This window comes from Cololabis saira, chromosome 24, assembly GCF_033807715.1.
Source record: "Cololabis saira isolate AMF1-May2022 chromosome 24, fColSai1.1, whole genome shotgun sequence".
In the NCBI taxonomy this organism is placed as follows: Eukaryota; Metazoa; Chordata; class Actinopteri; order Beloniformes; family Belonidae; genus Cololabis; species Cololabis saira.
In genome coordinates this window covers 22,584,204-22,728,382 of record NC_084610.1, presented here as the reverse complement: position 1 = coordinate 22,728,382, position 144,179 = coordinate 22,584,204, and the positions used below count along the sequence as shown (strand labels likewise).

At 39.6% G+C, this 144,179-nt stretch overlaps 4 protein-coding genes and 3 long non-coding RNA genes across 8 annotated transcripts in view; 3 read left to right on the top strand and 4 right to left on the bottom strand.

The window, feature by feature from the left end:
* Positions 1-26,201, top strand: part of LOC133425231 (NLR family CARD domain-containing protein 3-like) — a 32,837-nt gene extending 6,636 nt beyond the window's left edge. Inside the window, exons 3-14 of one of the 2 annotated variants that reach the window (XM_061715967.1) lie at positions 506-661; positions 2,173-2,298; positions 2,371-2,544; positions 5,439-5,525; positions 8,937-9,015; positions 10,099-10,297; positions 15,671-17,447; positions 18,190-18,363; positions 18,508-18,681; positions 19,893-20,066; positions 21,813-21,859; positions 24,056-26,201. In XM_061715967.1, the coding sequence (XP_061571951.1) occupies positions 506-661; positions 2,173-2,298; positions 2,371-2,544; positions 5,439-5,525; positions 8,937-9,015; positions 10,099-10,297; positions 15,671-17,447; positions 18,190-18,363; positions 18,508-18,681; positions 19,893-20,066; positions 21,813-21,859; positions 24,056-24,585 (3,697 nt within the window). In that variant the 3' untranslated portion in view covers positions 24,586-26,201. Of the gene's footprint in view, positions 1-505; positions 662-2,172; positions 2,299-2,370; positions 2,545-5,438; positions 5,526-8,936; positions 9,016-10,098; positions 10,298-15,670; positions 17,448-18,189; positions 18,682-19,892; positions 20,067-21,812; positions 21,860-24,055 lie in introns of both variants that reach the window. The other variant, XM_061715966.1, reaches the window with a different exon arrangement.
* An 8,738-nt stretch (positions 26,202-34,939) lies between these two features.
* On the bottom strand, positions 34,940-36,496 carry LOC133425286 (uncharacterized). Its single transcript, XR_009770944.1, has 4 exons — positions 36,425-36,496; positions 36,163-36,248; positions 35,781-35,897; positions 34,940-35,159 (listed from the first exon to the last, which is right to left on the bottom strand). It is a non-coding gene; the product is annotated as an uncharacterized LOC133425286 (long non-coding RNA).
* Positions 36,497-43,780: 7,284 nt separating this feature from the next.
* Positions 43,781-45,309, bottom strand: LOC133425285 (uncharacterized). The gene is made up of 4 exons (XR_009770943.1): positions 45,238-45,309; positions 44,976-45,061; positions 44,594-44,710; positions 43,781-43,972 (listed from the first exon to the last, which is right to left on the bottom strand). It is a non-coding gene; the product is annotated as an uncharacterized LOC133425285 (long non-coding RNA).
* Positions 45,310-52,567: 7,258 nt separating this feature from the next.
* On the bottom strand, positions 52,568-54,781 carry LOC133425287 (uncharacterized). The gene is made up of 4 exons (XR_009770945.1): positions 54,683-54,781; positions 53,837-53,922; positions 53,509-53,604; positions 52,568-52,784 (listed from the first exon to the last, which is right to left on the bottom strand). It is a non-coding gene; the product is annotated as an uncharacterized LOC133425287 (long non-coding RNA).
* Positions 54,782-81,299: 26,518 nt separating this feature from the next.
* Positions 81,300-98,586, top strand: LOC133425268 (DDRGK domain-containing protein 1-like). Its single transcript, XM_061716024.1, has 8 exons — positions 81,300-81,499; positions 83,851-83,979; positions 85,888-86,006; positions 87,560-87,661; positions 87,761-87,883; positions 94,794-94,832; positions 94,916-95,021; positions 98,254-98,586. Exons 1-8 carry the CDS (start codon positions 81,412-81,414, stop codon positions 98,409-98,411), a joined length of 864 nt encoding a protein of 287 aa, XP_061572008.1. The 5' UTR covers positions 81,300-81,411; the 3' UTR covers positions 98,412-98,586.
* A 1,438-nt stretch (positions 98,587-100,024) lies between these two features.
* Positions 100,025-121,507, bottom strand: cars2 (cysteinyl-tRNA synthetase 2, mitochondrial). The gene is made up of 15 exons (XM_061715988.1): positions 121,218-121,507; positions 119,902-119,952; positions 118,040-118,157; positions 117,361-117,432; positions 117,182-117,287; positions 115,484-115,564; positions 112,966-113,095; positions 111,296-111,429; positions 111,152-111,219; positions 106,213-106,279; positions 105,968-106,106; positions 103,670-103,793; positions 102,400-102,498; positions 102,113-102,322; positions 100,025-100,528 (listed from the first exon to the last, which is right to left on the bottom strand). The coding sequence occupies exons 1-15, from the start codon at positions 121,409-121,411 to the stop codon at positions 100,394-100,396; spliced, it is 1,728 nt and encodes a 575-aa protein (XP_061571972.1). The 5' UTR covers positions 121,412-121,507; the 3' UTR covers positions 100,025-100,393.
* Positions 121,508-123,041: 1,534 nt separating this feature from the next.
* On the top strand, positions 123,042-142,333 carry atg3 (autophagy related 3). Its single transcript, XM_061716016.1, has 12 exons — positions 123,042-123,235; positions 125,405-125,446; positions 125,869-125,918; positions 129,611-129,681; positions 129,795-129,902; positions 132,119-132,171; positions 136,859-136,940; positions 137,025-137,059; positions 138,419-138,571; positions 139,352-139,479; positions 140,285-140,353; positions 140,466-142,333. The coding sequence occupies exons 1-12, from the start codon at positions 123,164-123,166 to the stop codon at positions 140,545-140,547; spliced, it is 945 nt and encodes a 314-aa protein (XP_061572000.1). The 5' UTR covers positions 123,042-123,163; the 3' UTR covers positions 140,548-142,333.
* Positions 142,334-144,179: the final 1,846 nt, after the last annotated feature.

Below are 144,179 nucleotides of genomic sequence, written 5' to 3'. Positions count from 1 at the left end.
TTTATTTCATTATGCACTTCGAGAAAAAAGTTGAAATGACGAGAAAAAAGTTGAAATGACGAGAAAAAAGTTGAAATGTCAAGAAAAAAGTTGAAATTTCAAGATTAATGTTGAAGTACAATTTTGAGAAAAAAAGTCAAAATGTTGAGGAAAAAAGTTGAAATTTCGAGAAAAAAGTTGAAATGTCGAGAAAAAGTTGAAATGTCGAGAAAAAAGGCGTAATGTGTTAATCTTGAAGTCCAATCCCAAGAAAAAACTTGAAATGTCTAGAAAAAAGTTGAAATGTCGAGATTAAAAAGGAAAAGAAAAAGGTAGAAAAAAAGAGGAAAAAGAAGGAAAAAAGAAAAAAAATAGAAAAAAAGGAAAAAAAAAACTTTTTTGAAAAAGCCACTAGGGCGGCGCTAAAGAGCTGCGGGTTGCCGACCCCCGTTCTATATGTATTAATCATTGACATCATGACGCTGCTCCATGTCAGAGCTACTCCTCAGACTATTGTTGTTCACAGGATAAGACCCGGACCTGGACCTGGACCCGGAACCGGACCTGGACCTGGACCTGGACCCGGACCCGAACCCAGACCTGGACCCGGACCTGGATCCAGCGAGTCTGTGTGTAGTAATCGCTCCATGGAGCCCCCGCTGCGGTTCCAGTCAGAATCACGGTGAGTTCACGCCATCGTTGGGACACAGCCCAGTGTGGAACATGGGAGGACTTGATTTCAATTCTGAGCCCAGCCTGGATTTCTTAACATTGAAACAAAGGAACCTCCACAATGGCCACGGTTACATGATCTTTTTTAATTCAGAATTAATTATTCCGAATTAAACTATTTTCCTTGGAGTTTACATGGAAATAGTAATTCCGAATTGAGGTTTACATGGAAAACACGTTTGATCGGCTTTCTCCAATTCCCCTTAGGGTCTGGGGGTTGGGAAGGTTCTGATTGGATAGGGGGGGGACCGGAAGTTAAACTACCGGAAGAAAAACTAACTTAGCTGCTACAACTTTGAAAAGCTCACAATTTTTATGTTTCCTGTTTCCATCTGTTCTTTTAATTATTTCCAGGTCCTCCAAGCTATTTATTAAATAAATGGTCTCTGCTCTTGACCCCCGTTTACTGCGTGCTGCCATCCTGAACGCCGGGGGGTTTCCAGTTTCTTAGATCAGCCAAAAGGGTTGTGAATGCAGCCGACCGTCGTACCTTCACCCTTCCTGGGGGAGTGAACTTTATTAGCCCCTTTTTTTGTGATTGAAACGAGTTTTTTAACTATTTGACTCAAACCTGAATTGAATTAGATGCATATTTTTGAAAGACATGAACACAACAAATTATTATCCAGCAATTCACTTTAATACAAAATAAAAAAAATTAACTGAATAAAATAAGCATCTTTCTGAAACAGAAACCTGTCCTGCTTAACTTAAAACTGTATAAATGAATATAAAACAATAGAAAGAAAGCAGAATATCCATCCTGTAATAGTGCACATTTTTAGTGCAATAACAAAAGCAAACAGAAAGTCTGTAGAAAACTTATTATATATCTTATTTGTGCATCAAAGGCCATGACTGTGTGTGTGTGTGTGTGTGTGTGTGTGTGTGTATGTATGTATGTATGTATATATATATATATATATATATATATATATTTTATATTGATTTATATATATATATATATTTTTATATATATATGTAAAAAAATTATATATATATATATTATATACACGTACATATATATATATATATCACGTATATATATATATATATATATATATATATATATATATATATATATACAGTATATAATGTATGTGTTATATATGTAGATATGTACGGTACATAGATATCTTTAGTTTTTTGTATAGAAATTAGATTAATTTAGATTATAATGAAATAGAGTTTAGGGAGTAGGATTTAATAAGTTTTTACTTCTTCCTCCTACTGTTTCATGTTCAATATAAAATTCCAATTCAATTGTATGTTGTATTTCTGTATGTTTTATTCTGTAAAGCACTTTGGCTCCACCTAGAGGTGGCTGTAAAGGGCTATAGAAATAAAGTTTACATTCTTCTGAGCTCTTGCTGCAGTGAGGAGTTGTTTGTCTTTGAGTAAAAAACGGTTCATAATTGAGGCTGACAATGAGCTCACCTCTCTACCTCATCACTGTTACAGGATTGGACCTGGACCAGAATCTGGACCTGAACCTGAACCTGGACCCAGCTGTGTCTCCTTGAAGAGCGACCAGTCAAAGGAATATATTCTTAATTTTGGGAAGGCTGAACTTTCTCCTGCACAGAGGTGAACTGGACCTTAAATGAAGTTCTTTCCAACACAAGTCCATCAGGAGTCTAAAGAGTTTGTTTCTGTCAGTTTCAGTCAGAGAGACTCCCCAGGACCTGGACCTGGACCTGGACCTGGACCTGGACCTGGACCTGGACCTGGACCTGGACCTGGACCTGGACCCAGCTGTGCGTCCGTGAAAAGCGACCACTCGAAGGAGATTATTATTCAGTTTAAAGGAGACCGACCTCCTGCAGCGAAGAGGTGAGGCCACTTGTGTTTTATGGTTCTTTCAAAGGAGAGTTCTGCAGTTAAATCAGCTCTCCGTCTTTTATTACACACGACGGTCTAAACCGGGGGTCGGCAACCCGCGGCTCTCCTTTTTTATTTTTTTTTCCTCTTTTTTTCTCTTTTTATTCCTTTTTTCTCGTTTTATTGCTTTTTTTCTCTTTTTTCTTCCTTTTTCCTTTTTTAATCTCGACATTTCGACTTTTTTCTAAAAATTTTGACTTTTCTCGAAATTTCGACTTTTTTCTCAACATTTCGACTTTTTTCTCAACATTTCGACTTTTTTCTCAACATTTCGACTTTTTTCTCAACATTTCGACTTTTTTCTCGACATTTCGACATTTTTTTTCAACATTTCGACTTTCAACATTTAGACTTTTTTCTCGAAATTTTGACTTTTTTATCGACATTTCGACTTTTTTCTTAACATTTAGACTTTTTTCTCGACATTTAGACTTTTTTCTCAAAATTTTGACTTTTTTATCGACATTTAGACTTTTTTCTCGACATTTTGACTTTTTTCTCGACATTTCGACTTTTTTCTCAACATTTCGACTTTTTTCTCAACATTTCGACTTTTTTCTCAACATTTCGACTTTTTTTTTCAACATTTCGACTTTTTTATCGACATTTCGACTTTTTTCTTAACATTTAGACTTTTTTCTCGACATTTAGACTGTTTTCTCGACATTTCGACTTTTTTCTCGAAATTTTGACTTTTTTATCGACATTTCGACTTTTTTCTCGACATTTCGACTTTTTTCTCGAAGTGCATAATGAAAATAAAATGTCTTCCCCCAGTTCTAACTAATATAGATACATGCAGCATGTGTTTCTTCATTCTAAGGCTGATACAAGACTTTTCATTTTTTGCGGCTCCAGACATATTAGTTTTTTGTGTTTTTGGTCCAATATGGCTCTTTCAACATTTTGGATTGCCGACCCCTGTTCTAAACTGTAACTTCTGATCAGATCCGTCCCAAATGGTCTTGTTTTTATCAGCCTGTTCCAGTTTTAGTTTCAGTCTAGTCTTGGGGTCCAGCTATCATTCTAATTTTATTAGTTTTAGTCACGTTCATTCTCCTTTTAGTCGTGTCAAGTTTCAGTCGACTAAAAGTCTGAGCATTTTAGTCTTATTTTAGTCAAATATTGTATTTAGCCAAACCCATTTTACAATTCAAACAAGATTATCTTATTATTATGTTATTGTTACCTGATAGAGCAGGGGTCCGCAACCTTTATTATCAAAAGAGCCATTTTGCCCCCACTTCTATAAAAGAAATATTGTCGGGAGCCGCAAGAAATGACAGAGATTTTAAAAGTTTTCATCTTTTATTTATTTTAGCTGTTACAATCCCTAAATATAACGACAGAAGTGCAGTGTGCATTTGTAGGCGTACTTTGAAATAAATTAAACCATGAACTGTAGGCCTATTTCAGTTTATATTTGTGTAAAAGTACAATAAAAACTACCCCACTTTAATATAAATAAAAAATGTAGCTGCAGCTTAGCAGTTTTAAAAATAAAAATAGAAATATAGAAATTGAAAATAGTTATTTTAAAATTAGATGGCATCAACTCAAACTCCAATATAACTGCCCAACAAAATAAACTAATAATATGACTAAAAATGAATTCAGAAATGTAATTTATTTATGTTCGGGTTTTTTTTTCAAGGCCAAAGGGAGCCGCTACGATGAGGTTGCAGACCCCTGTTATAGACTGAAGAATACATTCATTCCAGATACAGAATACTCTCGTTTGAGTTTACAACATATTTATTTTGATCTTTTTCTTTTTCGACGACACATTGGGTTTTCTTGCATGATTTAATTTCATCTTTGCGGTTGTTCCACAGATTAACTCCCTTCACTGACACACAATGGGTTTTGATGTTTGTTCCTACATGCTGTTTTTTGAAATTACATATCTATGGAGCCAAATCAAGGCCAAAAGTTTTGCTAATTTGAAAATAAAATTTGAACCTGAAAATTCTTTTTTACAGTTTCAATTTCAAGTCTTTTTTTTTTTTTCAGTGTCACATCTTTTTTTTTTCAGTTTCAAATCTTTTTTTCAGTTTCAGACTTTTGGTATTAGCTTTTGATATTAGTGACACATTTCTGTTTAAAAAGCTGTTTTAGACCGTACTTGGTAGTATGTGGAAGTTTGGAAATGTCAAACTTTAAAGTGTGGCTCTTGAACTGTACAGTCTGGCATAGTTAATTGCTTTTATACTGCGATTGGTGCCAAGTACGGTCTAAAACAGCTTTTTAAACAGAAATGTGTCACTAGTATCCGTTTTTTCCACTGCCAATCACGTGAATATGGTGTATATAGTGTTGAATCAAACTTCTACTGATAACTTCAACGTTTCCTGAAGGCAACATGACTGAGGAACGTCCCCTGCCTTCTCTCTTATGCTGTCACTCATGATGCCACGCCCCTCTCAGTTGATGCCACGCCCCCCACGCCAGATCGGGGCCAAAAGTCTGAAACTGAAAAAAAGATTTGAAATTGAAAAAAAAAAATTTGAAACTGAAAAAAAAAGATTTGAAACTGAAATAAAAAAATTGAAACTGTAAAAAAGAATTTTCAGGTTAAAATTTTATTTTCAAATTAACAAAACTTTTGGCCTTGATTTGGCTCCATACATATTCCCCTGAGATTGTGTTTATTTTCTTTTATTTGGACAACTTCTGGATGTCTTGTGGCAACTGATGCTGATTCGCTTTGTGCATGACTTGTATAGTTTTGAAGTCGACCAGATCCTTTAAATTTGAGTGTTCTCAGTTTTATGAAGAGTGGGTTTGTTGTCAGATCATGTCAGATCAAACGCTCCTTTTTTCCAAATGTGATTTTTTTTCCTCAGGAGGAAGGTGGAAAGTCCTGAATCGGCCTCTTCTCTGGTGAAGAGCAGCGTGCATCGTGAACATGGACCGCGGCAGGTTCCCAGAACGTAAGTGATTTAAAATCCTTCATTATGAGATCTGGACAGCAGCAGCAAACTATGAATCAGTGGCGGCTGGTCAGTAGGGGGCGCTAGCTGGTCAGTCATTTCTATTTTTCCAATTCTTGTATTCGTGTCAAAGGTTCCTTATAAAACAAACATTGCAAATATACATTCCACACAAGTACATTTGTAATCGAACCGAGGTTGATAAAGGGAACAGTAGATTGGACACTGTATGTAAACATTAGAATAAAGTGTGCAGAGATTGAATGTCCCATGACAATTATACAGTAATATAATATGAAAATAAGCTACAAACAATAATGAATAAATTAAATACACAACATTTAAGTAGAACAATACAACAAGGTCCATCATACAAGTGGTAAGTAATGATATCAGTCTTCTAAATCAGTGGGAAAATGTCAATCCTTTTTTTTTTATTTTTTACATTTTTTGTGCTTTTGTTTCAGTTATTAGTTTAAAAATGTTTAAATAAAATCCAAATTCATTTAAAAAACAACACATTTGGGGGATGACTTTAAATATCTATTTTTATGAATAAAGAATTTGGCTATACAGAGGATTACAGATAGAGCCCATCACTTTTGTTTTGTAAAAACATGCCAAATGTTATTTTATCTCTAGTAATAGAAGTTGGGAAGGATAAAATCCTTCGCTTTATCCATTTGTGAATGTCAAACCAGAACATAAGTTGAACAAATATTATCATCAAAACCAAAACGTGATCTGAGTAGTTCTTTGGAAGGAAATATGTTGTTCATAATTTTGAAGTGTTTCTTTCACTTTGGGGGGAATAGGTAATGTTAGATACATTGTCCTTAATTTAGTAGTGGAATTTTTATCAAATTTGTGTAAATGCCGTTTTTGTTTTGTCTTTCAGGGAACAGGTTTTCATTAAGACAGTTTCTAATACAGTTTTTCTCGATTGCTTTGACACATTTTGCACATCATGGGTCAACTTTATCTAATGCTCACACCTTCTTTGCACAGCAAGAGTCCTCTCTGGCGAATCGGTTAACTATTTCTCATTGCTTTCACACAATTTTCTTTGACTTTTAACACACTTTTCAAAACAGTTAACACACTTCTCACAAAGAGACACAAAACATAACTGATTTATCATGGCAACACATTGCAGACACTTTGTAGCAGCCAATTGGAACTGCTCTCTCAATTCTAAAAAATATCAGCACCTGTGTGAACTCTCTTTGCAAAACAAAGCAAGTAGTCCTCAACCTATCAAAGAGGTCAATAGCTTGAAGTTGACACCAAGCATGGATGGAGGAGGACGTGGACGAGGACATGTGGCCTGATCGTCAGGCCCGTGTCAACAATGCGTAATTTTCCTGTATTTTAATTTTTTTTTCGTATTTATAGGGTTTCATTTCATTGTGTTTCATTTACGGTACTTTCTTTGAGAATTGACCTTTGTTGTACTGCATATTGAACCCTGTCATTTTGATTGCTTACAGTACGTGCATATGACAAGTACTGCAATAAATATTTTTCTGTCAGAATCTTGACATTTTGTACACAGTAGAACAAATGTAAATCAATGGTGTTGACAGGAACTTCAGCAATACAAAAACACATCTACAATATTTTACTGTATACACATTTTCTGATTTTACTGTAAATACTCTGTGACAGTATATTTCTAAGTTATATAACTAAGTTAGAGTGCTCAATACAAACCCAAATTGTAGTATGTTGTCAGTTGTAAAATAGTCAATACTATGAGGGTGTTGAACAAAAGTTGATATTGATAGCTGTGGTTTCAATTTTGTTATCCATTGTTAAATAAATGAGAAAACACACATGTTCAATTGAGAAAAAATTGTAGGTTTTGATGGAAAAGTTTGGTTTTGATGGATGTGTGACAAGTTTTGAGAAAGTGGTGTCATTCTGCAAACATCATAAAGTGTTTTGGTTATTTCAGCTTCTGTTAAGGGCTTTGTGTGAGCTGTTTTGAAAAAGTAAACTGTGAATGGAAAAATGGGCCAAAACGATCGAGAAAAACTGTAAAATTATTTTTTGTCTGAGATTAGCTGGTCAGTAGAGGGAGCTAGGGCCCCATTAAAATCAAGAAATGAAAATTAAAAATAAGAATAAAGTAAAAACATGTAAGATGCAAATAATTATTAAAATAAGTCTGTGGGTGACTGTCAATAGTAAATAAATGTTTAAATATTTATTTGGTTCCAAAATGTTTTTTTATTTTATTTTATTTACTTCCGGTCCAACAGAATCCAGTGTAAACTCTTTTGATAATCACGTGACCTGAGGATCTTTTAATTGGTTTAATTAGATTGGTAAAGGGACGCAGAAACTCAGTTATCAGCAACGGACTACGCTAAATCCCCCCTTCATGGACGGCTGTTAAAAATTAAATCTCCTTATTTCAACAGTGTCTAAAACACATAAATACTCTGATTACAACTGTCAATTTATCCTGAACCCCTTGTACTTGTCAACAGGATTTTCCTTCTTTATTTATTATTTAAGTATTCAATTTTCATTCATTCTTTTTTTTTTCTCATTCTTTTTTTATTTATTTTTATATTCATTTATTTATTTTCTTCCTTTCCCTTCATGCAATCTCAATTTAATAGGTGTGATTGTTTTCTCGATTTGATGTACTTATGATTACATCTGAGTTTGTCATTGTTCTTGTTAAATAAAGTAATTAAAAAAAAAAGAAAAAAAAATGTTATCGGCAACCAATCAGCGATCAGTATCGTAACTCGTATGTTGTTTTTAATCTAATGTGATTGGACAATTCATTCCCCGTCTTTTTTAGAAAATCAAACTGATCTACACAAACCAGATTTTTATGTTTGTTTTAAATAGGTTAAATAACACTTGATTTTGATCAAATATCTGAAAGAAAGGAACGTTATCTTTTCAAATAATATAAATTCCAGACAGAACAATGGAATTGTTCATGTTTTTCTTCTCTTTAATGTGTAAAATAAACTCAAGAGAAAAACAATACAAAACAAAAGTGATCATAAAGTAGGGGTTTAACATTTCAACAAGTCCAGTTTTCTGTTTCCACTGCAGCAGAACTGAACTACTTCACTAAAACTAATGACCAATAAGCCATTATTGTTGGATGGTCACATTTTTCAAAATTAAATGACCAAATTATTATTTTCTACCTTTCTTTTATCCCCATTTTACCAAGCTTGTACCTAACCGGGACTTCTGTGTACCGTTACACCCCGTTGTATGCCAAAGTAAATTGCAACCCCCCCCAAAAAACTTTTTAGCACCAGCCGCCGCTGCTATGAATCAAACTATCATGGGATGGACGAGGTTTGCACTTTTGGGGACCTTCAGAACTCCAGCGGAGGTCTGAGTTACCAGGTTGTCTCCACGATTCGTCCTCAGACCGGAGCAGCAGATGTCGGAGCCTCCCAGTGGTCCGTCTGTCCAGCAGCATCAGCCAGACCTGGAGCCCATATTCACGGTCTGTACCTGAACCTCTACCTGTACCTGAACCTCTACCTGTACCTGAACCTGTACCTGTACCTGTACCTGAACCTCTACCTGTACCTCAGGGCCGCCTCAAAATGTTTCCTAGTATAGGGGGGGCCAGAGGGGGCCACTTGAATTGTTGGGGTGGAACCAAAACTAAAAGCCATCATTACAGGACTTTATTATACTGTTGTAGTATACAGGCTCAGAAATATATAGAAAAAAAATATATATATATATATATAATTATTATTATTTATTTTTTTTTACTTATTTTTTACTTATTTCTTTACTATATTTTTTTACTTTATAACTTGTCTGCATTAGGGGTGAATGGTCAATATCATGTTGGTAAAAACCTAAGGCATATATATGTATGCATTTTTAATATATATCATATATATTTTAATATGTTATTTTATTTATACATATATCATTTTTGTATATATATATATATATATATATATATATATATATTTTTTTTATTAGGCCCAGAAATACTTTTTTTTTTTGGTCTGCATATTAATGGTTAATACCATGTTGGTAAAAACCTATGGCATATATATATATATATATATATATATATATATATATATATATATATATATATATATGCATTTTTAATATATAATATATATCATATATATTTTAATATATCATATATATTTATTTTATTAATATATGTATACATTTATTTTTTATTCATGTTTTTCTATATATTTTTTTATTTAATTTAATTTTTTTATTATTAGGCTCAAAAAGAAACGCCGACTGATATGCATTTGGCCCAAATAATTTGGGATGAAATGCATAACTCACGATAGAATCTATGTGACCGGCAAGTATTTTTTTTTTCGTTTTTTTTTTTTATTGAGGCCAGTGGGGGGGCAGCAAATTTGTAGGGGGGGCCGTGGCCAACCCAACCCCCCCCCGCCCACCGACCACCACCACCCTCCCCCCCGGTGGCGCCACTGGTGTACCTGCACATGCTGGTCTCTGGAGACCAGTAAATGGATGTCATGTCTGTCTCTAAGATATCAGGCTGATGGTTTCTTCATGTTGTCACCTGTTGCAGACGCTGGAGGAGAACATCATCACGTTTGTGAAGAAGGAGCTCAAGAAGACCAAGAAGCTTCTGAGTGGAGATTACCCAGAGCATCTGGAGGACGAGGGAGAACAACAGACGACGAGTAACAGAGAGTCATTTCTGAAGATCACTCTGGACTTCCTGAGGAGAATGAATCAGGAGCAGCTGGCGGAGCGTCTGCAGAGCAGTAAGAGTTTACTAAACTTTACTAAAGGTTTTACTAAACATTCACTTCAGGATAAATGACACAAAACAAGCCTCATTCATGAAACTTGACAACAGATTTGTGAAGAAACTATTCAGAGCAAAGTTTACCTGCGTTTTGGCGTGTATAAAAATGTAAGAAGTTCTGAACTTTTTGTTGGAACAAGATCTGTCGACCACTGGGAAGTTTTCTGTAAATGAGGAAAAATCCTCGTCCGGTTCCTGGTGACGCGTGAAACTTGGTGTTGGGATCTCGTTAGTGGTTACTGAGGCTTTGGGTGCTTAAAGTGCTGTTGTTCTTGGGGCTTGTTTAGTTAATAAAGGGTTGATCAATAATTGTCTGATAACAGTTATTAATAATGTAAATAAATTATAAAATGAAGAATTTAAAGCTGAATATCAGAAATGAATAACTAAACGGCACAATCAGTATCAAAATAATACACAGATTTGACACAAAGCTGGTATATTAAAAGCTTCACACGGGGCACCATTTATATCGTTCAACAAAGGGAGTGCTGGTTCAGTTATTAGAGAGTTATTAATAACTGTCTTATGATAGGTATCAATAATTAATAATAAAGATGACTTATCAAAATATATTATCAAAATGAATCAATCAAAATGAATCAATCAAAACGGGGCACCACCTGACTCACCAGGAAATAACTAAACAGCAAAATCAGTCTCAAAGTAGCTATATTTGCACATGTTAAATAAATAAAAAATCATAATGATGCACCTAATGGAATACATTAATCCTTCGTTTTTTGGCGTTCCAAAAACAACCCGTGATAGGTGAAATCCGCGAAGTAGCAACCTTTTTGTTTTTTTTATTTTACAATTTTTATACTAGACTTCAAATTGCAGAGATCAGCCCCGCCCCACCGAGACCCGATTAATTGGATCTGAACCGGAGAAAATGAAAAATGATTATGAAAAAAATACAATAAGTACAGTAGGACAAATTGTGACTGGCGCGTATTTCGCTGGTCTTCTGATGCTGCTGCATCCTGACTCGCTCTGTATCGTCTTTTTCTTCTAAATCCAACGGTGCAGGTGTGTTTTTTCGAGAGAAGAAAATAGTTATGGGTCGTTGCTGTGGCTCTTTTTTCTTCTTGGCAAAAAGATTCTTATAAACCGACATGCCACCATGGATTATATCTGAGAACTGTAATGAACGATTCATCAAAGGGTCCCGTTCTTGAGCTGCTCGCTGAAGCTCATTGGCTGTTCTCAGCTTGTTGCTAAGCGACCAACGTTATTGACACAGGAAGTGAAGAAGTGGGGAGTCTATTTAGCCAATCAGAATGCAGAACACAATGCATGAATCATTAATGAACAGAATGACACAAAGTCATTCATAAGACATTGTAAGGAATAATTTATGAATGTGTTTGAGTAATTTTTGTGTTTTTTGTACACTGGTGACAGACACAGGAAATGATTTCATTACTTATTAATCATTATTCAACATTTAATTATACTACTACTCCGACAGGTTGTTAAAGGAAAAATGTAAAAAAAAAATTTGCTCTCATATTAAGAGACATTTTTCAGAAATATGTTTATGTCCTTGCAATTATTTTTTGTGTGTATTTTATACATTGGTGACACAAAATGAAGGTGAGAAAAACAAAGTCATACGTATACAGGCTAAACCAAAGAGAAATGTATCAAAAAAACATAATTGATGTTCATTTCTTTTCAATTAAAGATTTGTAACAAATCACTTTACTCATTTGGTGTAGTACGTATACGGGTTGGGGGGACCTGGCTGGTCTTAGACACAAGTAGGGGGGGCTACAAGGAAAAAAGGTTGGGAATCACTGCTATAGAGTAACAGATAAGGAAAGAGTCCGAGCACAGGCCTTTAAACCAGTAAATGTTACAAATGTGTTTGGCCACAGTCCTATGTGAACATGGGAAGCCTTAATTTCAACTTTTAAGGCCCAGCTCTGAGGCCTCACTCTGAGACCAGCCTCGATTTCTTACAGCTGACCGTCGGCGTTAAAACAAATGTATTAAGTCCAAACCCCAGCGGGCTTTGCAGTTTATTGCCACACACACGTAGATGATCTGAAGTTTGTGTTTATGTGTAGTTGGTTGTTGTTTATGTGTAGTTTAGCATCCGAATTTATCCCAAGTGTTGTTTCACATCTTTTAACACTTGTGTAAATAAATTCTGATTCATTTGAATGAGACAAGATGTTTGTGTTTATGTTATACATATATGTCACAGCTGCTGGTTGCAAAGGTCTGAGCTCGGACTCCTTCCTTCACTGTTATGCTGTAACGCCCCCCCTGGCAATAGGCTGCACGTATGGAATAACAGCTATGGAATAACAGCTACTTTGAGACTGATTTTGCTGTTTAGTTATTATTTTCTTGATGAGTCAGGTGGTGCCCCGTTTGTTTTGATTCATTTTGATAAGTCATCTTTATATATATGACTTATTAATACCTATCACAACACAGTTATTAATATCTCTAATAACTGAACCAGCACTCCCTTTTGTGGCACACTATAAATGGTGCCCCGTGTGAGGCTTTTATTATACCAGCTTTGTGTCATGTAAAGTCTGTGTAAAATAATCCAATATTAATTTTGAAAAAAAAATAAAGGTGGTGGAAAGTCAACACTTGAAATAAAGTTCTGATATCTAAACTACACATAAACAACTAAACATGAAACAGAAATATCAGTCTATATACATGAATGTGTGCATGTGTGTGCGAGAGAGAGACAAGATGGCTGTTCATAGATGTGTGAATTGTAGAAATGGCGGACGAAGTCACGTGGTGACTGAGTCTCAAGTGATTAAAAATGGCGGACGTCATCACACCCAGCATAGGGGGTTAGTAGGAAAGATGAGAGAAAGAAGAGAAGAGAGTAAAACCCAAAACAGGAGAATAACTTCTCACTACCAGAAAACTAAGCCGCTCTGATGTTTCCCAGACAGAAACGCACCAACCCTGATGAGGAAAAGCTTTGTTTTCTGTTGTGGGAGAATGCGTCAACGAGATCCAGCAATGTGGATTCAACAATAAATTAAAGCTGCAAGCAGCGATGAACGGGCCCTCGCACCCTTGTGCACGTTCAGGCGTGCTGCAGTGGAAGCGCTTGCATGACTTGCATGTCGATTCTTCAGGCCTGGACATTTAGCCGATGACACCAGCCACGACTCGCGATATCAAACCATTCAAAAGTTAGGGCAGAAAGTAGGAACTATGAGATATCGACCAATCAGATGAAGGGGCGGGGCTAATTTGCAGCAATTATGTTCGAGGACTCAAAACCATGTCCAATGACACCACCCAGGAGTCTTTATGTCAAACCATTCAAAAGTTATTGCAGAAAATAGGATCTATCAAATATCGAACAATCAGAAGAAGGGGCGGAGCTAATTCATGCTAATGAAGGTCAAGTACTCAAAACTGAGTGAGATGACACCGCCCACGACTCTCTATGTCAAACCATTCAAAAGTTATGCCAGAAAATAGGGACTATCAAATATTGACCAATCAGAAGAAAGGACGGGGCTAATTCATGCCAATGAAGGTCAAGTACTCAATACCAAGTCCGATGACACCACCCACATGTATTTATCACAACTCGTTCAAAAGTTATGGCAGACAAAAGTTTTCTAGGGGGCGCTGTTGAGCCATCTTGCCACGCCCATTAATGCAAACCATGAAATATCAAATTTATCGCCAAGCCTTGCTTGCATGCAAAATTTGGTGACTTTTGGGGAACTATCAAATATGGACCTATCAGATGAAGGGCTTTTTGGCGTCTAGCGTCGCCACGGTAACGCTTTTGAAAGAGAAAAGTAATGCGCATCATCGCAGGATGGAGACGGAAATTTTGATGTATCACACCTGGGTGCACATTACGGTTCGGGCTCTGAAGCGGCTGAAGAAATGGCATAAATTGCGCCAATATTACATGATCAATTGAAAATGGTCGACTTCCTGTTCGGTTTCGGCCATGGCGCCAAGAGACTTTTCTTTAAGTTGCGACATGATACAGGTGTGTACCGATTTTCGTGCATGTATGTCAAACCGTATTGTGGGGCTTGAGGCACAAAGTTTTCTAGGGGGTGCTGTTGAGCCATTTTGTCACGCCCATTAATGCAAACCATTAAATATCAAATTTTTTTTTTTTTAGGGGTCACGGTGGCGCAGCAGGTAGTGTGGCCGTCTCACAGCAAGAAGGTCCTGGGTTCGATTCCCGCCGGGGACGCTGTGGGCGCTGAAGTGCGTGTTAGTTCCCCCCATGACTTCAGTGCCCACACCATGGGTGGGGTTGGCGAAAGGATCTTTCTGTGTGGAGTTTGTATGTTCTCCCCGTGTTCCCTTGGGTAGCAATGTGAGCTACCCTCACAAAAACATGCAACAGTCCTGGGCTATACATGCCCCCTCTGGCCAACCGGGGCGCCAGATGGGGTGGGGAGGATCCGGCCGGAATAACGTGATCCTTCCACGCGCTACGTTCGGCCGGAGAATCCTCATCCTGTCTGGTGAAAAGAAGCGGTCCATCACTCCTCAGGATAAGAAGGAGACCTGAGCTCAGTGTAGGGCCCTCCTTGGGTTGGCAGAGGGGAACAATGCCAAGGACTGTCTAGGTATGAGCACTGGGTGATGAAATGGGTAAAAAATCGGGGATAAAAAATATATTTAAAAAAAAAAAAAAAATCAAATTTTTTGCAAGGCCTGGCTTGCATGCAACATTTGGTGACTTTTGGGACACGTTTAGGGGTGCAAAAAGGCCTTCCTTTCGTCAGAAGAAAGAAGAATAATAAAGAAAAATTCCTACAGATACAATATAGCCTTCGCACTGTAAGTGCTCGGGCCCTTATAAACTGTAAAATAGGCAAACACACTTCAGCAGCTGAGGTGGGATCGGTGGTCCGGATCACAATGTGTGCGACACTGTAAAACAAAGCTAGTTTAATGCGTTAACTAAGTTTTTCTGTCCTCTTATGTGGGTCGCTGAATTAAAATGTCCAATAAATCTCGTCAGAGGCAACCTCTTTGATCTTGATGGATTAATGTAGGCGTTACTGTTTCTATTCTTGTGGTGAGAGCTTTGGAAATGTTGTGTTCATAAAACAAAGTATAGAGATAATGCAAGGGAGAAGGATCTTTGTTGGGTTTTAGGACCATCGTAGCTGCAGTATTCATCAGCGAAGGAAAATTGGAGGAGGCCTTTGGAGGCCAAAGGAGGGCACCAATATTAGGTCCTTATGTTGTAGCTGATCAGTGTATTCTCAATTACACATCTTTCATGTGAATTCAATGGTTTTGTGATCTTCATGAACCACTTATTGTTTTTTTTATTCTGTTTTTTGAGATACCTCTGCTGCAGTTTGTCAACAAAACCTCAGATCTAAGCTGAAGGAGAAGTTCCAGTTTGTGATTGAAGGGATTGTTACAGCAGGAAAGCCAATCCTTCTCAATGAGATCTACACGGAGCTTGACATCACAGAGGGAGGAACCGGAGAGGTCAATAAAGAACATGAAGTCAGACAGTTCCAAAAAAAATCCAGGAAACCAGAAACAACCATCAGACAAGAAGACATCTTTAAACTTCCGCCTGGAAGAAGTAAACCAATCAGAACAGTGATGACGAAGGGAGTGGCTGGCATCGGAAAAACGCTCTTAACACATAAGTTCACTTTGGACTGGGCTGAAGGCAGAACCAACCAGGACATCCAGTTACTGTTTCCATTCACCTTCAGAGAACTGAATGTGCTGAAAGGGAGCAACATCAGTTTGGTGGAACTTGTTCATCTGTTCTTCACTGAAACCAAAGGAATCTGCAAATTTGAAGAGTTCCAGGTCGCGTTCATCTTTGACGGTCTGGATGAGTGTCGACTTCCTCTGGACTTCCGCAACAATGCGGTTCTGACTGATGTTACAGAGTCCACCTCCATGGACGTGCTGCTTACAAACCTCATCAGAGGGAAACTGCTTCCTTCTGCTCGCCTCTGGATAACATCACGACCTGCAGCAGCCAATCAGATCCCTCCTGACTGTGTTGACATGGTGACTGAAGTCAGATGGTTCACTGACCCACAGAAGGAGGAGTACTTCAGGAAAAAATTGAAGGATAAGAAGCAGGCCAACAAGATCATCTCCCACATCAAGACATCACGAAGCCTCCACATCATGTGCCACATCCCAGTCTTCTGCTGGATCACTGCTACTGTCCTGGAGAAAGTCCTGGAGACCAGAGACGGAGCAGAGCTACCCACGACCCTGACTGAGATGTACATCCACTTCCTGGTGGTCCAGGCCAAACTGAAGAAGGTCAAGTATGATGGAGGAGATGAGACGGATCCACACTGGAGTCCAGAGAGCAGGAAGATGATCAAGTCTCTGGGAAAACTGGCTTTTGAGCAGTTGCAGAAAGGAAACCTGATCTTCTATGAATCAGACCTGAGAGAGTGTGGCATCGATGTCAGAGAGGCTTCAGTGTACTCAGGAGTCTTCACACAGATCTTTCGAGAAGAAAGCGGCCTGTACAAGGACAAATTCTTCTGCTTCATCCACCTGAGTGTTCAGGAGTTTCTGGCTGCTCTTCATGTCCATCTGACCTTCATCAACTCTGGAATCAATGCGCTAACAGAAGAACAAACAAAATCTGAAACTACAGGTGATGATTCTGCAGAGACACACTTCTACCAGACTGCTGTAGACAAGGCCTTACAGAGTCAAAACGGACACCTGGACTTGTTCCTCCGCTTCCTCCTGGGTCTTTCCCTGCAGGAAAATCAGATTCTCCTACATGGTCTGTTGAAACCGAAAAGAAGATCACAGAACAATCAAGAAACGATTGAGTACATTAAGAGGAGAACCAGTGAGGATCTGTCTGCAGAGAGTATAATCAACCTGTTCCACTGTCTGAATGAACTGAATGATCGTTCTCTAGAGGAGGAGATCCAACAATCCCTGAGATCAGGGCGTCTCTCCACAGATAAACTGTCTCCTGCTCAGTGGTCGGCTCTGGTCTTCATCTTACTGTCATCAGGAGAAGACCTGGAAGTGTTTGATCTGAAGGAATACTCATCTTCAGAGGAAGCTCTTCTGAGGCTGCTGCCAGTGGTCAAAGCGTCCAAGAAAGCTCTGTAAGTACAAGCATCATAATGGACAAAAAACAAGGTAAAAAAATGTAAATATCCATCTTTTCATTGATTTCCCCTTATTTGTGTTTGAATCGGGGCAGAAGCAGTCTAAGAAGTGAGGCCTAGATCTCTTGCTGTTTTGAACTATTATTTTGAGAACTCTGATCAAAACGATATGGGCATTATCGGCCGATGCCGATCGATCGATGCTTCTCTACTTAGAAGAAGCATTAGTTGAAATAAGTTTCCTTCATATGGTGGCTGACTCTCCCTTAGGGATACGGTTAGACGTTCCACCATTCAGGAGGAATGAGTCCCTGCGACTCCCCATTAAGAAGAGCCAGTTGAGGTGGTTCATCTGGTTAGGATGCATCCCGGACGCCTCCATAAGGAGGTATTTTGGACAAGTGGAAGCCTTATGTAAGACCCAGGACAGTCTGGAGGGATCATACCTCTTGGCTGACTTGGGAATGCCTCAGTACTCCCTGGGAGGAGCTAGAGGAGGTGCCCAAGGAGGGGGAGGTCAGGGCTGCTGCCCACGCAGACCAATCTCGGATAAATGGAAGTTGATGGATGGATAGATTTTGGTAGAGCAGCTTTGCAACAATAATTTCAGGTTACCGTTGGAAACCCAGCTGTTCCTGAGGCTGACCCCAGTTCACAGATGCTCTCTGTTTATTTTGTTCATCAACACTTTATAACTATCTTACTTAAAGTGTCTCTTTTTTTGTATTGTTCTCTTTAGTCTGGGTGGCTGTAATCTCTCGGAGAGAAGCTGCGAATCTCTGTCTTCAGTTTTCAGCTCTCAGTCTTCCAAGCTGAGAGATGTGGACCTGAGTAACAACGACCTGCAGGATTCAGGAGCGAAGCTTCTGTCTGCAGGACTAGAGAGTCCTCACTGTAAACTGGAAAATTTGAAGTCAGTAATCATAAAATCCCTCAAATTATTGTATTACATTTCTACTTCCTTTGTGATAAGAGTCTCATGTACTGTATGTGTTCTAAAGATGTTTGTCAGTTTTATAAATGTCCCTTGTGTTCTTGTTCAATATTATACTTTCAGGCTAAACATCTGTAACCTCTCAGGGACAAGCTGTGAAGTTCTGTCCTCACCTCTCAGCTCCCCGTCATCCAGTTTGAAAGAACTGGACCTGAGTAACAACGACCTGCAGGATTCAGGACTGAAGCTGTTGTCCTTTGGATTGGAGAGTCCACACTGTCGACTGGAAACTCTCAGGTCAGGATTCATCAGATGGTTCCAGTCTTCTATTAATCATCATCTATAGAGGGTATGCATTGACGTCACGTTCCCACTGGACAACGTCCCCTTACTCGCACTGAGTGGCAAAACATCAGCAAAAATTGCTGCAACAAGTAGGGGAAACTGTGGAAAACACAGGATAACAGCCGATTATCGGCTTAAATTAAAGGCAGTTGGACTTGACAGTGACCCGTACAGTTACCTCAAGAACCAGTGGTCCATGGACATTAATAATTGGCCACAAATCGAGTTTTCTGATATTTGATGTAATTTGATTCAAAATTTGATGTAATAAGATTAATGTACTTAATTTCTACGCCAGGGAAATACACGAAGCAAAGCTTGAAGGCATACAAAGGTCTTGATGCTTGGTCCGAATTCAAGGCAGGATTTGTTGGCGAAATTAAAGTGATGAGGACACCGAACTTTATGATTTGACCGTTTAATGTTAGCTACCCAAAAATCCTGATACTAAATGGGAAACGCAAATCCACGTTTCGGTGCCTGGAATCCAGTTGTTTCTGCGAATTGCAGCGAACCATTTGTTTTTCTTAAGCTTATTTTTTGGCAGTCTGTAAAACGATAACTCTGATTTCTTGCTAAATCTATGAGTACAGTCGATCGCACAACAGCTCTTTCCCATTTTAGATGTTTTCCAGTTGCTCAAACTGAAAGTTTACGCTGCCACTCAGTCTTTCTGCCACTCAGTCTTTCTGATATTCAGTGGGCGTAACCCGCTGTGAAGTCGCATCTGTGACATCATGCGCGTTCCCTCTAAAATGCAGGGATACACCGTGGACAGGTCACCAGTCCTTCAGGGCAAATAAACGCCCTCATATACTCAGACTCACTCTCATGATCAAGCTAGAATCCCCGGTTAGTCTAGAATGCAAGTTTTTGGACTCTGGGAGGACACTGAAGCACCTGGAACAAAAACCCTCGTAAACACTGCCCCAGGCAGGATTTGGACCAGGAAACTTTCAGCTGTCAGGAAACAGGGCTATAACCAAGTCACTGAGCTGCTCGTCCACAAATTTACTTCAGACATGTCTGCAGTTTGTGAACACCATTGTTTTGGTGAATATGTGTTTTTGATCCTTAGTGCCCTCATCTGGTCTACATGAGAACACAGTCGGCTTCAGAGCAGTTCTCTCTGAGTAGCTGACACCTGTGTTGTGTCTCTGCAGGCTGTCTGGTTGCTTGGTCACTGAGGAAGGATGTACTTCTCTGGTCTCGGCTCTGACGTCCAATCCCTCCCACCTGAGAGAGCTGGACCTGAGCTACAACCATCCAGGAGAGTCAGCAGTGAAGCATCTGTCAGCAGGACTGGAGGATCCAACCTGGAGACTGGAAACTCTCAAGTATGGCTGTCTGATCGAGGAACCGCTGGTTCTTTCACCAACTGCTAGGGTCTGGATCCTGACCTGTGGTTCTTTCCCCAATGGCTAAGGTCTGGATCCAGACCTGTGGTTATTTCACCAACTGCTGGGGTCTGGATCCAGACCTGTGGTTCTTTCACCAACTGCTAGGGTCTGGATCCAGATCTGTGGTTCTTTCACCAACCACTAGGGTCTGGATCCAGACCTGTGGTTCTTTCACCAACTGCTAGGGTCTGGATCCAGACATGTGGTTCTTTCACCAACTGCTAAGGTCTGGATCCAGACCTGTGGTTCTTTCACCAACTGCTAGGGTCTGGATCCAGATATGTGCTTCTTTCACCAACCACTAGGGTCTGGATCCAGACCTGTGGTTCTTTCACCAACCGCTAGGGTCTGGATCCAGACCTGTGGTTCTTTCACCAACTGCTAGGGTCTGGATCCAGATCTGTGGTTCTTTCACCAACCACTAGGGTCTGGATCCAGACCTGTGGTTCTTTCACCAACCGCTAGGGTCTGGATCCAGACCTGTGGTTCTTTCACCAACTGCTAGGGTCTGGATCCAGACCTGTTGTTCTTTCACCAACCACTAGGGTCTGGATCCAGACCTGTGGTTCTTTCACCAACCGCTAGGGTCTGGATCCAGAGCTGTGGTTCTTTCACCCACTGCTAGGGTCTGGATCCAGACCTGTGGTTCTTTCCCCAATGGCTAGGGTCTGGATCCAGACCTGTGGTTCTTTCACCAACCGCTAGGATCTGGATCCAGACCTGTGGTTCTTTCACCAACCTCTAGGGTCTGGATCCAGACCTGTGGTTCTTTCACCAACCACTAGGGTCTGGATCCAGACCTGTGGTTCTTTCACCAACTGCTAGGGTCTGGATCCAGACCTGTGGTTCTTTCACCAACCACTAGGGTCTGGATCCAGACCTGTGGTTCTTTCACCAACCGCTAGGGTCTGGATCCAGAGCTGTGGTTCTTTCACCCACTGCTAGGGTCTGGATCCAGACCTGTGGTTCTTTCCCCAATGGCTAGGGTCTGGATCCAGACCTGTGGTTCTTTCACCAACCGCTAGGATCTGGATCCAGACCTGTGGTTCTTTCACCAACCTCTAGGGTCTGGATCCAGACCTGTGGTTCTTTCACCAACCTCTAGGGTCTGGATCCAGACCTGTGGTTCTTTCACCAACCACTAGGGTCTGGATCCAGACCTGTGGTTCTTTCACCAACCGCTAGGGCAGGAGTCTCCAACTCCGGTCCTGGAGGGCACCTATCCAGCATGTTTTAGGTGTCTCCCCGAATGAACTCACCTGATTCTAATCAATGGTCATCATTAACTTGTCATCAAGGTCTGCACAGTTCTGTTGTTTACACAGCTCCTTGTATCATGGTGTGCTGAAGCAGGGAAAGATCTAAAACATGCTGGATAGGTGCTCTCCAGGACCAGAGTTGGAGACCCCTGGGCTAGGGTCTGGATCCAGACCTGTGGTTCTTTCACCAACTGCTAGGGTCTGGATCCTTTGACTTCCAGGTTAAAATGGTCAGCTTTACAGCAGAAATAAACACATTTACAGTCTGGTTCAGACTAGTTATGGTATCCATCGTTGGATCTCACATCCATGACATCTGTATGGTGGGTGTTCAGTTTTTTTTTATTGATGGTCCAAGTGTTAGACTGTTCTTCATCAGTGTCTGATGTGATGTTTATATCTTCTGACCTCCCTCCTTTTTCAGGGTGGATCCTGCTGGAGAACGATGGTTGAGTCCAGGTCTGAGGAAGTGTAAGTGTGTTTGATTCTTTAACATCACACATCCAAACATCTCCACACTCTCACATCTCTCATTCAGGAGTCCATAAACGAACAGGTGACCAATTAAGCCTTTTTGAGGTCTTTTCAGTGTGCATTTTGACACCAAAATCATACAGTGGGATGTCCTCAATGTAATTAACAAAACAAATCCAGTCCTGAGAGCTTACGAGCCCCCCCTGAGGAAGTGGCCCCAGGAGGTTCGTAGAAGCATGGGCCTAACGTTGTTTTAAAGGACACATTATATTGTACAATCAGTGTAAATATCAAAGCATTTGTACTATTTGAGGGTGAGATACTACCTGTCAAAATCATATACAAAGGTATTGCAATTGCACAAGTGTGCCAAACGGTATACATTTGTATTGCAAGTGGACACCTGTCCAATTGCAACACAAAGGTATTTGCCATGGACAGCAGTCATTGTCACATTTTGATAGCATCCAATCAAGGCAGGGCCGCCGCAAGGGGTGTGCGAACCGTGCGACCGCACGGGGCCTCCCGCCCCAAGGGGCCTCGCGCTATGGGCCGTTTTTTTTTTTTTTTTCAATTTTTTTTTTCTTTTTTACCTTATAAATATCAAAAGTCACGTTCCATTACAGACCTAAATGTGTACTAGTCTGTGCATATCAATAAATATATGTGCAATGATGCGCGTGTCTGTTGTTCAATACAATTGCGTCAGACCAAGCGCAGACACAAGCTGCTCTGATCCAGACGGGTGGAGTTGGAACAAACTGTCACACAATGTCGAGAGAACGAGACAGATTCAGGAAATTTCCATCAGGGGATGAAAAAAGAAAAAAAACGAAAGAAAATGGAAGAGTTTAATGCCTCTCTGAAAGGCTTGTTTGATAAATTTGTTACAAAAATCACCGATCCGACCGGGTCTCAAGCAGCCGTGGGGCCCCGCGTCGAGGCAAGCCCAGATGATGATGAGGCAGGGGAAGGTATCCAGTATTTTGCTAATTGGAGAGTTAAAATTGCGCATATAGACACCCGATCCGACCCGAAAAACCCAAAAGTTTCGCGTCCCCCCCCCCCCCCCAGCCATTTCGCACAGGGCCTCACAAATCTCCCAGACGGCTCTGATTCAAGGTATTGCCATTGTCAAAATTGGGTAACACTGGTTTTTTTTCGCAAACCTTCGTCGAGCTCCGAAAACCCCAAAACATGATTTTGAGCCTCCTAAGCCCAAAATTAGACCTCCACCGATGTTTTTTGAAACTTGGTACCATGAATAATCGCTACAGCTGTATGGAGGGAATGTGCATGACGTCCCAGATGCGACTTCACAGCGGGTTACACCCACTGAGTGGCAGAAAGACTGAGTGGCAGAAAGACTGAGTGGCAGAAAGACTGAGTGGCGGAAAGACAACTTACAAACTTTCAGTTTCAGCTGGAAAACATCTAAAACGGGAAAGAGCTGTTATGCGATCGACTGTAGTCATAGATTTAGCAAAAAATCGGAGATATCGTTTTACAGACTGCCCAAAAATAAGCTTAAGAGAGACAAATGGATCACTGCAATTCGCAGAAACAACTGGATTCCAGGCACCGAAACGTGGATTTGCGGTTCCCATTTTGTATCAGGTAATGTTGGATTTTTGGGTAGCTAACGTTAAACGGTCAAATCATAAAGTTCGGTGTCCACATCACTTTAATTTCACCAACAAATCCTACCTTGAAGTCGGACCAAGCGTCAAGACTTTTGTAAGCCTTCAAGCTTTGCTTCGTGTATTTCCCCGGTGTAGAAATTAATTACATATCAGGAAACTGGATTTGTGGCCAAATATTAATGTCCATGGACCACTGGTTCTTGGGGTAACTGTACCAAATATTAATGTCTATGGACCACTGGTTCTTGGTAACTGTACCAAATATTAATGTCCATGGACCACTGGTTCTTGGTAACTGTACCAAATATTAATGTCCATGGACCACTGGTTCTTGGGGTAACTGTACAGGTCACTGTCAAGTCCAACTGCCTTTAATTTAAGCCGATAACCGGCTGTTATCCCGTCTTCTCCACAGTTTCCCCTACTTGTTGCAGCCATTTTTGCCAGTTGGATTTTGCCAGTGGTTTTGCCCCTTAGTGCGACTAAGGGGGCGTGGACCTGTGGGGAAGTGATGTCAATGCATACCCTCCATTGTGTTTCTCTCCACCAGATTCCTCTGAACTCACCGTCGACACCAACACCGTCAACAAACACATAAAGCTGTCCCACAACAACGGGATGTTGACCTTTGTGGACGAGGACCAGTCCCATCCGGATCACCCAGACCGGTTTGATGAGCGGCCGCAGCTGCTGTGCAGAGACGCTCTGACCGGTCGCTGCTCCTGGGAGGTCCAGTGGAGAGGACGGGTTGAAGTAGCTCTGAGTTACAGAGGAATCAGAAGGAAGGGGGACTTGATCGACTGCCAGTTCGGTGGGAACAACCAGTCCTGGAGCCTTAGCTGTTCTGAAAGTAACTGCTATTCCGTCTGGCACAACGGCAGGAAACACTCTTCCTCCACCTTCCCTTCCTCCCACAGAGTAGTGGTGTACGTGGACTGTCCTGCTGGAGCTCTGTCCTTCTACGAGGTTTCCTCCGACGCTCTGATCCACCTCCACACCTTCAACACCACGTTCTCTGAAGCTGTTTGTCCTGGATTTAGAGTCTTGCGTGATTCCTCGGTGTCTCTGAGTTCAGAATAGTGTGAAGAGTCTCCTTCCGTCAGAGAAACCCTCACTGTTGAGATGGAAGCTACAAATATTCCAGGATCCAAACAGTGCTTTTCTGTCCAATACCAGTCAGAATATTTTATCTAAGGGTGCTTTCAAACCTGTGGCCCATTTTTTTTGTTCTGATTCAGGGGCTAAATCAATACGGTTGTTTTGTTTTTCGTTTGTGGCGTTTGTGTTCACAAAGCAACCGTCTGTAGCGGTTCAAAGCTGTTAACAAATGCCATGCGTGAACCAACTCTTCTCTCATTGGTCAGAAATGAACGCGGAAGGAGTTTCCTCTTCCGTACCCCGGGACAAAGAACAACTATGGAGCATCGTAAGCGAGTGTGGCTAGTTTGTTAATCGGTTGCTGTGTGGATTATGTTCTCACTGCAAACGAACCGCTCCAGGTCTGGAATGGAATCGAGCCGAGACCACGTCTCCTAGGCGATCTCGGCTCGTTTGTTTTGTCCCGCATCCGAGCGCAATTGCTGTGTTCACATATACCAAAACGAATCGATCTTTAGGGGGAAATGCTCCCTGTTTCGGAACAACTGCTCCAAACGGGACAGGTGTGAGAGCACCCTAAGACGACCTCTGAGGGGCTCTTGTGGAGGTGGATCATGTGCTGGGTCAAGAGGTTAGCAGGTTTTAGGTCTGATTGCACTTTTCCACCAGCACCTACTCGGCTCTACTCATCTCAACTTGGCCTGGTTTCTTTTCCACTAAAATTCAGGACCTGGAGCAGAAGTAGGAAGTTGGAGTGAAGCTGCTGTGATGTATTTGATTGTGTATCTAAAGGAAGAAGATAACAACACTAAAGATGTAGAACCCGGAGGAGATGATATATGTGCTGCTGGATCTGTGGCTTGTGTTCATATCAAGTTAAAAAATGAGAGAGAGAGAAGCTTTTTAATGTTTTTAGTTTGTCTCGGCGCTGCTGAAAAGTCCATTGGTAGCTGAGCAGCTATGAAGTGAAAGAGCTCCTGGTAGATCTGGTCGTTCCTTATCTCCGTCTAGATCCCTTTTTAATTCTCTCCTCAGCACCAGGTTTATGAACATCTGCACCTCAGAGTCGGATCACCAAACAGACTTCTGCTGCGGTTACTGGTGGAATAAAATGAACAATAAGCCGCCGTCAGAGTCGTTTTTTCTTTCTTCCTTATCCCTTCCTTCTTAATTTTTTCTTCCTTCTTTCTTCCATCCTGCTTCCTTCCTTCCTCTCTTCCTTTGATGACCACGGGGTGCCACCATATGACACACACCCAGGTTTGATCAGCCTGTGGTGGGCCAACCTTGGAAGAGGGTGTATTGTGATAAGAGGCTGAAACACCTGATGAAGTCAAGGCACACAACTGATGACGTGTAGATCTGGTGGTTCCCCGTGATCCTTTCCAAACTCCACCCCACCGACATGTGCGCTAGGAGTTATTGTGCTGATATTTTTAGGGATATTAACAGCTGGTCCTATTAAGAATCCAAATCTTCCTTCCTTCCTTCCTTCCTTCCTTCCTTCCTTCCTTCCTTCCTTCCTTCCTTCCTTCCTTCCTTCCTTCCTTCCTTCCTTCCTTCCTTCCCTTTTCCTTCCTTCCTTCTCACTTCCTTCCTTCTCCCTTCCTTCTCCCTTCCTTCTTTATTCTTCCTTCCTTCTCCCTTCTTTCTTCCCTTTCCCCTTCCTTCTCCCTTCCTTCCTTCCTTCCTTCCTTCCTTCCTTCCTTCTTTCTTGTTTCTTCCCTTCTTCTTTCCTTCTCCCTTCCTTCTTTATTCTTCCTTCCTTCTCCCTTCTTTCTTCCTTTCCCCTTCCTTCCTTCCTTCCTTCTTTCCTTGTTTTCTTCCTTCCTTCTCACTTTTCTCACTTCCTTCCTTCTTCTTTCCTCCTCCCTTCCTTCTTTATTCTTCTTTCCTTCTCCCTCCTTTCTTCCTTTTCCCCTTCCTTCTTCCTGCCTTCCTTCCTTCCTTTCTTCCTTCCTTCCTTCTTTCTTGCTTCTTCCCTTCTTCCTTCCTTCTCACATCTTTATTGCTTCCTTCTTCTTTCCTTCTCCCTTCCTTCCTGCCCTCCTTTCTTCATTCTTCCTTCTCCCTTCCTTCTTCTTTCCTTCTCCCTTCCTTCTTTATTCTTCCTTCCTTCTCCCTTCTTTCTTCCTTTCCCCTTCCTCCTCCCTTCCTTCCTTCCTTCCTTCCTTCCTTCCTTCCTTTTAATAAAAACCCAACAGAAAACATCGTCTGAAATGTGATCATTATGTTCTGTCGGGTCTTTGTTCACAACCCCGAACATAATACAGACCTAAGAAGCTCAAGTGATGATGTCACATCCTGACTCAGACGTCTGACTCCAATCCCCCGACCAATCGGTGGCCTGTAGAGTGATGACATCACAGCCCGACTCAGCCACTTAGAACCTCGGCAGAGTAGTTACAGAAAAGTATCTACTCGGCACGTTAGACCCCTAGTGGGAAAGAACCAACCCGAGTGGAGGAGAGCTGAGCTGAGTAGGTGCTGGTGGGAAAGAGCCATGAGTGGGTTTTTGGGAGAACCATGAGACCCACTGACTTAGATCTTCACATTGGTGAGATCCTCCATCCTGGCCAAGCACAAGGCAACAGTGGAGAGGAAAAGACCTGTGAACAGGGGTCAGAAAAAACCAGAACCCTGCAGCTTGGGAGCGGAACGGTGGGAAGTGTTTTCAGGAGGAAACTGGTTGGACATTTTTAAGTATTTCCTCTGACGCTTGAGAGCTTCCAGAAACGTCACTGTTGTTCGTGTTGTTTGAACTTATAGATGCGGCTGTCGTGTTGCTTCTCTTACTGTCCTGGGTTTGTCTAAAGCAGGGTACACCAATCCTGGTCCTCGAGGGCCGGTGTCCTGCATGTTTTACATGTTTCGCTGCTTCATTGCAACGTGATAAAAGTGATTGTGTCGTTAACCCTTGTACTGTCTTTGGGTCAAAATGACCTAATTCTCCTGTTCCTTCTTTCCTCCTGCTCTCCATCCTTCTTTCTTTCATTCTTCCTTCCTTCTTTCCTCCTGCTCTCTCATTCCTTCCTTCCTTCCTTCATTTATTCCTTCCTTTTTCTTTCCTTGCTTCCTTCCTTCCTTCCTTCCTTTTTCTTTCCTTCCATCCTTCTTTCTTTTCTTCCTTCCTTCCTTCCTTCCTTCCTTCCATCCTTATTTTCTCCCTTCCTTCCATCCTTCTTTCTTTCATTCTTCCTTCCTTCTTTCCTCCTGCTCTCTCATTCCTTCCTTCCTTCCTTTTTCTTTCCTTCCTTCCTTCCTTCCTTCCTTCCTTTTTCTTTCCTTCCTTCCTTCCTTCCTTCCTTCCTTTTTCTTTCCTTCCATCCTTCTTTCTTTCCTTCTTTTCATTCTTCCTCACTTCCTTCCTTCCTTCCATCCTTCTTTCTTTCCTTCTTTTCATTATTCCTCCCTTCCTTCTTTCCTCCCTTCTTCTCTTCCTCCTTCCTTGACCCGAAGACAGCACAAGGGTTAACAGAATTGTGCAGACCTCAATGACAAGCGGATGACGATGATTAATTAGAATCAGGTGTGTTAAAGCAGAGAAAACTCTAAATACAGTGTTTCCCAACCCTGGTCCTCAAGGCCCACTGTCCTGCATGTTTTAGATGTTTCCCTTCATCATCACACCTGATTCTAATTAATGGTCCTAATTAGCTTGTCATCCAGGGCTGCACAATTCTATTGATGACACAGCCACTTGTATCACGGTGTGCTGAAGCAGGGAAACATCTAAAACATGCAGGACACCGGCCCTTGAGGACCAGGATTGGTGACCCCTGGTCTAAAGTTTGGTCTAAACTTTACCCTACAGGTGGCATTTAAACACACACAGTACAGACCAGGGGCCTGTACTACGAAGCGGGATTTGGGGTTAGCGAGGTAACTTCAGGTTTAACCCTGGGTTTTCAGGACTACGACGGTGGTTCACTTCTTAGCGGGGTACATCGCCATGGTAACTTATGCTGAACCGCTAACCTGCTCCGGAGCAGGTTATGTTCGAGATACAGATCGCCGGGTGTAAAAGCACCGCCCACTGACCAATCAGCTCTCTTGGAAAATGGCATGCCCTTTCGAAGAGAATCCAGTGGAGCTTGGTGCGCGGATCGTGAGAGGATCCCTCCGAAGAGAACGCGTATTCAGGGACCGCCAAAACCCCTTTGCTTTCCCTGATGAGTACCTGTATGAACGATCCAAAAAAAAAGGAAAAAAAGAAAAAAGAGGTGGAGGAGAAAATAAAAAATCAATCAATCAATGAATAAATAAAACAAATCATCACCCAAAATCCGATGTACAGTCAATCCAAAACTAATACCAATTAAATAAATAAATCAAGAAGAAATCAAAAAGAAGATGCATTTGTAAGGGGATAGCAAAAAAGGGATTTTCAATTTCGTCCCTCGAACATTCTGAGAAGTCACTTTAAAATACTAAATACCCCCCTCCTGAAAAAATAAAAAATTAAATAAAATAAATAAAAACACCCAATTCGTTGGTACAGCATCAGCACAAGTTATCGGTCAACAACAATAGTTATAGAACCAATATATACAGGACTGTCTCAGAAAATTAGAATATTGTGATTTTCTGTAATGCAAACACAAAAACAAAAAAATGTCATACATTCTGGATTCATTTCAAATCAACTGAAATATTGCAAGCCTTTTATTATTTTAATATTGCTGATCATGGTTTACAGTTTAAGATTAAGATTCCCAGAATATTCAAATATATGTTTATATCCCTATGAATTTACGCATTTATACAGTCAGCGATCTTTTGCCAGCTGTCTTTCCTGCATTTTGCAGCTGCAACTGTGTTGCTTTTTGCCTGTATTATATGCCTATACTCATCATATCTCCGTAAAATTATTGTTTGCTCTTCGCTACTGAAATAAGCGGCTCTGACAGCAGACTTCTCCATGCTTGCGATTGGTCATGCGCTGAAAACACTGCCCCTTTTATGTGCACGCGCTCATATCCAGATTGGAGAAACCTGGGTTGATATACCGAGTTGATAACCGCCGTCGTGTGACCGCTTAGCGTGATTGCAATTGTCCGGGTTAGTGAATCTGGATAAGGAAAAGATATCCTGGGTATGTTGAACTTGGTTCGTAGTACAGGCCCCAGGTGGAGAGTTTTGTTTCCTGTAAGAATCTTTTGTTGAGTTTGACTTGTTTTGCAGTGATGAGTTTGAGTTCTTCATTCCAGTGATTTCCTATGAGCTTGTAAACTGGATTTGTTTTCTGAGTTACTGTCTAAAACCTGTTGAACATCGCGGTGCAGGATGAATAAAGGTCTGCAGAAGCTCAGTCAGTGATCAGGGTTTAGGTTCTTGGATCTTGGCTAGAAGACATTAAATTGAGCCACAAGAACATGTGAATTTCTTAAAAGTTAATGTCTTAAGTAGTGATGGAGAAACAGGGATTTATGAATTCATCTTAATTCAGTAAAACTTTTTTAATCTGAGTGGGAAACCATCCATCTAACCCTGGATCTGTCCATTCTTCTATCAATCCGTCAATCCATTTTTCACTGCATGGATGTATTGATGGATTGATGGATTGATGGATCCATCCATCCATCCATCCATCCATCCATCCATCTGTCAATCAATCCATCCATCCATCTCCCAGTGGTCATGTTCTGGAGAAATCTCAATCAAATAATTATCAGAATGTCACAGACAAACAACTAGCCGTTAGAAGGGAAATTATAAGGATTTATTTATTTTGTTTTCTGTTGTTGAATAAAGATAATTTAAAGAATGTTTTGTGCTGAAAGCTGAGCGGCGTTTGTAAGGGGATTGATCCCCCAAATGGGTACCGTCTACGTACCCGGGGTTTTATATCTGTATAATTCTGTGATTTGCTCTAAATGTAATTTTGTCATAAAAATCCATATTATTTAAGTTGAATCCACGTTTTAGTTGTTTTCATTCTGTGCTGTTACCATCATGTTTTTCCTTCCTAAAAATGTCTGAAGGCAAAAGTTCAACTGGAAGTTGCATCATTTAGATCTTGGCAAAGTCATGGAGACGCTAATGGTAAGTTCTCTTATTTTCTGTATATTTGGTGACTTCTAAATATGATTTAGCAACTTAAAGGAGCCGTCTGTAAGAAATGGCCAAAACTGGTACTGCAGTCACTTTTAAAATACTGTTGAGCGGCGTGCCGTATGGTCGCGAAAATACGGTATTTATATATGAAAGCCAAACATTTAGCTATGAATCTTACCTGTCCAGGAGAAAATCAGCAACGTTGGCGTCTGTCTTCAAATTCTTCTCCGCTTTCAGTCGTCTCCATCTATCAAAAGCATCTCCTATACAAATCCTTGTTTTATTTCGGACCTTGTCACAACGTAACTCGGATTCATAACGAGGTCTTTTGGTTTTGGAAAGCTAGACATTTTTCATCCGACCCGTTCATGCTGCGATAATTAGAGCCGAGCTGGCAACCCGGATGCCGAAACAATACTGACTTGGTGATTGGGAGATAGGTGGAGGGTGGAGCTTCAGAAACAATACTGACTTGGTGATTGGGAGATAGGTGGAGGGTGGAGCTTCAGAAACAATACTGACTTGGTGATTGGGAGATAGGTGGAGGGTGGAGCTTCAGAAACAATACTGACTTGGTGATTGGGAGATAGGTGGAAGGTGGAGCTTCAGAAACAATACTGACTTGGTGATTGGGAGATAGGTGGAGGGTGGAGCTTCAGAAACAATACTGACTTGGTGATTGGGAGATAGGGGGAGGGTGGAGCTTCAGGCCAAAACAAAAAATGACAACATAAACATCAGTTGCGGGCTGCAACTCCTCTTTTTAAACTGGAATATCCTGGCTTGAGTGCTGTTGTCAGTGACATAAGTATTTGAAATGAACATGATTTTTAAATGTCTGTTGATATATCGGGTCATTTTATGATTCGTTTTATTATTGCTCTTTTTTCTTTTTTTTTTTTTTTTTTTGTCTGCACACATATTAATGATTGATACCGGTAGAAACCAAAAGTATATATATGTGCATTATTACTATATTTAATATATATACATATATATACGCACACATATGCGTACACATACATAAATATACACATACAAACCCAGTGTTTTTTTTTTTTGGGGGGGGGGCGGGTGGGGGGGTGACGACATCCACTGCCAATCCAGGAAGCAGGAACACACGGAGACACACGTCAAGCACTGGAAATCTGCAACAAAAAACCACAAACAAAGCACGAAACCGGCACGGAGCCAACCAAAACAATAACAGCAATCGCAAATAATAACAGCAAATTTATTATTGCTCTTACATACGGCTCCTTTAACGTACCGACGAGTCTAGTTACTGTAATTATTTCATGTCTCAGTTTGTTTTTTCTTTAATTAAATAATTGTTTTTTATAAATCAGTTGAATATCAGGGTGTCTGTGGAGCGTTCAAAAGTTGAAGTTGACCTAAAGTCCCTGAAAAGTGTTAAATACTTTTAAATGTGTCATTACTTCCTGGGTGTTATTGCATCGCCCAGGAAGTGTCAGGGTTTGACGCTTCCCCCCCAGTTTGTGACTTTCAGTTTCTGTCTTGCCCCGCCTGTGTCCCATCTGCCCTGATTGTGTCTGCACCTGTGTCTCGTCATGTCTCGTTATCCCCTGTGTATATCTGGTCTTGTCATTCCTTTGTTCCCGGTCGGTCCGTACTGTTCCCTCCTCCTTGTGCTCCAAGTTTTTGATCCCTGTTACTTGTGTTTTTGATCCTGCTCTGCAGCATTTTAGTTTGGCTTTTTGTAAATAAACCTGTTTTTGTTGCAACTTCTGGCTCCTGCTCTCCTGCACTTGGGTCCTCAGCAAACCGAACCACAACAGCAAGGTGTTAAATGATGATTGAATCATCAGCCATTTTCTTGGGTATCCAAGAGGAACTAGCCTATCAGCACACAGTCAAAACAGACGAAAAGATGTTCATTTCCTTTTTTTGTTTTACATCAAAACACAGTATTTACCAATATGGGAAAATTTACATTAGTCATTGGAGTGAATGTCATTATCTGTGCATTTTTGGTTTATCCCCCAGGCCTACACCAAGTCAAAGAAAATGGTTTAAAATGTTGTAATTCCATGTCAAGAGACTTGCCATAACGCTCAAATGTGTGCAAATGTTTGGCCATTTACTCCAGAACGTTAGAATGTTATTTTATAATATGCTTATGATGTAAATGTAAATGTACTTTATTTCTATAGCCCTTTACAGCTACCTCTAGGTGAGCTAAAGTGCTTTACAGAATAAGACATACAGAAATACAACATACAATCATAAGACAGAGCAAAAAATAAATAGCATAAAAAAAGAATAAAAAGAATACTAGAATAAAAAGTGTCACCACACTACTGGGTATTAAAACCCATTCTAACTAAATAGGCTTTAAGGTCAGAGATACTGCCAATGGAGGAAGCTAATGGAGTGAATAGAGGACGGGAGTCATGTGCTCACGTCTTTTAGTGTTAGTTAAAAGACGGCCACCTGCATTCTGCACTAGCTGAAGGCTAATAGAGCAATTAGAGCATTACAATAGTCTAATCTGGAGCTGATTAGAGCGTGAACAGCTTTCTCCAGGTCGTGACGATTTAAAGAACATTTCACTTCGGCTAGGAGACGTAACTGATAAAAACTTGTTCTAACGACTTTATCAACTTGTCTGTCAAATTTAAAAAAAATACTATCAAAAATCACACCCAGATTTCTGACATAAGGACTAAAAGACAAGGACAAGGCGCCAAAGCTAGTCGTCACAGTTTCCCCAAACACAATGCTCTCTGTCTTGTCCTGGTTTAAGTGCAGGAAGTTCTGGGCCGACCACTTCTTGATGATGATGAGTTTCCTTTGATGTGGACATCAAAATCACTTTTTATAGTGATATTGACCCAGTAATGTGGGGACACTGCCAAGAATGTGAAGGCCCAATCAAAACTGCTTGCAGCTTTAATTAGGGCCCGAGCACTGACAGTGCGAAGGCCCTATTGTATCTGTAGGAATTGTTCTTGTTTTTCTTCAGACGAAATGAAGGCCTTTTTTCCCCCTAAACGTGCCCCAAAAGTCACCAAATTTTGCACCAAGCCAGGCCTGGCGAAAAATGTGATATTTAATGGTTTGCATTAATGGGCGTGGCCCAATGGCTCAACAGCGCCCCCTAGAAAACTTTGTGCTTCAAGCCCCAAAATACGGTTTGACGTACATGCACAAAAATCGCTACACCTGTATCATGTCGCAATTTAAAGAAAAGTCTCTTGGTGCCATGGCCGAAACCCAACAGGAAGTCGGCCATTTTGAACATTTTGAATTAATCGTGTAATTTTGGCGCAATTTATGCCAATTCTTCGGCCGCTTTCTTCGCCCGAACCGTAACGTGCACCCAGGTGTGTTTTATACATCAAAATGTGCATCCCGATCCTACGACAATGAGCATTACTTTTCTCAGTCAAAAGCGTTACTGTAGCGACGCTAGACACCAAAAAGCGCACCCCTCCTTCATCTGATTGGTCCATATTTTTTGAATGGTATGACATACAGAGTTAAGGGTGATGTCATCACACCCTTCTTCTGATTGGTCAATATTTGATAGATCCTAATTTCTGCCATAACTTTTGAATGGTTCGATAGAGAGTCGTGGGTGGTGTCATCGGACTCGGTTTTGAGTCCTTGACCATAATTGGTGCAAATTAGCCCCGCCCCTTCTTCTGATTGGTCGACATTTGATAGTCCCTATTCCCTGCCATAACTTTTGAACAAGTTGTGATTTTTTGTCCGTTTTATTGCTTCATCAAAGCCTCTGTCAAATCCTCAGACACAATGTTTCTGTGAAAGTTCCATTTTGTTGTAGTCAGTGTTGACCAATCACATGGTGCTAGCGAGGACAAAGGGCCGGCTCTTCAGGTAGATGCACAAGTATTATGTGTCTCTTGCATTCCTGGTTTAAGTATGTTTAAGGATGTCAGTTACTTTATATTGTTATGTTTGAAATAATGACTTTTGAATTTGAATTTCAAATCCATCCACCTCCATCTCTGTGTGCCTTTGACTGAAGAATGCATCACATTTGCATGTTTCCCCATCAGTGATCCATTATTAAACCTGTGATAAATGGCGTCAACAAACGAAAAAATAAATAAATAAAATTCTCCCACCTGCATGTCTGCGACACGTCACAGTTGCCGCTTTAAATTGTCGATAATGTTCTGATCCCATCTAGTGCCTTTTAACAGTACTAATATTTCATGGTTTTGAAGTACCGATGTTCAGACGTTTAAAGCTAACTGATTGAAACAGTGAACAAATCCATCTCTTTTATTTTATTTGATTTTATTCAAACAATTCCAACATATTTTCATCTGAATGCAACAGAGCTGATCCAACAGAGAAGCTTCCAGAGATCAGAGATGATGGTCCAGCCGGTGATGAAGAGGCTCAGTTGCAGCCGTCGGTGCTGCAGCATGTTGTTTCAAAATCTGGCGTCTGATAGCCGCGGCACCGAGACCGGCTCATGCATTTACGAAATGAGATGTCTGATTCTGATAAAAATAATGGTGTTCAATTATACTCTGAATGTGAACATACTAGATTAAAAGGAAACAACCAGAGTAGCATTATTCACTCATTCAATTAAGTCAGCAGTAGTTTATATCAGGATATTTATGTCAATCAAAACGTAAGGGATAAATGTCAACACTCTTGGTTTTTATGTCCTAATGTTCTCTCATGTTTGTACTAATCCTTCAGTCCTTATGAATAAAGTCTCTTTCTTAGGTTCTCCAACATTTATCTCAATATTCCAAAGTTCTGAAGTTTCATTCTCCAGAGTCTAAAATTAAACTGCAACATAGGAAATAGGTTGAATTAGACTGAGTTTTTTGTACCAAACTGGAACTACATTAATAAATAGAAATCTGTGTCATAATCTCTCCAGCTCAACATATAAAAATGATTTAAACGTACAAAAACAGAAAATGTTGCAGTAAAATGTCAAAAATGTTCCTTTCACTTCCACTAAACTCTCTTTCAGAAGAGACCTCCTCATACTGTAAATGGATTGTCCTGACACCTTTGTAAGGCTCTAGATAAATGATTATTCATACATTATTTACTCAGTGGAACCATTCAAGCTCTATAGAGGACTTTCTTATAGGACTTACTTTTGAATGAGACGGCACCACATATGTCAGAACCTTTTATACAGCGTAGTAAGCCGGTAGGCTGGCATAGTCCTCTCCCCCTTGAGGAGGAGCATACATAGCATCTCAGAGCTTCTCCTGGGACACAATACAGAAAAAAAAAGCATTTGCATTATTTTTTTTTCTACAGTGGCTGCTAAACCACAGTAATCAAAGGAACAGCTATAATCACTGCTGTAACAAGTTGGAGTGGTGAGACCTACTGTATCATCGGATGTTATGACAATTACATTTTGACAGTAATTACTGATGTGTAAGATCAGTGTGACCAGCTACCGTACTAAAAAAGCAGAGAATTATCTCTTATGAGACAAGTAGAAATGTTTGTCTGGATCACACACACCTTGACACAGAAGCATCAGGAGAAGGATGGCACATACTGCAGTTCTCATCTTGTAGTCTGGAGAAGACAGGCTCTGGTCCTGAGAGCTGGAAACAAGTACAGCTGGTTTAGACACACAATCCTGGACTGATGGAGATATTTGTACCCACTCCATCATCCTTAGAACTGGCCAGGTTTTCCCACTGTAAAATAGTCACTACAATAAACATACATTAAGAAAAAAGGAATAGAAAAACAGCATGTAGGTGAAAATGTGGTCTACCTGTACAGTGGAGGGTTGGGTTGCACCTTTGTCTTCTGAGGCTGAATGTAAAATGTTCGTCTCTGCCTTCAATAAAGAAGTGTCGTCTTTACAGTCTGCTCACTCTTTTAATACTCGTGCATCTACCTGAAGAGCCGGCCCTTTGTCCTTCTGACACAATGTGATTGGTCAACAATGACTACACAAATATGGAATTACTGTACCAACTGGCTTTAAAAAGAGGAACATTCCCAGAAACATTGTGTCTGATGATTTGATAGAGGCTTTGATGATGCAATAAAACGGACAAATATAAACATTGATAACGGCAACATTACTTTCTTCATGTTTCTGGTTACGATGTTGCTTTCTTTCTTCACTCTGACAGTTGTGACTCCTTTAAGGTCACATGATCATGATCCTCAGTCTTGTTGTGGAAGAAAAGATGTATTGTAACTTGCTCTGAGGAGGAGACAATAATCTAAAGACATTCAAAAGAGGAATAATGAGCCTGATTCCAAAGTTGGAGAATATTCTATCTGCTACACCACGGTCAGTTCATGAGCAAAGGAGAAACACATTGTAAAGCCCTTTGTAGAATCTATATAACGTTATATATCTTTGATTCAAGTGTGTACCACTTAGTTATATATTGTGAAACATTTATACAATGCTAAGTTTTTCAGGACTGGTGTGGTGAGGACCCAGATGCAGGAGAGCGAGAGGCAGGAGTTCAACAAAAAAGGGTTTATTTTACAAAAAGACAAGAACCAAAAACCAAAAGCGCTGCTTGGCAAGATCAAAAGTCACACGGAAACAGGGATCAAAACACTAGAACAAAAACTTGGCAAGACACAAGGAGGAAAGAAACAGTACGGAACCAGAAGGAGCAAGGGAAAGACAAGACCAGATTTACACAAGGGGGTAACGAGACACAGGTGCGAAAAATCAGGACAGATGGAAGACAGGCGGGGCAAAACAGAAACACAAACTGGGGGAAATGTCAACCACTGACATAACCCCCCCGCCCTCAAGGGACAGATCCCAGATGTCCCCTATGGACAGATCACCCAGGGCGGGTGGAGGGGGCCTGGAGGAGGGCCCAGGCCAACATACGGCCAAAGTTCCGGGGGCCGTCCTCAGGACCGGGCAGACCGGCGAGACAGTTCCGGGGGATCGCCCACGAGGCCGGGCAGACCGGCAAGACTTGGCGGGGGTCCTGGAAGACTTGGCGGGGGATTTGGACGACTTGGCGGGGGGCTTGGACGACTTGGCGGGGAACCTTGACTTGGCGGGGAACCTTGACTTGGCGGGGAACTCAGGATACGAGGAGCCGGCTGAGGGGGAACCCGGGTCCGTGGCGCTGGCTGCGGGGGAACCCTGGTCCGTGGCGCTGGCTGCGGGGGGTCCGGGACCATCACCGGAGCTGGGGCTGATGCATCCGGGACCACCACTGACGACGCGCCCAAGACCACCGCCGGAACAGCGGCTAGCTGGGGCTGGCATCGACGCCGTCGTCGTTGCTCCAGAGCCTGAATGCTCCTTGGGCCACCCCGAGCCAGGCGTGTTCCCCGGAAAGGGATTCCAGCTCATCCAGGTGCCAGGAATAGTGAGTTCTGCCTCCCGGTACACGATGTCCCAGAAGGCAGAACTCTCTCCCGCTGGGTCCATCCTGGTGGTTCCGTTCTGTTAGGACTGGTGTGGTGAGGACCCAGATGCAGGAGAGCGAGAGGCAGGAGTTCAACAAAAAAGGGTTTCAGCAACAATTAAAACACCAGGCATCAGAATCTTCCGCGGATCCGCGGAATTCCGCGGATTTTGGTCTCAGCAAAAAATTTCCGCGGTTTCCGCGGAACGGGGGAAAAAAAAAAAAATTCCCCAAACAACGGACTCGCATTTCCACGTACGGTGCGGGTCCCCGCGTACCTTACGCTGTAGGCTCTTCGTTGGTGTAACGCGGAACCATAAATCAGCCTTCAGTCACGCTGTGAGCCTGAACGTGCAGCCCGTCAGCTCATCAGGAGGAGAGGTTAGAGAGCCGGGCTGCCATTTGTTCATTGCTGGTTGGTTTTGTTAACTCTGAGCTTTGTTGGTTGGTTTGTTAGTTTGCTGGTGGTTTTGTTCTGAACACTTTTCTCTGTTTCTCATTTTGCTGGGACGTCGGGTCCCTCTGCCGAAACTTTTGCGGTATGCGTTCATTGTTATGTCTAAAAAGGATGCGCAGTGCCGACCCAATCAGAAACGGTACAGATATTTGGGGATTTTTGTATATATATAATATTAGAAAAAAATAAAGGATCCCCATAACCTTTGATCGGGTGGGCAGGACGCACGTTTGGGTGGGCACAGCCCACCCCTGCCCCAAAACCAGCCTCGAGTTCTAGTAACAGAGGTCCGACGGGAGGATTAGAGTGAGATGGGGCAGTCTCAAACGATTTAAAATATTGCACAGTGTATGCCCAGCTTTACAGGTATGGAACAGCATGTGAGCTGGCTCCATATTGTTATTGTTTTTGATGTTGCAATTACATGACTTCACACAATACACGCGCTGGGTGACGCCTCCGCTCCGACGTCGTTGCTACGGCAACCCGTCAGATCAGTCAATGATGTGGCCCAGTCTGAACAGAGCCAGATCCGATTTGGACACTTGCTAAAAACAGTGTGGACAGTCAGCCCTGAAAATCGGATATGAGAAGGAATCAGATATGAATCAGATTTACCTGCAGTCTGAACGTGGCCTCATTCCCTGACACTTGACATGACTGTCAGGGAATCTTGTCATGGATGAGGTGCCATTGTTGTTCAACCGTTTACATTTTTATTCGATTAAAAGCAAACTCAACCAGCTCGAGTATGGGAGACAGACTTGGTCATTCAAGATCTTTGCCTCAACTTTATTTGTGCTGTCATCCATTTTGCAATCGAAATGGAACACTGTATTATGCATTCTGCTGTTTTGTATCAATAGTCATATTACTCTGTTCAACGCACCTTCTAGATAGATAGATAGATAGATTTATTTATAGTACCCTTGGGTAAATTTGGTTCACAGTGAGTGCCTCCTCATACAATACAATCTAAAACCATACACTCAACAACACAGCATAATATAAAGTAACAACAGTGCTTTGGCTAAAAGAACAAAGAACAAGAATGGCGGCTCCAAGATAAGAATCAAGATAAGTTAAAACATCAGTAGATAAAAACACTAAAATATTCAAACCAAGCAAAAGGATAAAAAATTTGCCTTTTCATAAAAACAAGAGACCAGGGTCTGGTGGTCTCAAAGGAGCTTTGAGACCACCAGAATGCACCATTTTGAGTCTATTTTTCAAAATTTTCCGGGGGAGCATGCCCCCGGACCGCCCTAGAGGGTTCGGGCACGTTGCTCACTCGTCTGCGTCGAGAATTTTCCTCTTTTTTTAGGAAGAGTTGTTCTGATGCCTGAAACACACATACACTCATTTTAATTTATCAATGGAAAATGTAAAAGTTCCTGTTTATGTTTCTGTTGTTATGTATTAAAGATCAGAAATGGAATGCGAGCGTTGAAAGAACAGTTAACCACAAAGTCAGTGGAAATGTTGAGCAAAGAGCAAAAATCGCATTTTCATCAGAGCCAACAGTCGAGGGTTACATCATCTGTTTCAGGTGCAGCCATTTCAGAAAACCAATACCAATAATGGTTTTGTAACAGAGTTACACAATTTCATCCAAAACAAACATTTCAAAAGTCTTACTGGTCTACTTGGAATCGTAGCACTTTTACATAACCCAGTTTTGGCCGAGCTTCACCCTCAGATGGTTAAAACGGCAAGGTAAGTGGTAGCTGTAGCTGCATATAAAAACAAAAAGTGGTGCCGTGCACAATGGCTAAAATCATCATTATTATAATGATCAGTGAGCTAATTTTCCCCCTTTAATGCAAAAATCCACACAACAAATGACTTTACCCCAGGTTGGTTGCCAGGCAACGTAAAGCAGGCTGCAGCGTTTTGCCCAAAGACACTTTGACGGAGCCAAAGAGATCATGGAGGCTTGAGATTGAAGCACCGACCATCCGACTAGCAGAGAACTACTCACCCCCGTCATCCACAGCTGCAATAAAGACAAATGCAGCTTTTCTAACCATTTCATGGTTCACAGCAGCACAGTGGAGTGGTGATTAGCAGCATTTATTCCATCAAACTTCTGAGGAGGTTGAAAAAAGATTAACTTGGCTTAAGACCCTTTTGGGTGGAGTTTGTGTGTTCTCCACATGCATAGATAATTTTCTAGGTTTGCTAATTTTCAATTCAATTTTATTTATATAATGCAACCTGATCTCACAAAAATCCATGAAATGCCCACGACCTCTCACCACTATTTTCCGTGGTACCAACACGGAAAGTGGTATAATTCCGTGTGAGCACCACGGATATTGTACCATGCAAAGTCAATGGGATCCGTGGTCGTGACATATACACGGATTATGACATTATTATTATTTATATATTATTCTTTGTTATAGTGGCTAAATTATGAGTTTTTGTCACGCAAGGTACTGTTTGTTACTGTCAGTTTGTAAGATCATGTTTTTAACGCTGTTTTAGCAGTGTTTTATTGAGGTTTTAATGGGAGCACCACGGATATTGTACAATGCGAATCAATGGATACCGTTGTCGTGATATATACACGGATTATGACATGATTATTTATATATTCTTTATTATAATGGCTAAATTATGAGTTTTTGTCACGCAAGGTACTGTTTGTAACATGTCAGTTTGTAAAAGCTTGTTTTTAACGCTGTTTTAGCAGTGTTTTATTGAGGTTTTAATGGGAGCACCATGGATATATAATACTATGCGAAGTCAATGGGATCCTTGGTCGTGTTATATATGTTACGGTTAACAAAAACGGCTATTTTGCAAAATAGCTGTCTAATGTGCAAAATAATAGGCAGGGTGGTGAATATGTAAAATAGCCGGCCAAACGGCTATTTTGCAAAATAGCCGGCTAATATGCAAAATAACCGCCAGGGCGGCTAATGTAGAAAAACGGCAGTAGCCGGTTAATGCTGTGGATGTGTCAGACCCGACACTTTTTCGGGAGTGTAACGTTAGGCTCCTTCAACAGCCATAAATAGCCTTGTCAACAACAAGCATGAGCAGCATATGGGCTTCTTCCATTGGCTGCTACGCACCAACTGCACTGATTGGCGACTGTAAGTGACTGGTTTGAAGCGCGAATTTCATCCATTCAAATGAACTGTAGGCTATTCTGTAGTGTAGTAACTGGACTCTATCTACCAAATTAATTACGTTTGCTTAGTTTGTTTTGGTTTCATCAATTTGTTAAAATGGAGGAGGAGGAGAGACCTCATCTCATCATGCGCGCGCTTCGGGTTTGCGCGATTCAAATGTGTCATTACTTCCTGGGTGTTATTGCATCGCCCAGCAAGGTGTTAAAATGATGATTGAATCATCAGCCATTTTCTGGGTATCCAAGAGGAATTAAACTAGCCCACAGTCAAAACAGACAAAGAGATGTTCATTTCCTTTGTTTTTTTTACATCAAAACACAGTATTTACCAAAATTATTAGAGCTGATTAGAGCGTGAACAGCTTTCTCCAGGTCGTGACGATTTAAAGAACATTTCACTTCGGCTAGGAGACGTAACTGATAAAAACCTGTTCTAACGACATTATCAACTTGTCTGTCAAATTTTTAAAAAACCATCAAAAATCACACCCAGATTTCTGACATAAGGACTAAAAGACGAGGACAAGGCGCCAAAGCTAGTCGTCACAGTTTCCCCAAACACAATGCTCTCTGTCTTGTCCTGGTTTAAGTGCAGGAAGTTCTGGGCCGACCACTTCTTGATGATGATGAGTTTCCTTTGATGTGGACATCAAAATCACTTTTTATAGTGATATTGACCCAGTAATGTGGAGACACCGCCAAGAATGTGAAGGCCCGATCAAAACTGCTTGCAGCTTTAATTAGGGCCCGAGCACTGACAGTGCGAAGTCCCTATTGTATCTGTAGGAATTGTTCTTGTTTTTCTTCAGACGAAATGAAGGCCTTTTTTCCCCCTAAACGTGCCCCAAAAGTCACCAAATTTTGCACCAAGCCAGGCCTGGCGAAAAATGTGATATTTAATGGTTTGCATTAATGGGCGTGGCCCAATGGCTCAACAGCGCCCCCTAGAAAACTTTGTGCCTCAAGCCCCAAAATACGGTTTGACGTACATGCACAAAAATCGCTACACCTGTATCATGTCACAACTTAAAGAAAAGTCTCTTGGTGCCATGGCCGAAACCCAACAGGAATTCGGCCATTTTGAACATTTTGAATTAATCGTGTAATTTTGGCGCAATTTATGCCAATTCTTCGGCCGCTTTCTTCGCCCGAACCGTAACGTGCACCCAGGTGTGTTTTATACATCAAAATGTGCATCCCGATCCTACGACAATGAGCATTACTTTTCTCAGTCAAAAGCGTTACCGTAGCGACGCTAGACACCAAAAAGCGCATCCCTCCTTCATCTGATTGGTCCATATTTTTTGAATGGTATGACATACAGAGTTAAGGGTGATGTCATCACACCCTTCTTCTGATTGGTCAATATTTGATAGATCCTAATTTCTGCCATAACTTTTGAATGGTTCGATAGAGAGTCGTGGGTGGTGTCATCGGACTCGGTTTTGAGTCCTTGACCATAATTGGTGCAAATTAGCCCCGCCCCTTCTTCTGATTGGTCGACATTTGATAGTCCCTATTCTCTGCCATAACTTTTGAACAAGTTGTGATTTTTTGTCCGTTTTATTGCTTCATCAAAGCCTCTGTCAAATCCTCAGACACAATGTTTCTGTGAAAGTTCCATTTTGTTGTACTCAGTGTTGACCAATCACATGGTGCTAGCGAGGACAAAGGGCCGGCTCTTCAGGTAGATGCACAAGTATTATGTGTCTCTTGCATTCCTGGTTTAAGTATGTTTAAGGATGTCAGTTACTTTATATTGTTATGTTTGAAATAATGACTTTTGAATTTGAATTTCAAATCCATCCACCTCCATCTCTGTGTGCCTTTGACTGAAGAATGCATCACATTTGCATGTTTCCCCATCAGTGATCCATTATTAAACCTGTGATAAATGGCGTCAACAAACGAAAAAATAAATAAATAAAATTCTCCCACCTGCATGTCTGCGACACGTCACAGTTGCCGCTTTAAATTGTCGATAATGTTCTGATCCCATCTAGTGCCTTTTAACAGTACTAATATTTCATGGTTTTGAAGTACCGATGTTCAGACGTTTAAAGCTAACTGATTGAAACAGTGAACAAATCCATCTCTTTTATTTGATTTGATTTTATTCAAACAATTCCAACATATTTTCATCTGAATGCAACAGAGCTGATCCAACAGAGAAGCTTCCAGAGATCAGAGATGATGGTCCAGCCGGTGATGAAGAGGCTCAGTTGCAGCCGTCGGTGCTGCAGCATGTTGTTTCAAAATCTGGCGTCTGATAGCCGCGGCACCGAGACCGGCTCATGCATTTACGAAATGAGATGTCTGATTCTGATAAAAATAATGGTGTTCAATTATACTCTGAATGTGAACATACTAGATTAAAAGGAAACAACCAGAGTAGCATTATTCACTCATTCAATTAAGTCAGCAGTAGTTTATATCAGGATATTTATGTCAATCAAAACGTAAGGGATAAATGTCAACACTCTTGGTTTTTATGTCCTAATGTTCTCTCATGTTTGTACTAATCCTTCAGTCCTTATGAATAAAGTCTCTTTCTTAGGTTCTCCAACATTTATCTCAATATTCCAAAGTTCTGAAGTTTCATTCTCCAGAGTCTAAAATTAAACTGCAACATAGGAAATAGGTTGAATTAGACTGAGTTTTTTGTACCAAACTGGAACTACATTAATAAATAGAAACCTGTGTCATAATCTCTCCAGCTCAACATATAAAAATGATTTAAACGTACAAAAACAGAAAATGTTGCAGTAAAATGTCAAAAATGTTCCTTTCACTTCCACTAAACTCTCTTTCAGAAGAGACCTCCTCATACTGTAAATGGATTGTCCTGACACCTTTGTAAGGCTCTAGATAAATGATTATTCATACATTATTTACTCAGTGGAACCATTCAAGCTCTATAGAGGACTTTCTTATAGGACTTACTTTTGAATGAGACGGCACCACATATGTCAGAACCTTTTATACAGCGTAGTAAGCCGGTAGGCTGGCATAGTCCTCTCCCCCTTGAGGAGGAGCATACATAGCATCTCAGAGCTTCTCCTGGGACACAATACAGAAAAAAAAAGCATTTGCATTATTTTTTTTTCTACAGTGGCTGCTAAACCACAGTAATCAAAGGAACAGCTATAATCACTGCTGTAACAAGTTGGAGTGGTGAGACCTACTGTATCATCGGATGTTATGACAATTACATTTTGACAGTAATTACTGATGTGTAAGATCAGTGTGACCAGCTACCGTACTAAAAAAGCAGAGAATTATCTCTTATGAGACAAGTAGAAATGTTTGTCTGGATCACACACACCTTGACACAGAAGCATCAGGAGAAGGATGGCACATACTGCAGTTCTCATCTTGTAGTCTGGAGAAGACAGGCTCTGGTCCTGAGAGCTGGAAACAAGTACAGCTGGTTTAGACACACAATCCTGGACTGATGGAGATATTTGTACCCACTCCATCATCCTTAGAACTGGCCAGGTTTTCCCACTGTAAAATAGTCACTACAATAAACATACATTAAGAAAAAAGGAATAGAAAAACAGCATGTAGGTGAAAATGTGGTCTACCTGTACAGTGGAGGGTTGGGTTGCACCTTTGTCTTCTGAGGCTGAATGTAAAATGTTCGTCTCTGCCTTCAATAAAGAAGTGTCGTCTTTACAGTCTGCTCACTCTTTTAATACTCGTGCATCTACCTGAAGAGCCGGCCCTTTGTCCTTCTGACACAATGTGATTGGTCAACAATGACTACACAAATATGGAATTACTGTACCAACTGGCTTTAAAAAGAGGAACATTCCCAGAAACATTGTGTCTGATGATTTGATAGAGGCTTTGATGATGCAATAAAACGGACAAATATAAACATTGATAACGGCAACATTACTTTCTTCATGTTTCTGGTTACGATGTTGCTTTCTTTCTTCACTCTGACAGTTGTGACTCCTTTAAGGTCACATGATCATGATCCTCAGTCTTGTTGTGGAAGAAAAGATGTATTGTAACTTGCTCTGAGGAGGAGACAATAATCTAAAGACATTCAAAAGAGGAATAATGAGCCTGATTCCAAAGTTGGAGAATATTCTATCTGCTACACCACGGTCAGTTCATGAGCAAAGGAGAAACACATTGTAAAGCCCTTTGTAGAATCTATATAACGTTATATATCTTTGATTCAAGTGTGTACCACTTAGTTATATATTGTGAAACATTTATACAATGCTAAGTTTTTCAGGACTGGTGTGGTGAGGACCCAGATGCAGGAGAGCGAGAGGCAGGAGTTCAACAAAAAAGGGTTTATTTTACAAAAAGACAAGAACCAAAAACCAAAAGCGCTGCTTGGCAAGATCAAAAGTCACACGGAAACAGGGATCAAAACACTAGAACAAAAACTTGGCAAGACACAAGGAGGAAAGAAACAGTACGGAACCAGAAGGAGCAAGGGAAAGACAAGACCAGATTTACACAAGGGGGTAACGAGACACAGGTGCGAAAAATCAGGACAGATGGAAGACAGGCGGGGCAAAACAGAAACACAAACTGGGGGAAATGTCAACCACTGACATAACCCCCCCGCCCTCAAGGGACAGATCCCAGATGTCCCCTATGGACAGATCACCCAGGGCGGGTGGAGGGGGCCTGGAGGAGGGCCCAGGCCAACATACGGCCAAAGTTCCGGGGGCCGTCCTCAGGACCGGGCAGACCGGCGAGACAGTTCCGGGGGATCGCCCACGAGGCCGGGCAGACCGGCAAGACTTGGCGGGGGTCCTGGAAGACTTGGCGGGGGATTTGGACGACTTGGCGGGGGGCTTGGACGACTTGGCGGGGAACCTTGACTTGGCGGGGAACCTTGACTTGGCGGGGAACTCAGGATACGAGGAGCCGGCTGAGGGGGAACCCGGGTCCGTGGCGCTGGCTGCGGGGGAACCCTGGTCCGTGGCGCTGGCTGCGGGGGGTCCGGGACCATCACCGGAGCTGGGGCTGATGCATCCGGGACCACCACTGACGACGCGCCCAAGACCACCGCCGGAACAGCGGCTAGCTGGGGCTGGCATCGACGCCGTCGTCGTTGCTCCAGAGCCTGAATGCTCCTTGGGCCACCCCAAGCCAGGCGTGTTCCCCGGAAAGGGATTCCAGCTCATCCAGGTGCCAGGAATAGTGAGTTCTGCCTCCCGGTACACGATGTCCCAGAAGGCAGAACTCTCTCCCGCTGGGTCCATCCTGGTGGTTCCGTTCTGTCAGGACTGGTGTGGTGAGGACCCAGATGCAGGAGAGCGAGAGGCAGGAGTTCAACAAAAAAGGGTTTCAGCAACAATTAAAACACCAGGCATCAGAATCTTCCGCGGATCCGCGGAATTCCGCGGATTTTGGTCTCAGCAAAAAATTTCCGCGGTTTCCGCGGAACGGGGGAAAAAAAAAAAAATTCCCCAAACAACGGACTCGCATTTCCACGTACATTGCGGGTCCCCGCGTACCTTACGCTGTAGGCTCTTCGTTGGTGTAACGCGGAACCATAAATCAGCCTTCAGTCACGCTGTGAGCCTGAACGTGCAGCCCGTCAGCTCATCAGGAGGAGAGGTTAGAGAGCCGGGCTGCCATTTGTTCATTGCTGGTTGGTTTTGTTAACTCTGAGCTTTGTTGGTTGGTTTGTTAGTTTGCTGGTGGTTTTGTTCTGAACACTTTTCTCTGTTTCTCATTTTGCTGGGACGTCGGGTCCCTCTGCCGAAACTTTTGCGGTATGCGTTCATTGTTATGTCTAAAAAGGATGCGCAGTGCCGACCCAATCAGAAACGGTACAGATATTTGGGGATTTTTGTATATATATAATATTAGAAAAAAATAAAGGATCCCCATAACCTTTGATCGGGTGGGCAGGACGCACGTTTGGGTGGGCACAGCCCACCCCTGCCCCAAAACCAGCCTCGAGTTCTAGTAACAGAGGTCCGACGGGAGGATTAGAGTGAGATGGGGCAGTCTCAAACGATTTAAAATATTGCACAGTGTATGCCCAGCTTTACAGGTATGGAACAGCATGTGAGCTGGCTCCATATTGTTATTGTTTTTGATGTTGCAATTACATGACTTCACACAATACACGCGCTGGGTGACGCCTCCGCTCCGACGTCGTTGCTACGGCAACCCGTCAGATCAGTCAATGATGTGGCCCAGTCTGAACAGAGCCAGATCCGATTTGGACACTTGCTAAAAACAGTGTGGACAGTCAGCCCTGAAAATCGGATATGAGAAGGAATCAGATATGAATCAGATTTACCTGCAGTCTGAACGTGGCCTCATTCCCTGACGCTTGACATGACTGTCAGGGAATCTTGTCATGGATGAGGTGCCATTGTTGTTCAACCGTTTACATTTTTATTCGATTAAAAGCAAACTCAACCAGCTCGAGTATGGGAGACAGACTTGGTCATTCAAGATCTTTGCCTCAACTTTATTTGTGCTGTCATCCATTTTGCAATCGAAATGGAACACTGTATTATGCATTCTGTTATTTTGTATCAATAGTCATATTACTCTGTTCAACGCACCTTCTAGATAGATAGATACATAGATTTATTTATAGTACCCTTGGGTAAATTTGGTTCACAGTGAGTGCCTCCTCATACAATACAATCTAAAACCATACACTCAACAACACAGCATAATATAAAGTAACAACAGTGCTTTGGCTAAAAGAACAAAGAACAAGAATGACGGCTCCAAGATAAGAATCAAGATAAGTTAAAACATCAGTAGATAAAAACACTAAAATATTCAAACCAAGCAAAAGGATAAAAAATTTGCCTTTTCATAAAAACAAGAGACCAGGGTCTGGTGGTCTCAAAGGAGTTTTGAGACCACCAGAATGCACCCTTTTGAGTCTATTTTTCAAAATTTTCCGGGGGAGCCCCCCGGACCGCCCTAGAGGGTTCGGGCGTGTTGCTCACTCGTCCGCGTCGAGAATTTTCCTCTTTTTTTAGGAAGAGTTGTTCTGATGCCTGAAACACACATACACTCATTTTAATTTATCAATGGAAAATGTAAAAGTTCCTGTTTATGTTTCTGTTGTTATGTATTAAAGATCAGAAATGGAATGCGAGCGTTGAAAGAACAGTTAACCACAAAGTCAGTGGAAATGTTGAGCAAAGAGCAAAAATCGCATTTTCATCAGAGCCAACAGTCGAGGGTTACATCATCTGTTTCAGGTGCAGCCGTTTCAGAAAACCAATACCAATAATGGTTTTGTAACAGAGTTACACAATTTCATCCAAAACAAACATTTCAAAAGTCTTACTGGTCTACTTGGAATCGTAGCACTTTTACATAACCCAGTTTTGGCCGAGCTTCACCCTCAGATGGTTAAAACGGCAAGGTAAGTGGTAGCTGTAGCTGCATATAAAAACAAAAAGTGGTGCCGTGCACAATGGCTAAAATCATCATTATTATAATGATCAGTGAGCTAATTTTCCCCCTTTAATGCAAAAATCCACACAACAAATGACTTTACCCCAGGTTGGTTGCCAGGCAACGTAAAGCAGGCTGCAGCGTTTTGCCCAAAGACACTTTGACGGAGCCAAAGAGATCATGGAGGCTTGAGATTGAAGCACCGACCATCCGACTAGCAGAGAACTACTCACCCCCGTCATCCACAGCTGCAATAAAGACAAATGCAGCTTTTCTAACCATTTCATGGTTCACAGCAGCACAGTGGAGTGGTGATTAGCAGCATTTATTCCATCAAACTTCTGAGGAGGTTGAAAAAAGATTAACTTGGCTTAAGACCCTTTTGGGTGGAGTTTGTTTGTTCTCCACATGCATGCATAGATAATTTTCTAGGTTTGCTAATTTTCAATTCAATTTTATTTATATAATGCAACCTGATCTCACAAAAATCCATGAAATGCCCACCACCTCTCACCACTATTTTCCGTGGTACCAACACGGAAAGTGGTATAATTCCGTGTGAGCACCACGGATATTGTACCATGCAAAGTCAATGGGATCCGTGGTCGTGACATATACACGGATTATGACATTATTATTATTTATATATTATTCTTTGTTATAGTGGCTAAATTATGAGTTTTTGTCACGCAAGGTACTGTTTGTTACTGTCAGTTTGTAAGATCATGTTTTTAACGCTGTTTTAGCAGTGTTTTATTGAGGTTTTAATGGGAGCACCACGGATATTGTACAATGCGAATCAATGGATACCGTTGTCGTGATATATACACGGATTATGACATGATTATTATTTATATATTCTTTATTATAATGGCTAAATTATGAGTTTTTGTCGCGCAAGGTACTGTTTGTAACATGTCAGTTTGTAAAAGCTTGTTTTTAACGCTGTTTTAGCAGTGTTTTATTGAGGTTTTAATGGGAGCACCATGGATATATAATACTATGCGAAGTCAATGGGATCCTTGGTCGTGTTATATATGTTACGGTTAACAAAAACGGCTATTTTGCAAAATAGCTGTCTAATGTGCAAAATAATCGGCAGGGCGGTGAATATGTAAAATAGCCGGCCAAACGGCTATTTTGCAAAATAGCCGGCTAATATGCAAAATAACCGCCAGGGCGGCTAATGTAGAAAAACGGCAGTAGCCGGTTAATGCTGTGGATGTGTCAGACCCGACACTTTTTCGGGAGTGTAACGTTAGGCTTCTTCAACAGCCATAAATAGCCTTGTCAACAACAAGCATGTGCAGCATATGGGCTTCTTCCATTGGCTGCTACGCACCAACTGCACTGATTGGCGACTGTAAGTGACTGGTTTGAAGCGCGAATTTCATCCATTCAAATGAACTGTAGGCTATTCTGTAGTGTAGTAACTGGACTCTATCTAACCAAATGAATTACGTTTGCTTAGTTTGTTTTGGTTTCATCAATTTGTGAAAATGGAGGAGGAGAGACCTCATCTCATCATGCGCGCGCTTCGGGTTTGCGCGATTCAAATGTGTCATTACTTCCTGGGTGTTATTGCATCGCCCAGCAAGGTGTTAAAATGATGATTGAATCATCAGCCATTTTCTGGGTATCCAAGAGGAATTAAACTAGCCCACAGTCAAAACAGACAAAGAGATGTTCATTTCCTTAGTTTTTTTTACATCAAAACACAGTATTTACCAAAATTATTAGAGCTGATTAGAGCGTGAACAGCTTTCTCCAGGTCGTGACGATTTAAAGAACATTTCACTTCGGCTAGGAGACGTAACTGATAAAAACCTGTTCTAACGACATTATCAACTTGTCTGTCAAATTTTTAAAAAACCATCAAAAATCACACCCAGATTTCTGACATAAGGACTAAAAGACGAGGACAAGGCGCCAAAGCTAGTCGTCACAGTTTCCCCAAACACAATGCTCTCTGTCTTGTCCTGGTTTAAGTGCAGGAAGTTCTGGGCCGACCACTTCTTGATGATGATGAGTTTCCTTTGATGTGGACATCAAAATCACTTTTTATAGTGATATTGACCCAGTAATGTGGAGACACCGCCAAGCATGTGAAGGCCCAATCAAAACTGCTTGCAGCTTTAATTAGGGCTCGAGCACTGACAGTGCGAAGTCCCTATTGTATCTGTAGGAATTGTTCTTGTTTTTCTTCAGACGAAATGAAGGCCTTTTTTCCCCCTAAACGTGCCCCAAAAGTCACCAAATTTTGCACCAAGCCAGGCCTGGCGAAAAATGTGATATTTAATGGTTTGCATTAATGGGCGTGGCCCAATGGCTCAACAGCGCCCCCTAGAAAACTTTGTGCCTCAAGCCCCAAAATACGGTTTGACGTACATGCACAAAAATCGCTACACCTGTATCATGTCACAACTTAAAGAAAAGTCTCTTGGTGCCATGGCCGAAACCCAACAGGAAGTCGGCCATTCTGAACATTTTGAATTAATGGTGTAATTTTGGCGCAATTTATGCCAATTCTTCGGCCCAGGTGTGTTTTATACATCAAAATGTGTATCCCGATCCTGCGACAATGAGCATTACTTTTCTCAGTCAAAAGTGTTACCGTGGCGACGCTAGACGCCAAAAAAGCGCGCCACTCCTTCATCTGATTGGTCCATATTTGATAGGTCCTAATTTCTGCCATAACTTCTGAATGGTATGACATAAAGAGTCGTGGGTGGTGTCATCGGACTTGGTTTTGAGTCCTTGACCATAATTGGTGCAAAGTAGCGCCGCCCCTTCTTCTGATTGGTCGACATTTGATAGTCCCTATTCTCTGCCATAAGTTTTGAACGGGTTGTGATTTTTTGTCCGTTTTATTGCTTCATCAAAGCCTCTGTCAAATCCTCAGACACAATGTTTCTGTGAAAGTTCCTCTTTTTAAAGCCATTTTGTTGGAGTCAGTGTTGACCAATCACATTGTGTCAGCAAGGACAAAGGGCCGGTTCATGACTTGACTTTTTTGTCAAGATAACACAATTTTATTGCATAATTTTCAGAACCTTACTCGTGCTAGCAAGGACAAAGGTCCGGCTCTTCAGGTAGATGCACGAGTATTATGTGTCTCTTGCATTCCTGGTTTAAGTGTGTTTAAGGATGTCAGTTACTTTGTATTGTTATGTTTGAAATAAAGACTTTTGAATTTGAATTTCAAATCCCTCCCAAGGAGAACACCTCCATCTCTGTGTGCCTTCGACTGAAGAATGGATCACATTTGCATGTTTCCCCATCAGTGAACCATTATTAAGCCTGTGATAAATGGCGTCAACAAACAAAAAAGTAAATAAATAAAATACTCCCACCAGCAGGTCTGTGACACGTCACAGTTGCTGCTTTAAATTGTCGATATTGTTTTTATTGCCATTTAACAGTACTATTATTTCATGGTTTTGAAGTACTGATGTTCATAAGTTTAAAGCTAACTTAAAACAGGGCACAGATACATCTCTTATTTCATTTTCCTTTTATTAGAACAACTCCAACACACTTTCATCTGAATGCAACAGAGTGGATCCAACAGAGAATCTTCCAGAGATCAGAGATGATGGTCCAGCCGGTGATGGAGAGGCTCAGTTGCAGAGGTCGGTGTCACAGCATGTTGTTTTGTAAGTTGGCCACGGAAATTTTCGGCACTCAGACCAGCTCATGCATCCACGAAATGAGGCGACTAAAATGAAAAAAATAAAAAAAATAATGGTGTTCAATTATACTCTGGATGTGAACATACTCGATTAAAAGGAAACTGCCAGTGTAGCATTATTCAGTCATTCAATGAAATCAGCAGTCAGTTATATCAGGATATTTACGTCAACCTTCATCAAAACTTAAGGGATAAATGTCAACACTCTGGGTTTTTATGTCCTAATCTTCTCTCTTGTGTGTAGTTATCCTTCAGTCCTTATGAATAAAGTCTCTTTTTTTAAGTTTTCCAACATTTATCTCAATATTCCAGTTCAGCAGTTCACAAGTTCTAAAGTTTCATTCTCCAGAATCTAAAATTAACCTGCAACATAGGAAATAGTTTGGATTAGACTGAATTCATTGTACCATAACTTGAACATAAATGAATACAAATCTGTGGCTCTCTTCTCTTCAGCTCAATATAGAAAATGATTTAAGCATAAAAGGAAAAAAATGTTGCAGTACAAAGTCAAACTTTGGAGAATAAAAACTCAACTCAACTAACTTAAACAGTCAAACTAATTTCACATGAGATTAAAGACACAAAAATGTTCCTTCCACTTCCACTAAACTCTTTCAGAAGAGATCTCTTCAATTATAAATAGATTGTCCTGACATCTCTGTAATGCTTTAGATAATTGATTAATCATAAATTGGTTTCCCCAGTGGAAACATTTAAGCTCCATCGAGGACTTTCTTAGAAGACTTACCTTTGGACACGATCGCAGCACACACATCATTTCTTCCTTCACAGGTTTCTTTCAAACTCCCATCTGCAAATACTTTTTTGCATCTCAGAGCTTCTCCTGGGACACAACACAGAAAAAAAAGCATTTGCACTATTTTTTTCCTTTTCATACAGTGGCTGCAAAAGCCACAGTAATCAGAGAAACTGTGCTATAATCACTGCTGTAACAAGTTGGAGTGGTGAGACCTACTGTGTCAGGGGATGTTATGACAATTACAGCTACCGTACTAAAAAAGTAGAGAATAATCTCTTATGAGACAAGTATAAATGTTTGTCTGGATCCCACACACCTTGACACAGAAGCATCAGGAGAAGGATGGCACATACTGCAGTTCTCATCTTGTAGTCTGGAGAAGACAGGCTCTGGTCCTGAGAGCTGGAAACAAGTACAGCTGGTTTAGACACACAATCCTGGACTGATGGAGATATTTGTACCCACTCCATCATCCTTACAACTGGCTGAGAGAAAGGGTTGAGATGGATGCTGATCAAAAATGATAAATTGTCAGGGTTCAAACTTATAGATGGTGTCTGAATGGCTGCAAGTATTTCTGCATGAAGATTGAGAGTCAGTAAGGTTCTGAAAGTTATGCAATTAAAGTGTTCGATATAAATCAGAAAACGTGAGTCCATATTGCAGAGAAAATGTTCAATATCATCAAACTCTAATCTAATTTATCTCTGTTTTGTATTTTGAACCATTTCAATTTAATCAACACTTCAACATTACAATTCATGTCATTCCAAATCAGTCCAATTGATGTAAAGCCAATAAAATATTGTTACAATCTCCCATTCAGAACAAGCACCAGGAAAAATCTCCCCTTCAACTGGAAGAAACCTCTGGCAGAACCAGACTCAGGGAGGACGGCCGTCTGCTCCAACTGACTGAGGATTAATACATATTTATCAATCCAGTCATTTGGGGACCTAAAAAAACCCAGAAAACTTAAGAAAAAAAACAACCTTATAGCCTCTTTAAGGGGGTAAATACAATTTATGTGTGCAACTATTAGCTCCAATACAACGGGGGGAAAAAGATGCCAGGTTTTCCCACTGTAAAATAGTCACTACAATAAACATACATTAAGAAAAAAGGAATAGAAAATCAGCATGTTGGTCAAAATGTGTTCTACCTGTACAGCGGAGGGTTGGGTTGCACCTTTGTCTTCTGAGGCTGAATGTAAAATGTTCGTCTCTGCCTTCAATAAAGAAGTGTTGTCTTTACAGTCTGATCACTCTTTTAATACTCGTGCATCTACCTGAAGAGCCGGCCCTTTGTCCTTCTGACACAACGTGATTAATAAACACTGACTACAACAAAATGGCTTTAAAAAGAGGAACATTCACAGAAACATTGTGTCTGATGATTTGATAGAGGCTTTGATGATGCAATGCTGTGGGCATGGGGGTCCTGCTTGAAGGGCCCGGCCCTGCCTGGGTGGGGTGGGCTGTCTGCGCTGGGGGGGCATTGCTGCCTTGGTCCTCCGTCGCTGGGCAGGGTCCGCGTGCCTCTGCGTCTGTGGGGACTCCTTGACCTTTGGGGTGTCCGCCGGGGTGGCCCCGAGGGGGGTTGGGGCCGGGTCCGGGGATCGGGCCTCCCCTGGCCGGGGGGTGCGCGGGCGGGCACGGTGGCGGGGTGGAACCATTCTCAGGTGTCTATGTCTTAAGTTGTCAGTATGAATGGGGTGGATGTTGGACCGTTTCCTCCTCCGTCTGGGGGCTCCGGCAGCGCCGGGGGCGCCCGTGGAGGTACGGTGGGGCCCTGGCCCGCCTCGGAGGGCCGGCCCCCGTCTACTGGATGGCCGGTGGGGGAGCGTGGGCATCCTTCCAGGGCCGGCTCTGCTGGTCCTGCCTCCTGGCTTCGGCCTCCGCTCCCCCTCCTTCCCCACCTTACACGACTCATACGCACATAGGCGAAGGGGCGGGGGGTCCGGGTCGTGGGGGGCACTGTCCCGCGTGGCCCGGCACTCCCCGCCTCACGGTTTTAACAACACTGTAGACACTGCACATTCAACATTTAATAAATAGATTTAACAAGGACACCTAGTTCTGGAGGGGGGGGATCATTGTCAACTTGATACCCTGTCCTCCCCCTCCCTGTTTTTATGGGATTAATCACATGCACTCAACACCAGGGTCGGGAGGGGGGCCCACATCACCCGCATTCCCTTGCCGGCCTGGGATAGGTGGGTCGGGCTACCCGGGCCCGGCGGGGCTCGCCGTGCAGCCTGGGGTGCCTTCTGGCGGTGCTGGACCCCCCCGGGTAGGGGGAAATGGTGCGTGATTGTGCGTCTTTGTCGGTGAGAATGCGGTATGAAAGGATCCTGCCATGGAGGATTTGGGTCTCCATTGGCAGGACAACAAAATGTAATAATTTATTAATATTATGTTATACAAAGATGATTATTAATAACATTATTATCATTATTTTTGTTATCATTATTGTGTCTAGTATATTATATTATTATTATAGATATCGGATAGGTGAATGGATGAATGAATGGGATGCCTGGGTCTGGGGCCCTCCGTTGTCGGGCCCGCGCAGTGTCGCCCTGTTGGGGGGTTCCCTCTCTCCGGGCCTGTCTCCGGTCCCCCCCGCTCCCTCCGCGGCGGGGCGCCCCTCTGGTCTTGGAGGGCCACTTTCGTGGGGGTGGGTGCACCTGCCCGCGTCGGCGGCCGGGGCAGCTCTGTCTCTCCAGGCAGGCTGGCCCCTCGCCGGGTGGGGGTCGTTGGCCTGTAGGGTGAGGGCCTCCTGGCCACGTGTCCGGCCCGGACCGGGTGGCCGGGGATTGCCAGGGCCGCGGTCTGCCGCCGCGGGATCCCTAGCTGCTTCTTCCCGTTTCGTGGGGGCCCCGCCCGGCTCAACATAGAAAATGATTTACATGTACAAAAAGAGAAGATCAGAGATATCCTCAATTATAAATTGATTGTCCTGACAGCTCCGTAATGCTTAAGATAATTGATTTATCATAAATTAGTTTCCCCAGTGGAAAAATTCAAGCTCCATTGAGGACTTTCTTATAGGACTTACTTATGAACGCGACCGCAGCACACACATCATCTCTTCCTACACATGTTTGTGTCCTGGTAGGCTTGCAACCACTTATCCCTTCTGCGTAGCAGACGTTGCATCGCAGAGCTTCTCCTGGGACAGAATACGGAAAAAAAGTGGCTGCAAAAACCACAATAATCAGAGAAACTGTGCGATAATCACTGCTGTAACAAGTTGGAATGGTGAGTGTCAGTGGATGTTATGACAATTACATTTTGACAGTAATTACTTATATGTAAGATCAGCTAGCGTACTAAAAAAGCAGAGAATTATCTCTTATGATGACACAAGTGTTGAGACAAGTAGAAATGGTTGGCTGGATCCCACACACCTGGACACAGAAGCATCAGGAGAAGGATGGCACATATATTTGTACCCACTCCATCCTCCTTATAACTGGCTGACACAAAAGGGTTGAGATGGGTGCTGATCAAAAATGATACATTGTCAGGGTTCAAACTTATAGATGGTGTCTGAATGGCATCAAGTATCAGTTGAACACTTCTGCATGAAGATTCAGAGTGAGTAAGGTTCTGAAAATTATGCAATAAAATTGTGTTATCTTGACAAAAAAGTCAAGTCATGACCCAGCCCTTTGTCCTTGCTGACACAACGTGATTGGTCAACACCCACTACAACAAAATGGCTTTAAAAAGAGGAACTTTCACAGAAACATAGTGTCTGATGATTTGACAGAGGCTTTGATGAAGCAATAAAACGGACAAAAGACATTGAACACTATAATGGCAACATTACTTTCTTCATGTTTCTGGTTTGGGCGTTGCTTTCTTTCTTAACACTGACAGTTGTGACCCCTTTAAGGTCACATGATCATGATCTTCAGTCTTGTTGTGGAAGAAAAGATGTATTGTAACTTGCTCTGAGGAGGAGACAATAATCTAAACACATTCAAAAGAGGAATAATGATCCTGATCCCAAAGTTGGAGAATATTGTACCTGTCACACCAAGGTCAATTCATGAGCAAAGGAGAAACACATTGTAAAGTAGTGGGGAACAGGAACCCCACAAGAAAACGCAAGTTTCTTTTCACAAATAACTTCTTTTTCAGATGAATTCATGTCGAAACAAAGATATACTGATATCCACTGAAATAACAGTTACATTAACTCCACCTCATTACCCAGAACCACTTCAGAAACTCAGTGTTGCTCTTGCCATTAAATCACTAATGTGACTAATGTATTTATAATCTTTATTATACTTCTCATTTTATGCTAACTGTAGCCAACTGCTGTAATGCTGGCATACAAAACAAACAACTTCATGGAGATATGAACCCTGTGCCCTTCAGCCACAACTACTTGTTCTTTACACTGAACTACTTCTTTATACAAACAGGCACCTTCTTAAGCAGCTTTTCAATCTTCATATTGGTTGCTGTACTCTAAAAATTGGGTCTAGTTATGGGCATGCCTATAACTAGTGCACCCCAGGAAGAGTAGCTGATGTACTGCATCAGCTAATGGGGATCCTAATAAATTCATGCCAAGTAGTGGCATGACCATATTGCAATCGTCCAGAATGGCCCAAATGGCAATGTTGCTAGCATTTTGCTAACAAGCTAAAGTTGCAAAGTCCCACTGCGCACCAGCAGGTTTACAGCATTACCCCGCTCTGATGTGGAAAAAAAATATCCCCAAAAAATAAAACACGCCTGGAAAAACGAAGGCGATATATTGGTATACAGAAAAGGTTTCCCTTTTCTTCTTCTTATTCGCTTTTTTTTCGTCCGTTAATGCGGCCCGACTGCAACGTGCACTCATGCATGCCATACATCGTTGGATGCGTTTCCATCATGCCTCGATGGGCATTACTTTTCTCAGTCAAAAGTGTTACTGTGGCAACGCTAGATGCCAAAAAGCAAAAAAAAAAGGCGAAAACTCGGACGCTTATTGCTCGGCCAAACTTTATCGTAGAGACATCGTTCAATTTTACAAACAGTCGGCCCGATTGGCACTAAAGGACCGTACAACCTCATTATGCTAATTACTACAGTTTTCGCGATATTGACCTTTCTTTTTTTTTTTAATTTCTGTTTGAATTTGGACGCTTGTTGCTAGGCAACAGGTTATCGTAGAGACATCGTACAAATGTCCCCTGACTCGGCACGCTGTGGACTTCAACATACTCAAATTTCATGAAGCTGGGATTTAAGGAAATTTTATGTCAAAATCCAGGCCAAATGGCCCCATTCATTCGGATGAGGTTTTTTACCATGGTGAAAAAAAAAACCCTATCCGTTAACATAGCCTGAACCAGAACGTGCACCCATGCATGGCATACATCGTTAGATGCTTCTCCATCGTGCCTCGATGGGCATTACTATTCTCAGTCAAAAGCCCCATTAATAACTATAGGGAGCACAGGAATGAATGAAATACAAGCATAAAAACACCTCAAACTGACATAGAACCACCCCGAACACAACCACTACAGCCCCAAACCAAAGCAGCGAGAGGGGACGAATGGGCAATGGGGCATGCCCATATCAAAATTTCTAGTTATATGTTCTAGTTATTATTATTATTACTATTATCACTACAGAATAACCGTTGAAGGCAATTACCAATTCGGCTCTAGCTCTGTCAAACAGCCATTGTGACGAGATATGTGCAAACAACACAAACAACTTCTCTCATTAAAATCAATCAGAATTTATTTACATCCAGGTACCAAGCAGATGGTAGAAGCGATACCCCAAATAAATTCTGACGGCACACTACGTTAAAACATAAAACACTAGCCATAAAAAAACAAGAATAAAACGTTAACTGCATAAGGAAAACAAATCAAAACAGTAAACACGTGATATAAAACTCCCGATCATCTGTGTTCCAAAATTAACGTGGCTGCACGTGGCCGACAAGATATTTAAAGATGGCTGCGCCCTCGTCACCACGTGCAATCAGACGGGATGGCAAAATACGGCGTTTAAACCGTGAATAACTGGCGAAAAATGCCGCTACAAAATAAACAAACAACAATAATGCCGGTATTTGCCGGCGTTACACAGTAATATACATATGGTAACAACCTTGAAACACAAATTTAGCTCTGAATCGCTCTAAATTAAACTGATCGCCCAAAACATATGAAACCTCACGCCTTCCGTCTGTCGCCGGGCTGCTTGGGCTTCAAAGCTGGAGCTCCTCGGCGGGTTCTGGCTCACGCGGACGGTCGCTCCGGGAACACCCCGTTCCTGGTGTAGGAGAGGGCTCGGAGGAAAAGAGAAGTTAGCAGACAGGAGAGTGAAGAGTGCGCCGCACTCGGATCAGGGCTTACATTTGGCCAGTCGATCTGGTTCAAGCGGCTCTTCCTCCTCCCCACAGCTCTCAGGAATAATAGAAAGACGCGGTCCAGGTGCGCTGGTCGATAGGATAGGTCTGTCCTGCTCGGCTGGGCTGGGTGAAAGAGGATGAGCTGGGGGAGAAACAGAGATTTTGTGCTCCGCGGGCTGCGTGACGTCGTCAGCGCCTGGCCAGTGATTGGACGCACGCCCTTCAGGTGCCGCCCCCAAGGCACGTTGGTCTTTGTAGTTCTTCACAAAGCAGCCATTTTAAGAGGCATTTCAAAGCTGATTTCAGGCCGGGTTTGAGCCGGCTTAAAAGTTGAATTCACATGTTCACAAAATGTTCATAACCACCCTGAACTCTGAATTTACCCTGAGATAGGAAACTCAGAGTTTTCGGTTCCAGAACAGCGGATATGAGTTAGTTCAGTCAACTCTGAGTATGTTCACTTCGAGTTAAACGCGTGCATGAAGAAAATAAAAAGCCATCATCAATGGAGCCCTGATACTACGATTCGCCATGGCAACCAGCGACAACAAAAGATCCACATACTTCACGCCACTGGAGTTAGAAGTGTTAATACGTGCGATAGGCTTGCCAACCGTCCCTTGGAATACGGAATTGTTACATAATTGGTAATTAAAAGTTTAATTCCGTATTGAACCAATACGGAAAACAGTTTATTCCGTATTTCACAATTCTCCCATGCACGTCTGTGCGCCGCGTACCCTAGCGAGCAGGTTAGGTTCACATGGTCAGTTGCCATAGTAACTGACTCAGAGTTTGAGTTACATCGCTTTCTGGAACTGAAAACTCCGGGTTTCCCTCATCTCAGGGTTAACAAACTCAGAGTTTTCACAAAACCCACTTACTGGAATACCCCCCAGGTGTGTGGGTGTAGGATTACTGACTAAACCAATAAAAGTGTGCTTTTTCTGTAGTTAAGAGATTAATGAAGTACTATAAAGTACCAATTACATTTTTACAAGGATTTTGAATATGTGTTGAGACAAATCATTTTACTTTTGCTTTAAATGTTTAACTTGAAACTAAAGTTGAGATTTGTGCCAAACACTCATAATGCCAATACCTTCAGCCAGTTTTAGGCAGAGACAATTGTGGGATTTCAGCGATTCCTGATCCTGGAAGAATCCCCAAAAAATGTGTCCACGTCTGTATGCATATGAACCATCTTGTAAAAATCTGTTACAGGAAACCTTTCCGTAAAGCTAAAGTGCCATTTTGGTTGTGGCTACAGAAGCCTAGGAATCTTCCCGAACTTTGTAGCGATTTCTGACCATGAATGACATGGTAGAGCTGCGTTGACGCAGAGCAGGTGTTGAATTCGGAGGGGACTTGGTCCTAGTTGATTTGGCTGCTGGGTTCTGCCGAGGAACATCTTGTATTTGGTCTTTTGTCTCAGGTAAGTTGTTCTGGCTGCCGGTGGATGCACCAGCTGGTCTTGGCTTGTGTTGAAAGGATAAATCAACTGATGCCTTTGCATCTACTGAAGATCTGGTGTCATCTGCAGACAGATCCTTCTGCAAGACATTGTTCTGTCCGGTTATGAGGTTATTCGGTTTTGCAGCTAGTTGATGGATTTCCTCATCTTTGTCGTTCAGTTTTGCAGTGAGTTGATGGATTTCCATGTCTTTGTTCTTCAGTTTTGCAGTGAGTTGATGGATTTTCATGTCTTTGTTCTTCAGTTTTGCAGTGAGTTGATGGATTTCCGATACACTTTCTACATCGTCAATCGGGATCTTGCGTGATCCACCTTGGTCATGTGACACAGGTGATCTCCGCCCCATCCCTGTGTACAGTGAGAAAAAATTAGGTTACCACTTCTCTCATTACTTACTTTTTCACTTAAACCAGAATACACAATAAAAGACTGATTAATGCTGCATTTATCCAACCCTTGAGCTGTTTGTTTTGAACTGCAGATTTGGTCTAATTTCTCTCCATTTCTCATTAAAACCAGAAGGTTACTGTATTCCATCTAATAAAGACTAAATACATCAACTTAAAGGGCTAAAATAAATGCAAAAGAAACAGCATTATTTACCTTTTTGGTCAGATAAGTTCAGCTCTCATGAACAATTTTTGTACCGATTACTAAATGCTGATGTTTGAAAGGATGGATGTGGAGAGTTGGACTGCTGTCTGGTATCCACGACGTTAATTATGTACCACAAACTTGTGATTCTGATAAGTCACTCCTCGTTTACCATAACCATAACCTGGTTTCAGCTTTGGGTTTCCTCTTAAATAAGATTCTTCTGAATGAAAGGACAGACTGTGGTTAACAAAATGTGAAGAAGACTTGCTTCTTTTCTTTATCTATGTCGTCAAAATACATTTCTTTTGGACTTTTGGCAAGACAGAACAATTGATTATTGTCTTTTTCTACTTTCAAAATAAAATAAAAAATGTCCTGTAACTATATAGCCTATTAAACAGACTATTTTCTATATAATAAGAAGAATAAAGGATGAATGTGCAGATTTATGAATAGCAGAGATCCTGAGACCGGGAGACATGCAGATCTTACCAGTCCTGCTAAAGCAACTGATCCGGATAAACAACTTACAAATATATGCAAAAAACTTCAGTGTTTCCTTTTCAAAAAGATTCATGTGTGTACATATAATCTATGAGCATGTGTGATGTGGGAGGCTGAAGCTATAAATCTGTGCTCCTCATGAAATATTAATATTTCATCTAAATGTTTCTTCAACCCTCTGCAGGGTGCTCGAGGGTTCATGGGAATTTGCCCAACCAGTCTACATGTATTTTGTGGATCTGGAGAAGGCATTTGACCGTGTCCCTTGTGCCATTCTGTGGGGGGTCGGTGATTATGGAGTCCGGGGCCCTCTACTAAGGTCTGTCCGGTCTCTGTATGATCGAAGCAGGAGTCTGGTTCGCATTGCCGGCAGTAGATCAGACTTGTTCCCGGTGCATGTTGGACTCCGGCAGGGCTGCCCTTTGTCACCGGTCCTGTTCATCATTTTTATGGACAGGATTTCTAGGCGCAGCCAGGGGCCGGAGGGGATCCGGTTTGGGAACCTCAGGATTTCGTCTCTGCTTTTTGCAGATGACGTTGTCCTGTCGGCTTCATCAGACCGGGACCTCCAGCATGTGCTGGGGCGGTTTGAGGCCGAATGCGACGCGGCAGGGATGAGAATCAGCACCTCCAAGACCGAGGCCATGGTTCTCGACCGGAAAAGGGTGGCATGCCTTCTCCGGGTGGGTGGAGAAGTCCTGCCTCAGGTGGAGGAGTTCAAGTATCTCAGGGTCTTGTTCACGAGTGAGGGAACGATGGAGCGTGAGATTGACAGGCGGATCGGTGCAGCGTCCGCAGTTATGCGGTCGATGTACCGGACCGTCGTGGTGAAGAGGGAGCTGAGTCGAAAGGCGAAGCTCTCGATTTACCGGTCAATCTACGCCCCTACCCTCACCTATGGTCACGAACTTTGGGTAGTGACCGAAAGGACAAGATCGAGGATACAAGCGGCCGAGATGAGTTTCCTCCGCAGGGTGGCTGGACGCTCCCTTAGAGATGAGTTTCCTCCCTTAGAGATGAGTTTCCTCCCTTAGAGATGAGTTTCCTCCGCAGGGTGGCTGGACGCTCCCTTAGAGATGAGTTTCCTCCCTTAGAGATGAGTTTCCTCCCTTAGAGATGAGTTTCCTCCGCAGGGTGGCTGGACGCTCCCTTAGAGATGAGTTTCCTCTGCAGGGTGGCTGGACGCTCCCTTAGAGATAGGGTGAGGAGTTCGGTCACCCGGGAGGAGCTCGGAGTCGAGCCGCTGCTCCTTCACATTGAGAGGAGTCTTCTGAGGTGGCTTGGTCATCTGTACCGGATCCTCCTGGACGCCTCCCTAGGGAGGTGTTCCAGGCATGTCCCTCCTCCCTAGGGAGGTGTTCCAGGCATGTCCCTCCTCCCTAGGGAGGTGTTCCGGGCATGTCCCACCGGGAGGAGACCCCAGGGCAGACCCAGGACACGCTGGAGAGACTATGTCTCTCGGCTGGCCTGGAAACGCCTCGGACTCCCCTCGGAGGAGCTGGAGGAAGAGCTGGAGGAAGAGTTGGAGGAAGAGCTGGAGGAAGTGTCTGGGGTGAAGGAAGTCTGGGCATCCCTGCTGAGGCTGCTGCCCCCGCGACCCGGGAACGGATAAGCGGGCGGACGATGGATGGATGGATGGATGGGTTTCTTCATACCTATAAGTTCTGAAGCTATTTCAAGACTATTTTGGTCTTTTAAGCAAGACCTTTGATTGCATCATATACTAAAGAACACAACATGGGACTATATTTCACTTTTTTGATGATGACCAACAAATGAATAAATAAATAAAATAGCTGTTGGTGTCAAGAAAGTTTACATCTGCTCTTCAGGGGGATGAAGGCATGAGTGGATGAAGGAATTCCTTACCATTGCAGAACGATTTCTTTAAAACAAGACCAATGAATCCCAATACAAGCAAAGTCACTATGATGGTGACTATGAAAGTGATGGTTAATGTTTTAAAAAAGGATCCCACGTCGTTTTCTATAAAAAAAAAAATAGAAGATCACGTAAAAATGATATAATATTTCAACCTAATTTAAAAAGAATATCTGATTCATTTGTACTGTTCAGGGCAATTTTACCTCAAACAACTAAATACACAACCGTTACGATGTCTTCACAGAATAATACAAAGCAACACAGAGTTTATTAACAGCTACATCGAGGATCGAAGTGGTTGCACTTAAGAATTACATGTAACCATAGAAACAAAGAGGTAAGGAATGTTATCCACACAGGATATAATGTCATTGAATTGGAAAAAAAATAGCATTTCTTTTGGACTATTGGCAAGACAGAACAATTAATTATTGTATTTTCTGTTTTCAAAATAAAATTAAAAAAAATCCTGTAACTATATATTAAACAGACTCTTATTTTCCTTCAATAAGAATAAAGGATGAATGTGCAGATTTATGAATAGCAGAGATCCTGAGACCGGGAGACATGCAGATCTTACTGGGTCCGTGCTAAAGCAACTGATCCGGATAAACAACAACTTACAAATATATGCAAAAACCTTCAGTGTTTCCTTTTCAAAAAGCTTCATGTGTGTACATATAATCTATGAGCATGTGTGATGTGGGAGGCTGAAGCTATAAATCTGTGCTCCTCATGAAATATTAATATTTCATCTAAATGTTTCTTCATACCTATAAGTTCTGAAGCTATTTCAAGACTATTTTGGTCTTTTAAGCAAGACCTTTGATTGCATCATATACTAAAGAACACAAGATGGGACTATATTTCACTTTTTTAATGATGACCAACAAATGAATAAATAAATAAAATAGCTGTTGGTGTCAAGAAAGTTTACATCTGCTCTTCAAGGGGATGAAGGCATGAGTGGATGAAGGAATTCCTTACCTTTGTCTGTTTTCTTTGAAACAACACAGCGAATTAATCCAAATACAAGCAAAGTCACTGTGATGGTGACTGGGACAGTGATGGCTATGGTTTTAACAAAGGATCCCACGCAGTTTTCTATAAAAAAAAATAAAAAAAATAGAAGATCACGTAAAAATGATATCATATTTTGACCTAATTTAAAAAAATATCTGATTCATGTGTACTTTTCAGGGCAATTTGACCTCAAACAACTAAATACACAACTGTTACGACATCTTCACAGAATAATACAAAGCAAAACAGAGTTCAATAACATCGAGGATCGAAGTGGTTGCACTCAAGAATTACATGTAACCATAGAAACAAAGAGGTAAGGAATGTTATCCACACAGGATATAATGTCATTGAATTAGAAAAAAAATAGCAGAAATGTTTGAAAACATAAATACAAGTACTAGGTTGTGTAACTGATAAGTGTGTGTTTGTCACCAGCACACCTGTAATATAAATCTCTGCATCCCTGGTCAGGTTTGACGGCTGCTGGTGGACTCTGCAGGTCACTCTGAACAAACGAGACAAGCAGAGGTTCACTCACCTGTAGCTGGGAGGGAATATGTCAAAAATCATAAAGATTGTGCACTTGGTGACAAGTTTTTGATATTTGGCATGGTGTTAGGTATGGACATAAGGTTTTCAAAAACCACCGCAAACAAATTGGGATGGCCCCCTAGTGGCTGGTTTGCAGAAAATTCAAAATGGCTCCCGCTGAAAAGACCAAAGGTCATATCTCAGCTTCTCTTAGTCCTAGATTATTGTTTATTGTCACTTTCTCTACTTGTTTTGGTGCTAGCAATTCAATTCTGAGATAGATTTCCTATTTCAAGGTCATGTTGAAGGTCAAATTTAATTTTCAAGGTCATTTTTTGCACAAAAAACTCCATATCTCTAGAATTAAGTCACATAGAAAGATTATATAGATTATCTAGACCCCTATTTTCACCCCCAATGAATGCAATTTTCTGTTTATTGGACAGGTCACTATCACTGTGTCAATCTCATTGGGTGAGTGCAGTGGCATTCATTCAGGCTTAAAGCTAGGGTCTACGATTTTACATATTGTATATTTTTATCAAAATCATTTATAAGGTTGTTATTGCCCAATAGTGTTACCTATGAAATATGATTAGCAAAAAGAACCAAAAGAAAATATTTCTTCTATCTGCTGTAATCCTGCAAAGACCCGAACGGCGCCTATTGGTCAATCTGCTTGAATGTCAGTGATTGGACAGTCCTCACCTACTCCCCGCCTCCCAAAGTACGGCAACACGAAGGACATTTGAGAGAGAATTTTTGCCGAAGTGGCGCTTGTTTTTGGTCCTGCTGGCTCCCGTACCAGAGGGCGTGTGTCGGAGGCGGGAGCTTCATGTGAGGCAGAGCACGGGGAAGGGAGTTTGTGTGGGGAGTAGGTGTCTTTTTTTTTTTTTTAAACTCAAGATCATAGACCCTAGCTTTATGATGAACATAACCTCAGAACTAAGTCACAATGAAAGAATAGGATTTTATTAAAATAACACACACAAAAAACATCAGCTGTGCATATTTAAACTCACTTAAAATCTACAATGCCTGCCTCTATGGCCTTGTTTTTTGGGCCCAGAGTATGAAATCAGAGCTACTTCACTCTTCATTATTAGTGTAGCCTCCCTCACACTTACAAAAGGTGGTACAGCGGAGTCCAGCTCTGTAGCATTTACAGTTTCCCTTACAGGAAACCACACAGCCACAGTGAAGGAGAAGTGCGCATCCCTTGCTGACATCTTCCAGATCTGTCCAATATGGCACCCACACTTTGGTTCTGGCATTCCATTCCCAACCCCAATCACATGGGTCTGGAATCTTAGGAGTTTCGGAGAGGGATTGCTTCCAGCTTGCCATGCTGGAATAAGGCGTGCTGGGTCGGGGGGATTGAATCCAGGGACTTGAGGCTATGGGTGAAAACAAGCTTCCTGGCTTTATTGACTGACTCTACACTGCAGTCCTTGCTATACATTAGAACAGTCCAGCGTTCGAGATGTCGCATATGCACTGATTCCAGTGTGACGCTGGTTGGGTCTTGGGTGATTTCAATGAGGGTGTTGGTGACTTAAGGAAAAGCTGTCCATGCATTCCATGTGTTTTTTTTTTGCCAACTCAAAACATTGCTGATACAACGTTACACCCGGTGAATGCGTGGAAGAAGGGCAGTGCTTGGCATTTTTGAGGTCCCAGCATTTCTGAGATGTGGTGAATTGGAATATCTTTATATGCTTTTCCTGATCCAAAGCCAATCCACAGTTCTGAGAGGCCCGGCTCCTTGAACAGGTTGATGGCCAGCACCACTACATCACTATCTACTGTCTTTAGGTAAGCCTTGGAGCATGGATTCAATGTGCTCAAATACATAAACAAACAAAACAAACAAAAAGGCTTGTAGGTTCGTTGGTTTGTTGCTCAGGACAAGGTCAGCCTTTGTTGTGAGAAGGTGGTAGTCTGACCCAGCTGTGATCTCTTGAAGGTTCTGACTAAGGTACTGAAACAGCTGGTCTTTATTTTGACTGTCCTTGAGGAATTTCTGCCATTGAGCTCCCTTTGGCAGAGGCATCTTAGCAGACACTCATGTTCAACACCCTGCAGTCCCACCCCGCTTGACACGAGTTTGGGATTTGAGACTTGCCTCTATATATTTATTCCAGACCGCATCCACTCTTGTCGTTCTGTCAGTCATCAGGCTGCGCAAGTAGGGTAGCAAGTGCATTTGAGTGTACTCTCCAAACACTCTGGCACGCTGGGTCTTGATGATATGTATTACTGCTGCCATATCAAGCAACTACAGAAGCCTCTTTGGCTGATGGAGAGGGGCCAGGACCAGGCATTCCTGGTAGGCATCCACGAATATCTGACTTGGTTCCTGACCGGAGCTTGCCTTGATCAGACAAGGATGGAGGCTCACGCTGATTCTCGTGCTCAAAGAATTCATCGATGTCTAGATCAGGACGGGCTTGTAGGGACAAGAAGACCTTGGTGATTAGAGCTGCATTTGCCTTGGCAGAGCCCAGCTTGCTTGCAGGCCACCTCAAACTCATCAATGGCCCGTAGGAAACTAGGTTTCAAGAACTCGATGATCTCCTTCTCCTCTTGCTGACCATAGAGGCCTTTTATCCACTATCTTCCTTTAGAAATTTGATGCTGTGCTTCTGACTTTGATCAAGTGCCATTAATGTGAACTTCTTTTCACCACGTTGTACGACAAACTTGCCCTCCATGAAAGCCTCATGTACTGATGGGTGGGTATCTGGTAGACGTGCCATCTTTCAAGAAGACTGGCATCCAGCGGGCATAGTTTGTATGTCCAAAGGCCAATAACCGTGGCCACAGATCCTCACAAGCTTTCAGGGTTAGTGGCCAATTGCCCACTCGCTGACCCGGATGAGGCGGCAGTTGATCATCAGGTAGTCTCTCACTGTCAGCCAGTAAGAGATTGTTGGAGCATTACTCATAAGTCGATTCTCCCACATCTCCATGGTTTCATGAGGCCCATAGCCCTCTTGGCAGTATTCATCATATGCCTGTATTTTGAGTACATGTAGCCAGGCAAGAGTAAGCTGGTATGCATACCGTGTACGTTTGACATGCTTGCCACTTAGAAGAGATGCTGCAACACCAGTGTTGAAAATTTTGCGAGGGAAAACACCCGGTCCCAGCCAGACCCAGCCAACAGCTTACGCCCAGACTCTTGGGACATCATCTTGATGTGAAGGAAGCCCATGAAGCACACCATCTTTGATTCACCAACCTCATTAGGGAACTTCCACTTACATTTTCTCTGTTGGGCATACAGAGGACAGTCATCCGCTATGTCTGGAATCTGGCCAGGATTCACAAACTCTGTTGCCTTCATGACCACAAGCATTGAGGGTTTCTGCGCCCAATGCTTGACATCTTCATGGCTTTGGCCATGTGAGATGAACCCAGAGTAGATCACTGGTGTATCTTGAAGTGTTCCATCATTTTCTATCAGGACCTTGTGGACATGGTCTAGCCATGCTTTGTCAGGCACCCCTGCTCGGTTGTTTTAAGAAAAAGTTGGTCTGGGTGTTCCAACTAGAATTGATGAAAGCTTGATTTCCCCAGCATAGGCTATTCAGCTATATACGGCACAATGGCAAAGTCATCCGGAAGCTTGATAGTGGTGCCTTCAGAAGCTGAAGGCACCACTATCCCCCCCCTGTTGTCACATGTCAGATGGTTAGTCAGGGATATAGCGGTGCCATGGAGCTCAAATCGACCACACTCGTCAATATTATCAACTCCACCAGTACTTGCTTTCGTTGTGGCTTTGTTCTGAAGTTGAGTTCATTTTAAGCCTGAACGATGGCCATAATGCTCACCCAATTAGATTATTGACACTACAGCGATAGTGACCTGTCCAATAAACAGAAAATGACATTTCTTGGGGTTGAAAATAGGGGTCTAGATCCCTATATAAGCTTTCTATGTGACTTAATTCTAGAGATATGGAGTTTTTATGTACAAAAAATGACCTTGAAAATTAAATTTGACCTTCAACATGACCTTGAAATAGGAAATCTATCTCAGAATTGAATTCCTAGCACCAAAACAAGTAGAGAAAGTGACAAGATACAACAATCTAGGACTAAGAGAAGCTGAGATATGACCTTTGGTCTTTTCAGCGGGAGCCATTTTGAATTTTCTGCAAACCGGCCACTAGGGGGCCGTCCTAATTTGTTTGCGGTGGTTTTTGAAAACCTTATGTCCATACCTAACACCATGCCAAATATCAAAAACTTGTCACCAAGTGCACGATTTTCATGAATTCCCTCCCAGCTACTGCTCAGAGATGCTCGGTCAAAAAACGGAATAACACGGTTGCGATGATTTTGGTTAACAATTAAAGGGGACCTATTATGAAAAACCCGTTTTTTCTTGTTTTAACATATATAAAGTGGTCTCCCCTCACCCTGCCAACACAGAAAAGATGAAATGCCACGAAATTCTGCAGGGTCTGTTCACCCCGCCCGGAGGATCCTTCCAATGTCATGTGACTTCTACGAGCCGTTCAGATTCTGCGCCTATGGTTACGTCACCATAGGCGCAGAGGTTCGGCCTCCGCTGCTGAAACCACGCCCACAACCACGACGCGCCGCCAAACAATGGCGGAGCGTCCGCCATTGTTTGGAAGCAGTGGCTGTTTCCACAGCGAGGGACAGTTAAAATGAGGTTTTGCATTGACATTTACCCTCATAAAAGGATCAGTTCCAACAGTACGGATCCGGCAACTGCACACGAGTCAGCGGTAAGTGACGTTATTTTTTTTATGTTATTTATATTTGTTTACAAGTATGATCTTTGCATGTATTTAGCTTAGCTCTGTAGCACCGGGGCTACTCACCAGACCGGACCGGTGAGGAGCTCCGGTGGCTCCAGTGTTCCCTAACGGAGTGTTAGGGAACACCGGAGCTCTATTAGTACCGTAATACATTTTTCTTCTGTTTATGGTTTCAGATGTTCCAAGCACCTGAAGCTGTTCAACGACACCTTCACCATTTGTGAAAATTCAGTGTTGTGATTTATTTACAGTTAACATGATTCATTTGTCTTGTAACATAAGAAGTGAAATGATGATGAATCAGAGTAAATAACTGTGGTGTACCTGTTTAGAATTCAATTAAATCTTCCTGTGTGAATTAGTGTGAAGACGAGGTGACTAAAGGCTGATTTATGGTTCCGCGTTACACCAACGCAGAGCCTACAGCGTAAGGAACTGCATGCGAGCGTCCGACTATCGCGTTGAGCTGCGTGACATTGGACGCTCTCTGTCCACACTGAAACCGTTAAACTCTTTCTGTCCACACTGAAACTGTTAAACTCACGGCCAGATAGGACAGTCCAGTACAAAAAAAATAAAGCAATGGAATTGATTTTGTCGCAGAAGCTTCTCGCATGGGACACGCTTTGTGTACGGAGCCGCTGCTCTTCTCCCCGGAGTGAGGCTTTGTGCCCTCCCCTGCTACACGTCATTCAGGCAGCCAATCAGCACAGAGCCTCATTATCATAGTAGCCTCCCCGCCCTTAAAATCCCTCACAGAAAAGGAGGCTAGAAGCGGTAAAACTAGAGACACGGCCCACAGGCTGAATTTCTGTTTTATGTAGAAGAAACAAGCTTTAGATTGTTTTTAAGACATTCAAGGCCTGTTTAAAATATACATTAAATGCCATAATAGGTCCCCTTTAAATCAGGATTATTTAAAAGGAGGGGCCCTCGGGGGCCAGGGTAGGACAGGGAATCCAGACCTGTTGGTGGCCGTCTGTATCTTTGCTTTCCTGGTGATGTTGGGCGGAGTTCGTTCAGGCTTTTCGGCAAGTATGTCGTTCCCCTGGTCATCCAGAAATGTAATTTCAGGCTCCGGGAGCCAGCGCTCCACCCCACACTGGACAGTTAGATGACCAGTGACATCTGGAACCACAGTCAGCTTCGGATCGGACACGGCAACTGCAAATGGTAATAATTATTTTAAGACATGGAATAACATTTGGTTCAATATTTGAAGCTCATGCTTGAAGTTTTTATTTTCTTCCGTGGGGAGAGTGAACACTGAACAACTCAGGGGGATAGCAGCCCTCGAGGACTTTGAACACCCCTGACTTAAGGGATCCCGATTAGCTTCTCATCAAGATCTGCAACTGATGGATTATTTTGAGAAAGGTGGGTTGGAGCAAGTAAACATCTAACACATGTGGAGGCTGTGAAAGCCCTAGACTACTGCGCATCCATGAAATGTTGACAAAACGTACCAACGTCTAGTTCCAGCTTTGCAAGGACCTCCGGTTGTTGTCCACGCACAATCTTGCACCAGTAAGTCCCCTTATCTGACAGCTGCAGGTTGGAAACCCTCAGAGAGAGGTTTCCATTCTGCAGCTTGTTCAAGATGAGGCTTGTTCTGTACCGGAAGTCAGGATTCTTTTCTTCAAACATCTCACAGCCATCGCGGTAGACATAGATCATGATTGGAGATACACCTTCCTTGGACCACTCCACTATGGGGAGGTCCTGACTTGGAGGGATGTTGCAGGGCAGGAGGACAGTTTCACCCAAGAAAGCAGTGATTGTCTGTACTCCGACATCTGCTGGGGCCTTTCCTGGAGGGGGAAAAGAAGCAAAACACCATGGAGACAGAGTATTTTTTATGGTCTGCCATTTGCAAAGTGTCTCACGATGAAAATGACTGCGACACATTTAGTGTCAAACAATGTGTCTAAAACTGTGGTGTGGCTCTGAAATCAAAAATGTATTAAAGACTTAAATCTAACACCATCATCCCACAGACGCTGGACGGAAAACTCTGTATTCTGGTGCTCAGTCCATCACGGGGACCTGGGTCTTGGACAACCCTCCTGTTCACTCTGCTCATGCATGATGACGGATCTTGTCCATTAAAAACAAAACTTTTTGGAACATAGTGTAACGACCACAGATAAGATAAGGCCTTGCCCGCCTGTGCAACACATCAACATTTGGCCGACTGGTTAGTGCAGTTGACTGTGGTCTGGGAGACTGTGGTTCGAGACACGCTCTGGGCACGACTTGTTCGCAACAGTATTTTCCTCATTGTGTTATGGTTTTCTTTTAATATCTTTTAACATTTCTAAACACAAAAACACGAAAGTGTCCTTGATAATTCAATAATACAATAGGTTCATGTTAAGGACATCCGTTTTAATTAGTTCTCCTTCGATTATGACATGTTATTAATGCTCAGTAGGCACAGGAGGTTTGTTATGTATTGCTATAGGTTTACCTATGAGGCCTATTTCGTTTCTATTTTTGCACAGTTCACTAACGCTTTGAGCTAGTAGGCTGAGATTCTAGACTCTGTATCAGGAGGTGACTCTCATCCACTGTGCTGAGTTTCACATCTGTGTGACCTTCGAAAGTCTCAAAGGTCACCGCGTGTGTTGCTTTTCGGGCCTGCGTTGGGTGTTTTTTGAGTAATTCACTAACGCTTTGAGCTGGGAGGCTGATTTTTGACTATGTTGCAATGCAGAAGGCCCTTTGCTAGGATCTTTTGGTCCCGTGGCTGTACGACTTCCACAGAGCTAGTTGGCATTGCAGAGGGTTCACAGAGTTGAGACTTGGCAAGCCCAATCTAGGCTCCATATGGAGGCCACAGGTCAAGTTTTACTTGGTTTGGTCAAATATTGTGGCAACGTTGTCCGTTCGAATGTTGGAAAAGGTGACGTTTCAAATCCCCGCCCATCGAAAAGTACAGGTCCGATCTGCACCAAACTAACGTCTGTCTGTTCAGGGGATGCCCCCAAACAACATATAAACAATTCAGAATTCACTTCCACAGATCCCATTCGCATAGTACTATATCCGTGGTGCTCCCATTAAAACCTCAATAAAACACTGCTAAAACAGCGTTAAAAACATGCTTTTACAAACTGACAGTAACAAACAGTACCTTTCGCGAAAAAAACTCATAATTTAGCCACTATAACAAAGAATAATATGTAAATAATAATAATGTCATAATCCGTGTATATATCACGACCACGGATCCCATTGACTTCGCATAGTACTATAATCGTGGTGCTCACACGGAATTATACAATTTTCCGTGTATATACCACGGAAAATAGTGGTGAGAGGTCGTGGGCCTTTCACAGATTTTAGTGAGATCAGGTTGAATTAAGAAGAAAGTGTGATGAGCTCATTTCTGCTGATCGTTTGGTCACACGCCGTTATGAAACCGGTGGGACTACTTCCCTCATGTTGCCTCATCTAAGAATACACCCAGTTTTGGTCACAAAGATGTCCTTAACTTTGTCATTTTTGAAAGGCAACCAGTTACAACATTTGCCAAATGTTACAAAATCGCAATCAATCCGGATTTGGATACTTTATATGGCCCCCTAAATGTGCCCCAAAAGTCACCAAATGTTGCACGCAAGCCAGGCCTGGCGAAAAATTTGATATTTCACTGTTTGCATTAATGGGCGTGGTAAAATGTCTCAACAGCGCCCCCTAGAAAACTTTGTGCCTCAAGCCCCACAATACAGTACATGCACGAAAATCGGTACACACCTGTATCATGTCGCAACTTAAAGAAAAGTCACTTGGCGCCATGGCCGAAACCGAACAGGAAGTCGGCCATTTTCAATTAATCGTGTAATTTGGGCGTAATTTATGCCATTCCTTCAGCAGTTAATACCATAGACATATTTACGTAGACGCCGCATCGAGTGGTTTTGCCCGCTGCTGCGATACGTCAACATCGCCGCCATATTGGATGTGGCAAGACTGCGCTGTTACGTGTTACGCCTCATTTATTCATTCACACACGCACTAATACACTTGGGAAACAGTTAGGCACCAAATATAATATATTTAATTTTCTCAGACGGCAAAAGTAAGAACTTGATCCCACATAGGAGTAATTAATGTTATATCAGCTATAGAGAACAAGGTAGTGCCGAAAAACAATATATATCCCCCCCCTCACAAAAATAAGAAAAATAGAGAAACATATTTTCTCATCAACAAAGCATATTTTACATTTTTCAAGTAACAAAATATCATATTTGAGACATTTTTTTCAGTTATTTTATTGTCTGAAAAATGATTAAAATGTTATTTTATTGTCTGAAAAATCGTTCAAATATGTTATTTTGTTATTTGAAAATTGGTTTTATTGATGAAAAAATATGTTTCTCTATTTTTGTGAGTGGGGATATATATTGTTTTGAATAACTTTTGAATGGTTTGATATAAAGAGTCGTGGGTGGTGTCATTGGACTTAGTTTTGAGTCCTTGACCTTAATTGGTGCAAATTGCACACGCGAGGGCCCGTTCATCGCTGCTTGCAGCTTTGATTGAGGCTTGATTTCAGCCAGTGCGTTATCATCAGTCTCAAATCCAGTGCACTTTCGCATTAATTTGCGCACTGAATCATACTTGACCTCCAGCTTTTTTAGAATTGCAGTTTTTATTGACTTTGTTAGTTCAATCCCTTTTCATAAGGGCACATTTATTAATTCATTAATTTTTTAATGAATTAACTAACTGTGGTAAAACAATCAAAAGAGAAATGAGCAGCACGTGGTGGTCTTACCTGTGCAAGCTGACAAAAGCACAATGTGGAGCAAATACGTAACAAACACGCAGAAACATGAACGGATCCATCCCTGCTTGGGGAAGGTTTCTTGAACTTGTTGCATGCTCGCTTCGTGATCCAACTTTCTTCTGCAGGGTCTTAAGTTTTACTCCGACCTGGAGGGGTTTGGTTTTGCAAAAAGCGCCCAGAGAGGTGTAAAACAAAAATCAGAGCCTGTAGTTCAGCAGTTTTATTTACTTTACTCAACAGGTTTGCGCAAAGAAATGAAGAAAGGCTGAGGTCGTGAGGCAACTAGCAACGGCGTGGCACAAGAACATGAAGAAAAGTTAAACCCAACACGGGTTTACATATATAGTAGTAAAGACGTTTTTTTTTATTCATTTTTTTAATAAAAACCTGAGAAGAACAGCAACAAAAAAAAAACATTAACATTTGTAGCTTTCAAAGATTGTTCTACAAATCTTTTTTTTTTTGTAAATCGAAAATGAGCTGCACATTCATAAATCTAGGTTAGAATCATTCCATAGTTTAACTCCCACAACAGATATACGTCTCATTTTAGTCTCTTTATATAAAAGTGAAATACAATAAAGTGAAAACAGGCAGCACAATTAAAAATAAATGAAGAAAAAATGACTAACTGGTTTCAGAGTCATTACATGGGCTGAAACAGTTTTGCTGAAAAATAATTTTGTTGAATATAATCCTAAATTGCAAATGGTTTAAGGATTAATAGCAGTTGGAGGTCCTGGGTGTGGTTGATTAGTTCCCTCCCCCGGTTCCCTGAGGAGGCTCTCGCCCGCTACGCTGGAAAGGAGGGTTGCACATTCAAGAGAGCTCTGGGTCAACGAGCCAGCATCCAAATTAGATTTGCAAACGTTTACAGTCCTCTTTAAATGTGCAAATAGTTTAAACCTAAAAGAAGTGATGATCATGTTGAAGATCAAATCTTGAAGCTGTCTTCGTGCAGGGTGCAGCAGGGTGTAGAAAGGTGCAGCAGGGTGTAGAAAGGTGCAGCAGGGTGCAGAAAGGTGCAGCAGGGAGCAGAAAGGTGCAGCAGGGTGCAGAAAGGTGCAGAAAGGTGCAGAAAGGTGCAGCAGGGTGCAGAAAGGTGCAGCAGGGTGCAGAAAGGTGCAGCAGGGTGCAGAAAGGTGCAGCAGGGTACAGAAAGGTGCAGCAGGGTTCAGAGAGGTGCAGCAGGGTGCATAAAGGTGCAGCAGGGTACAGAAACGCGCAGCAGGGTGCAGAAAGGTGCAGAAAGGTGCAGAAAGGTGCAGCAGGGTGCAGAAAGGTGCAGAAAGGTGCAGAAAGGTGCAGCAGGGTGCAGAAAGGTGCAGCAGGGTTCAGAAAGGTGCAGCAGGGTGCAGAAAGGTGCAGCAGTGTGCAGAAAGGTGCAGAAATGTGCAGCAGGACGCAGAAAGGTGCAGCAGGGTGCAGAAAGGTGCAGCAGGACGCAGCAGGACGCAGAAAGGTGCAGCAGTGTGCAGAAAGGTGCAGAAATGTGCAGCAGGACGCAGAAAGGTGCAGCAGGGTGCAGAAAGGTGCAGCAGGGTGCGGCAGGACGCAGAAAGGTGCAGCAGGACGCAGAAAGGTGCAGCAGGGTGCAGAAAGGTGCAGCAGGGTGCATAAAGGTGCAGCAGGTTGCAGCAGGGTGCAGAAAGGTGCAGCAAGGTGCAGCAGGGTGCAGAAAGGTGCAGCAGGGTGCAGCAGGGTGCAGAAAGGTGCAGCAGGGTGCAGAAAGGTGCAGCAGGCTGCAGGAAGGTGCAGGTTCAGTTTTATATACACTTTTATTTACACTTTTATAGCCTGGCGTTACTCTACAGACAAGGGACATAAAGGGGATCTAGTCAGATAAAAGATGCTTATCTTGATGTCTCTTTAGGTGCTTGTTAAGTTAGATCCATGCCCAGAATCAGAATCAGACAAAGGTTTATGGCAGTGGCATCAATTCAGTGGAAGCTAAGGTACGGCAAGGTTACGAGTCACAGAACTTTACTAGAGTATCAATCAACACGTCCAGCAAATACTCATCACAGAAGTCTGCTATGGAGCTTATCTGTGTGGTCAAGAAAACTGGAACTTTTTCAAATTTCAAATCTTACCAGGAATATTTGTCTTATTTCTAGTTAAAATGTCTCATTTTTAGTCAAAAAATCTCATTACACTTAAAACAAGAGTCATCACCAGAAACATAACTTGTTTGACCATTTTCACCTGTTTCAAGTAAATTTTCACTTGAAATAAGTAGAAAAATCTGCCAGTGGGACAAGATTTATCTTCTCATTACAAGCAAAAAAATCTTGTTCCACTGGCAGATTTTTCTACTTGTTTTAAGTGAAATTCTACTTGAAACAGGTGAAAATTGTTGTTTTTGAGTCTTGTCTTAAATGTAATGAGATTTTTTTTGACTAAAAATGTGACATTTTAACTAGAAATAAGACAAATATTCCTGGTAAGATTTTGAGTTTTTGCAGTGTATAATAACTAGTGAAATCGATCATGTTGTTCTGATTTGCATTTGTAGTTATTTTATATGTATTATGTAATAGAATAATCAATACAAATAGACACAGAGTAATTCCATAAATGTATTAAAAAAACAAACATTTACATTTTCCCTTGAAGTCAAGGTGTGGCGGCTGTCGTACCTTCATACCCAATTGACGCCCCTGGTTTATGGGCCAGTACATAACTGGACATACAAGGAATTTGTTGTGGCATATTTGGTGCAACAGATTTTTCTAAATAATATAAATAATTAATATATACACGATAGGTGATTCAGTGACTTGAATGAAAGAGCGATCCAACAATGTGCAGGTGATCACAGTGCAAGTTTCCAATGCTTCTCATATTGGAACTATTTAATGTTATTTCCATTTCTTGTTCATTCCATCGAGTGGCCACTAGATGGCAGCAAACACTATTCGATCGACACGAAAGAAGTGCAAAGACTCGTGTTTGTTACCTCAAGCTGTCAGGCGTCTATGAATTAAGGGTGCGTCCCAATACTCCCCCTCGCCCTCCTTTTCTTCCCTAACCCTAACTTTTGCGCGTTCCCGTGAAGGTAGTGGTGTCCCAATTCCTCTTTTCACCTAGGGGGAGGGGGCATAACGAGGGCTAGGGGCTGAGAATAGCCCCTTCAAATCGAGGGATTTCAGATGCTGACTTGGCGAGCGAGGGGGTATGAAAAAAAGAGGCTCTGCGTCGATTTGACTCGCCGACCGAAGGCAAACAGGCAGACTGGTCTCAGAGAAATAGAGAGAAATAATCCTGTGACTCGTCAGATTTGTTTTGGATGTTTCTGATATAATAGTCTTCAGAAACCACAAAGTAATCCAGCTGTTATCTGGGTAATTTACACACTTTCAGATAAAGTTGCGGAAGATCACGCCAGAATAAAAGGGATTTATGGTTCCGCGTTACACCAACGCAGAGCCTACGGCGGAGGTTACGCAACCTAGGCCGTAGGTTCTGCGCCGATTTAACGCGGACCCAAGCTCCGGACCCGGCAGACAGAAATCTCTAAATTTCGGAGCAAATTTCTTAACAGGCGTAGCTACAACTGTTAGATTTCATCTATTAAACCAACATATTCCTAAATGATTTATTTCAGCCGGCGTGATTCTCAACAGAGCTGCGTCCCGGGAGAGAGTGTCTCTCCCGGGGCTGACGGAGCAGCCTGACCCGGCGGAGACGTCTCTTCTCGGGCTGTGAGCTGAGGCTGCTCCCCGGGGCCGGCGGCTCTTCTCATCTCCGAAAACATCGGGTCAAATTTCTTAACAGGCGTTATTTGGATAAACTGAGCCCCGGTTGGGGATCTTAAGGTTACCATTATACCTGAAAAAATATTAAAACTTAATAAAGTGGCATATTAACAGCGCTACAGCTGAAATTAAAATAGCTTTTGGCTCTCAGCTTCCTGATCAGGTTAGGGATGAAAACGAGGCGGAGTAGGAGAATTGGGACAGGCACCTGGGCCAAGTGCCCTATCTCAAGTGCCCTAAAATCTCCCCCTTCTTTTTTAGGGCTTAGGGAAGAAAAGAAGTGCGAGTGGAGAAAAGAAGGGCGAGTGAAGGAGAATTGGGATTGGGCCTAACAAGACCAGAAACAAACCTAGTAATGTCCTGATCCTGCGTGATTGTATTCCATCATCCTGGTTCAGCTAGTTTCCATATGAGCTTGTTTTCAACTGCAGCACAATAACACAGAGAAGTGGATGATGATGTTGAACTCACTAGAAATGTTTCCATCCATCAGCTGAGATCAGATATGTGTGGCGACTGCACTACTATTTCTACACTATTGGAGGATTGACACCAGTGCTTTTAAGGATTGACACGACTACTAACTAGTCCCAAAGTCCTCTAGCAGAATAACCAGCTCCAACACCCCCCTCCACCTCAGGAAAGGAATGAATAGTAAATGTTACTGATTTGAATTGGACTGAATTTGGAGATGAAACCTGAATTTTAAATGTTAAAGATTGAAATGACATTATTTACTATTATAGTAATCAGATTACACCGTATATCAGCATCACTGAAATGGACCTGATGCTTAATCAATCGATAAAACGATATGCAAATATTATTCATATATTTATTCAAACAAGGCCGTTATAAACACAAAACTGTAATTAAATACAGACACATGCAGATGCACCAAAACTTTAAATCAGATTTAAAATACAAATAGTTTACAAAACTGTACATTAACAAGAGGAAGAACTGCTGATCACCAGATTCTGTCTCCTTCTCAGTTCATCTCAGTTATTCCAGACCGAGACCCAGAGACCGGAGACCGAAACAAGACCAAGACCACAGAGAAGTTAAAACACAATAAAATACTTTAAAAAACACAATAGAATATTATGTTCTGAAAAGAAATGCAAATGTGCATGTGTTGCTTCGATTATTATTATTGTTATTATTATTATTATTATTATTATTAGTAGTAGTAGTAGTAGTAATAGTATTAGTATCATCATTATTAGTAATAGTAGTATCATTATTAGTATCAGTATTATTATTATTATTATTATTATTTAATTATTTTATTTGTATTATTATTATTATTATTATTATTATTAATATTAGTAGTAGTAGTAGTAGTAGTATTGTTATCATTATTATTAGTAGTAGTATCATTATTAGTATTATTATTATTATCGTTGTTAGTATCAGTATTATTATCATCATCAATAATAATAATAATTACATTATCATCATTATTATAATTATGATAATTGTTATTATTATCATCATTATTAGCATTTTTATTATTATTATTATTATTAATATCATCATCATCATTATCATCATTATTATTATCATCATTATTATTATTATTCCTATTATTATTAGTGCCATTATTATTATCATCATTATTATTATTATTATTATTATTATCATTATCATTATCATTATCATTATTATTAATTATTATTATTATTATTATTATTATTATTATTATTATTATTATTATTATTATTATTATTATTATCATTATTATTATTATTATTATCATTATTATTATTATTATTACAATTATTATCATTATTATTATTACTATTATCATCATTATTGTTATTATTATTATTATTATTATTATTATTATTATTATTATTATTATTATTATTATTATTATTATTATTATTATTATTATTATTATTATTATCAGTATTATTAGATCATCACTGTTCCTCCCCGACTTACCTGAGTTTGTCCGCGCGGTGGCAGCAGTGAGACCCAGAATAACCTGAAGAGTAGAAGAAGAACCTCCGTCCTGAAACCGTAGAAGAAGAACCTTGTTCCCCATAAGCGTAGACATCTACATAAATAAACGTGTACATGTTTACATGTATATTTACATGTGTATTTGTTTCTGATCAGTTAAACAGCCGCCATGCTTGCAGGCTGGTTCCTGCTGGCTGCTGCCGTCCTCGTCCTGGTTCTGGTTCTGGTTCTGCAGATCCAGCGGAGAACCAGCCATGGTACGTTTGTCCTGTTAATATTATATAATATAATTATTATTCATGGTATGTCCACATCAGCCTAGGTGTATAATATAGCCTAGGTGTATAATATAGCCTACAGGTGAAGAATATGGTGTATAAGTTAATCTATTTCAATAATTCAACTAGAATATGGTGTAAAAGTTAATTTATTTCAATAATTCAACTAGAATATGGTGTCAAAGTTAATTTATTTCAATAATTCAACTAGAATATGGTGTAAAAGTTCATTTATTTCAATATTTCAACTAGAATATGGTGTAAAAGTTAATTTATTTCAATAATTCAACTAGAATATGGTGTAAAAGTTAATTTATTTCAATAATTCAACTAGAATATGGTGTAAAAGTTAATTTACTGTATTTCAATAATTCAACTAGACTATGGCGTAAAAGTTAACTTATTTCAATAATTCAACTAGAATATGGTGTAAAAGTTAATTTATTTCAATAATTCAACTAGAATATGGTGTTAAAGTTAATCTATTTCAATAATTCAACTAGAATATGGTGTAAAAGTTAATTTATTTCAATAATTCAACTAGAATATGGTGTAAAAGTTAATTTATTTCAATAATTCAACTAGAATATGGTGTAAAAGTAAACTTATTTCAATAATTCAACTAGAATATGGTGTAAAAGTTAATTTATTTCAATAATTCAACTAGAATATGGTGCAAAAGTTAATTTATTTCAATAATTCAACTAGAATATGGTGTAAAAGTTAATTTATTTCAATAATTCAACTAGAATATGGTGTAAAAGTTAATTTATTTCAATAATTCAACTAGAATGTGGTGTAAAAGTTAATTTATTTCAATAATTCAACTAGAATATGGTGTAAAAGTTCATTTATTTCAATAATTCAACTAGAATATGGTGTAAAAGTTCATTTATTTCAATAATTCAACTAGAATATGGTGTAAAAGTTAATTTATTTCAATAATTCAACTTAAAAGGTGAAACTAATATATTACCTAGTAATATTACATGCAAAGCAAGATATGTTAAACCTTTATTTGTTATAATTTTGATGATGGAACTGTTTATTGATTTCATAAAATATTCTCTAATTTATATTTTATTTGGGGTTTTCATAAACTGAGCCATAATCACCAAAATCATAACAAATAAAGGCTTGAAATATTTCACTTTGAATGTAGTGGGGAATAATATATTAGTTTCACCTTTAGTTAAATTTACTACGAATGACATTTTGCAATATATTCAAATTTTCCGACCTTCACCTGTATATTATGACATAAATAAATAAGAGCTAAATATATGTCCGTATTAGTTCAATACGGGACGCAATTTTTTTTTCTCAAATAAAGGACAATTCCGTATTTTACGGGACGGATGGCAACCCTAGTGCCATAAAGTAAAGTTCCAACCATCACTAAAGCAGCTCCTCTGCAGGTAGATGGCAGGTTGTTAGTGAAAACATCTGTTTTAAATGTACTGGCTGTTCTCTATCGTATCGAGACTATCTCTCCACTCCGTTACATATTCCATATGTACGGGGATTGATCCCCCTGCTGCTGTCCCCGTACATATGGAATATGTAACGGAGTGGAGAGATAGTCTCTCACTCAGAGAACCAAGGTTACAAAGTAACCAAACGATCCAGAAACATGGCAGCGTTTTTCAGGGTTTGAAATCCTTGAAAGTGCTTGAATTTCAATGGTGTGTTTTCAAGGCCTGAAAAGTGCTTGAATTTTAGTTTACGTACTTGAAATTATAACCGTGTCTTTCACAAAATTGGGATCAGACTGTATAGTTTAGTTATCACAAGGAGAAATAAAATCAGTAAGATTAAACATAACTAGTTGTTTACAGCATGATACAATGTACATAATTGTGATAAAAAGCAGAAAAAATAATTATGAGTGTATATTCCTGTAGAAATTTTACCCCAGCGATAAGGTGCTTGAAGATTTTAAAATGACCCTTGAAAGTGCTTGAATTTGACCTTGAAAAATGGGTAGGAACCCTGGTTTTTACTTTATGGCACCTGGATTATAAACATCTTCAAAGTGCTTTAATGTTGTTTTTTTTTTTTACAAAATCAAAAATAGTTTTGAATCAATCTTAAATTAAGACCAATTTTGAAATGGGTTCAGTCTCAAAGCACCATTAGTCTAATAATGTTCTTTACATTAAGCTGATATTTGCTCATTAAAACACATACCTCTGGATCAGCCAGTACATTTAGAACGTGTGTTTTCACTAACAACCATCTCCCTGCAGAGGAGCTGCTTTAGTGATGGTTGGAACTGCTGGACTGGTTGTTATGGTGCTGGTGTTGATACTCGTGTGTTGTTCCTCCAGCTGACCAGCAGCCCCCCCGGGACGCCGCCCCCCTCCGGCTCGCCGAGCCGGCCCCCCGGGCCGCCGGCGCCCCCCGCCGGAGACGGAACCTGGCGGCCGTGATGGCGACTCGCCGGAGAGAAGAGCCCGGTACCTGCAGCCCAAACTCCCCCACAAATATACACACCAAACTACCAAAACAAACTATTACAAACACCAAACTACCAAAACTAATAATTACAAACACCAAACTACCAAAACAAACAATTACAAACACCAAACTACCAAAACAAACTATTACAAACACCAAACTACCAAAAATAACAATTACAAACTACCAAAACAAACTATTACAAACACCAAACTATCAAAACTAACAATTACAAACACCAAACTACCAAAACTAATAATTACAAACACCAAACTACCAGAACTAATAATTACAAACACCAAACTACCAAAACAAACTATTACAAACACCAAACTACCAAAACAAACTATTACAAACACCAAACTACCAAAACTAATAATTACAAACACCAAACTACCAAAACTAATAATTACAAACACCAAACTACCAAAACTAACCATTACAAACACCAAACTACCAAAACTAATAATTACAAACACCAAACTACCAAAACTAACCATTACAAACACCAAACTACCAAAACTAACAATTACAAACACCAAACTACCAAAACTAACAATTACAAACACCAAACTACCAACACTAACCATTACAAACTACCAAAACTAACAATTACAAACACCAAACTACCAAAACTAACAATTACAAACACCAAACTACCAAAACTAACAATTACAAACACCAAACTACCAAAACTAACAATTACAAACACCAAACTACCAAAACTAATAATTACAAACACCAAACTACCAAAACTAACAATTACAAACACCAAACTACCAAAACTAACAATTACAAACACCAAACTACCAAAACTAACAATTACAAACACCAAACTACCAAAACAAACTATTACAAACACCAAACTACCAAAACTAACAATTACAAACACCAAACTACCAAAACTAATAATTACAAACACCAAACTACCAAAACTAACAATTACAAACACCAAACTACCAAAACTAACCATTACAAACACCAAACTAACAATTACAAACACCAAACTACCAAAACAATAATTACAAACACCAAACTACCAAAACAATAATTACAAACACCAAACTACCAAAACAAATAATTACAAACACCAAACTACCAAAACAAACTATTACAAACACCAAACTACCAAAACAAATAATTACAAACACCAAACTACCAACACAAATAACTACAAACACCAAACTACCAACACAAATAACTACAAACTACCAAACAAACTATTACAAACACCAAACACATTCATTTTTAGTCAAAAAATTTCATTACACTTAAAACTAGAGTCATTACCAGAAAAAATAACTTATTTGACAATTTTCACCTTTTTCAAGTAAATTTTCACTTGAAATAAGTAGGAAAATCTGCCAGTGGGACAAGATTTATCTTCTCATTACAAGCATAAAAAATCTTGTTCCACTGGCAGATTTTTCCATTTATTTCAAGTGAAAATCTACTTGAAACAGGTGAAAATTGTCAAATAACAAGTTATTTTTCCAGTGATGAGTCTTGTTTTAAATGTAATGAGATTTTTTTGACTGAAAATTAGACATTTTAACTAGAAATAAGACCAAATTCTTGTTAAGTTTTTGAGTTTTTGCAGTGTGAATTTTCCATCTCACAACGCGACATAGAAGGATTTGTGTTGCTGAATGAACGCCGGTTAGGACCCTCAGGATTTGATAAGTGTTTTACTACGAGGTGGCCGCAGGAACAAATCTGATCTCATGCAGACATTTAAGTGTTTTTCAGGGTTAAAATCTTTTATCCCCTCAGAACATGAAGCCCTGATAGTTTGAGCACCAGAAACAACTAATGACCAGATGTAGCAGAGCCCGCTTGTAATTACTGGAAACTTCCTGCACAAACACCACAGAAGTGAATGAAGAAGTAGTTTATTTTGATTTCAGAAGACGAGCTCGAGGAGGAAGAAGAGGAAGAGCAGCAGAACTTCCAGCCAACGGCGAAGATTGGAGCCAAGAAGCAGAAGAAGTTGGAGGAGAAACAGGCCAAGAAAGCCCAGCGTGAGGTGAGACCTGCAGCACATCCAGGCTCAGTGTTTTTCCGATTTTCCGATTCTAAATCGATTCTCATATTAATTCCTAAAAATCAATTTGTATGTCTTAAAGAGCGATTTTTTTTTTTTTTTTTTTTTTTTTTTTTTTTTTTTTTTTCTTCTTCCTCCAATCATCACATTACAACTTTTGGTATTTTTTTGTTTATTCCCAAAAATGAATGTTTTGCTTGACACAGGATTTTTGCCTTTTAAATATGATTAAAAGGTATGAAAACGTTAAAGTTTTCAGTTATAATTGCATAAATTGTCTATATTTCTTTGCTTTATATACAGGACTGTCTCAGAAAATTAGAATATTGTGATAAAGTCCTTTATTTTCTGTAATGCAAAAATGTCATACATTCTGGATTTTCTACAAATCAACTGAAATATTGCAAGCCTTTTATTATTTTAATATTGCTGATCATGTTTACCGCTTAAGAAAACTCAAATATCCTATGAAATTTTTGTTTTTTTAATTGCAATACAGAAAATAAAGAACTTTATCACAATATTCTAATTTTCTGAGACATTCCTGTACTGTCTTGGGGTTACATTTGCATAAAACGCTAAAAACCAAATTCTCAAAAATGGGAAAAACTAAAACCGATTTCATCCGTCTCTGTTTCCTCCCTGGATCTGTTTGATAATTCTGACACATGATGTTTCTGTTTCAGTTCTATCAGCATTCTGGGAGCTGATTGGTCCTTACAGCATCATTAGCTGCAATACTTGCTGTTTAATCTTAATATAATACTAGTATTAATATCTTTTTTTTTCCTTTTTTCCTCTTTTTTTCTTCCTTTTTCCTTTCCTTTTTTCTTTGAATTTTGACTTTTTTGTCAACATTTTAACTTTTTCTCGAAATTTTGACTTTTTTCTCGACTTTTCGACTTTTTTCTTGAAGTGCATAATTGATTCATATGATCGATTTTTTTTTTTTTTATTTATTTTTTTCTTCCCCAATCATTACAGTACAACTTTTAGTATTTTTTTGTTTATTCTCAAAAAAGGAATGTTTTGTTGGACGCGAGCATAAGTAGTGCCATGTTTTTGACTTTAAATATGATTAAAAGGTATGAAAACATTAAAGTTTTCAGTTATAATTGCATATATATCCATTTATATACTGTCTTGGAGTAACATTTGCATAAAATGCTAAAAACCAAATTCTCAAAAATGGGAAAAATTAAAACCGATTTCATCCGTCTCTGTTTCCTCCCTGGATCTGTTTGGTAATTCTGACACATGATGTTTCTGAAAGCAGTTCTATCAGCATTCTGGGAGCTGATTGGTCCTTACAGCATCATTAGCTGCAATACTTGCTGTTGAATCTCAATATAATACTAGTATTAATATGTTGCAAAACTGCAGTCATATAATTCATGCAACAGCTGAAAAAATAGTCGATTCGGATCGAATCAAAGCGTGATAATCAATTCTGAATCTTAAGAATCAAATCGATTATTCCCATCTGAATGGATCCCCCAGCTGGTCCTGAGCTCCACGTGTCCTTGTACTTCCAGGCAGAGATGGAGGAGAGAGAGGAGAGGAAGAGGATGCAGGAGCTCCGGGAGCAGGAGAGGCGGCAGGAGGACGAGAAGGAGCGGCTGCTGGAGCAGAGACAGGTGTCGTACTCGTTCCCTCCTGGCGTCGGAGCGAGGAGAGGCTGACGCCCGGCTGACGCCCGGCTGACGCTCTGCTGACGCTCTCTTCTGTGTCATCAGGAGGAGGCGGAGCTCCGAGCCAAGGAGGAGCAGGAGCGGCGGGAGGAGGAGGAGTATCTCCGGCTCAAAGCCTCTTTCGTGGTAGAGGAGCAGGGAGAGGAGGAGCAGCTCTCCGAGGATCAGGTCAGCAGCTTCACCACTAGGGTGTAACCATACACGAGGAATGGGTGATATTTTACCGTTCAAGATAAACCGTCAAAAAAATTCCTCACGGTAAGAATTTGTATCTCACGGTAAAAATGATAAATTCCTGTTGATGATGTTTTTGTGTAAAACTGATTTATGGTTCTGTGTTAAATCCATGCACAACGTACGTGAAGGAAGGAAGGAAGGAAGGAAGGAAGGAAGGAAGGAAGGAAGGAAGGAAGGAAGGAAGGAAGGAAGGAAGGAAGGAAGGAAGGAAGGAAGGAAGGAAGGAAGGAAGGAAGGAAGGAAGGAAGGAAGGAAGGAAGGGAAGAAGGAAGGAAGGGAAAAAAGAAGGAAGGAAGGAAGGAAGGAAGGAAGGAAGGAAGGAAGGAAGGAAGGAAGGAAGGAAGGAAGGAAGGAAGGAAGGAAGGAAGGAAGGAAGGAAGGAAGGAAGGAAGGAAGGAAGGAAAAGAAGGAAAGAAGGAAGGAAGGGAGAAAACGAGGAAGGGAAGAAGGAAGGAGAGAGCAGGAGGAAGGAAGGAAGGAAGGAAGGAAGGAAGGAAGGAAGGAAGGAAGGAAGGAAGGAAGGAAGGAAGGAAGGAAGGAAGGAAGGAAGGAAGGAAGGAAGGAAGGAAGGAAGGAAGGAGAGAAAAGAAGGAGAGAAAAGAAGGAAAGAAGGAAGGAAGGGAGAAAACGAGGAAGGGAAGAAGGAAGGAGAGAGCAGGAGGAAGGAAGGAAGGAAGGAAGGAAGGAAGGAAGGAAGGAAGGAAGGAAGGAAGGAAGGAAGGAAGGAAGGAAGGAAGGAAGGAAGGAAGGAAGGAGAGAGCAGGAGGAAGGAAGGAAGGAGAGAAAAGAAGGAAAGAAGGAAGGAAGGGAGAAAACGAGGAAGGGAAGAAGGAAGGAGAGAGCAGGAGGAAGGAAGGAAGGAAGGAAGGAAGCAAGGAAGGAAGGAAGGAAGCAAGGAAGGAAGGAAGGAAGGAAGGAAAGAGAGAAAAGAAGGAAGGGAAGGAGAAAAGAAGGAAGGAAGGGAGAAAACGAGGAAGGGAAGAAGGAAGGAGAGAGCAGGAGGAAGGAAGGAAGGAAGGAAGGAAGGAAGGAAATGAGCCAGAAAGAAAGAAAGAAAGAAAGAAAGAAAGAAAGAAAGAAAGAAAGAAAGAAAGAAAGAAAGAAAGAAAGAAAGAAAGAAAGAAAGAAAGAAAGAAAGAAAGAAAGAAAGAAAGAAAAAGAAAGATATGAGCCTGAAGAAAGAAAGAAAGAAAGGATTCTAAAAGAAAGAAAGAAAGGATTAATTCCCATTGATGACGTTTTTGTATTGGTATTTTTTTTATCCTTATTTTTATCGTTATCGGGATAAATGCCAGAAATTATCGTGATGAATTTTTTAGTCCATACCGCCCATCCCTACCATACACTAATGTCACGATAACAATACGATATTATAGCAGTATTTTTTTAACAACCTTGAATGAAGAACATATGACTGGAAAAAATGGTCTTTTATTTGAAAGACACAAAATACAAAACAATGCTGTGCGTTTGGCCTATTTTTACAGTTTGTAATGCTTTATAACTGTTTAAGTCAGGGATCAAGAACCCACGGCTCTTTAGCGCCGCCCTAGTGGCTCCTGGCGCTTTTTCAAAAATGTTTGACCTTTTTTTTCCTTTTTTTTCTTTTTTTTTTCCTTTTTTTTCTTTTTTCCTTTTTTTCCTCTTTTTTTCTTCCTTTTTCCTTTCCTTTTTAATCTCGACATTTCGACTTTTCCCTTGAAATTTTGACTTTTTTGTCAACATTTCGACTTTTTTGTCAACATTTCGACTTTTTTGTCAACATTTTAACTTTTTCACGAAATTTTGACTTTTTTCTCGAAATTTTGACTTTTTTCTCGAGATTGTACTTCAACGTTAATCTTGACATTTCGACTTTTTCTCAACATTTCGACTTTTTTCCCGACATTTCGACTTTTTTCTTTTCCAGAAATTGAACAACTAAAATTAAATAAATAAATAAAAGTTAATAAATAAACTATGAAAAGTCCTTTCAGTAAGGTTTTGGTCTGGGGGTCGAGGCGCGGCCGTCACGTGATCCCGCTGCACCAATAGGATGCAATAGGACACAATATATTAATATCAATAACCCTCAATGACACGTATCGTGATGTTTTTGTATCGTGAAATGTCGTGGCCCGCATCCGGCTCTTTAGCGCCGCCCTAGTGGCTCCTGGAGCTTTTTCAAAAAATGTTTGACCTTTTTGTAGCGGCCCCTTGGTTCCAATAAAAAGGCGGAGAGATTCGTACGGGTGCTCAAATTTTATTTCCATACCGGGCACCGTGAAAACTGACGGGAAGACAGAACAAAAGGGGGATTAATGTAAATTAACAAAACATTCCACAATTAAACATCACATAAATACATCACATCCCATGCTTCCATCCATAAACAGAAATTTAAAAGATACATTTATTAGAGCGCAGTCTGTGACCACTATTAAAATTCTAAATGTATTAATATTAAAAAATAGCAAAGGCAGCATCATTTAATGAGACAGATAAATAAATTTAAAATAATACAAATACCTCGTTCCACTAGCAAGGGTGCTTGTTTGGAAAGTGTCAGTGATTGATGCCTTCAGGGAACCATCCCGACAATTAATCACACTTGAAAATAAACAACAAAAACCCAGATTAATGTCAAAGAAAGAAAACCCATAAAATAAGTAGCATTTTAATTAAGACCTGTCATCAAATTCAAACTTACTTGAATAAAGGTGATAAAAACAAAAGAAACGGAGCACAACGGACCCACGGGAGAAACAGCTGAGATGCAGCAGGTGGAGATTACAGCAGAATCATCACCAACTTTCTACCTTTGCACCTCCACTAAACCACACTGGTAAAAACTGACCACCAGGTGGCAGTGAAAACAATTTACCGCCATTTACACTTTTTTTTCCTTTTTTCCCTCTTTTTTTTAATCTCGACATTTTGACTTTTTTCTCGAAACTAAGTTACTTACTAAGTGACGTAATTAGTAAGTAACTTACTAAGTTAAGTTACTTACTAAGTTACATTACTAAGTTACGTAATTAGTAAGTTACTTACTAAGTTACGTTACGTACTAGGGCTGCACGATTAATCGTTAAAAAATCGCGATCTCGATTCATGCTTGAACGCGATCTCATTTCCAAATGACGACGATTTATTATTTTTTTTTTTTTTTTTAAAGATGGCTGCATAAAAAAAGGACTAGGCCTATGTTCTAGGTTGTTGTAGTCCTGTCATGGTCAACTATCATGTTGTCATGTTTGTTATATTTTGTTAATGATTGTGGATTACATTTGGAGAAACATCTACCTTTCTCATCACCTGACACATATTGCACATAAATATTGTTAAAATTGTTATTGTTAAAATTATTTAAAGACAAGAGAGATGTTTATTGTTTTTATGTTCAATGTCAGCTGTTACAGCAAAAAGCAGCCAGAGGAATAATTTGTTGCCTCAGAACTACAGGATCTGTTACAAGTCCCCTTTCTGAAAGGGTGTTCAACTCAGGGAGGAACAAATATTGTTAAATTGTTATTATTGTTTAAATTATTCAAAGGTTTGTGTAAAGAAGACAAGAGATGTTTATTGTTATTATATTTTTGTTCAGCTGTTGCAAAGTTAAAGTAATAAGTGCAATAAATTTTATATTGGAAAAAAATCATGAGAGAATCGTGATCTCAATTCTAAGCAAAGAAATCGTGATTCTCATTTTGTCCAGAATCGTGCAGCCCTATTACGTACTAAGTTACTTACTAAGTTACGTTACTTACTAAGTTACGTTACGTAACTAAGTTACGTACTAAGTTACGTTACGTACTAAGTTACTTACTAAGTTACGTTACTTACTAAGTTACGTTACTTACTAAGTTACGTACTAAGTTACGTTACGTACTAAGTTACTTACTAAGTTACGTTACTTACTAAGTTACGTTACTTACTAAGTTACTTACTAAGTTACGTACTAAGTTAAGTTACGTAATTAGTAAGTTACGTAATTAGTAAGTTACGTAATTAGTAAGTTACTTACTAAGTGACGTAATTAGTAAGTTACTTACTAAGTTAAGTTACAAGTTACGTACTAAGTTACTTACTAAGTTACGTTACGTACTAAGTTACTTACTAAGTTACGTTACGTACTAAGTTACTTACTAAGTTACGTTACGTACTAAGTTAAGTTACTTACTAAGTTACTTACTAAGTTACGTTACGTAACTTACTAAGTTACGTTACTTAAGTTACGTACTAAGTTACGTTACTTACTAAGTTACGTACTAAGTTAAGTTACGTAATTAGTAAGTTACTTACTAAGTGACGTAATTAGTAAGTTACTTACTAAGTTAAGTTACAAGTTACGTACTAAGTTACGTTACGTACTAAGTTAAGTTACTTACTAAGTTACGTACTAAGTTAAGTTACGTAATTAGTAAGTTACTTACTAAGTTAAGTTACAAGTTACTTACTAAGTTACGTTACGTAATTACTAATAAAGTTGTTAACTTAGTTGCTTACGTAAGTAACTATCATCTTCTAGAGCAGTAAAAACCCCCTCTGTTCCTCCTCCATAACACCCAGCCTTTGTGTCCCCGTATTTCGGGGAGGAGACACCCTCACCTCCTCCCCTTTCCCTCCATCCTCCTCTATCCTCCCCTTCTCCACCACAGTGACTCCAGTTTTAAGGGCTCCAGGTACCAGCGTTGGGTTTGAACCGGCGTGCACCGACCTCCTGGTGCCTTACAGCCGTGAACTAACCCACCCTGAGGCTGGTTCTCGTAGAACATTTAACCTTTGGTGTCAGGCGGTGGACTTAAAAACATAAGTTGTGTCTCCATCACTCTGACCCAGATCCTCCCAGGGATTGAACTTGTATCCTCTGACTCCCCAGGCAGCTCTCTGACACCCTGAGCTACGCTGTTGGTAGATCACTGGATTTCTTTCAGTCTTTTCTATCTACATTTAGAGTCAAAACCAGAACATTTCGACTTTTTTGTCAACGTTTTAACTTTTTCACGAAATTTTGACTATTTCCTCGGCATTTTGACTTTTTTCTCGAAATTTTTGACTTTTTTCTCGACATTTCAACTTTTTTTCTCTAGATTGTACTTCAACGTTAATCTTGACATTTCGACTTTTTTCTCGACATTTCGACTTTTTCATGAAATTTTGACTTTTTTTCTCGAAATTTTGACTTTTTTTCTCGAAATTTTGACTTTTTTTCTCGAAATTTTGACTTTTTTTTTCTCGAAATTTTGACTTTTTTTCTCGAAATTTTGACTTTTTTTCTCGAAATTTTGACTTTTTTCTCGACATTTCAACTTTTTTCTCGACATTTCAACTTTTTTCTCTAGATTGTACTTCAACGTTAATCTTGACATTTCGACTTTTTTCTCGACATTTCGACTTTTTTCTCTAGATTGTACTTCAACGTTAATCTTGACATTTCGACTTTTTTCTCGACATTTCGACTTTTTCATGAAATTTTGACTTTTTTTCTCGAAATTTTGACTTTTTTTCTCGAAATTTTGACTTTTTTTCTCGAAATTTTGACTTTTTTTCTCGAAATTTTGACTTTTTTTCTCGAATTTTTGACTTTTTTTCTCGAAATTTTGACTTTTTTTCTCGAAATTTTGACTTTTTTTCTCGAAATTTTGACTTTTTTTCTCGAAATTTTGACTTTTTTTCTCGAAATTTTGACTTTTTTCTCGAAATTTTGACTTTTTTCTTGAAATTTTGACTTTTTTCTTGAAATTTTGACTTTTTTCTTGAAATTTTGACTTTTTTCTCGAAATTTTTACTTTTTTCTTGAAATTTCAACTTTTTTCTCAAGATTGTACTTCAACGTTAATCTTGACATTTCGACTTTTTTCCCGACATTTTGACTTTTTTCTTTTCCAGAAATTGAACAACTAAAATTAAATAAATAAATAAAAGTAAATAAATAAACTGAGTGAATGAGGAACATATGACTGGAAAAAATTGTCTTTGAATTGAAAGACACAAAATACAAAACAATGCTGTGCATTTGGCCTATTTTTACAGTTTGTCTAGTGGCTCCTGGAGCTTTTTCAAAAATGTTTGACCTTTTTTTTCTTTTTTTCCTTTTTTTTCCTCCTTTCTTTCTTTTTCCTTCTTTTTTTCCCTTTTTTTCCTCTTTTTTTCTTCCTTTTTCCTTTCCCTTTTAATCTCGACATTTCAACTTTTTTCTTGAAATTTTGACTTTTCATGACATTTCGACTTTTTTCTCAAGATTGTACTTCAACATTAATCTTGACATTTCAACTTTTTTCTCGACATTTCAACTTTTTTCTCAAGATTGTATTTCAACTTTTTTTCTCGACATTTCAACTTTTTTCTCGACATTTCAACTTTTTTCTCGACATTTCAACTTTTTTCTCGACATTTCAACTTTTTTCTCGACATTTCAACTTTTTTCTCTGCATTTTGACTTTTTTCACGACATTTCGACTTTTTTCTCAAGATTGTACTTCAACATTAATCTCGACATTTTGATTTTTTTTCTTGACATTTCGACTTTTTTCTCAACATTTCAACTTTTTTCCCGACATTGACTTTTTTCTTTTTGAACAACTAAAATTAAATAAATAAATAAAAGTAAATAAACTATGAAAAGTCCTTTCAATAAGGTTTTGGTCTGGGGGTCGAGGTCGTCACGTGATCCCGCTGCACCAATAGGATGTTACTAGTAAACACAATATATTCATATTAATAACCCTCAATGACACGTATCGTGATGTTTTTGTATTTTGTAATTTCATGGCCCGATATATTGTTCCACCCCTAATCACCACCTTCTCCTGCAGCTTCTCCAGCTTGTTATTAACGTTTAAACATGTTCTTCTCTCAGTCCCGCAACCTGCTGCAGGATTTCATCGACTACATCGAGGTGAGTCACTAGTGGTCCAGCTTGAGTGTCGGCTCTGAGCCGGTTTTAACAGGTTTTAACCCCCCCCCCCCCTCCGTCTGCAGAGCTCCAAGGTCGTCCTCCTGGAGGACCTGGCTTCTCAGTTCGGGATGAGGACCCAGGACGCCATCAGCCGGCTGCAGGACCTGCTGGCTGACGGCTCGCTGACGGGTGAGTGGCTGGTGAGCTGGAAGACGGGACGGGATCTAGAATACGATCCAGTCCAGAAATAAAATGATATGCCGACGAGATAAAAGAAGATTTAGGTCCAGTCCCAATGTTCACCCTACTCACTACCACTAGCCCTCAAAATGAAGCCACAGACTTTAGGGCCCTTGTAATGTTCCCGAGGGATTGGGACACCACTTGCTACGTCACTGCGTGGTTTACGTTCGGATACGTAAGCGGTCCTGGGCATTTCAGATCAGGTTGAAAACGCTGCAGCTTCACATTAAGCCTGATTTAAGGTTTTGCGTTAAATCGACGCAGAGCCTACGGCGTAGCCTACGTACGGCGTGCGTCACCGCTTAACCTACGCCGTAGGGTCTGCGTTGGTGTAACGCGGAACCATAAATCAGTCTTTATTCTGGCGAGATCTGAAAAAACTTTGCAACAACGGGCAAGCGAGTGATTATGTACATTCACTGAGTGAATATTATGAAAGTAAAATATATATTTCTCGCTAGAAATGTAATCAAAACACATTTTTATGCAGAAACTAACTCAAAATATTGATTTTATTCACTAAAAAATTAGAAATGTGTTAGGTTCCTAAATGATCACAACATAAATTAATAACTTAGGAAAGACACAGAGACTTGTGGAATGATTTTTCAGGCGCTCCTGCAGGAGGGGGAGAGCATACTGACAGAGGCAGAGCCCCCTGACAGCAAATGCTTCCCAAAGACCCTCTTCTTGCAGGAAGCTATGTATTGGTAAAACTGACAGGAAACATGACCATATTTGGAACAGTGAATGGACAATGAACAGATGGAGAACACAGACATTGTATCAGATGATGGTTGAAAAGTCACACCTATGACTTTTCAGTTAATAAGCAACTTATCTTGTGGTGTGCAGAGCAACAGACATCCTTTTAAGAAACCTTAAATGGTCAAGGGGTTTTTGTTGTCATCAGATGGTCAACTAACAATGGGATAGTTGTTGGACAGCCCAAACTCAGGAAGGGCTGCCCTGTCATCTGTTAACATGTGATAACCAGCAGTCAGGGTAAAGTATTTAAGAAACACGAAGGGTCAAAGGGGTCAAATGAGGCCCCTTCTGGTCAACAGGAAGTATTGGACAGATGTGTCCAACTGCACAAACGTCAACTGTTTAACAGAGCAGACAACCCCCCTTAATACCCTCAGGGAGTGGCCTGTCCTGTGACTTCTGTTAACAATGGTAAGGATGTGAAAAACGCAGCAGTCAGCTTCTCTGAGCTGACCTAATTAAGCCTATTCTGATAGTTTCATATTTTCATAAGGACAAACTTGTTCAAAAACTCAGATTAATCTCACAAAATGTCCGCCATGTTTTTTTCTGCAAATGATGACGTAAAGCATTCTGGGAAATTTTCTCTAGCCCTCCGTCAGCGAGTCAGCATCTGAAATCCCTCGCTGTGAAGGGCTAGATTCATACACACTAGCCCTCGTTATGTCCACTAGCCCTAGATGCAAAGAGGAATTGGGACACCACTACCCTCATGGGAACGCACAAAATTTAGGGGTAGTGCTGAAAAGTAGGACTAGGGGGGGGATTGGGACTGGGCCTTACTCATTTGCTCCGAGTTACTCCAGAGCAGCATGAAATGCTGCGGAGTCTGACCACTAGATGGAGCCAGATACAAGACGGACCAGCTTCATCTCCATTGATTGATTGATTGATTGATTGATTGATTCATTGAGAGTTGGACTGCAAACAGATGCACCAAATGTGGACCCAGTCTGGGCCTCAGAAATGTTATATCCGGCCCTGCTACTTTCAATTGATTGTATAATGGTTAAACATTCAACCTTTCACTGAACAATTCTATAAACAAAAATAAAATAATGAATGATACTGAGATATACAGCTATATTTGTACAAAGTTTGGTGACACTGACTGAAATATAACTTTATACATATAACTCCAAAATTTGAAGATGTCACTGTACGTGTCCCATTTTGATCTGAATGAAACTTGCATTTCTCTGTAAGTCGACAGTTTGTGGTGAGTTTGAAGATGATCGGACAAAGTATGGCAGATTTGATCATCGGTTATGACTTCATATTTTCAGAAATATAGAGTGACGACGTTCTTATTAGACCCTAAGTTGCAGTGTATGAAAACTTTGCTGCTGATTCTGTTTTTTCTGATTCTGTTTTTGGAGGAGAAGCAGAGCTTCTTCTAAAATGCAGAAGATTATATTCATTGTGTACGTAGTGCAGGCAGACAGAAGTGCATTATGGGTAAACGGGGCCAGTAAAAGTAAACCTGGTAATGAACCAACTTCCCCTCATTTAAACCCAGAAGACTTGTGGGGATGAAATGCTGGAACTAAGAAACTCAAAGATGTGGCTCACCAGCTGATAGGGATGGGCGGTATGGACTAAAAAAGGTATCACGATAATTTCTGGCATTTATTCCGATTAAAAATGACGATAAAAAAAATACCAATTCAACTCCATCTTTGTAACTATAAATCTATCACCACATTCAGTCTTTGGAGCCAAAACACTGCTCTAAAAGATACTAAATACTACTAAACGTTATCAAGGGGAATTTATCTTTTTCTTTCTTTCTTGATCATTTCTTTTTCTCTTTCTTTCTTTCTTGATCATTTCTTTCTTTCTTGATCATTTCTTTTTCTCTTTCTTTCTTGATCATTTCTTTCTTTCTCTTTCTTTTCGGCTTCCTTCCTTCCTTCCTTCCTTCCTTCCTTCCTTCCTTCCTTCCTTCCTTCCTTCCTTCCTTCCTTCCTTCCTTCCTTCCTTCCTTCCTTCCTTCCTTCCTTCCTTCCTTCCTTCCTTCCTTCCTTCCTTCCTTCCTTCCTTCCTTCCTTCCTTCCTTCACGTACGTTGTGCATGGATTTAACACAGAACTATAAATCATCTTTACACAAAAACATCATCAACGGGAATTTATCATTTTTACCGTGAGATACAAATTCTTACCGTGGGGAATTTTTTTAACGGCATATCGTGAACGGTAAAACATCACCCATTCCTACCAGCTGATGATGGTGATAGTGTGATACGTGTCCAGGTCATACTGCAGGTATTAGGTGTGTAGTTGAGACTCTGCGGTTGCTAAGTTACCGCAGCTGGAGGTCAGGAGGTCAGCTCCATCTGCTCCATCAGCTCTCTGGTTCCTACCGTCCCCGGTAAAGGTGGATGACGTGTCTGCTCTTTTCTGCTGCAGGTGTGATTGACGACAGAGGGAAGTTCATCTCCATCACCCCCCAAGAGCTGGACTCTGTGGCTCAGTTCATCAGACAGAGAGGCCGAGTCTCCATCACAGAACTGGCTCAGGCCAGCAACTCCCTCATCAACCTCACCCCGGAGAGCCGGGGGGCCTGACGGAGCCTGACGGAGGCTCCACCTGACGGAGGCTCCCATAGACATGTATCCGTATCCGCCCCATGGAGCTGCTGCGATACGTCAACGTCGCCGCCATATTGGATGTGGCAAAACTGCGCTGTAAACTAATACAAATAATTAACTTCTATTCATAAAGCGCCTTTCTAAAAAGAAATTTACCTTTTACGTCTCATTTATTCATTCACACATGCACTTTTTTCCTCTCTCTCTTTTTTACTTTTTTCTCTTTTTTCCTCTTTTTTTTCCTATTTTTTTCCTTTTTTCCTCTCTCTTTTTTACTTTTTTCTTTTTTCCTCTTCCTCCCTTTTTCCGCTTTTTTTTTCTTTTTTTCCTATTTTTTTGTCCTTTTTTCGCTTTTTTTCCGTTTTTTCATCTTTTTCCTCTTTTTTCCTTATTTTCATAAAGCATCTTTCTACAAAGAAATGTACGTTTTACGTCTCATTTATTCATTCACACACGCACTAATATACTTGGGAAACAGTTAGGCACCAAATATAATATATTTAATTTTCTCAGATGGCAAAAATAAGAACTTTATTGATCCCACATAGGAGTAATTCATGTTATATCAGCTATAGAGAACAAGGTAGTGCCGAAAAACAATATATATCCCCCCTCACAAAAATAAGAAAAATATAGAAACATATTTTCTCATCAACAAAACAAATTTAAAATTTTTCAAATAACAAAATAACATATTTGGAAAATTGTTCAGACAATAAAATAACATTTGAACCATTTTTCAGACAATAAAAGAACTGAAAAAATCTGAAAAATGGTTCAAATGTGTTATTTTGTTACTTGGAAAAATTTAAAATATGCTTTGTTGATGAGAAAATATGTTTCTCTATTTTTCTATTGTTTCTCAGGCTTTATAAAAATAAGTCCATTTACTTGTATTAGTTTCCAGCGCAGTCTTGAACATCCAATATGGCGGCGACGTTGACGTACGGCTCAGCGCTCGATGGGGTGTCTACGTTTTTATGTCTATGGAGGCCCCCCCCGACGGAGGCGCCGCCCCATCCAGTCTCGAATAGAGCTGGGTATCATCACTGACCTCCCGATACGATACGATTCCGATACACTAGGTCCCAAGACGATACGATTTCCGATACGATACGATACGATACGATTCGATATCGATATTCTGGTTACAATAAGGGAGTAACATGATCCTTCCACGCGCCACGTCCGGCCAGAGAATCCCCACCCTGCCTGGTGAAAAGAAGCAGCTGCTCACTCCTCAAGTAAGGAGACTTGAGCTCAGTGCAGGGCCTCCCGGGGTTGGTAGATGGAGCAATGCCCAGGACTGACTTGGGTGGAGCACTGGGTGATTAAAATGGGGGAAAAAATCGGGATTTAAAAAAAAAAAAAAAAAAAAAAAAAAAAATGTAAATCGATACTTGGATTTATGTATCGATAATCGTTCCTACACATGCATATCGATACAATATCGATATATCGATATTTTTAACCCACCCCTAGTCTCGAACATGAACTGAAACCAGGTCTGATGTAAAGGCACAACTGGATCCATAACTGAAAGTTTCTATCACATTTATTTAAAAAGAGTTTGAGAAAAATAAAAAACTATGAACTTGCACAATTGTGTGAACGTCTGAGGAACATTTATTTAAAAATAAGTGTCTGCAGGACACGCAGACACACGTACAGGGAACCTTAGAAGAACCACATCCATCACATCTGCTACAAGCTCATCAGATAATTAACCAATGACATGACGGGGGGGGGGTCGCTCAGGGTCGGAGCTGCTGACCTCTGACCCCTGAACCAGGCGTTCCCCCACCAGTGGGGGACACGTCCTCGGGGGAGCAGAGCAGCACTCGTTAAATTAAAGTTAATATTCTTGGTTGTCTGGTTTCCAGTGTGAGCTCAGTCTTCATCTCATCAGGGCGGCGACGCGGCAGGAAACCCATCTCCCTGCAGAGAGCCGGTGGGTTTCACCTCCCCGGGTCCTGACCCCGGTCCTGGTCCTGGTCCTGGTCCTGGTTCTGGTCCAGGTCCTGGTTCTGGTCCTGCTGCGGGGCTCCTCTCTGCTGGTGCTGGATCTCCCACGTGGACGCGGCTCCTCGGTCCTGAAAACAGGACAAATCCAGCGGTGAAAAAAACACTTATCAGCACGCCCAGGTCACGTCGCATTAGAACTATTTTACTACCAATTTTAAACCAATATGTTTGATGATCATGATCTTTAAAGCGTCTAATAACCCTTGGTGAAGTATGCAAGTAGTCTATGTTCACACGTTATGTATATATGTATTAGGGCTGGGCGATATATCGAGATTTTAATATATATCGATATATTTTCAAACGCGATATGGTACGAGACAATATCGTTTATATCGATTAAAAAAGAATTATGATTTTTGATATAGCTTATTTTGTGACAAATTGATTTGAATGTTTTATTTGAGATTTGCACAAATGTTTTGTTATTTGCACAACTGTCAACCTCAGTGGAAAAGTCTGCCTGTTACTGTCTACATTGTATTAATTGCACAGTGTATTTTAATTTAATTGTTATGCAGGAAAGGGATATTTGTTTTATTTTATTCAAGAAGCATTTTTATTCTATATATGCAGGCAGTTTATTTTTATTTCATTTGTTTTATACATTTTGATATTGTGCAGACCTCTGTTAATAAAGGAACCTGTGTTCCTAGAAAATATCGAGATTTGACTTTTGGTCCATATCACCCAGCCCTGATGTGTATAATGTATTTACTAGTTGGACTAATAGATAACTTCTCTATTCTTCTTGGAAGTAAAGTTGTGGTTTAATTTCTAACAAAATGTTTCTCTCTGAAAGGCTGTAAAATTCTCAGTAGAGCCTTATGCAAATGAAAATAAAGATTATTTTTATGCGGTACAGTAGTTTAAACGACACTGGCTTTCTTTTCTTGATGGCTTAATGTTTTCTGTGTCCAACTTGAGAGGACTTGTTTCAATATTTTATTTTTTTTTAACTTCTGACTTAGAGCCATCAAACATCTGAATATGACAAAACTGTAAATTCTAGTCCTAGTAGTTAGGAATCCCCTTTTTGTGTGTGTGTGTATATATATATATATATATATAAATAAATCAATGGTTTATGCAAGTTTGACAAAGCCAAAAATCCACATACAGGACTGTCTCAGAAAATTAGAATATTGTGATAAAGTCCTTTATTTTCTGTAATGCAAAAATGTCATACATTCTGGATTCATTACAAATCAACTGAAATATTGCAAGCCTTTTATTATTTTAATATTGCTGATCATGGTTTACAGCTTAAGAAAACTCAAATATCCTATCTCAAAAAATTTGAATATTCTGGGAATCTTAATCTTAAAATGTAAACCATAATCAGCAATATTAAAATAATAAAAGGCTTGCAATATTTCATTTGATTTGTAATTAATCCAGAATGTATGACATTTTTGTTTTTTTAATTGCATTACAGAAAATAAAGAACTTTATTTAATAACAATAAATGGAATATTCTAATTTTCTGAGACAGTCCTGTATAAAAATCAATGGTTAATCCAAGTTTGGCTAAACCAAAAATCCACATATATATGCATTTTAATTTTGCAAAAAAAAAGGAAAAGAAACTGCAAAAGAGAAGAAAAACCCCTGATGTTTGGACACAAACACTTCTTCATCATCCTCCTCACCTTGATCAGCACACCCAGGGGTGCCAGGTCCCGCCGGAGGGCGTCGCAGGCCTGCAGCAGCGGGACCCGGTCCGGGTGCGGTCCCGGTTTCCTGGGAGACCCGGGCTGGTCCTGGCGGGCCAGAGCGAACGCTCGGACGTCGCTCCTGAAGCGGGTCAGCTGCTCCACGACGGCCTCCAGGCCTCCGGCTCCGCTCAGCGCTCCGGCCTCCTGCAGAGGAGCCGTCCCGTCAACAGCAGGTAAACGGGCCGGGTGTGTGTAGGTGGAAACGTGAGGTGGAACCGGACCTGAAGCTGCAGCAGATCGATGCCGAACACGTCCAGAACCTCCCTGATGTACGTCAGCACGGCCCCGAACACGGCCGGGCTCCGCGCCGCCCCGTCCGCCTGGACACAAACAGCACCAGCCGGGTTTTTACAGCCCGCGAGCAGTAGTCGACGGTCCAAATCATCCCCCTGTAAAACTGCCATCCCCCCTTTCCATCCCTTATGTCATTTCATCAATTAATGTGGTTTTACTGCTATTTCAACATTTAGAGTCATCACCAGAAAAATAACTTATTTGACCATTTTCCCCTGTTTCAACGTAATTTTGACGAGTCAAAACTCTAATTCCAGATATCTGTAATTACATTTTGACTAGGTAGAATGGAAGTTAAAGATATCTCCAATTTGAGATATCTCTAATTAAAATTCATTACAAGATATCTATAACTTGATTACAGATATCTACAATTAAATTATCACTACCCGTAATTCCAGTTTGAGATATCTGCAACTTGGTTCTGTCTGGTCAAAACTTTAAGATATCTAAAAAGGACGATGTAGATATCTTGAATTGAGGGGAATTAAAGATATCTTGAACTGGAAACATGACTACACTGCAAAAACTAAATCTTAGCAAGAATATTTGTCTTATTTCTAGTTAAAATGTCTCATTTTTAGTCAAAAAATCTCATTACACTTAAAACAAGACTCATTCCCAGAAAAATAACTTGTTATTTGACAATTTTCACCTGTTTCAAGTAAATTTTCACTTGAAATAAGTAGAAAAATCTGCCAATGGGACAAGATTTATCTTCTCATTACAAGCAAAAAAATCTTGTTCCACTGACAGATTTTTCTACTTATTTCAAGTGAAAATTATGAGATTTTTTTTACTAAAATGAGACATTTTAACTAGAAATAAGACAAATATTCTTGTTAAGATTGTGAGTTTTTGCAGTGATCCATGTTACTTATCCTGTGAAGGACAGAGTCATATTGATAAGTTCAGAAAAGTGTTTTTTATTGTTGTGTTTTGATGTATTTGATGTAAGCCCAGTGGATATTTAAAGCTTACAGAAGGCTGCATTTAACTGCTGCTATGTCATTCCTGCAGTATTTCTGCAGGTGTTTTGGTCACTGCTATTATTTGTAATATATTATATTATTTGTAATCAGCACAAATTATCTGTCCCCATATGATAAAATCCACCATCCCCCCTGATTTATTTTTACAACTCCAGTACTGTCCACGAGCCCCCACTTCCCTTTAACGTCAGACCCGGCGAGTTACCGTGGAAACAGGCTGCAGCTGGCAGTTTCCGTGGTAGACCAGGTTCATCAGCGCGACGGCGGCTCTCGGTGTGTCGAAGTCGTCGGCCAGAGCTTCCAGCACGCTGGACTTGGTCTCAGCCAGCCTGAAGAGGTGCAAGAACCGGGTTAAGAGCTGACCGAGCTGACAGCTGCACCGTCGGGAGGAAGTCCCGTATGGAGCTACAACAGTCTCATAATTCACAAATGCACACACCGTCTGTGTTAAAAAAAAACGTATTTGTGGATCGAGTCACGTCAGGGGAGTCTCAAAAGTCACACAAAAATCCAGCGCAGCTCACAGACAAAAAACGTTTGTAAATCTGGTTCTATTTGTGTGTGCATCAAAAATACATTTGTGTATCTTGTCCTACGCACGTGTGAAACTTGTCCTGTGCATTTGCGAATCGGTGTGTGCATTTGCGAATCGGTGTGTGCATTTGCGAAACGGTGTGTGCATTTGCGAATCGGTGTGTGCATTTGTGAATCGGTGTGTGCATTTGCGAATCGGTGTGTGGATTTGTGAATCGGTGTGTGGATTTGTGAATCGGTGTGTGGATTTGTGAATCGGTGTGTGGATTTGCGAATCGGTGTGTGGATTTGTGAATCTGTGTGTGCATTTGTGAATTTTGTCCTGTGCATTTGTGAATCGGTGTGTGCATTTGTGAATTCTGTCCTGTGCATTTGCGAATCGGTGTGTGCATTTGTGAAACGGTGTGTGCATTTGTGAATTTTGTCCTGTGCATTTGTGAAACGGTGTGTGTATTTGTGAATTTTGTCCTGTGCATTTGTGAAACGGTGTGTCCATTTGTGAATCGGTGTGTGCATTTGTGAAACGGTGTGTGCATTTGTGAATTTTGTCCTGTGCATTTGTGAATTGGTGTGTGCATTTGTGAATCGGTGTGTGCATTTGCGAATCGGTGTGTGCATTTGCGAATCGGTGTGTGCATTTGTGAAACGGTGTGTGCATTTGTGAATCGGTGTGTGCATTTGTGAAACAGTGTGTGCATTTGTGAAACGGTGTGTGCATTTGTGAAACGGTGTGTGCATTTGTGAATCGGTGTGTGCATTTGTGAAACGGTGTGTGCATTTGTGAATCGGTGTGTGCATTTGTGAAACAGTGTGTGCATTTGTGAAACGGTGTGTGCATTTGTGAATCGGTGTGTGCATTTGTGAAACAGTGTGTGCATTTGTGAATCGGTGTGTGAATTTTGTCCTGTGCATTTGTGAAACGGTGTGTGCATCTGTGAAACGGTGTGTGCATTTGTGAATCGGTGTGTGCATTTGTGAATCGGTGTGTGCATTTGTGAAACGGTGTGTGCATTTGTGGATCGGTGTGTGCATTTGTGAATCGGTGTGTGCATTTGTGAAACGGTGTGTGCATTTGTGAATCGGTGTGTGCATTTGTGAAACAGTGTGTGCATTTGTGAATCGGTGTGTGCATTTGTGAATTTTGTCCTGTGCATTTGTGAAACGGTGTGTGCATTTGTGAAACGGTGTGTGCATTTGTGAATCGGTGTGTGCATTTGTGAATCGGTGTGTGCATTTGTGAAACGGTGTGTGCATTTGTGAATCGGTGTGTGCATTTGTGAATCGGTGTGTGCATTTGTGAATTTTGTCCTGTGCATTTGTGAAACGGTGTGTGCATTTGCGAATTATCAGACTGTTCTAGCTCCATAGTCCCGCCCGGGCCTTAAAGCTACTAATTGTGGATTCAAACCGTTAAAGCGTCAACGCACTTTGGGAAGCCTTCTTTATATTTCGGCGTTATTTCCGCATAGACAAGAGTGAGCTTAGTTCAGGTAAAAAACAGCCGTCAAATCAGCAAAAATGTCAGTTTGCTGGATGAAATCTATTAACTCCTGATAAAATAAGTTTGTTAGTACACAGCTCTGCTCATGTGTGCATGTGAATGAGTGTAAGTTTGTACATGAAAGTGCAACGTGCATTGAGGCTTCTTGCTTTGGGAATCCCGGTCTGTGATTGGACGCCGCCTCGACGTCGTCGCTGCTCGTTTGCATAAAGTTGAGATTCTTTCAACTTCAAATTGACGCTCTGGACGCAGTTCCTTCACGTACGTTGTGCGTGGATTTAACACCATAAATCAGTTTTACACAAAAACGTCACCAACGGGAATTTATCATTTTTTACCGCGAGATGACAAATTCTTACCGTGGGGAATTTTTTTGACGGTTTATCGTGAACGGTAAAATATCACCCATTCCTAACAGCCAGACGCTTTTGGTGTGAATCCACGGTGAGAACAAGAAGTAGTTGTTACCTTTCCCACAGCAGAGCTTCCTGCACGCCTGAGCACTGCAGCTGACCCGTCATGTAGGCCTGAGCAGCGCCGGCGAAGGTGCGGATGGTTTCCAGAGAGATCCGAGCCTCGCTCATGCTGCTGTCGCTGTAGTCTATCGCTGCGGAGACGCACACAGACCGAGCATCAATCACTCATCAAGCCCGGGAACGCGGCAGCGTCCTCCTGCAGCGCTGAGCAGCTGGAGACGGAACTTCCTCTCTCACCTGATCGGTATTTGCTCCAGAGACAGAACATCCGGAACTCATCGGCCGAGTAGGACTGCAGGAAATCCTGGTCGGAGAGACGGGGAGAGATTTCATTTGAAGATTTTATTTCGAACATGCATAAAAAAGCGTACAAAAACAGAATACAAATATAAGGGCTGGGCGATATATCGAGATTTTAATATATATTGATATATTTTCAAACGCGATATGGTATGGTACGAGACAATATCGTTTATATTGATATAGCTTATTTTGCGACAAATTGACTGTAAAATGTACAGTAGTTGACTTGTAGTTATTGGAGATTAGCTCAAAGAGATGCAATATCTGTTTACATGTTTCATTTGAGATTTGCACAAATGTTTTGTTATTTACACAACTGTCAACCTCAGTGGAAAAGTCTGCCTGTTACTGTCTACATTGTATTAATTGCACAGTGTATTTTAATTTAATTGTTATGCAGGAAAGGGATATTTGTTTTATTTTATTCAAGAAGATTTTATTCTATATATGCAGGCAGTTTATTTTTATTTCATTTGTTTTATACATTGTGATATTGTGCAGACCTCTGTTAATAAAGGAACCTGTGTGACATTTGGCACGAGGCTTTGTATTAAAACTGAAAAACTGAAAAAAATGAAGCTAACAGAGAAGCTAACAGAGATGCTAACAGAGATGCTAACAGAGATGCTATGCTACAATGCTTTGGGGGAAACCCCAATCATGGCACAGAAAAAATATCGATATATATCGAGTATCGACATTCAGCTAGAAAATATTGAGATATGACTTTTGGTCCATATCGCCCAGCCCTAACAAATATATATATATACCGTATATATATATATATATATATATATATATATATATAAAATATATATATATATATATATATATATATATATATATAAAATATATATATATATATATATATATATATATATAATCCGTGAACATATGAATCCGTGAACTATTTTTATATGAAGTGCTGTACATATATATATATATATATATATATATATGTACAGCACTTCATATAAAAATAGTTCACGGATCCACCAACATGTTCCAAACGGAGTAGGAATGAAGTATCCACTTATCCAGTCCTACCCCTGAATCTGACATACATTCTTACATCTAATAAGACGAGTTTCAATAACTGTTCAATACAGTGATATAATAGTCAATTATATGTATATATAAATATAGTCAAAATCAAATCAAGGCAAACAAAAGAAAACAAAACAAACGCCCAGCATTTAGTTTAGCTACTATGTATGTACTAATAGAAGTAATTATAATGTATAGTATTACATTATCATTACTTTACTATAATACTACAATATAATAGAGAACAATAGATAGCAATGGTATAACAATATACTTGAATAACTATATAAGAGTAGATATGCTATATATACTGGTTCATATATTTACCTCCAATTATATACATAAAAATTACTATAAATATATATATCAACATATCTACATATAACTATAAATATTAATAGAGATATAGATACACAATATTGTACGTATAATATAACTCAATATATCCATATACATACCTACATATAACATCTATATCCATAATATACGTCTATTTATCTACAAATATTAATAAATGTTCATATCTACATGTTTATTTAAATCTGTATTTTGAATAGAATGTTTCTTTTTTTAAATGGTGATATGTTTCTACTTTGTTTTAGCTCCATGCTCGACATGCAGAAGCTCTTCAGTGTTTCTGTTGAGAACTTTTAAATTAAACTGACCCCTGGGGTTGTAGCTCCCTCTCTTTGAAAAAATATCCCCTGTATACGTCCCGGCAATTACTTATTCTTTGCTTTTAACTAGGGATGGGCGGTATGGACTAAAAAATGTATCATGTATAATTTCTATTATTTATCCCGATAAAGATAAAAATGACGATAAAAAAATACAAATTCAACTCCATCTTTGTAACTATAAATCTATCACCACATTCAGTCTTTGGAGCCAAATCACTGCTCTAAAAGATAATAAATACTACTAAACTACAGCAATTACATTGAATTAATAAAAACCAATTAAATGAGTTACACCTGTACTGCAAAACTGGAATAACTCAGATCCTCCATGTTTGTTACACAAACACGTATCAACGGGAATCTTTCTTTCTTTCTTTCTTTCTTTCTTTCTTTCTTTCTTTCTTTCTTTCTGGCTCATTTCTTTCTTTCTTTCTTTCTGGCTCATTTCTTTCTTTCTTTCTTTCTTTCTTTCTTTCTTTCTTTCTTTCTTTCTTTCTTTCTTTCTTTCTTTCTTTCTTTCTTTCTTTCTTTCTTTCTTTCTTTCTTTCTTTCTTTCAGACTCATTTCTTTCTTTCTTTCTTTCTTTCTTTCTTTCTGGCTCATTTCTTTCTTTCTTTCTTTCTTTCAGACTCATTTCTTTCTTTCTTTCTTTCTTTCTTTCTGGCTCATTTCTTTCTTTCTTTCTTTCTTTCTTTCTTTCTTTCTTTCTTTCTGGCTCATTTCTTTCTTTCTTTCTTTCTGGCTCATTTCTTTCTTTCTTTCTTTCTTTCTTTCTTTCTGGCTCATTTCTTTCTTTCTTTCTTTCCTTCTTTCCTTCTTTCTTTCTTTCTTTCTTTCTTTCTTTCTTTCTTTCTTTCTTTCTTTCTTTCTGGCTCATTTCTTTCTTTCTTTCTTTCTTTCAGACTCATTTCTTTCTTTCTTTCTTTCTTTCTTTCTTTCTTTCTTTCTTTCTGGCTCATTTCTTTCTTTCTTTCTTTCTTTCTTTCTTTCAGACTCATTTCTTTCTTTCTTTCTTTCTTTCTTTCTTTCTGGCTCATTTCTTTCTTTCTTTCTTTCTTTCTTTCTTTCTTTCTTTCTTTCTTTCTTTCTTTCTGGCTCATTTCTTTCTTTCTTTCTTTCTTTCATGACACATTTCTTTCTTTCTTTCTTTCTTTCTTTCTGGCTCATTTCTTTCTTTCTTTCTTTCTTTCTTTCTGGCTCATTTCTTTCTTTCTTTCTTTCCTTCTTTCCTTCTTTCTTTCTTTCTTTCTTTCTTTCTTTCTTTCTTTCAGACACATTTCTTTTTTTTTCTTTCTTTCTTTCTTTCTTTCTTTCCTTCTTTCTTTCTTTCTGGCTCATTTCTTTCTTTCTTTCTTTCTTTCAGACTCATTTCTTTCTTTCTTTCTTTCTTTCTTTCTTTCTTTCTTTCAGACACATTTCTTTTTTTTTCTTTCTTTCTTTCTTTCTTTCTTTCTTTCTTTCTTTCTTTCTTTCTGGCTCATTTCTTTCTTTCTTTCTTTCTTTCAGACTCATTTATTTCTTTCTTTCTTTCTTTCTTTCTTTCTTTCTTTCTTTCTTTCTGGCTCATTTCTTTCTTTCTTTCTTTCTTTCTTTCTTTCAGACTCATTTCTTTCTTTCTTTCTTTCTTTCTTTCTTTCTGGCTCATTTCTTTCTTTCTTTCTTTCTTTCTTTCTTTCTTTCTTTCTTTCTTTCTTTCTTTCTTTCTTTCTTTCTTTCTGGCTCATTTCTTTCTTTCTTTCTTTCTTTCATGACACATTTCTTTCTTTCTTTCTTTCTTTCTTTCTGGCTCATTTCTTTCTTTCTTTCTTTCCTTCTTTCTTTCTTTCTTTCTTTCAGGCTCATTTCTTTCTTTCTTTCTTTCTTTCTTTCTTTCTTTCTTTCTTTCTTTCAGACACATTTCTTTTTTTTTCTTTCTTTCTTTCTTTCTTTCTTTCTTTCCTTCTTTCTTTCTTTCTGGCTCATTTCTTTCTTTCTTTCTTTCTTTCAGACTCATTTCTTTCTTTCTTTCTTTCTTTCTTTCTTTCTTTCAGACACATTTCTTTTTTTTTCTTTCTTTCTTTCTTTCTTTCTTTCTTTCTTTCTGGCTCATTTCTTTCTTTCTTTCTTTCTTTCATGACACATTTCTTTCTTTCTTTCTTTCTTTCTTTCTTTCTGGCTCATTTCTTTCTTTCTTTCTTTCCTTCTTTCCTTCTTTCTTTCTTTCTTTCTTTCAGGCTCATTTCTTTCTTTCTTTCTTTCTTTCTTTCTTTCTTTCTTTCTTTCAGACACATTTCTTTTTTTTTCTTTCTTTCTTTCTTTCTTTCTTTCTTTCTTTCCTTCTTTCTTTCTTTCTGGCTCATTTCTTTCTTTCTTTCTTTCTTTCAGACTCATTTCTTTCTTTCTTTCTTTCTTTCTTTCTTTCTTTCTTTCTTTCTTTCAGACACATTTCTTTTTTTTTCTTTCTTTCTTTCTTTCTTTCTTTCTTTCTTTCTGGCTCATTTCTTTCTTTCTTTCTTTCTTTCTTTCAGACTCATTTCTTTCTTTCTTTCTTTCTTTCTTTCTTTCTTTCTTTCTGGCTCATTTCTTTCTTTCTTTCTTTCTTTCATGACACATTTCTTTCTTTCTTTCTTTCTGGCTCATTTCTTTCTTTCTTTCTTTCTTTCTTTCTGGCTCATTTCTTTCTTTCTTTCTTTCCTTCTTTCCTTCTTTCTTTCTTTCTTTCTTTCAGGCTCATTTCTTTCTTTCTTTCTTTCTTTCTTTCTTTCTTTCAGACACATTTCTTTTTTTTTCTTTCTTTCTTTCTTTCTTTCTTTCTTTCCTTCTTTCTTTCTTTCTGGCTCATTTCTTTCTTTCTTTCTTTCTTTCAGACTCATTTCTTTCTTTCTTTCTTTCTTTCTTTCTTTCTTTCTTTCTTTCAGACACATTTCTTTTTTTTTCTTTCTTTCTTTCTTTCTTTCTTTCTTTCTTTCTGGCTCATTTCTTTCTTTCTTTCTTTCTTTCTTTCAGACTCATTTCTTTCTTTCTTTCTTTCTTTCTTTCTTTCTTTCTTGCTCATATCTTTCTTTCTTTCTTTCTTTCTTTCTTGCTCATATCTTTCTTTCTTTCTGCTGTATTGAAACTGTTGCTCTACATGTAGATGAATATTAACAGCTGGTGCAGCAGTTTACCTTGATGGTGACGTAGTTCTTCAGGGACTTGGACATCTTCTCCGTGCTCCCCTTCATGTGCAGGTGACCTACGACGTAAGGAGTTCAGAGTTTACACCGTCAGCACCAGGAAACGGCTGAAAGGTGGAGGAGCTGGGGAGTCACCTGAGTGCAGGAAGTAGTTCCCCCACTGGCTGCAGCCGTGGAAGGCCTCGCTCTGGGCCACCTCGTTCTCGTGGTGGGGGAACGCCAGGTCCACGCCGCCGGAGTGGATATCCAGCTGGCTGCCAAACACGCCACTGAGACGCCACAGCAACACGTCAGAGTTAACCACCTTCACATGCACGTACAGACCTAAATACTGCAACTTATACTGAACTTCTACTTGAAATAAGTAGAAAAATCTGCCAGTGGTTTCTAATTACAGATATCTACAATTCAGTTGCAGATATCTGTAATGTGAATTACGGATATCTGCAACTGAATTACGACTAGCTGTAATTCAAGTTTCAGATATCTACAATTTAATTCTGGCTACACTGCAAAAACTCAAAATCTTACCAGGAATATTTGTCTTATTTCTAGTTAAAATGTCTAATTTTTAGTCAAAAAATCTCATTACACTTAAAACAAGAGACATTAACAGAAAAATAACTTGTTATTTGACCATGTTCACCTGTTTCAATTAAATTTTCACTTGAAATAAGTAGAAAAATCTGCCAGTGGAACAAGATTTATCTTCTTATTACCAGCAAAAAAATCTTGTTCCACATGCAGATTTTTCTACTTATTTTAAGTTAAAATCTACTTGAAACAGGTGAAAATTGTTGTTTTTTCCAGTGATGAGTCTTGTTTTAAGTGTAATGAGATTTTTTTTTACTAAAAATGAGACATTTTAACTAGAAATAAGACAAATATTCTTGTTAAGATTTTGAGTTTTTGCAGTGTAGTCATGTTTCCAGTTCAAGATATATTTAATTCCCCTAAATTCAAGATATCTACATTTTTCCTTTTTAGATATCTTAAATTAAGTTTTGACTAGTCAGAACCAAGTTGTAGATATCTCAAACTGGAATTACGGATAGTCATAATTTAATTGTAGATATCTGTAATCAAGTTACAGATATCTTGTAATGAATTTTAATTAGAGATATCTCAAATTGGAGATATCTTTAACTTCCATTCTGCCTAGTCAAAATGTAATTACAGATATCTTGAATTAGAGTTTTGACTAGTCAAAATGACCTTATAGATATCTTAAATGACAATTGGGACTAGTCACAATGTAATTACAACTATAGTCAAAATGCAGTTGTAAAATTGTAAAATTGTTGTTTTTTCCAGTGATGAGTCTTGTTTTAAGTGTAATGAGATTTCTTTTACTAAAATGAGACATTTTAACTAGAAATAAGACAAATATTCTTGTTAAGATTGTGAGTTTTTGCAGTGATCCATGTTACTTATCCTGTGAAGGACAGAGTCATATTGATAAGTTCAGAAAAGTGTTTTTTATTGTTGTGTTTTGATGTATTTGATGTAAGCCCAGTGGATATTTAAAGCTTACAGAAGGCTGCATTTAACTGCTGCTATGTCATTCCTGCAGTATTTCTGCAGGTGTTTTGGTCACTGCTATTATTTGTAATATATTATATTATTTGTAATCAGCACAAATTATCTGTCCCCATATGATAAAATCCACCATCCCCCCTGATTGTTTTTTTACAACTCGAGTACTGCCCGTGACCTTCCAGGGTCACCGTCCCCAGGGCGTGACCTCAGCATCTTTTTCTAAATCCCTCCCAAACTCATAACGGTAACAAAGCGAGAGATCGGACCTGGCGACGGTGGAGCACTCGATGTGCCAGCCCGGCCGGCCTCGGCCCCACGGGGACTCCCAGGACGGCTCCTGAGGTTTGGCCCGCTTCCACAGGGCGAAGTCCCTCACGTCCCGCTTGTCTGAGCCGCCTGCAGACAGGACACAGTTCTGGGTGAATCCACCACATCACCGGGTGTTAGATCTGCACGGTGTTCTGTTGATTTCTGCTGCTCCGTCGAAAAATGCTACCGCTGCATAAACCGATGGCGTCTATCGATTTTTGCTACCCTATCAAAAAATGCTACCTAATGTTTTTCTACCTTTGTAGAGCTACAATTTTACTGTGTTTTACTACCTAAACCACTTCTTTTTCCCCCAAGTGGTCCTTGTCTCTTGCCAGGCCGTCATTGTAAATAAGAATGTTCTTAATGACCTGCCTGGTTAAATAAAAGGCAAATAAAGCGATAGAATTGTTTTTTTTTCTCTCTTTATCGTATAATGTTCACAAAGTGTAATATAATTCATGTCATGGGTAGGAAAGGGAGTAAGGAAAGGAGAAAAGAAGGAAGGAAGGAAGGAAGGAAGGAAGGAAGGAAGGAAGGAAGGAAGGAAGTAGGAAAGGGAGGAAAGAAGGGAGGAAAGATGGAAGGAATGGAGAAAGGAGAAAAGAAAGAAGGAAGGAAGGAAGGAAGGAAGGAAGGAAGGAAGGAAGGAAGGAAGGAAGGAAGGAAGTAGGAAAGGGAGGAAAGATGGAAGGAATGGAGAAAGGAGAAAAGAAAGAAGGAAGGAAGGAAGGAAGGAAGGAAGGAAGGAAGGAAGGAAGGAAGGAAGGAAGGAAGGAAGGAAGGAAGGAAGGAAGGAAGGAAAGAAGAGAGAAAAGATGGAAGGAAGGAAGGAAGTAGGAAAGGGAGTAAGGAAGGGAGGAAAGATGGAAGGGAGGAAGGAAGGAAGGAAGGAAGGAAGGAAGGAAGGAAGGAAGGAAGGAAGGAAGGAAGGAAGGAAGGAAGGAAGGAAGGAAGGAAGGAAGGAAGGGAATAAGGAAGGAAGGAGAAAAGAAGGAAAGAAAGAAGGAAGGAAGGAAGGAAGGAAGGAAGGAAGGAAGGAAGGAAGGAAGGAAGGAAGGAAGGAAGGAAGGAAGGAAGGAAGGAAGGAAGGAAAAGCAAAGAAGGTAATAAAGGAATGAATGACGAAAGGGAGGTAGGAAGAAAAAGGAGTAAAGGAGGAAAAGAGGAAGGGAAGAAGGAAGGAAGAATTAGGTCATTTTGACCCAAAGACAGTACAAGGGTTAATGCATTCAGGTAAGATACTAATCACCTCACTGCCACTGCAGGATGAATGTCAGCATACTTACACCTCAATTTATCCATTTTAAATCAATATTTCAGGGGTAGCATAATTTGATAGTCCAGTAACATCCTATCAAATAATGCTCCCGTCACTTCATGCATTCAGGGCACGGGAAGCATCTAAAATGTCCTCTGCTGGCCTGATACTGCGCCGCAAAATATCTAACATTATCTCTGCTGGCTTGTGTGTATATATATATAAATATATCTTCTTAGGGATTTTGAGGATGTTACTCACCGTTAACCGCAGCGTGGACTGAAGGGATGCATAAAATTATGGGTGTGGCAATCAAACTTTGAAAACCACAAAGTAGCAGACCTGTGGCCGGATTCACAAAACATTCTTAAGAAAAAAAATCTTCTTAAGAAAAAGGAGAAGAAGTCATATTCTCCAAAAAAGTTCTTAAGTATTTTCTCAACTTTCTTCTTAAGAAAAAACTTAAGAATAAATGGTATTCTTGAAATAAAAGTTCTCAAATTTGTTCTTGACTTTTTTCTTAACTTTAAGAACCTTGACCTGTCTTAAAATTTTTTCTGTGAAAAGGTAATAATAATAATAATAATAATAATAATAATAATAATAATAATAATAATAATAATAATAATAATAATAATAATAATAATAATAATAATAATAATAATAATAATAATAATAATAATAATAAGACTCTAATATCACCTTTTCCAACACATTTTAGACAAGTTTAGACTAGTAGGTCATAGTTTGAGGATATACTTTGTAATTAATTACACAAAGAGCCTGTTAACTGTTTGTTAGCATGTTAGTTAGCGTGGTAGTTAATTATTATTAATTTTCCCCAATAGTATTTTTTTCACACATTAATCTCATCCACCATAACCTTGAAAAGTTCCTGCATCTCTTTTTCTCCTTCTCCATGTTTAGTGACTGACGGTTAAGACCAAACTACCTATAAATGTTGTTTGTTGGCGCGTGCAATGCAATGACATTTAAAGAAGTTCTTAAGTAGGAAAAATAAGAAATTCGTAAAAAAAATGACAGTTCTTAAGATGGTTCTTTAGAAAATATTGAGGAATTTCACTTAAGAACTTTCTTAAGAACTTCTTAATTTTAGATCTTAAGACATTTCTTAAGATCGTTCTTAAGAACATATTGGTGAATCCGGCCCCCTGGACAGGTAGCATGGATGGACAGAACACCGGGTCACTCACCGGCCTCTCCCGGGGAACCCACGGCGCCGACGAACACGCCGTAGCGGTCTCCGATGGACTGGACGTCAAAATACACGTCGCCTGAAACCAGAGACGGAGGTCAGCCGTCGGGCTGAAGGAGCGATGCTGGTGCTCACCTACGGCACGTTTTAATATTTAACAGCTAGACTGGATATGTGTTGCAGATATCCGCAATTCAATTCTTCCTAGTCAAAAAGAGCATTTCAGATATCTACAATTACATTCTTCCTGTCCACAATTGTCATTTCAGATATCCGCAACGTCATTCTGACATTCATGTGTGTGGAGTTTCTAATTACAGATATCTGCAATTTAGTTGCAGATATCTGTAATGTGAATTACGACTAGCTGTAATTCTAGTTTCAGATATCTACAATTTAATTCTGACTACACTGCAAAAACTCAAAATCTTGCCAGGAATATTTGTGTTATTTCAAGTTAAAATGTCTCATTTTTAGTCAAAAAATCTCATTACACTTAAAACAAGACTCATCACTGGAAAAATAACTTGTTATTTGACAATTTTCACCTGTTTCAAGTAAATTTTCACTTGAAATAAGTAGGAAAATCTGCCAGTGGAACAAGATTTATCTTCTCATTACAAGCAAAAAAATCTTGTTCCACTGGCAGATTTTTCTACTTATTTCAAGTGGAAAATCTACTTGAAACAGGTGAAAATTGTTGTTTTTTCCAGTGATCAGTCTTGTTTTAAGTGTAATGAGATTTTTTTTGACTAAAAATGAGACATTTTAACTAGAAATAAGACAAATATTCTTGTTAAGATTTTGAGTTTTTGCAGTGTAGTCATGTTTCCAATTCAAGATATATTTATGTCCTCTCAATTCAAGATATCTACATTGTCCTTTTTCACATATCTTAAATTAATTTTTGACTAGTCAGAACCAAGTTGCAGATATCTCAAACTGGAATTACAGATAGTCATAATTAAATTGTAGATATCTGTAATCAAGTTATAGATATCTTGTAATGAATTTTAATTAGAGATATCTCAAATTGGAGATATCTTTAACTTCCATTCTACCTAGTCAAAATGTAATTACAGATATCTTGAATTAGAGTTTTGACTAGTCCAGGGGTCGGCAACTCAAAATGTTGAAATAACCATATTGGACCAAAAACACAAAAAACAAATATGTCTGGAGCCACAAAAGATGGAAAGCCTTAGAATGAAGACAACACATGCTGCATGTTTTATATTAGTTATAACTAGAGGAAGATTTTTTTTTTCATTATGCACTTCGAGAAAAAAGTCGAAATGACGAGAAAAAAGTCGAAATGTCGAGAAAAAAGTCGAAATGACGAGATTAATGTTGAAGTACAATCAGTCGAAATGTTGAGGAAAAAAGTCAAAATTTCGAGAAAGAAAGAAAAGAAGAAAAAAAAGAAGAAAAAAGAAGAAAAAATGGAAAAAAAGAAAAAAAAAAAGAAGAAAAAAGGAAAAAAAAGGTCAAACATTTTTGAAAATGCGGCTCTAGAGCCGCGGGTTGCCGACCCCTGGACTAGTCAAAATGACGTTATAGATATTTTGAATGACAATTCGGACTAGTCACAATGTAATTACGACTATAGTTAAAATGCAGTTGTAGATATCTGATATGTTAATTCCGGGTAAGTCAAATTTAGCCATTAAATGTTAAAACAGCTTGCCATACTCACCTCCTTCTGTGGCGTACGCGTGTCCGTTCCCCAGAATCCCCTGGATGAAGGCCACGATACGGGGCACGTTGTCGGTGACTCGGAGGTACGCCGCGGGAGGAACCACCTTGGGGACACGTCACAAGCATCAGCACGACCGCCGTGGCGGTTTCAAAACACACATCATTTCCATCTCCCACCTTTAACGACAGCATGTCCCTTTTGAATTCCTCCTCGTACTTCCTGGCGATGACGGCGGCAGAGACGTTCTCCTAAAACGATGGAAACAGAAGTGTGGAGCAGACGTGGCCTGGGTTGAAAAAATCGATTTTCCGATTCTAAATCGATTCTCATATTAATTCCTAAAAATCGATTCTTATGTCTAAAGATCCATTTTTTTTTTGTTTTTTCTTCATCATTTTCACCAGGTGAACTTTAATCCCAGTAGTCGGACACACAGTTTGTCATGACACTTCTGAAAAATGCCAGGTGCTTCATGGCAATATGTGTGTGTTGTGACAGAATAAATTAGATAAGCTAAAATGATTTGTTTACTGCATGAACTGTTGCAATTTCTTTCTTTTTTGCACTTTAAATGGATATTGAAAGGCCTGTTTGAGTTATTTATTTCTTAGTTATTTCACAATAATTATTGTGACATTATTATTTCACTAGTTATTTTACAGTCATATAATTCAGGCAACAGCTCAAAAAACATTTAAATAACACTAAGCCAAATCAATATTGAATCGAATCATGATAATCGATTCTGAATATTAAGAATCGGAATTGAATCGATTCTTGACATTTGAATCGATCCCCAGCCCTAGAGCAGACGTGGCGTCGGTCGGCCGGCTGCGTGAATGTGCTGATCTTTACCTCCCAACTTCTCTTGATGATTTTGTCGTCGATGTCGGTGATGACCATGGCGTGAATGACGGTGGTGCCGAACAGCCGCGACAGAATCCTCTGCAGGATGTCGAACCGGACGTACGAGCTGGGACAAGTCACACGTTTACACACTTTTACACAAGAAAACTCTGCTTTATATATACCAAAAACCCATAACATTCATATTTATTAATTTTTTTAAAATTTAGATTCACCTGTAGTTTGTGAACACCTGGAGACAAAAGAGATGGAAGAAAAACTGTGCAATTTTTACTGGAACTTTTAATATTGTATATCAGAGCTATTTTTTAATATTATTGCATTTATTGATATGACGTCATAATTCCTGATATCAGCCCCATAAATATCGGTTCAATATTTATCATGCACCTGTGTCACAAAGTGTATGGTCACATTTTATGAAATTTTGTTCAATGTTTTATTTTGGGAGTGTCTTTTCTCTGAAAGGGAAGTTTTAATACCAGCTATATTGGTTAATTATTGCCTATTCTTGAAACTAAAAAAATATATTTAATGCTAATATGTATTACCATTAAATATATACTACTTTTTTTTGTTTTGCTTATTTTATTTGCACTATGAGTGAGGTTAAACATCAGAATCTGATAATTGTACATCCTATGGTAGTGTTGTCATTTTGTTTAGCTCAGTTAATGAACTGAATGTTGATCTATCAATGCAGTTGTAAACTGATGGGATTACCGGTAAGATTTTGTTAAGGTGAAATGGGAAGTGTGTGTTTTATTTGAGAGCAGAAGCGGTTGTAATAAGCTGATTAATTTTGTTTCATTTTTGATATGATGGATTTTGTATTGACAAAAGGACATTTGAATACAGAGATAAGGAAAAGCAAATATTTTGCATAATAGCAAATCAAATTCTGCTGCGTAAAGCTGCAGTTAACAGAAGCACTCGTCGCCTGTTTCATTCTTTCTCCTGTTTTTACAGGACTCTTATCTGTGTGTAGACTTTCAGCCTGAGACCTGTTACACACCCTTGGTTTATATTGCAGTAATGCCTCCTATATCATTGTTGTATTATTGTTGTGCTTCTCTGTTACAGTGATTTAGAGGAATGTAGATTCAAGCTGCACTTTGGTCAGCTGTTGTTGTTTTTAAAGTGCTTTATAAATACATTTGAAATGCAGAAAACCAGCAAGTGCCGAGAGGTTGTCAACGTTTCCATCCAACAGAAGTGTATCCCCAGATCTGTGTGTATGTGTGTGTTAGTGTGTGTGTGTGTATGTGTGTTAGTGTAATATGCAGGGGTGCACACAAGCCGGGACTCGAGGGCTGGTCTACAGCATGTTTTAGATGTTTTCCTGCTTCAACACACCTGATTCTAATCACTGGTAGTCATCGACATGTCATCAAGGTTTACACAACTCTGTTGGTGACACAGCCTTGTCTATCAGGGTTGTGTTGAGGCAGAAACATCTAAAACAGGCAGTAGACTGGCCCTCGAGTCCCGGCTTGTGTGCACCCCTGGTAATATGTATATATGTACGTATGTATTTTGTAATATGTAAATATTATCCGTTTTTTTGTGTTTACTATTTTTTTTCTCTTGTACATTGCTCATTTTTTATTTTTATTCTATTTATTGGTTATTTCTATTTTAATTTTTTTGTATAAACTGTTGAGCGTGTGTGTGTTTGGCTGCTGCACGATTGAATTTCTCCTCTGGGAGATGAATAAAGTCTTCTATTCTATGTGTGTGTGTGTGTGTGTGTGTGTGTGTGTGTGTGTGTGTGTGTGTGTGTGTGTGTGTGTGTGTGTGTGTGTGTGTGTGTGTGTGTGTGTGTGTGTGTGTGTATATGTGTTTCTTACCAGGCGTGTCCCAGGTGAGCGTGGTCGTACACGGTGGGTCCACAGCTGTACCTGAGACGGAAACACCAGTTAAAGTTATTATTATATTATTATTCTGGAGCTGCAGACTCGGCTTTAATCCCATCCTAATAACCGCGGTTGAATTGGTTTGATATTGGATATTGGATATTCGACATTCAAAGACATCCATTTAACTTGTGATACATACCACTGATTTTGGTCATATTGCTTGTGATGTGTTCATGGTCATCTAGACTATATATCACAAAAACGTAATCATTAAAAAGTCATATAAATGGGCTGATTTAAAAATCATATATATGGGCTGATTTAATGAGGTTTAATGAATTCAACACCCATAAAACTTGTGATGTATGTATCAAAAGTTTTATGGGTGTTGAATTCATAAAACCACATTAAATCAGCCCATAATATGATTTTATAATAATTACTCTCTTGTGACGTATAGTCTAGATCAGGGGTCGGCAACCTGCGGTTCCAGAGCCGCATGCGGCTCTTTAGCGCCGCCCTGGTGGCTCCTGGAGCTTTTTCAGAAATGTTTGACCTTTTTTTCCTTTTTTTCTTCTTTTTTTCTCTTATTTCTTTTTTTCTTATTTTCCTTTTTTTCTCTTTTCTTCTCTTTTTCTGTTTTTCAATTTTTTTCTTCCTTTTTAATCTCGACATTTCAACTTTTTTCTCGAAATTTCGACTTTTTTCTCAAGATTGTACTTCAACATTAATCTTGACATTTCGACTTTTTTCTCGAAATATCAACTTTTTGCTCGACATTTCGACTTTTTTCTCAACATTTTGACTTTTTTCTCAACATTTCAACTTTTTTGTTGAAATTTTGACTTTTTTCTCGACATTTCGACTTTTTTCTCGAGATTGTACTTCAACATTAATCTCAACATTTCGACTTTTTTCTCAACATTTTGACTTTTTTCTCGAAGTGCATAATGAAAAAAAAAAAATTTCCCCCAGTTATAACTAATATAGAAACATGCAGCATGTGTTTCTTCATTCCAAGGCTGATACAAGACTTTTCACTTTTTGCGTCTCCAGACATATTTGTTTTTTGTGTTTTTGGTCCAATATGGCTCTAAAACATTTTGGGTTGCCGGCCCCTGGTCTAGATGACCATGAACACATCACAAGCAATATGACCAAAATCAGTGGTATGTATCACAAGTTAAATGGATGTCTTTGAATGTCGAATATCCAATATCCAATATCCAATATCAAACCAATTCAACCGCGGTATCCTAACACCGGAGCCCCGTCCCCCCCAGTCCCCCCCGGAGCCCCGTCCCTACCAGGTCACCGTCCCCTCCCGGGCCACCAGCAGCTTCTCCTTCCCTCTGGTCCGGCTGTTGAACACCGTCACTCCCGTGTCGAACCCTCCGGGTCTGCTCCACCTCTCCCCCGCCGTCCCGCAGCAGGTTCCCCGGGCCCTGCGCTGCACGCTGGTCCCGGGGAACCTGCACAGGATCCCCGCTCTCCTCCACATCCCGAACCCTGGACGGTTAGGACAGTTAGTCTGCTACAATAAATGATAATAAACACGAGTCCTGCATGCCATCCCGTCCTCCGGGGTGACGCTCTCCTTCACCGCGGTGAAGTTGGCTTCCGGTTGGGCATTAGACCTGATTTACGGTTCTGCGTTCAATCGACGCAGAGCCTACGCCGTAGGCTGCGTTGGTGTAACGCGGAACCATAAATCAGCCTTTAGTTGCTTTCGATTTACGCAATGGTTTTTTTATTATGGCACCTAAAATCTGATCAGAATAAGAGCAAAAAATAAATGAATCTAAACCAAAAAAAACATTTAGGGGTTTCTTCTATGTTATTCTAATATTTTATTTTAAAATGGACTTAAAACAATGTCAACCGTAGTACTATTATTTAAGGTTTGGGGTCAATGGGTCACATAAGCAAAACCTATTCATGTTTCCATTCAATTATTAAGTAATTAATTCTATGCTATACTAATATTTTACTTTAAAATTAACTTAAAACAATGTTAACTGTATCGTTCTAGGACTATTATTTAAGGTTTGGGGTCAATGGGTCACATATTTCAACAGCAACTAAAACCTATACATTTTTCCATTAAATAATTACTTCTATGTTATACTAATATTTTATTTTAAAATGGACTTAAAACAATGTCAACCGTAGTCTTATTATTTAAGGTTTGGTGTCCCAAGGTCACATATTTCGAGAGCAACTAAAACCTATTAATGTTTCCATTAAATTATGAAATAATAACTTCTATGTTATAATAATATTTTACTTTAAAATTAACTAAAAAATAATGTTAACTGTATCTCTTGTAGTACTATTATAAGGTTTGGGTCACTGGGTCACATATTTCGAGAGAGACTAAAACTTATTAATGTTTCCATTCAATCATTAAGTAATTTATTCTATATTATACTAATATTTTATTTAAGAATTCACTAGAAACAATGTCAACTGTATCTCTTGTAGTACTATTATTTAAGGTTTGGTGTCACTGGGTCACATATTTCAACAGCAACTAAAACCTATTAATGTTTCCATTAAATTATTAAATAATTACTTTGATGTTATACTAATATTTTATTTTAAAATTAACTTAAAACAATGTCAACTGTATCTCTTGTAGTATTATTATTTAAGGTTTGGGGTCACTGGGTCACATATTTCGAGAGAGACTAAAACCTATTAATGTTTCCATTAAATTATTGAATAATTACAGAAATATAAGTTTTATATATATATATATATATATATATATATATATATATATATATATATATATATATATATATATATATATATATATATATATATATATATATATATATATATATATATATGTATATATATGTATATATATATATATATATATATATATATATATATATATATATATATATATATATATATATATATATATATATATATATGTATATATATATATATATATATATGTATATATATATATATATATAAAATGAAGGAAATGTGTTTTATTTCCGTCTTTAGTGGTACATTTCGCCATAAATTTGGACTTTGGAGTCATCCAACCTGAAACTAACTTCACCGCCCTGGCTCTCGTGTCCTCCCAGCTCTCGCGAGAGCGCGGACCCGGAAGTGGTGTGGTGTGGATGTGTCATGTGACCGCTGTTGCTGTTAAACTAAATAATAACTATCAAAATAACGGGGTTTTCCGCAGAAACGAGGTCCAGGTCGGGGTTTAACTTCGTCTTCCAGGATGCAGAACGTGATCAACTCGGTGAAAGGAACCGCCCTGGGGGTGGCGGAGTTTCTGACGCCGGTGCTGAAGGTACGTTTAATCAGAACAGCTGGTTATTAGAACCAGAACCCATACCTGTACCAGAACCAGAACCAGAACCAATACCACACCTTTACCAGTACCAATAATACACCAGCTGGTTAGCAGCAGAACTAGAACCTGTACCTGTACAACTAGTACACCAGAACCTGTACCTGAACCAGTACCACACCTGTACCTGTACATGTACCAGTAGCACACCAGTAATAATAATAATAAACTTTATTTCTATAGCACCTTTCATACAAGAATTGCAGCTCAAAGTGCTTCACAGTAGCAATATTTTTTATTATTGTTATTGCACAACATTGTGCAATAACGTTTAGGTCTCTCTTGTGTAGGTCATTTGTGCAATTATGTGGGCTCTGTGCAATCATTTTTTTTTTTTTTTTCTACTCAGGGGTAGTGTGTAATAAGCAGTGGTGGACAGTAACGGAGTAAATTTACTTGAGTACTGTACTGTACATATCCAGAGGATTTGTACTTTACTTGAGTATTAGATGTCTTTGGTACTTATTACTCTTACTTGAATACATTTCCAAGACAAATATTTTTACTTTTACTCGAGTAAATTTCTAGGAAGGCTGAAAAGTACTCGTTACTTTTAGGTCTGCTCTTTTTTCTTCTTCCCTAAAATCCTATTGGACACAAGCTGTTTTTGTCAAAGGAGGAGACCTATCACAGTGCACGCTCTCCACTGGGATGTACGGAAAGCAGAAATACGTCAAGCCTCCTCAAAACCATACCACCAAAGTAGTATATTGCTTTAATGTACTGGTACATGTCCTTCCTGTAAAGTTAAGTGACTTCAACATTGAGTTATTGTTATTGTTTTTGGTGTTTCTGCAGGTTTTATATAACATTGTGGTTCTAAAAGCAGCACATCAGTGCAGCTGGTTTCAAAGAGTTAATTCTCAGAAACAAGAGTTAAAAGATCCTTAAATTAATTTAGAAAAAATATAGTAATTTACTGATGTGGAAAATAAGAAATTTACTCTTACCCTTACTTTTACTTAAAGTACATTTAAAAGCATTTACTTTTGGATACTTAAGTACCTTTAAAAGCAAGTACTTTTCTACTCTTACTCGAGTAATATTTTGACTGAGCTACTTTTACTTGTAACGGAGTAAATTTTGACCAGTAGTATTTGTACTCTTACTCAAGTACTGGGGTCGAGTACTCTGTCCACCTCTGGGTATATGTGGGTAAAGACTTCGGGGTTATGTTTCTATGTTTATTGGAGTGTGATTGTCGCCTGTGCCTCTCGTGTCCAAGACAAATTTCTCCTTGAACTTGCATGACTGTACAGACAGACAACCATACTAGCAACTGAAATATCCTCCTATGCTACGTATGTCCACATCAGCCCAGATGTATAATATAGCCTACAGGTGAAGAATATGGTGTAAAAGTTAATTTATTTCAATAATTCAACTAGAATATGGTGTAAAAGTTAATTTATTTCAATAATTCAACCTAAAAGGTGAAACTAATACATGTATATTACATAGTCTCATTACAGGCAAAGCAATGAATATATGTTAATCCTTTATTGGTTTTAATGTTGATGATTGAATTGTTTATTGATTTCATAATATATTCAAATCTTTTTTTATTTTTTATTTGGGGTTTTCATAAACTGTGAGCCATAATCACCAAAATTATAACAAATAAAGGCTTGAAATATCTCACTTTGCATGTAGTGGGTCGGAAATAATATTTGTTTCACCTTAAGTTGAATTTACTACGAATTAAGTTTTTAATTAAGTATACAAGTTACAAATTGTGATAATTACCACTATAGTGATGTTGCTAATGTAATGATGTGGGTGGGGTTTATTGGGGTTGGGGTTAATGGAGTGATGTAATAGTATTTACTTATGTATTTATTTATGCATTCATATATTTAAAGCGTAAAGTATTATATAACGTATATATGTTAAAGCACTTTTATATGAATGTACTTTTAATCTTCATGGACCCCAGGAAGACTAGCTGGTGTTTTGCGTCCACTAATGGGGATCCAAAATAAAACCAAAACAAAACAAACCAGTACCAGTTTGGAAAGTACCGGTCCTAGGAGCTTGTGTTATGTTGCCTGCGATAAATATGTGATAAATTATCGATACAAGCTGATGAACTTTATTTATTTATCACAGGAATCGAAATTCAAAGAGACCGGAGTCATTACACCAGAAGAGGTGAGGACAGAGTTTTCATTATTTTTAATTTTTTTTTTTAAATTTCATTTAATTATTTATTCAAACAGGTAAAAACAAAAAAATAATCAGAATACATAAAATGTATATACCAAAAAAAAAAAAAAAAAAAACATAAGCAAAACAAAGAAAATTAAAGAGACAAATCTATATGTAGATAAATATTTCCTGTTTGAAAGGGTGTAGGATGAGGTTTTTAATTTGCTTTGTTTTGCTTATGGTTTTTTTTTTTGGTATATACATTTTATGTATTCTGATTATTATTTTTTTTTTTGTTTTAACCTGTTTGAATAAATAATTAAATGAAATGAAAAATTATTAGCCTCTATGAAAGCACTCAGGATTAAATACTGTAATAGTCAAACTTTATGGTCTTTATTATTGTGGTTGTTTTTGTATTTCAGTTTGTAGCAGCTGGAGATCACCTGGTCCATCATTGCCCCACATGGAAATGGTAAGACCCCCCCCCATGTTGAGTCTTCAAATAGTGAAGACTCAACATTTTCTTATCTTTAGTTAGTTTTTTCAACTGTTCCTGGTGCAGAGATAAGATAAGTAACAACTGCAGCTTTAAAGGTTCAAATCAATCATTGAGTGCAGCCTAATTTAGTGTAATTTCTTCACCTTTCATCTGTATTTAATGCATCTTTCTAATCTGTTTCCACTCAAATGCCTTTGAAATATGTTCATAAACGCTTGTAGACAGAACATAAAGTATGATATGGCCCATAATGTCGTATGTGCTGCTCCTATTTTGTAAGGGCTCACTTGTCCCACTCTTGTTGAATTTCCCAGTTTAGTGCAATACCCTGACTGGGAAAACCTGAGTTTCATCACACCAGCTGCTCCCTGTCATCCTTCAGCTCATAACCAGCAACTGATACACATATTGATTTTATTCTAAGCTTCAAGTCACTTACAGGACTGTCTCAGAAAATTAGAATATTGTGATAAAGTTCTTTATTTTCTGTAATGCCATTTAAAAAAAACAAAAATGTCATACATTCTGGATTCATTACAAATCATATTAATAATCATCATATTAAAATAATAAAAGGCTTGCAATATTTCAGTTGATTTGTAATGAATCCAGAATGTATGACATTTTTGCATTACAGAAAATAAAAGGAATATTACAATATTCTAATTTTCTGAGACAGTCCTGTATAGTGCAGGAGATAACCAAAACAATCGTTCAGTTTGTGATACAAGCATGACATTTGGTACACACATTAGCCAAAGGCATTCCAAAAATAATTGGAAGTGGAGCCATGGTGAATTTTCAACATGGCGCCCATGGCAGCCATTTTTCAAAATGGCCGCCAGAAACAAGTGTTTTCTAATGAGTGATTAGTTGAAATGAGATGCCAGTTTGCCCTGGCTCTTTTTTCCTATTTTTTCCTCTTTTTTTCCTCTCTTTCCATATTTTTTTCCTCTTCTTTTTCCTCTCTTTTTTCATCTTTTCATCTTTCATCTTTTTTCCCTCTTTTTTTCCTCTTTTTCCTTGGCTCCACGTCCATATCTTTTGGGGATAGAGAAAAAAAGAGGAAAAAAATAGGAAAAAAAGAGAAAGAAAGAGGAGAAAAAGATTAAAAAAGAGAAAATGAAAAAATAGAAAAAAAAAGAGGGAAAAAAAGATGAAAGATGAAAAATGAGTGATTAGTTGAAATGAGTTGCCCTGGCTCTTTTTTTCTCTCTTTTTCCTCTTTTTTACATATTTTTTCCTCTTCTTTTTCCTCTCTTTTTCTCTTTTTTCATCTTTTCATCTTTCATATTTTTTCCATATTTTTTTCCTCTTCTTTTTCATCTTTTCATCTTTCATCTTTTTTTCCCTCTTTTTTCCTCTTTTCCCTTGGCTCCACGTCCATATCTTTTGGGGATAGAGGAAAAAAAGATGAAAAAATAGGAAAAAAGAAAGAGGAGGAAAAAAGAAGAAAAAAAGAGGAAAAAATAGGAAAAAAAATATGGCAAAAGGAGAAAAAGATTAAAAGAAGAGAAAATGAAAAAAAGAGGGGAAAAAAAGGAGTGTAGACTCATTAGAAAACAGTTGTGTCCATGTTGAAAATTCACGATGGCTCCACGTCCATATCTTTTGGGGAAACCTTTGGCTATGTGTGTACCAAATGTCATGCTTGTATCACAAACTGAACGATTCCTATACACTTTACAGCTAAACGGCTGGACTAGTATGTAAGTTTAGGTTGAGGAACTCCTTTCCTGTTTTAATCTCTTGTAGTTTTCCTTAGTTGTGAAATCAAAATGATTTGCTTTGTTCTTTATTTTCTTCATTTTTTGTAAATAATCATCAACTTTCTGAACAGTAAAACATTTATCTACCTTAAGTTAACAGTGGCTGTAAAGTACGACGGAGTATTAGGGCCAAACTAAGACAAAAAAAATGGAAATTACGAGAATAAAGTCGTAAAATTACGAGAATAAAGTCATAATGTTGCAAGAATAAAGTCGTAATAGAATAAAGTTGTAATATGAGAATAAAGTCGTATTATGAGAATAAAGTCGTATTATTAAGAGAATAAAGTCGTAATATTACGAGATTAAAGTCGTAATATTACGAGAATGAAGTCTTAACATTACGAGCATAAAGTCGTAAAATTACGAGAATAAAGTTGTAACATTATGAGAATATAATTTATGAGAACTCTTCTCCCTGTGTAAAAATGAGGAATATTGAGCATCTTGTGAAGTTATATTTATATATTTATAATATATTTAATATTACGACTTTATTCTCCTAATATTACGACTTTATTCTCAAAATATTACGACTTTATTCTCGTAATTTCACGACTTTATTCTCAAAATATTACGACTTTATTCTCAAAATATTACGACTTTATTCTCATAATTTCACGACTTTATCTTAAAAATATTACGACTTTATTCTCAAAATATTACGACTTTATTCTCGTAATTTCACGACTTTATTCTCAAAATATTACGACTTTATTCTCGTAATTTCACGACTTTATTCTCAAAATATTACGACTTTATTCTCAAAATATTACGACTTTATTCTCAAAATATTACGACTTTATTCTCGTAATTTCACGACTTTATTCTCAAAATATTACGACTTTATTCTCGTAATTTCACGACTTTATTCTCAAAATATTACGACTTTATTCTCGTAATTTCACGACTTTATTCTCAAAATATTACGACTTTATTCTCAAAATATTACGACTTTATTCTCATAATTTCACGACTTTATCTTAAAAATATTACGACTTTATTCTCAAAATATTACGACTTTATTCTCGTAATTTCACGACTTTATTCTCAAAATATTACGACTTTATTCTCGTAATTTCACGACTTTATTCTCAAAATATTACGACTTTATTCTCAAAATATTACGACTTTATTCTCAAAATATTACGACTTTATTCTCGTAATTTCACGACTTTATTCTCAAAATATTACGACTTTATTCTCGTAATTTTACGACTTTATTCTCATAATATTACGACTTTATTCTCAAAATATTACGACTTTATTCTCAAAATATTACGACTTTATTCTCAAAATATTACGACTTTATTCTCGTAATTTCACGACTTTATTCTCAAAATATTACGACTTTATTCTCAAAATATTACGACTTTATTCTCAAAATATTACGACTTTATTCTCGTAATTTCACGACTTTATTCTCAAAATATTACGACTTTATTCTCGTAATTTTACGACTTTATTCTCATAATATTACGACTTTATTCTCAAAATATTACGACTTTATTCTCGTAATTTCACGACTTTATTCTCAAAATATTACGACTTTATTCTCGTAATTTCACGACTTTATTCTCAAAATATTACGACTTTATTCTCAAAATATTACGACTTTATTCTCAAAATATTACGACTTTATTCTCAAAATATTACGACTTTATTCTCAAAATATTACGACTTTATTCTCAAAATATTACGACTTTATTCTCGTAATTTCACAACTTTATTCTCGTAATTTCCATTTTTTTTGTCTTAGTTTGGCCCTAATACTCCGTATTAGTAAAGAGCCTGAGCGGCCGTACATCTTCTAGACCTGCTGCTTGTGGGGATACTTGACATTTCACCCATGTTTAGGTTTAATGTTGTTTTTTTAACATAAATACGTTCTTTCAGGGCCAGTGGTGAAGAAGTGAAGGTGAAGCCGTATCTGCCGCCGGATAAACAGTTTCTCTTGACACGCAACGGTAAGAAGCGGTTCTGTTGGGCCGATGGCTTTAATGCTGGCATGAGTTGTATTTGTGATTATTATTATGTATTATTATTATTCTGATGTATCCTTGTGTGCTGTGTGTTGCAGTTCCCTGCTACAAGCGCTGTAAACAGATGGAGTACTCTGACGAGCTGGAGGCCATCATAGAGGAGGACGATGGAGACGGGGGTTGGGTGGACACGTACCACAATTCAGGTTGGACTTGTCCGTCAGCAGCAGGACAAAGCTGTAACGGGAGGAATAAAAGTCTTATTAGATCACAGAAAATATATCATATTTTAAAGTAGGGCTGGGCGATATGGACCAAAAGTCATATCTCGATATTTTTTAGCTGAATGGCGATACTCGATATATATCGATATTTTTTCTGTGCCATAATTGGGGTTTCCCCCAAAGCATTATAGCATAGCATCTCTGTTAGCATCTCTGTTAGCTTCATTTTTTTCTGAGGCAAACCCTTAAAAAAACAGTCAGTTTTAATACAAAGCCTCGTGCCAAATGTCACACAGGTTCCTTTATTAACAGAGGTCTGCACAATATCAAAATGTATAAAACAAATGAAATAAAAATAAACTGCCTGCATATATAGAATAAAAATGCTTCTTGAATAAAATAAAACAAATATCCCTTTCCTGCATAACAATTAAATTAAAATACACTGTGCAATTAATACAATGTAGACAGTAACAGGCAGACTTTTCCACTGAGGTTGACAGTTGTGCAAATAACAAAACATTTGTGCAAATTTCAAATAAAACATTCAATTCAATTTGTCACAAAATAAGCTATATCAAAATAAAAAAAAAATAAAAAATCGATATAAACGATATCGTCTTGTACCGTATCGCGTTTGAAAACGTTTGGACACACCTTTTCATTCAAACAAATGGGGAAATGTGTCAAAACATTTGGTCTGTACTGTATGTATGTATATGTATATGTAGCGGACCCTTGGTACCAAGAAAAAGGCGGCGAGATTCATACGGGTGCTCAAATCTTATTTCTTGCCGGTGGCATCGTGAAAACTGACGGGAAACAGAGAAAAAAGAAAAAAGGGAGGATTAATGTAAATTTACAAACATATTCCACAATCAAGCATCAAATACTAAAAATCCATGATTCCATCCATAAACCCATATATATAGAAATATAAAAAGATACATTTATTACATCGCAGTCAGTGACCACTATTAAAATTCTGAATTTATTACTATTGAAATAGCACGAGCAGCATCATTTAACAAACAAAACAGAACGTCCCAAAGATTTAAAATAATACAAATTGAGGTCCACATACCTCGTTCCACTACCAAGGCCCTTCAGGAAACTATCCCGACAATTAATCAAACTTGAAATAAAAGCCCAAACCCAAATTACCGTCAAAGGAAGACAACACATCAAACAAGTACCATTATAATGACCCGTTGTCAAATTGAAACTTCCCGACCCACGGGAGAAACAGCTGAGAGGCAACAGGTGGAGATTACGCAGCAGAATCATCCCCTCCCCTTTCTACCTTTGCATCTCCGCTAAACCACACTGGTGCAAACTGACCACCAGGTGGCAGTTAAAACAATTTACTGTCATTTACAGTTTGTGTGTATATATATATATATTAGGGCTGGGCGATATATCGAGATTTTAATATATATCGATATATTTTCAAACGCGATATGGTACGAGACAATATCGTTTATATCGATTATTTAAAAAAAAAAAAAAATCTTTTTTTTTTATATATTTTTTTTTTTTCATGATTTTGATATAGCTTATTTTGTGACAAATTGACTTGAATGTTTTATTTGAGATTTGCACAAATTTTTGTTATTTGCACAACTGTCAACCTCAGTGGAAAAGTCTGCCTGTTACTGTCTACATTGTATTAATTGTACAGTGTATTTTAATTTAATTGTTATGCAGGAAAGGGATATTTGTTTTATTTTATTCAAGAAGCATTTTTATTCTATATATGCAGGCAGTTTATTTTTATTTCATTTGTTTTATACATTTTGATATTGTGCAGACCTCTGTTAATAAAGGAACCTGTGTGACATTTGGCACGAGGCTTTGTATTAAAACTGACAGAGATGCTAACAGAGATGCTAACAGAGATGCTAACAGAGATGCTAACAGAGATGCTAACAGAGATGCTAACAGAGATGCTATGCTATAATGCTTTGGGGGAAACCCCAATTATGGCACAGAAAAAATATCGATATATATCGAGTATCGCCATTCAGCTAGAAAATATTGAGATATGACTTTTGGTCCATATCGCCCAGCCCTACTATATACGTATGTGTGCCCTGGTAATACGATATTTAAAAACAGGCTGCTTCCTTTACTTGCGTGATGGGAGGTTTTTGATGAGTGCTGTATTTTCCGAGGTTCACCTGAACGTCTCTCTGCAGGTGTTTCAGGAGTCACGGACGCAGTACGAGAAATCTCCCTGGACAACAATAAGGTACGTTTCACATTCTGCTCATATCTATTATAGTTTCAAGAGATTGATGTTTAAAACCTCCCAAACCTTCATTATTCGGGCGGACGGAAGGAAACGCTCAGGTATGTGGAACTAAGAGGTTTAAAGCCCCACAGAGGAGCTGGGATCCTCCTCCCCTCCTGATCATTACTGCTGCAGCTTCACGCTACCACGTTCATGTTCACGTCTAAGAGTCACCAAACACAGCGGGGACACGGTCCCTCCGCTATGGAGAGAAAATCCACTCAAATATTTGTGTGTGCGCACTTCTGGATTTGTGCATATTATTAGATTTCGATAATTACGAATTCAAAAACGCCTGATACAAACACACAAAGCTATAGATACGCTCAAATAGGAATGGGTGATATTTTACCGTTCACGATAAACCGTCAAAAAAAATTCCCCACGGTAAGAATTTGTATCTCGCTGTAACAATGATAAATTCCTGTTGATGATGTTTTTGTGTAAAACTGATGGAAGGAAGGAAGGAAGGAAGGAAGGAAGGAAGGAAGGAAGGAAGGAAGGAAGGAAGGAAGGAAGGAAGGAAGGAAGGAAGGAAGGAAGGAAATGAGCCTGGAAGGAAGGAAGGAAGGAAGGAAGGAAGGAAATAAATGAGCCTGAAAGAAAGAAAGAAAGAAAGGAAGGAAGGAAGGAAGGAAGGAAGGAAGGAAGGAAGGAAGGAAGGAAGGAAGGAAGGAAGGAAGGAAGGAAGGAAGGAAGGAAGGAAGGAAGGAAGGAAGGAAGGAAGGAAGGAAGGAAGGAAGGAAGGAAGGAAGGAAGGAAGGAAGGAAGGAAGGAAATGAGCCTGAGAGAAAGGAAGGAAGGAAGGAAGGAAGGAAGGAAGGAAGGAAGGAAGGAAGGAAGGAAGGAAGGAAGGAAGGAAATGAGCCTGAGAGAAAGGAAGGAAGGAAGGAAGGAAGGAAGGAAGGAAGGAAGGAAGGAAATGAGCCTGGAAGGAAGGAAATGAGCCTGAGAGAAAGGAAGGAAGGAAGGAAGGAAGGAAGGAAATGAGCCTGAGAGAAAGGAAGGAAGGAAGGAAGGAAGGAAGGAAGGAAGGAAGGAAGGAAGGAAGGAAGGAAGGAAGGAAGGAAGGAAGGAAGGAAGGAAGGAAGGAAGGAAGGAAGGAAGGAAGGAAATGAGCCTGAGAGAAAGGAAGGGAGGAAGGAAGGAAGGAAGGAAGGAAGGAAGGAAGGAAGGAAGGAAATGAGCCTGGAAGGAAGGAAGGAAGGAAGGAAGGAAATAAATGAGCCTGAAAGGAAGGAAGGAAGGAAGGAAGGAAGGAAGGAAGGAAGGAAGGAAGGAAGGAAGGAAGGAAGGAAGGAAGGAAGGAAGGAAGGAAGGAAGGAAGGAAGGAAGGAAATAAATGAGCCTGAAAGGAAGGAAGGAAGGAAGGAAGGAAGGAAGGAAGGAAGGAAGGAAGGAAGGAAGGAAGGAAGGAAGGAAATGAGCCTGGAAGGAAGGAAATGAGCCTGAGAGAAAGGAAGGAAGGAAGGAAGGAAGGAAGGAAGGAAGGAAGGAAGGAAGGAAGGAAGGAAATGAGCCTGAGAGAAAGGAAGGAAGGAAGGAAGGAAGGAAGGAAGGAAGGAAGGAAGGAAGGAAGGAAGGAAGGAAGGAAGGAAGGAAGGAAGGAAGGAAGGAAGGAAGGAAGGAAATGAGCCTGGAAGGAAGGAAGGAAGGAAGGAAGGAAGGAAGGAAATAAATGAGCCTGAAAGAAAGAAAGAAAGGAAGGAAGGAAGGAAGGAAGGAAGGAAGGAAGGAAGGAAGGAAGGAAGGAAGGAAGGAAGGAAGGAAGGAAGGAAGGAAGGAAGGAAATGAGCCTGGAAGGAAGGAAATGAGCCTGAGAGAAAGGAAGGAAGGAAGGAAGGAAGGAAGGAAGGAAGGAAGGAAGGAAGGAAGGAAGGAAGGAAGGAAGGAAGGAAGGAAGGAAGGAAATGAGCCTGAGAGAAAGGAAGGAAGGAAGGAAGGAAGGAAGGAAGGAAGGAAGGAAGGAAGGAAATGAGCCTGAGAGAAAGGAAGGAAGGAAGGAAGGAAGGAAGGAAGGAAGGAAGGAAATGAGCCTGGAAGGAAGGAAATGAGCCTGAGAGAAAGGAAGGAAGGAAGGAAGGAAGGAAGGAAATGAGCCTGAGAGAAAGGAAGGAAGGAAGGAAGGAAGGAAGGAAGGAAGGAAGGAAGGAAGGAAGGAAGGAAGGAAGGAAGGAAGGAAGGAAGGAAATGAGCCTGAGAGAAAGGAAGGGAGGAAGGAAGGAAGGAAGGAAGGAAGGAAGGAAATGAGCCTGGAAGGAAGGAAGGAAGGAAGGAAGGAAATAAATGAGCCTGAAAGGAAGGAAGGAAGGAAGGAAGGAAGGAAGGAAGGAAGGAAGGAAGGAAGGAAGGAAGGAAGGAAGGAAGGAAGGAAGGAAGGAAATAAATGAGCCTGAAAGGAAGGAAGGAAGGAAGGAAGGAAGGAAGGAAGGAAGGAAGGAAGGAAATGAGCCTGGAAGGAAGGAAATGAGCCTGAGAGAAAGGAAGGAAGGAAGGAAGGAAGGAAGGAAGGAAGGAAGGAAGGAAGGAAGGAAGGAAATGAGCCTGAGAGAAAGGAAGGAAGGAAGGAAGGAAGGAAGGAAGGAAGGAAGGAAGGAAGGAAGGAAGGAAGGAAGGAAGGAAATGAGCCTGGAAGGAAGGAAGGAAGGAAGGAAGGAAGGAAATAAATGAGCCTGAAAGAAAGAAAGAAAGGAAGGAAGGAAGGAAGGAAGGAAGGAAGGAAGGAAGGAAGGAAGGAAGGAAGGAAGGAAGGAAGGAAGGAAGGAAGGAAGGAAGGAAGGAAGGAAGGAAGGAAATGAGCCTGGAAGGAAGGAAATGAGCCTGAGAGAAAGGAAGGAAGGAAGGAAGGAAGGAAGGAAGGAAGGAAGGAAGGAAGGAAGGAAGGAAGGAAGGAAGGAAGGAAGGAAGGAAGGAAGGAAGGAAGGAAATGAGCCTGGAAGGAAGGAAATGAGCCTGAGAGAAAGGAAGGAAGGAAGGAAGGAAGGAAGGAAGGAAGGAAATGAGCCTGAGAGAAAGGAAGGAAGGAAGGAAGGAAGGAAGGAAGGAAGGAAGGAAGGAAGGAAGGAAGGAAGGAAGGAAGGAAGGAAGGAAGGAAGGAAGGAAGGAAATGAGCCTGGAAGGAAGGAAATGAGCCTGAGAGAAAGGAAGGAAGGAAGGAAGGAAGGAAGGAAGGAAGGAAGGAAGGAAGGAAGGAAGGAAGGAAGGAAGGAAGGAAGGAAATGAGCCTGAGAGAAAGGAAGGGAGGAAGGAAGGAAGGAAGGAAGGAAGGAAGGAAGGAAGGAAGGAAGGAAATGAGCCTGGAAGGAAGGAAGGAAGGAAGGAAGGAAATAAATGAGCCTGAAAGAAAGGAAGGAAGGAAGGAAGGAAGGAAGGAAGGAAGGAAGGAAGGAAGGAAGGAAGGAAGGAAGGAAGGAAGGAAATAAATGAGCCTGAAAGGAAGGAAGGAAGGAAGGAAGGAAGGAAGGAAGGAAATGAGCCTGGAAGGAAGGAAATGAGCCTGAGAGAAAGGAAGGAAGGAAGGAAGGAAGGAAGGAAGGAAATGAGCCTGAGAGAAAGGAAGGGAGGAAGGAAGGAAGGAAGGAAGGAAGGAAGGAAGGAAGGAAGGAAGGAAGGAAGGAAGGAAGGAAGGAAGGAAGGAAGGAAGGAAGGAAGGAAGGAAGGAAGGAAATGAGCCTGGAAGGAAGGAAGGAAGGAAGGAAGGAAATAAATGAGCCTGAAAGAAAGAAAGGAAGGAAGGAAGGAAGGAAGGAAGGAAGGAAGGAAGGAAGGAAGGAAGGAAGGAAGGAAGGAAGGAAGGAAGGAAGGAAGGAAGGAAGGAAATAAATGAGCCTGAAAGAAAGGAAGGAAGGAAGGAAGGAAGGAAGGAAGGAAGGAAGGAAGGAAGGAAGGAAGGAAGGAAGGAAGGAAGGAAGGAAGGAAGGAAGGAAGGAAGGAAGGAAGGAAATGAGCCTGGAAGGAAGGAAGGAAGGAAGGAAGGAAGGAAGGAAGGAAGGAAGGAAGGAAGGAAGGAAGGAAGGAAATAAATGAGCCAGGAAGGAAGGAAGGAAGGAAGGAAGGAAGGAAGGAAGGAAGGAAGGAAGGAAATAAATAAATGAGCCTGAAAGAAAGGAAGGAAGGAAGGAAGGAAGGAAGGAAGGAAGGAAGGAAGGAAGGAAGGAAGGAAGGAAGGAAGGAAGGAAGGAAGGAAGGAAGGAAGGAAGGAAGGAAGGAAATGAGCCTGGAAGGAAGGAAGGAAGGAAGGAAATAAATGAGCCAGGAAGGAAGGAAGGAAGGAAGGAAGGAAGGAAGGAAGGAAGGAAGGAAGGAAGGAAGGAAATAAATAAATGAGCCTGAAAGAAAGGAAGGAAGGAAGGAAGGAAGGAAGGAAGGAAGGAAGGAAGGAAGGAAGGAAGGAAGGAAGGATGATACGTATTTAACAATTTGTGTGTAGGAGGCTTTTTGAATTCTTAATTATCATTTTCTCCATAACTTTGAGCAAGTTACGCACAAATCTAATAATACAGACACAAATGTCAGTGGATTTTCTCTCCAGACTCCTCAGGGGTCCCGCTGGGCACTGAACCGGGCTGCTCCTTCATTTAAACTTCTCAGGTTTCAGTGATAACAGGTGATGACAGCCGTGTCTTTTCAATCTGACGCCTTTTAGGACAAGAACATGAACGCCACATCCGCGCCGTGCTGTGAGGACGAGGACGAGGACGAGGAGGGAGAAGCCGCAGACATGGAAGGTATTTACGGGTGGCCGGTGTCGGGGACGCCCCGGGAGAGAGTGGTTGTGTCGCTAACGGAGCTGGTGTTTGTTCTGCTCTCAGAGTACGAGGAGAGCGGCCTGCTGGAAACAGACGAGGTACGTCCGATTCTCATATTAATTCCTAAAAATCGATTTATATGTCTAAAGATTTTTTATTTATTTTTTTTAAATTTTTTTTGGGGGGGGGGGTTTAATTTTCTTTTATTTATTTATGTGTTTTTTTTTTTTTCATCATTACATTACAATTTTTGGTTATTTTTTTGTTTATCCCCAAAAAAGGAATGTTTTGTTGGACACGAGAATAACTGGTGCCATGTTTTCATACCTTTTAAATATGTTTAAAGGTATGAAAACATTGAAGTGTTAGGTTACTTATAATTGCATAAATTGTCTATATTTCATTACTTTATATACTGTCTTGGGGTTACATTTGCAAAAAATTCTGAAAACAAAATTCTCAAAAATTAAAAACCAAAATAGACGAAAATGGAACAAATGAAAATGGAATGTGGGAAAAAATTAAAACCGATTTCATCCGTCTCTGTTTTACGAGTATTAGGGCCAAACTAAAACAAAAAAAAAAATTGGAAATTACGAGAATAAAGTCGTAAAATTACGAGAATAAAGTCATAAAATTATGAGAATAAAGTCGTAATATTACAAGAATAAAGTTGTAAAATTATGAGAATAAAGTCTTAATATTACGAGAATAAAGTCGTAATATTACAAGAATAAAGTGGTAATTTATGAGAATAAAGTCGTAATATTACAAGAATAAAGTGGTAATTTATGAGAATAAAGTCGTAATATTACGAGAATAAAGTGTTAATTTATGAGAACTCTAACAGGAAGAGCATCTTCTCCCTGTGTAAAAATGAGGAATATTGAGCATCTTGTGAAGTTCTATTTATATATTTATAATATATTTAATATTACGACTTTATCCTCGTAATATTACGACTTTATTCTTACAACATTATGACTTTATTCTCGTAATTTTATGACTTTATTCTCATATTATTATGACTTTATTTTCGTAATTTCCTTTTTTTTTTGTCTTAGTTTGGCCCTAATACTCCGTCGTACTGTTTCCTCCCTGGATCTGTTTGGTAATTCTGCCCCACAATGTTTCTGTTTCAGTTCTATCAGCATTCTGGGAGCTGATTGGTCCTTACAGCATCATTAGCTGCAATACTTGCTGTTCAATCTCAATATAATACTAGTATTAATATGTTGCAGAACTACAGTTATATAATTCATGCAACAGCTGAAAAAACAGTTTTAATAACACTAACCCAAATCGATATTGGAATCAATATCGGATCGAATCAAATCTTGATAATCGATTCTGAATCTTAAGAATCGGAATCGAATCGATTCTTGACATTTGAATGGATCCCCAGCCCTAGTTTCCTGTGTCCCCACCGTTAGTCCAACACTCTCTCCTGTCCCCAGGCCACCCTGGACACCAGCAAGATGGTGGAGACCAAGTCCAAGGCCGAGCTGGGGAGCGAGGACGCCATCCTGCAGACCAGGACGTACGACCTCTACATCACCTACGATAAATACTACCAGACGCCGCGGCTCTGGCTGTTCGGATACGACGAGGTAGGAGCCCGGCGGGATGAGCCGCCGCTAGCCGCCCCGTTAACGTAGGGCTGGGCGATATGGACCAAAAGTCATATCTCGATATTTTTTAGCTGAATGGCGATACTCGATATATATCGATATTTTTTCCGTTCCATTGGGGTTTGCCACAAAGCATTATAGCATAGCATCTCTGTTAGCTTCATTTTTTTCTGAGGCAAACCCTTAAAAAAACAGTCAGTTTTAATACAAAGCCTCGTGCCAAATGTCACACAGGTTCCTTTATTAACAGAGGTCTGCACAATATCAAAATGTATAAAACAAATGAAATAAAAATAAACTGCCTGCATATATAGAATAAAAATGCTTCTTGAATAAAATAAAACAAATATCCCTTTCCTGCATAACAATTAAATTAAAATACACTGTGCAATTAATACAATGTAGACAGTAACAGGCAGACTTTTCCACTGAGGTTGATAGTTGTGGAAATAACAAAACATTTGTGCAAATCTCAAATAAAACATGTAAACAGATATTGCATCTCTTTGAGCAAATCTCAAATAACTACAACAGGTCAACTACCGTACATTTTACAGATTTTGTGCCAGGAAAACTAACCTGTCAACACTGTCAGGTTTCAGGGGTCAGCATTGATGTACAGTCAATTTGTCACAAAATAAGCTATAGCGATATAAACGATATTGTCTCGTACCATATCGCGTTTGAAAATATATCGATATATATTAAAATCTCAATGTATCGCCCAGCCCTGTGTTAACGGTCCCCGTGGTCCTGCAGGACCGGCAGCCGCTGAGCGTGGACCAGATGTACGAGGACATCAGCCAGGACCACGTGAAGAAGACGGTCACCATCGAGAACCACCCCCACCTGCCGCCGCCGGCCATGTGCTCCGTCCACCCCTGCAGGTGAGCGGGTCAACTCCCCATCGGGGTTCGTCTAGCGCAGGGGTCGGCAATCCGCGGCTCTAGAGCAGCATGCAGCTCTTTAGCGCCGCCCTAGTGGCTCCTGGAACTTTTTAAAAATGTTTGACCTTTTTTTTTCTTTTTTCTTTTTTTTTCTCCTTTTTTTTCTTTTTTCTCTTTTTTTTCTTTTTTTCCTTTTTTCATCTTTTTTCCTTTTTTTCTCTTTTTTTCTTTTTCGTTTCCTTTTTAATTTCGACCTTTTTTTCGACACTTCGACTTTTTCTCGACATTTCGACTTTTTTCTCGACATTTCGGCTTTTTCTCAACATTTCGACATTTTTCTCGACATTTCGACTTTTTTTTCGACTTTTTTTTGACACTTCGACTTTTTCTCAACATTTCGACTTTTTCCTCAACATTTCAACTTTTTTCTCAACATTTTGACTTTTTTCTCGACATTTCGACTTTTTTTTCGACTTTTTTCTCGACATTTCGACTTTTTTCTCGACATTTCGACTTTTTTCTCAAGATTTCAACTTTTTTTCTCGACATTTTGACTTTTTTCTTGAAGTGCATAATCTTCCCCCAGTTCTAACTAATATAGAAACATGCAGCATGTGTTGTCTTCATTCTAAGGCTTATACAAGACTTTTCATTTTTTGCGGCTCCAGACATATTTGTTTTTTGTGTTTTTGGTGCAATATGGCTCTTAACATTTTGGGTTGCCGACCCCTGGTCTAGCGTGTTTCTGGATGATGTTCGATGTTGGGTTTGTCTTCAACGTCTCCGTGCTTGTGATCCCCTGCAGACATGCCGAGGTGATGAAGAAGATCATCGAGACGGTGGCGGAGGGTGGAGGAGAGCTGGGAGTGCACATGTATCCTTCCCTTGTTGGTGTCACGTGAGCGTGGGTGTCGGGAGCGGCACCTGAAGGTGCTCCTCGGGGATCCCTTCCTTCTGTGTCGTCTCTTCCTTAACCCGTCCTGCAGGTATCTCCTGATCTTCCTGAAGTTCGTGCAGGCCGTCATCCCCACGATAGAGTACGACTACACGAGACACTTCACCATGTAGCTGCGGCGCCGTGGCCTTCATACCTGCTCTTCTCCGCTCCGCTCTGCTCGTGTGGGACGCACCTGAACTCAGTCCGGCCCAAAATGTTTCCTGTCCAACCCAGAACCCTGCAGTCGTGTGTCACCCGTGCAGCCCGGGCCGGGCCGCACCTGCACAGTACAACCTCATCCAGCTCAGATCTTCTTCCACCAGGACCTGTTTTCATGAATATCCTTCATGGGGGGAGAGACGGACCGGTCCGGACTCTTTAAGGAGAAACGAAGACCAGAGCTATAGGAGGTGCTGAGCAGGCGGTCCTGAGTAAAACTACATTGTACTACAGTTGCAAACGTGATTCAAAATAATACTTAAAATATATAAATATATATATGATTTTTTTTTTCTTTCTTTCTTTTTTTTTTAATTTAGACAGCATGAAATGTACATTTAACTGTTCTGCACGGTGGCCGAGACCCGACATTGCTGAAAATAAAAGTAACGCTGCAAACAGAAACAAACGCCGCTGCAAATTAAAGAAACACTGCAAATATAAAGAAACCCCGCTGGAAATAAAAGAAACGCTGAACACAAAAAGAAACGCCGCTGCAAATTAAAGAAACGCTTAGCAAATAAAAGAAACGCTGCAAATAAAATTTAAAAAAACGACGCAAATAAAAAAGCCACAACGGAAGTGAATTACCGGGGACTATTTTTGCTGATGCACCGGCGTTTTTTTGTGAGAGGAGAAAAAATTACACGTAGCAACGTTGAACACGAACCTTTTCACTTATTTTCTCGTTCGTTGTTCTTCTTATTCCTCGCTCTTCTTATTTCTTCCTTTTCACTTACGTCCTCTTCGTCGTCTTCTTCTCCTCTCACGTAAAAAACACCGGTGCATCATCAAAAATAGTCCCCGGTAATTCACTTCCATTGTGGCTTTTTTATTTGCAGCGTTTATTTTAATTGCAAAGCGTTTATTTTATTTGCGTTGTTTTTTTTTTTTTGCAGCAGCAGCGTTTATTTTATTTGCAGCGGGGTTTCTTTATATTTGCAGCGTTTATTTTATTTGCAGCGGTGTTTCTTTTTATTTGCAGCGTTTATGTTATTTGCGTCGTTTTTTTTATTTGCAGCGTTTATTTTATTTGCAGCGGCGTTTCTTTATATTTGCAGCGTTTATTTTATTTGCAAAGCGTTTGTTATTTGCGTCGTTTTTTTTTATTTGCAGCGGCGTTTATTTTTTTTGCCGTGGGGTTTCTTTATATTTGTAGCGTTTATTTTATTTGCAGCAGCGTTTCTTTTCATTTGCAGCGTTTATTTTATTTGCAGCAGCGTTTCTTTTTATTTGCGGCGTTTGTTTCTGTTTGCAGCGTTACTTTTATTTTCAGCAATGGTCTTGGGCACCGTAGTTCTGCAGTCTTTGCAGCGACAAAGCAGCAGCGATGAGTCTGGTCGTGCTTTACTTGGGTCTCTGCTCGTGCCGTTTGTCTTAAGGCTGCATCGTCCTGACACTGGTTCTGGGCTCCAGTCGTACTTCAAACATGAAAGCGTTGCTTCATCCACACACCGCTCCGTACTTCCAACGCAGCATTAAATAACTGGTTTCTGGGTTCTCTTGGTTTATTAGCATCAGTTAAATAAAGGAACCTCTTCACTTAATAATGAAACATTTCCTGCTCCGTTTCCCGTTCTGCTGGTTGGAGGATCTTCCACTCGTACTTGCTGGTCTCGTCTATCTCGTATATCTCTGTAACACTTGGCTGAATCAAAGTGACGTACGCTCATCAATAAAGTTTCCTGAATATTGCAAACAGCATGATGTGGTTATTCGTTTGTTTAGTTCTTCTTTATTATCTTCTGGGTTCCTCCAGGCTCCTCCAGGTTCTGGTCTGGACACTAACAACACTGACATCAGCGGTAGATTATGTCTTTTATTTATATTTACACCTTTACCACAAAAAGTGAATAGGTAAAAGAGTAATAAATTATAAAACAATCAACATCAAGTTGAAATAACCAAAGTTTGAAGGCAATAACTCTAAGCAGAAGCTACGTACAAAAACTAAATAAAATAACTATATACGATATGCAACTTTGTCCAAAAAAGTGTTTTTACAGACCTCTGGTGGTGCTTTTTGGTACTGCATCCACGAGAGTTGTGGATGATACTTTTACTTCACCTGGTATCGTTTATAGTAATATCATTCGTAGTCATATAATTTTTGGGAATATTAATATCATGTGTAGTAATATTATCATTTGTAGTAATATTATCTGTAGTAATATTAAAATCTTTTGTAGTAATATAATTTGTGGTAATATCATTTGTAGTAGTATTAATATGATTTCTCGTAATAATATCATTTGTAGTAATATAATTTCTCGTAATAATATTGTAGTAATATAATTTGTAGTAATATAATTTATAGTAACAATTTGTTGTAATATTAATCTCATTTGTTATAATATTAATATAATTTGTAGTAATATTAATATCATTTGTAGTAATATAATTTATAGTAACATAATTTGTAGTAATATTAATATCATTTGTAGTAACATAATTTGTAGTAATCATATCATTTGTAGTAATATTAATATAATTTGTAGTAGTATTAATATAATTTGTTGTAATATTATTTGAATTCATATTATCATTTGTATTCATATTAATATCATTTGTAGTAATATAATTTTTATTCATATTAATATCATTTGTAGTGATATTAATATATTTTGTAGTCGTATTAATATCATTTGTAGTAATATTAATATCATTTGTAGTCGTATTAATATCATTTGTAGTCGTATTAATATCATTTGTAGTCATATTAATATAATTTGTAGTCATATTAATATAAGTTGTAGTCATAGTAATTGGGCAGGGCTTTACATGTGAGTTTATGTTAGCTTTTCCATTTTAACGGTTAATACTAGTTTTAATGAAATCCCAGGTGAATTTCCTGGCGGCCACAGCGCCCCCTGGCGGCCGCAGGACAGGCCGCCGGTGTGTCCCAGCAGCTGCGGATCACTTCATTTTTATTTATTTATGGGGGTTTTTTGTTTAGTTTTTTATTGAATCTTGAGAGGCAAAGTTTTGCCAAATCAAATTTCTCGTTTTTTGTTCAAAATTTGGGAATAAATGTGTTTCTTAACATGAAGAGGAACCGCTGCGCGGGATTCGAAACCACTACTATACTATACTATACTATACTATACTATACTATACTACTATACTATACTATACTGTACCAGACAGCTCCTCTTCCACAAAAGACGGATGTTCTCTTCCTGTTAGAGTTCTCATAAATTACCACTGTATTCTCATAATATTACGACTTTATTCTCATAATATTACAATTTTATTCTCGTAATTTTACAACTTTATTCTCATAATATTACGACTTTATTCTCATAATATTACGACTTTATTCTCGTAATTTAACAACTTTATTCTCATAATATTACGACTTTATTTTCGTAATATTTTACGACTTTATTTTCATAATATTACGACTTTATTCTCGTAATATTAGGACTTTATTCTCATAATATTACAACATTATTCTCGTAATATTACGACTTTATTCTCATAAATTACGACTTTATTCTCATAATATTACGATATTATTCTCGTAATATTACGACTTTATTCT

What these genes read in the sequence shown, in the direction of transcription:
- LOC133425268 (XM_061716024.1), top strand. Translation starts at nt 81,412, where the DNA reads ATGCTTGCAGGCTGGTTCCTGCTGGCTGCTGCCGTCCTCGTCCTGGTT. An exon ending in CCAGCGGAGAACCAGCCATG is followed by an intron (nt 81,500 to 83,850) that starts GTACGTTTGTCC and finishes TTGTTCCTCCAG; the next exon opens with CTGACCAGCAGCCCCCCCGG. An exon ending in GGCTGACGGCTCGCTGACGG is followed by an intron (nt 95,022 to 98,253) that starts GTGAGTGGCTGG and finishes TTTCTGCTGCAG; the next exon opens with GTGTGATTGACGACAGAGGG.
- cars2 (XM_061715988.1), bottom strand. Translation starts at nt 121,411, where the DNA reads ATGTGGAGGAGAGCGGGGATCCTGTGCAGGTTCCCCGGGACCAGCGTG. An exon ending in GGGTTCCCCGGGAGAGGCCG is followed by an intron (nt 113,096 to 115,483) that starts GTGAGTGACCCG and finishes TCCTGTCTGCAG; the next exon opens with GCGGCTCAGACAAGCGGGAC. An exon ending in GAAGCTCTGCTGTGGGAAAG is followed by an intron (nt 103,794 to 105,967) that starts GTAACAACTACT and finishes GCACCTCTTCAG; the next exon opens with GCTGGCTGAGACCAAGTCCA.
- atg3 (XM_061716016.1), top strand. Translation starts at nt 123,164, where the DNA reads ATGCAGAACGTGATCAACTCGGTGAAAGGAACCGCCCTGGGGGTGGCG. An exon ending in CATTGCCCCACATGGAAATG is followed by an intron (nt 125,919 to 129,610) that starts GTAAGACCCCCC and finishes ACGTTCTTTCAG; the next exon opens with GGCCAGTGGTGAAGAAGTGA. An exon ending in AGAAGCCGCAGACATGGAAG is followed by an intron (nt 136,941 to 137,024) that starts GTATTTACGGGT and finishes TTCTGCTCTCAG; the next exon opens with AGTACGAGGAGAGCGGCCTG.